Source organism: Harpia harpyja, chromosome 3 (genome assembly GCF_026419915.1).
Source record: "Harpia harpyja isolate bHarHar1 chromosome 3, bHarHar1 primary haplotype, whole genome shotgun sequence".
NCBI classification, from domain to species: Eukaryota; Metazoa; Chordata; class Aves; order Accipitriformes; family Accipitridae; genus Harpia; species Harpia harpyja.
The window spans coordinates 79,833,190-79,970,850 of NC_068942.1; the positions used below are offsets into that span (position 1 = coordinate 79,833,190).

A 137,661-nucleotide genomic window follows, 5' to 3' on the forward strand; every position below is an offset into this window, starting at 1 on the left:
GCCCTTAATGAAGAGCATGAAAAATAGGAGCTTGCAACCCTCTAATGCAGAGCCCTCAGGGGCTCCGGCTCCTGGGGGACATGGAGGCCAGCTGAGGACCCCAGAGGGACAAATCCCCAAAAGCTCCAGGTCTCTCTGCCTCTCCTACAGCCTCTCGGTCTTCCCCTTGGGTCGGGGAGGACGCAGCAGTGAGGCACCGCAGGTTGCGGGTGCAGGCAGGAACCTGCTTCATTTCTTCTTCTTCTCTGCAGAGGACAGATTGAGCTCCTCACCAGAATCTTCCTCACCGGGGATGCACTCAAGATGCTTTTGAAACTCTTAATTACGTGCTGGTAAAAGCTGTGACTCCACACTGGGGCTGACTGCGCCATTCGTGTGTCCCTGGGTCCCACCTGGTGCTCGGGCAGCATTTTCCCACTGATCCCTCTCCCTGGAGGATCAGCAAAACCCAGGATCCATGAAGAAAAAGGCACCAGAAACCCAACCTGTTCTTTTATCCTCAGCCCACGATTTGCACCGGGCTTTGAGTCAGGAGCTGGGGACGCTTGTGGCTGCCAGCTCAGCCACGATGCCGCAGCCTCGGGCAGTCAGATGTTGGAGCAGGGCTCGGAGACTGGTCCCAAGGGGCTCGGAGGTCCCAGCACCCATGCTGGAGTTGGGTCACCTCCTGGTGGCACCTTCACCGGCCCCGAGGACACCGGGATGGCCATCCTGGGTGGGACCAAGGCTGTTTCTGCAGCAGAGGCTGACAGCAGTGGTGTAGGGCAGGATGAGGTTGGCATCTTACCTTGCCTCTCCCCATCCATCCAGAGGGACGCTCGGTCCTTTCTCCCAGTTTGCAACTGGTGGGCGCAGGGCTTTCTGCATCGGAGGCAGATGGGTCCCTCAATACCTGTGCCTGGTTGTAGCGGGGCCAGGACACCCTGCAGGGACTGTCCCCAGTGGGGGGACTGGGCAAACGGGGATCTCCCCAGGAGCGAAGCAGGTCAGGACAAAGCCGGGCCAAGCCGTGGAGAGTGAAATTGGAAGGGGGGAGCATGATTCAGGCTGTGTCACCCCAGGGCAGCGCTGCACTGGCCGGAGAAAATCCCTCTTGATTCATGGCTTGGCAAGTTCTGTGGCTTATTGGGACCGCGATGACCCAGTGATGGTACCCCACAGCAGAGAGGGCTCTCAGTGATGGGGCATGGCCAGGCGCCAGCATCTCTCCCCGGCTCGCCTGCAGCCTGGCCGCGGAAGATGCAGCAAGGCAGCGAGATGCCGAGGATGACGCGCAGGTCGCCAAAATGATGCATGGGCTGAGTAAGAGAGACAGCCGGGGTTTTTTTTCACCAGGAAGGATTTCTCTCTTCCTTTATCGCAGCCAGGAGCACAGCACGGTCCGTTTTAAGGACTCGGCTCCAGCTGGGACGAAGCCTCAGATATTTTACTTTATCTCTGCAGTCTAATTCCCAGGGAACGGGAAGGGCTTCACAACACAGCCCAGTCGTCCCCGGCAAAGCTTCAACTATTCCCCTGACAAGCCGTGTCCTGCGGTATCGGAGGAGCGGGGCCAGCTGGCTGCTCTTCCCAGCCTTTCCCCTGTGCCGACGGCCCCAGCGACCCGGCAATGCTGAGGGGGGGGCTCTGGGAGGACACCCCACCACATCCCCTGTCCCCAAAAGGTGGGTTTCCCACCCGTGGGTACATCCCAAGCTCTTTGCTGTGGGGTGGTATTCCCTTCAGAAAGGGGGTAGGTGAATTCGGAGGGGCTGGGTTGGCTCTTGGTGACTGCTGACCATTGCCAGCCGAGGTTGCTCTGACTTGCCCTGTCCTTGGACTCATTCCCTAAACCCCAGCTAGTGTCTGCGGATGGAGACAAGCTACAAAGAGACCTTCAGCGTGAGCCAGCAGGGCCAGCCTTACATTCCTCTCCCCAAACAGCTCCCAGAGTAGATCTATTTTTTTAAGGATATGAGTTAAAGGCATTTAATCACAACCCTCCTGCTGTCCATTTCCTTTGGACCTCCTTGGTTTTCCGATTATTTTTTTTTGAGCAACATCCCTTCGAGATCCTGAGGATGGTTGAAAATTGAGCCATCGGCAGCGAGGACCACGCAGCCCTGCTCTCTTCTCTCCCACGCCATGGGTCATCTTTGATGCACCATGGCGCAACGAGGGCAAACTCCTCGATGCATCCATCCTCCTGTGGTGTGTCAGGGATTTCCAGGGAAAAAGAGTGCTCCAGCAGTGCTGGGAAGCATCCTGCAGTCTCCCAGGAGAACAGGGCCGGGCTTTTAGCCCAAAGGGTTTTGCCTACCCTTTTCCTACAGCCAGCCAACGCCAGTGACAGTCCCGGCTCTACTGGGAACGGGGTCCCTGCCACCCAGCCTCAGCAGGGAGCGGGGCCAGTCTTCGCACAGAGAAATGTCTTCTTTTACCCAGCCCAGTCCCCCAGTCTTGGCTCACTAGTGGTGTCCCAATGCCATGAGCACATTAATGTCCCCGGTCCCTGCACCACCATGAGGTTATTGGGACCCAGTTGCCCCAGCTCTTCACCCAAGCCCTTCCATCTGCTGTTCGATATCAAGGATAGGAGGTATTTTTCTTGGATTTAACAGATAGGTCCCCTCCATTTTCTTGCCCAAATAGAGAAAGGTATTTTTTTTTTGTTCCTCCCAGCCTGCAAAATCCAGCTGGCAGCGGGCTGACGGCGCTGCTGTCATCGTTTAATTCTCTGCAAATCTCAGCTCTTGCTAATTGGTTTTTGCTCTCCTGGCCGTTGCCTTCTCGCGGTGACCTCCGCCTGCCCTGTGCTGCTCCAATGCCCTTTGCATCAGGCTACGTGGGTTTTTCCAAACCACGGCAGCAGTTGGTCTGTGTTGGGGCCAGTTTGGGGTCCCACGAACCGGAGCGGGACGTGCCGCAGAGCTGCGGGCTGACGAGGAGTTTTCAGCCAACCCCTCGTCCCCCTCCATCCTGGCTGTCCCCCAGCGTGCCATGCCCTGGGATGTGGCTCCCTGTGGGACACAGCCCTGCTCTTCCCAGCTGCTGGTCCGCCAAGACTCCCTACGAGGACAGGGATGCCCCCCTGCAAGGGCAGGGACCCCCTATAAGGACAAGGGCACCCTACAAGGGGCGTAGAACCTCTGCAAGGATGAGGACCCCACAACGACCCCCTACAAGGATAGGGACCCCCCTATGAGAACAGGGACCCTGATGCCAGGACAAGGACCCCACAGAGACCCCCTAAAAGGACAAAGACTCCACAGGAGCTCCCTGCAAGGACAGGGACCCCCTGGGAGGACAGGGTCTGCTCTGCAAGGATGGGGTCCCCAAAAGTGTCCCCTATGAGGCCTGCTGCTCCAGCAGCCGTATGGCCCCGCAGGCTGCCAGCACCCTTCCACTCCCAGAAAGGCAGCGGCGAGTCCAGGCAGGGGGAAAGGGCAATTAAATATGATTTTAAAAATGCACCGGGCGCTGCTGTGCAAAGGCAAGTCTCAAAGCAAACATGCCCGCAAGAAGAAATCCTTCCTGGCTTAGTGCGTCCTTCTAAAAACAAAGAATGACTTCAGAAAAATGTGAGAAAAACATGAGCTGCTCCCCCCCTAAGAGGGAAAAAATAGAGCAAAGCAGCAATGTGATGGTGTTTGTGCTGCCGGGGCCTTTGGGTGAGCTGGATGGGGGTGCAGGGCCATTGGCAGCAAATACCCCGAGAGCATTGCTGCAATGCCCAGGAAAAGTTGATCTCCCCTAAAAAATCATCAGACGCCAAATATTTGCTCGAACGCTCCCAAACACACTGCAGAAGGGATGCGTCGCAGCAGAGCCCTTCAGCTCCCTCCCAAAGAGAGATTATTGATGATAAACTTCGCAAATCTTCATGATTTTTTCTAATAATTACAGCACATCAATCACAATAATAAATAATTAAGAGAATCAAGACCTTGCATAGCTTTTTGAGAAGCGTTTGGCATCGTGGCTCTCTGAAGCTGATCCCAGCTGCTCCGTGGGGCGGCTGTGCTGGTTCTGGTGGGATGCACCGGCAGGAAAACTCCGTGCCCGGGGAGGAAGAGCTGGTCCCGGTGCTCCGGCTCGCGCAATCAGCTCCGCCAAGGAGGAAAGTGCTGAGCAAGCCTGCCTGGGAAGGATGCTCTTAGGGAAGGACCTCTCCGAGGGGGTAACCGGTTGCTTGAACCAGCGGATGGATGTCCTGCCCTGGATTTCTGGTATTTTTTTTTGACCCCTGAACCCCTCTCAGACTTGTCAGGGGCTCTGCGTTTTGCTGTCCCGGGATGCCCCCAACCCCCCCCGGCAGCGGGAAGCCTCCAGCTCCTAAAGCATCTTGCAGGGAGGGCTCGGGCGTCTGGGCTGATTTAGCAGCCAAAGCTTGGGAAGGCAAAAGGCAATGAACGGGGGGGACTGATGGCAAAGCACTACCCGCAGAGAAACCTTCTGAGCACGGCAATTTCCAATGGCCAAACACGCCAGGATAGAGCCTGGAAGCCTTTCCCCTGTCCCCCTTCTCCTTTGCCCTTTCCCTTTTCTCTTGCCGCCTGTCCCCATCCCTGCTTGCAGAGCTGCAGGAGTTTGCAGAGGCTTCGTGCTCCTTCTTATCCATGTCATGGACGTGGTCTTGCAGCAGAAACGAGGGCTGGTGATGGCCTTGCTGAGAACAGCCCCAGGGGATGTTGGGGACAGCGATGACCGGGGGTACTGGAGGAAACAGGAGCATTCTCGCAGGATGCACGAGGTTTCCAAAACCGGTGCCTGATGCGATCACTCCAAGACCCCGAGCAGCGTCCTCCAGCAGCCCCGTGGACCAGCCGGCAGAGCCCCTCAGCCAGGGCACGGGCTGCCCATGCCTTCCCCAGGCGCTGGCTGTGCACCAGTTTGCTGAGAATAAGCGCTGAGGACTCATCCTCACATTGCTATGGGCCAGTCCGGCCTCCGCAGGGCCCTCCGAGAGTCCTCACAGCTGTAAATGAGCTTTTCCCAGCCCCTACTGGATGAAAAAGGTCTTTAGTGGAGGAAATAGCAGCTGCTCATGACAAATAAATGTTCTCTCATGTATACATCCACTCAGCATGACAAACTCCATCGCTCTCAATTAGCTGCCTGGCCAAAACTCTAGTAGCACAAATGTCTGGGGATAAACACAGGCAAACCAAACAGCCCTGGAATGGCTTCTTGTAAATACAGATATTTCTCTTTTTAAGCCTGTTCAAAATGCTGTCTGCTTTGACATTTCACATCTGTTGTGGCCAACACCATCTCCTCCTGCCCCCCACATATAGAGAGATAAAACCTTGTCCCCGGCACACCATGGCAGCAGTATTGAGGATATTGGGCTCCCAGTAAATGGCATCCTTAGTGGTTTTTATCCATCCCAGTTCCACCAACCATTGCTATGCTGCTTATTCAGCATCTTCTAGGTGCTTTCTAGGGTTGAAATGACAGTGGAGGTGACAGCAAAGGAAGGAGGACAGTGAGGACATGGGTGCTGGAGGAGGTTTGGGGAGGGTGATGGGCTCAATGAGCTCTGGAGGTTTCTCCTAGCACCATTTCGGTACCTCTAGGCAGAGGAAGAGGAGGCAGCGGGGAGCAGAGCCTTCCTCTTGCATCCTTGCCCCCTCCCCGGCACCCCAGCTAAGCAAAGAGCCATGCAAAGAAAAAAAAATTCAGCAGCCTGCTGCGAAAAGCCCAGCTGGAGACATTTGAATCTGGTGGGTGCTCTCTAGAGCAGCCGGTGGGAGAGAGAAATCTGCGGATGCTCAGCATGAGGAACGGCTCTGCCAGCTTTGCGGGAATCTCGCTCAGCCGGGGCCGGCACGGCGGCTCGGCCGGGCTCCTCTTGGCACGGCACGGTGCCGGCAGCGTGGGGCTGGCTGTGGGAAGGGAAAGCTGAGCCAGAGCAGGGACCGTTTGTCGCTGCAAAAGCTGCCAACGCTAACAGGAGCAGAGCTGGTCACAGCTGGGAGCTGGAGGATGCCAGAGGATGCCAGGGGATGCCAGCGGCTTCAGGCTGGCAGAGCCCTGTGCCCTGGAGCAGAGGCCGTCCCCAGCTGCGGCACGCAGGTGGTTTCACCGTTATTATTTCCCCTTTTTATTCCCTTTTTTAATTTTCTGGAGTTTCCCCAGTCGATGTGGGGTGCTGGGGGGGAATGGCCGTGGAAGGGATGCAGCTCCTACGCCGGGAAGAGATGCTCCCAGAGCACAGAGGGGAAACTGAGGCAGAGAAATGCAGTGTGTCAGACTTGTAGGACTGGAAGGCTGATGTTTCGACCATGACAGGGCCTCACTCACAAACTGCCTGCTCAGAGAAACAAGCTTTTTCAGGTGGTTTGGGTTTTTTTTTAGGAGGTTTTTTATTTCAGCCACAAACCGTCACATTCTGCAGCTGGAGCGGCTCAGTGGGAACCGCAGCAAAAGCAGAGCAGGCGGTGGCTGCTCTCGGCCACCACGCTGGGACCCAAAACCCTACACAGATTTATAGTCTGACTTTCTCAGAAGCCTTCGCTGTCCTCCTTACAAGAGCTCAGTTCATGAGGCTGCTAGCGGGGTCCTATTTTTTACCTAATAAATGGGATTTGCAAGCGAGGTCGCAGCGTTTAGCACGCGAGGCATGTGGCGAGCGATCCATCATGCTCAGCGATGCCTCGTAACTTTTATGGCCTTCTTAAAAGCCAGATGCTTGACATGAGTTTGACACTGTTTAGTCTCTTGTTTTTGAAGATTTAGATCGCTTTGGGAACTGCACCAGCGCTGGCAGAACGGCGGCATTTCCCTGCGGATTTGATGGGCGTGGATGTTTCCACGTTTCAGGGAAATCCGGTTAAAAAAAGCAGCTAGGCATGGGAAACCCTTGCAATTTCCAGGAGCCTCCCCAAACATGTTGCCTACCTTGGGTTTTTGAGTAGGGACCCAATGTGCCCCTTCCAAACCTCTCCCGCTGCCTTTGCCCCCACGGCGAAGCCCGTAAGCGTCGGGGAAGCGCGGTCCAGCCCTCGCCGCTGGCTTCTCCCACTCGGAGAAAGGCGATGGGTCCTCCTTCAGTGCTCATCAGCTGTATAAAGAGCGGCAAGTGAGAATATATCTTATCGCATGCCTCATCTGGATGCTCTTAAGGGAGAGGGCTTTCTCCGGGGGCGAGTGCCAGCCCCGCCATGCGTGCACGTCGCTGCGGCAAACAAACAAGCGCTGGCCTTGGACGGCTCGCTCCCTCGCCGAGCCGCGGCAGTTGTATTTTTAGCTCCGCATCCCAGTTGGGTTTGTAAAACTTTCCCTCCTTGTGTTTTCAATCAGTTGTAGATCATCTCTAAGCTCCGGCTGGATTTTTCCCAGCGCGTCGGTTGTCCTCTTGGTTGGTTTTCCAGCAGCAGCACGTTCTCCCAGCCGGAGGGGGAGGACCCGGAGCGGGGGCTTTGCTTCTTTTTGCCCTGCCCCTGCATGTGCTTTATGGCTCGGGGGCCAACGGGGATGTATGGCTGCCTTCGCCATCCCAGGGCCAAGTGCCGTCCCCGGCATCCTCCGGCTCACCCTCCCGGCACACCGGGCTCCGGCTACGGGGAGAAAGGAGCCCGCAGGAGCTGTTGGCAGCAGGAGGGCTGTGCATCCCTCCCGCATTCCTCCCTCATCCATCAGCTCCTGAAGCCGCGACCGAGTACCGGGGAGGGACAGAGACCCGGGAACATGCCAGGAACAAGCAAGACCCCTGAGCAGCTGAAATGGTGGCAATTCAGCCAGTTTGGGGAAAAACTCAGCCGAGACCTTCACCCCCCTGCAACGCCGAACTAAAAAGCCAAAATGGAAAAAATTGTTATTATTCATACATTGAAAAAAAAGCTTGAAAATGTGGCTGCAGAGAGGTTAATTCTGCCACAGCCCTGCTGCTTCCAAGGTCTCATAACCCCTCATAATGACAGGGGACAGGCCACGAATTACTCGTTCTGGGCCTTGGTGTTGGGTGGCAGGCTCTGATTTTAAGCCTATGATGTTTGGGATACCCCAACAGCCTTCCTGGAAAGGGGCGATACCCTTGCTTACTGGGCTGCAAGGTAAAATAACAGCCTGATTTACACGGCAAGCTCTCCCCTCTGGGGATGCTGTAGGAGGAAAGTGCTCGGTGTTAGTCCCCAATGACCAAAAAGGAACCTGGTGAATCCAGGAAAATGGGAAATGTGGGGTGACCTGAGGGACCCGGAGGAGCTGGAAAGGTTTCACATTAATACGTGGGGATGCAGAGATCTGAAACCAGCTGCAAAAGCAGAAGGCAGCTACAGTAAAACCAAGTGTTTCTCTTTTCCCCGCACTCGAACCGTGGGGAATTGCTATCAGCTCCGACATCCGATGCCGAGGTAAGCCCTGGCACCGCTGTGAAGCTGGTTTGGGAGCCCAGCCGTGCCATCTTCCCTTAAGTCACTTCCTTGCCTAATTAATTTAATCCGGTTTAATAGCTATCGTGCTGTGCACCCTCCTGGAGCCCACGGAGATGGGCTCGCTGCCCATCCTCTGCCTGGAAACACAGCCGCCTCGGCAGGGCAGCTGCTTCCCACCCGACTCTCCCCTTCTTCCCAGGGCTCTGCTTTCCTTCCAGCCTCCCGAAGGACCGACCAGACCAGCCATCCCAGAGGCACTCCGTAGGGATGCCGGGCTCGGACACAACACCGCACGCAGCATATCACATCGCTCACCTTTGTAGGCTGTCCCCAAATGTTGCCCACGTTTGCTGACCCCCATGAATGGGGACGTGGGGCTTTTGTGGCCCGTGGGTAGAGCAACGGCTGAAGTACTCGGGCTCAGCCAGGAGGCCAAAACAGCTGAAAAATGAAGGCTCGCTCCTTGCTGACAGCACACAGATGCAGAGGAGATGTTCCAAACAAGCCAGAAAAAGAGCGAGCGAGAAGGAAGCTCCCCTCCTTTCTTCTCTACTCTCCAAAAAATGCTCATTTTCCCTAAAACTCTGCCTTGCATCGCCATCATTTCCCACCCAAACCATGCCCCGCTGCCTGGACCCTTCATGTTTTCCTTTTTAAGGGAGACAGCCCAGAAGGAAAGGCAGACACCAGCCTCCCCGCTGCCACGGGGCACAACTCAGAGCGACCCCCAGGCTGCTCTGGCCAGCTGGGGAGGGTCCCAATTCCCCACATCCCGCAGCTCCCCGCTCCCTCTGGCAGCTGCGGAAAGTCTCTCTCCGTTTTTAGGAGGTCTGGTGGGCAGCTGATGCCGTCCCTTGTCCCCAGTGGGTGGCTTCTCCCTCGCTCCTCTTCGGCAGCTTGATTTCCAGATGGAAATGCAGACGTAAATACCTGCCTGGTGCTTTCTTGCACCGGCAGGTTTCTGGTATGGAAATAAAAAACCATTAAGGGTCGGCACAGACAACGAAATGACACTTTGGCACCTTGCATTTAAGCCGAGCAGACGTCAATTGAGCTGAAGAGAGCCAAATTAATTTGGCTTTTGTAATGGCTCCTGCGTGATGCTAATAAAAGCAGTGTTTTGTGCAGGCTCATGGCTCAGGATACAGAGAGATTCATGGCCCTCCTTGTCCTCGCAGAGCTCTAATTAAGGCCCTTTACTCATCTGAAAGAAGGAGCAGGAGGGGCTGATCGCTTTTTTCATTTTCTGGGCTCGGGGAGCAGCAGCGGCCGGCGGTAACCCATGGCCAGCAGCTCAGGGGTTGGGCCCAGCCAGCACACCCGACTCGGGGGGGCTGAGACCCCCTCTCTCCACGAGACGCGGCGTGTAGAGCGGTCCCCAAGCAGAGCAGCATCCCACAGCATCTCTGGGCAAGGGACCCGTCTCTGCGGGATGCGTCACGGCAAAGGGACTCGGGTCTCGGGGGGTTCCTCTCCTTGCATGCACCAAGCCACTCCCCGGCTCACAACCGACTTCTCTTTTTTTATTTTTGCATTAAATTTCAGCCAAGTCATTTCCCTGACCCCACTTGCCAGGATTGCTGACCTTTACTGGGGACGGCTCGCACGAGAGTGACTCCGCTGTAGCATTGCCCTGCAAAAAGCAGATCCCAGCAGGATGGATGCTGGGAGGTTGTCTCCCAGCCCCGCGTTTCCCCATGACGAGCCATAAACCTCCCCAAAAAACAAACACCCAGCAATTAGTGGTCAGCAACCGAGCTGGCGGCCGGTGGGAGCAGATCCTCGGAGCGAGAGCCGCGGGGAGCATCCCGCCTTCGGGTTGTCCCCTGCGCCGCTATGGATGGCCCTGGGTCCCCTTCCCACCACTGTCACACGCCTCGGCAGGCTGGTCTCTGCAGGATGTGACCCCCCCTGCCATTTCCAACGTGATAGCTATTTTTTTCTTTTTTTTCCCATCTTTTGCATGCCAGGCAGCCTTTCCCTCTGGCTTAGAAGAGGGTTAGGCAACTGGTCACGAAATTCCAGCATGAGCAACCAGGTCACGACCATCCAGACAAATAAAGCGCACGGACCCACGGCTCTTCCCAAAGCTTTTGGCTCCTTTTCGAGCCAAGCACCCGCTAAGACACAACAGGGTGCACAAGCCCTGAACCCCAAAAATGCCTTTCCTGCTGCTGCATGCACAGATGGGGAAATAATTGGGGAGGGGGGTGACCGCAACCTCCGAGCGGCGGGTGCCAGTCTGCCAAATCTGGACACCCAGGGCTCAGCAACAGGGTTAAAGACTTAATTGCATGGACAGTGTGGGGAGCACCCCAGCTGCAGCCCCATGTACAGGACACATCTTGCAACCCTCCCCCGAAATTCCACCCCCTTCCAAATCCCCCCAGCCACAGGGTGCTGCCAGAAACCCGCCGGCAAGGCTTGAGCAATAGCAGCCCATGCCTAACATCTGCCCACACACATTTTGGAGGCCAGTAAACTTCCTGTGGATATTGGCTGCCTGACAAAAGTGACATAAATTCTGCCTTTTTTTAGGGTGGGTATTTTTTTTTTTTTTTTTTGTATTTTGATAACAGGTAGGAGCTTTGCCTGCCTCTCCCTGGCTTCGGGTTATACAAGTTTGAGGAAGAGCTCAGAGGTGGGGCTATTTCTGTAGCTCGGGGGCCAGCTTGCAGAGGTAAGGGAAAAATATCATCACACATCTAAAAAACACAGTTTATTTTCACTTTTTAGGAAACTGGAGGCACATGTTTCCCCTCCCAGCCTCCCCTCCTGCCCTCTCCCCCCATCCCCGAGGCTTCACCCCACCGATGCTCCAGGCAGGTGACACGTTTCCTCCAGGAGCCAGATCCACCCTGAGGTGCATCTTAAGCAAAAATCCACACGTGATTCAGCAGGCTCCTTTGCGAGACATTTATTATTTAAATAACAAATTTTTTTTCTACGTCACCTCAACTAACGAACCGCAGAAAAGCTCCAAATCTCGGCACCTTTGGGCTTTCTGAGCAGAGCTACAGCTCTCAAATGGACAACGAGACGCCCCGCTGGCAACAGCACAACGACACTGTGTGTGTCGGATGCTGCACGAACGGGAGCCACGAAACCCCCCCCAGCAACTCCGAACGGCAGCGATGGCCTTGGGACAAACCCAGCTCACCCACGGGGTTGGATGCTCCTTACCCCAGTGGGGACCAACCTGGAGCCCCAAAAAGCAACAGGCATCCCACAAAACAAAATAGCGTCGCTGAAGGATGCTGCCCGAAGGGGCAGGATTGGTGACCTGGATGTTTCTGCACTTGGGTTTTTTGGTTTCGTTGGGTTTTGGGTGTTGGTTTTTTATTTAAATTAAACCCCTAGAGACGTGATGTCCCTGAGCAGGTTTGTCCCAAGCCGGTGGGAGGGCAGTTGAGACCACTTTGCCAGGCAGCCTGGGAGGATGAGCCCTCCTCCGTGCCAGCCCAAAACCCATCAGCAGCATCACCCTGCACGTGGGTAAAGCGCATGGCTGTGACCGAAAACTCTCGTTCCCTGGTCGGGCTCTTTATTCCCCTTGTCAGCTCCTGCGCAAACTACAGGGCAAAGAAAATTGCAAAACGGGTGCTCAGGAGGGGCCACGCAGCTCTGCTGCCATCACAGCACTAGGGAAGTGCCACAATTTGGCTTTTTTTTCTGCCCAGTGCCCCTCAGACATGGTGGGCTGGCACCCACCGGAGCCTAAAATCCCTGGAGTGGGGGACAGACAGACAGACACATGCACACAGACCTGATAAAGTGCATTTCCTTAGGCAACCAGCCTACCGAATAAAGGGGAATATTTGGGGATACACTGCTCCCTTCTTCTCCTACCCGATCCCTAGGGACCTGGGGGCAGAGACGGGTGCTTGCAGCAACAGTGGCCACCCAGCCCCATCTCCAGGACCCGTACCCCTGCCCGCACACTGCCTTCAGCCCGAAACGACCGTGGGGACCTTGCTGGGAAGCACACCAGCAGGAAGCTCTGCTCCCCGACACCCCCCCCCAGCAGTAGTGTTATAGCAAAGCCCCCCCATGCTTCACCCCCCGACCGTCCCGACCGTCCCGCCGGGCGGGAGCAGCCCCGTCTAAGGGCGACAGCGATATCCAGGTACTCATCAGCCCTTCCGATCTTGTCCCACTGTATTTTTTTGCCCCGTGAGAGACCGCACTGGCTTTCCAGGGGCTTCCCAGACACGTGGTGACACCCGGCCGGGCCACCCGTACCTGGCCCACCCTGCAGCAGATACGTCTCTTTACGGGCCGTAAGGCAGAGCTTCGTTAACATCTGTCAGGGCTGTGCTTCACCTGGCAGATGTCTCCTGGAATGGCCGATGGATCTACTGCCCACCGGGGTCCAGCCGTGTTGCCAGTTTTGTCTTTGCGGGGGACGGAGTCCGTCTGTCCTGGCTCGCGGGGGTCACCTGGCAGCACAGCACCGAGCGCATGAACCGCAGGACCGGCGGCCTCAGGATGGCGAAGACCCAAGGGTCGACGATGGAGTTAATGGAGAGGAATCTCAGGGCTAGGAGGTCCCAGCTGTGGTTGTCCTCCGCCTCGCTGAACTTGTTCACGTAGGCGCGGATCTGTAAAACACGATGGGGAGAAATAATGCCGCGTCTGGGCTTCCAGGATCTGGCCCGCGGGCAGCTTCTTGGGGAGATTTGGGCTGTCACAGCACACTTGCTGCCTCCGCCGGTTTAAATTAACTTCTCGCTAATGAAAGCCAGGCCTGTGCTCTGCTCTCAACACGCAGCGAGGCTTCGTTTAGCCCTAATGCAGTTAAGGCGGAGGCTGCTCAAGGAAGCGGTGGGTCTCACCTTGAAAACCACATAGGACAAATCAACGTTCAAGATGGAGAGGATGCGGGGTGTTGGACCCCTCCGGTCCTTCCTGCAACGTGCCGACTCATAGCAGCTTACGGGGCTTCCTGGAAGGGTGACTCAGCACTCCTTACTCATACGGGTCGAATCGCCACCCCCTCGCTTCGGGGGAGAGGGGATGCTCGGCCAGGGATGGGAGCTGAGGGTGTGGGAGATGTGAGCATCCCTCCTCTGGCCGGGATCTGTCGGGTACCACCCGGGGACGGTACATCCTGGGACACGAGGTGGCCGCGGTGCAGCCGGTACCCGGGGCTGCCGACAGCCCAGCACTTCCGAGGGTTGCCCCGGGCTCAGAGTTTTTTGGGGAAGGATTTTGTGGTGCTGTGGCTTGATGCTCTCTGGGTCCATGTGCCCGGGCTGCTCCTCGGAGGGTGGCTGCTGTGGGCAGCCCCAGCCAGAAGAGAAAGTGTCACTACAAGGAGACACTGGCAGCTTGGTTTGAGATGCTGCCAAAACGCAGCCTGAACACAACCCCACATGGGAGCCAGGCGATGGGAAAAGAAAAGCTGGCTGTGCTTCTGGATAAGACTATATCTGCTACCACAGGGCCCATGGGATCCCCACCAGTGCCGCTTTCCCACCCCATCTGCCCCCAGCAGACCCGCAGGGCCCTGCCCACATCTCCCCGCCAAGGGGTCTTGCTTCGCAACGACCACGGCACCCAAACTGGGGCTTTTTTCGGGACACGAGGAGAGCTGCCCATCACGTGTGGGCCCATTGACAGGAGCTGAAGCATCTCTCAGGATGTTGAGTCTAGCTCCCGGGATGCTCGCGAACGTCCGGACATTACTGCTTTGTCTTTTCTCTGTCTTAAAACCCAGGCAGCCTGGCTTGGCTACAGCCTGTGGTTATTTTCTTTTCCCTTGGGAAAAGAAAGGGAGCGCGAAGGGAAGGTAGCGTCTATTTAACTCCACAAGCACAAAATTAGCGCTGGCTTCGCTCCCAACCTTGGTGGGGCTCGCTTCTAATGGGAACAAAATGACCTCCTGCAGCGGCGGGCTCGCACACACGAGCGGCAGGGGACACGAGTGGCTCGAGGTGCTCTGGAGTCCGCGATGCTGCTGCTGGGATACGGCTTGGATGGATGAAAAGCGGACCTTTGGTGGGCAGAGCCCCGGGCAGTCAGAGGACTCGTTCTCTCCCCTTCCTCACTTGGCTGCGGTGTTTCGACCCCGTATTTCTGCGGGAAGCCTCGCGCACGGACAGGGCACGGGATGCGGGCACAACCCTTGGGACGAGGCGTGCTGCGACCCACGTGCCGGATCTCCGTTCGCAGCAATCACCCATCTCTGTGCCCGCGCCCCGGTGTTGTTGCGGAGGAGTGGAGACCTCCTGCCTGCCCACGTCTCCAGCTCCATCCTTCCCTCTTGCCACAGAAGTCTGGGATAACTCTGCCCACCCAGTACAGATACCCACTGCCTCGAGCCCAGCAGCACCTCCTTCATCCCCACCTTTGGATATCTAATTTATTGCTCTGCCACCCCTCACACCTCCGCTGTGAGCACCGGGAACTGCAGCGATGCCGTGTGGTCCGGGGGACCCCTACCCCAGACCCTGCCTGAGCCACACTGCCCGGCCTCGGAGCCTCTGTGGGATGGGAGGGCACCTCTGCTCCTGCCACCCCGTCCTCCTCCCGGCACTGGGGATATGGGGAGTGGTCCCCCCAGTTCCCCAAAGGATGTGCGGATCGGCTAGAGTTTGTGGCAGAGCTGGGGTCTCCCAAGCTTCAGGAGGAGCTCAGCTTTGACCTCGGCCCGTAAGATTTGGGCCGTGGAGCGAGGGGGAGCCCTATAAAGGGAGGGAGAGAAAGGGGGGTGCTGGGGAGAGGGACCCCAGCCCAGGAGAGAGGCGGTCGCACTCACCGTGAACGGCAGGGAGCAGATGACGAAGGTGATGGTCATGATGGAGAGGAGGAGGAGATGGTCGATCTCCTCGGCCATGGACAACATGCGCCGGCCGCAGCTGCCGGCCGCCCGGGGCTGCTCGAGCGTGGCCAGCCGGCGGGTCTTCTGCCCGCGGCGGTGCATGCGGGCCAGGTTGGCGATGACGCTGAGGTTGCAGAGCAGCACGGAGAGGATGAGGAAGAGGAGCAGGGTGGCGTAGAGAAGCGAGAAGGTGACGTCCGACCCGGACGCCTCCCCGCCGCCGTTGTGCCGGAGGTAGTCCAGGTGCATCTGGATGAAGCACCAGGTGCCGGGGCAATACTGCACGTACCGCCCGAAGCCCACCAGCGGCAAGGAGCAGAAGGCCGCGGAGAAGGTGTAGATGGCGGGCAGGGCGACCAAGCCCGTGCGGGGGCTGAGAAAGCGCTCGTAGAAGTAAGGCCGCCCCAGGGCCAGGCATCGCTCCAGCGCCATGGCGAAGAGGATGAGCATGGTGGCGAGGCCGAAGAAGCTCATGGCGAAGCCGAAGTAGAGGCAGATGTGTCCTCCTTGGGCGAGGGCGGTCAGGGTGCGGTTGCGGTGATAGGAAGCCAGGACCAAGGGGCTGACGGAGCAGGTGCCCAGCAGATCGGTGACTACCAGGGCCAGCACCAGGACGTGGAAAAGGGAAGGCGGGCGGCTGCGGGAACCGCGCCGGCAACGTAACAGCAACCCCAGGGCCAGGAGATTGCCCAGGAGCCCGGCGGAGAACATCAGGGCGCTGACCAGGGGCCGGACCCCGGCCGGCAGAGCTCCGCCGCGTTCGCACGACCCCCGTCCCGTCCCGTTCATCCCGCCGCCGCCGCGCCACTGCGCCGCCGCCACCGGCACCGCCCTCCGCGCTGCCTTCCCCACCCCACGGGCCCCGCCCGCCGCCCCCGAGCCCGCCCCGTCCCGTGTGTCGTGTCCCGTGTGTGCGTGTGTGTCCCCCCTCCTCGGTTCTCCCGGAGCCGGGGAGCCCCGACGCCGCGCTAGCCCCGCGGCAGGGTTAGGAATCCCCTCGAACCCCGGTACCGGGCTGGGAGTCCCGGGGGAGGCTTTCGGGACACACCCCCCCCCGGGGCAAGGGCAGCCCCCCCGGGTGGGTAGGGAGTCCACGTAGCGAGTGGGAGGCCCCGCAAACGGCCGGTTCTCCGGGGAGGTTTGGGGGTCCCGGTGCTGCTCTGGGAACACTGGGCTAGTCCCGGTGCTGATCTGGGAGCCCAGTGGCATGGCCAGCCCTGGTACCGAGCCGGGACCCCCCACACACGGCCGGCCCCCAGTACCGACCCAGGAGTCCCACTGCTGCTCTGGGAACGCTGGGCTAGTCCCGGTGCTGATCTGGGAGCCCAGCGGTATGGCAGCCCCGGTACCGAGCCAGGAGACACACACATGGCCAGCCCACGGTACCGAGCCAGGAGTCCCACTGCTGCTCCAGGAACGCTGGGCTAGTCCCAGTGCTGATCTGGGAGCCCAGTGGTATGGCCAGCCCCGGTGCCAGTCCAGGACCCCCACACACGGCCGGCCCCCGGTACCGAGCTGGGACCCCCCCACACGGCCAGCCTCCAGTACTGACCCAGGAGTCCCACTGCTGCTCTGGGAACGCTGGGCTAGTCCCGGTGCTGATCTGGGAGCCCAGTGGCATGGCCACCCCTGGTACCAAGCCGGGTCCCCCACACATGGCCAGCCCCAGTACCGACCCAGGAGTCCCACTGCTGCTCTGGGAACACTGGGCTAGTCCCAATGCTGATCTGGGAGCCCAGCAGTACGACCAGCCCCGGTGCCAGTCTGGGAGCCCCGCACACACAGCACAGCCAGTCCCGGTCTGGTCTGAGAGTCCCGGTGCTGCTCCAGGAGCCCCGAGGCACGGCTACCCCAATGCCCATCTGGGATCCCCGAGAGGCACAGCAAGACCCAGTGCCGATCCGGGACTCCCCGATTCACGGCGATAGCCGGTGCCGGTCTGGGAGCACCGAGTTCACATGGAACCGTGGTGCTGGTGCTGCTCAGGGAACCCCAGGTGGGCAGAGGCACCCCCAAGGCATGATGAGCCCCAGTGCCATCTCCACCGGCCTGGTGTGGGGCGGATTTACCGGGGAGCCACAGCTGATCCGGGCTGTGCGGGTCCCCCATGGCCCCAGAGGCAGCCGGAGCCCACGGAGAACACCCTGCCCCATGGCCAGCCCCACACCATGTCCCCATTGCCCCCCTTTCCTATATGTCATAAGAGGTCCTCATGGGGGTGCAGCCTGCGGCCGGTGTCCGGTCATGAGTGGGGGACACATCGGAGGGAACCGCTCTTCCCACTGCAAGCCTGGCTGAGCGCGGCTCATCTGCCCCAAATACCAGCTCCAGAAAAGTTCCTTCTGCTGGGGCTTCGGGCTCGGCAAATGGCACAGGAAGCTCTCGCTGTTGCGTAGTATTTCCCGAGTCATGACCCCGATCCTCTCCCCACCTTGCTGAGAGCAAAACCTTTGCCCTTGGCCTCCGAGCCGGGATCCGGCTCAGCTGGATGCCAGGCAGGGCTCAGGTGCACCCCTTCATCCATGATGTAACGCAAAACCGGTCCCCCCAAACCCCGGTGAAACAATGCAGCATTGCTCAGCTCCAGTGTGGTCGCGGCAGGTTGCTGCCACAAGCACGTTTTGGCTGTTATTTTTAAAACCTTGCTTTTTGTAACAGGAACTTCGTAAAGGAAATATGGTATACGGCAAACTCCAGGGCTGGGTGAGCTGCGGTTTGTGACAGCACCTTCATTTCCGACGGGCTGCTCCTATTCCTCGCTTTGGTTTCCCACGTAACGCAGCTCGAAGGCTTCTTCAGCGCGGTGGGGAGGACGTGCAGTCACCCCGCCGGCGGCAGGGGCACCCGCAGCCCCAGCCCTTCCCGTTCCCATGGCCAAAGCAATGGGTGTGATGGAGGGGAAGGTGTTTTAGCCGACTCCCAGACTAACCCTCCGTGCAGGTGGGCCAGAAAAACGCACGTCCCAGAACCCCTTTGAACTCCCCTCCCAGCCCCGCAGACCCGATGCAGCAGAGCACCGAAGCATGTGGACGCAGCCGATGGTGGGAGCGATGCTGTTGGCTTCCCGAGGGCTGGATGGGACCCTGGCACGTCCAGCCCTCCGTGGTATCCACAAAAATCAGGTTAAAAAATGGAGCTGAGGCCCAATCCTGGCCTGGTCCATCTGAGCAGCTTACGGAGACTGCGGTCCGCTCACCTGGAGACCTTTTCCAAGCAGCAGGCACCCCGTAGGGTGGTTGCTCCAAGGCTTTTCCCAGCCTCCCACTCCTTTCTGGTCTTGTGTGTCACAGCTCAGGAAGGGGTTTTGGCATCTTCTGGAGCTCATTTTCCTGGCAGCTAATGGAGCCTTAAATACCCTTTTGGGGCTTCAGACTTCTCAACCGACAGTCGCCTCTGATGGGATATTTTTGCAATAATAGGAAAATTGCTAGGCTTTTTTTTTTTTTTCTCCCCCTTCTGAGCTCAAAACCAGGAACATGCCACTTGGTACCATCTGTCCGTTTCTTGGGATGTGTTTGTTTTCTTCCTTTTGCTTCCATGGTTATCTCAGGTGTCTTGCCTCTAACAAGGACCATATGTCCTCCCAAGGGTCATTGGCGTTGTTTTCCCTAAAAGAAGCTTTCCAGGGCTGGTCCAGTTGGAGAAAAAACTCTGGGCTTGTAGGAAAGCTCCATGAATTTCATATAAATCCTGAAGCCAAGAGGACTCAATCCCTGGAGTTTACTGCCTATGGTTGGGGATCCTGCTCCATCCCTGGTGGGTTTTCAAGGACAGCTTTGGCACCGCAGGCAGGGAGAAGCCCAGCCCTCCTGTGCGTGGAGGGATGGACTGCATGGGTGGATTTCAACCCTCTTAAACCAAAAACCCATCTGACTTGTGTTTAGCAAAGCCAGACATCATTTTTCTTCCAAAGCCTTCCCAGCCTCATCCCTTATCTCGTACACCGGTGCTGCCAGCGGCCTCACTCACCACCCTGGAAAAGCAGGGCTGAGCACCGGCGCGGCAGGTCCAGGTTTCGGTGCCTTGGCTTGCTGGGTTAAAAAAAAAAAATCAACCCGTTCACCGGCTGGTTGTGTCTTACAGCCCCGCAGGCTGAGCACCCTGGCTCGGGTGCCTGGCAGCCCCGGTGCTGCTGCCTGCCCAGGCACGCGCCTTCCTGCTTCCAGAATGGCTGAAAAATGCAGGCAGACAATAAAAAAAAAGGGCTCTTTGCAAGAGCTAAACAATTTGCCGGGAAATGAGCTTGTGCAAAGTTGTGTCTGGATTTCATGAGCTGAAAAAAAAAAAAAACCAAAACAATTAACCATGCTCGATTTATGTCCAGGAAAGGAGCGGGAGGCAGGGTTAGGTGATGCCGGTGACACCGGTGACACCGCGAGCGTGGGACAGGGCAGCCGGCGTTGCCGGAGGGCAGCGGGCACGGCACAACAGCTCCGGAAAGAACATCGTTGGTGTGAGCCACAGCCTTGCACCGAGCAGCGTCTCTTTATTGCCTCCATTAAGCATTACGTCCGTCCCTTTGAGGATCGCTGGCACAGGAGCAATCTGGCACGGAGGGGGCCCACGGGGAATGACTGAGCAGTGCAAGGAGCCCGGGAGGAAGAGGAGGAGGAGGATGCGATCGGGGAGGGCTCCCACAGCAGCTCTCACCTCCTCAGCGTTTGGCCGGAGAACCCTGAGCCTCTAGGCTTTTTTGGTTCCTGTTTAGCAACATTTACAACTAAATCGCGTGTTGCTGGGATCATTTTTTTTATTTTAATTTTATTTTCATTTTTTCCAAGCTCAGTAATAGGAAGGGGCTCTGAGCTTTGATGTAACCCCTGAAGCTCCAAACTATATGCGTTCGGGCATTAAAAAGTGGGTTGCCCAAGGGAGAATCTTGGGGTGGAGAGTGGCAGCCCCCTCCTTGCAGCGGCTGTGCCCAATGTGCTCAGGCCGGCTGGGGAGCCCAGCCCTGGCTGGGGACGTGCTGCCATCTCTGGAGAGGACCATGATATGGCAGTCCCAGGCCCCACGAACATGCCGAGGAGTGATTTATCTGCTTGGAAGGCGGCCTGGCGTTCAGCCGCCGGTGCAAACCTTGTTGGCTGCAGCCGGAGTTCGGCTCGCCCGGAGGCAGCGGTGACCGGCTGGAGACTCCAAGTCTGCTCCCAGAGCAGGTAGCACACCAGTAAGGGCAGAACGCTGATTAAAATTAGCTCTACTGAAGTCAGATGAACATGTCAAGGTCGCTGGGACGTGCACGGGCCCAGCCGGGGAAGGGGGACAGTGCAGGGACGGGGGGGTCACCCTGGCAGCCTGCAAGCCCTGGCCGAGCTCGGTGGCTCCATGATTTCTTTTCTCTGATGATAAAGTCACGGATGGGTCAGACATTGCGGTCTGTGCATCAACTCAGGGCTCGGATGGAGTCTGTATTCATGCACCTTAATAAAGGACCTGTTTGGGGTTTTTTAATTTAATTGCCGCTTTCCACAGAGCATGGTTGCCCTGGGCTCTAAATGCACATATCGTGGGGCAGGGACCTCTCCTGGGAGGCTCTCTAGGAGTGATTCCTCGTTGGGGTGATGGGCAGATGATGGCCCGTCCCAGCCTGGGCACCCACGGAGCACCCACGGCTCGCATCGCTGCACGCTCCTGGCCCGGCCGTGTCTGGTCCGTCTGTCCTGAGCGGTGCGTGGATCCATACGGTGGAGGAGATCCCAGCCCAGGGAGGACAACGGCAAGGTTTTGCAGAGCCGTTATCTCACCTGGCCTTCATCCTGCTGCGGCGAAACAGGTCCGGCGAAAGCCACAGAGCAGGCTCCGGGCTGTTGACTCCGCGGTCCCACGTGAGCCATCTCCAAGTCAATAACACGCCAGTAACATGAAACCGATACGCCAACCAACCTTCATTTCATTTCCTTCTCCTTAGAAAACCCCGACGAGAGGTGCTGAGCAGGGAGCTTGCAGGTCCCCCCAAATACAGCTCTACCCTTTTCTCCAGCCAGGAGAGCCTGGCAGGTCAAACAGCCAGAGCCAACCCAACCAGGTCACCTCCCAAAAGTCCCAAGACAAATTTGCCTGAGTTTCTTCCTTCAAAAGCAGAATCCATTTGACACCAAGAATAAATATCACATGAGAACTCGCAGGAACACGACTACACCTTGCAAGGCTTAGCTAAATAGAGGGAGAGAAATATTTGCCCTGTCTCCTCCAAGGACACTAAGCAGATAGGAACTTTGGTCATCATAATTTTTTTGGCCTAAATGGCCACTTAAGGCAGATATTAAATCCAGTTAATAAGTGCGGTTGAGGGAAAATGGATCTTTCACTAAAATGATCGTTCGCTTGCATGCTTGCACCACGAGGTTATACATCCTGGGCTCTGCTTTCTCTCAATTACTGCCCTTATTAGGCCTCAGGATCATCGTAAATACCGAATTAAAATAATTACAGCAGGACAGGTAGCCATCTGAGTAACACAAATGCAACATCAGCGCTTGGAGGAAGCAATTTTCAAGAGAAGAGCAAGCCACAGCAGAGAAACCACAGCCCCGCTGGGGGGATACGGGGTTAGAGAAGTGATGACAGGCATTCCACGGAGGGGTGATGGGCATCCTGGGGAGGGACCCCCCCCGCCCTCCGGCTCTTCGGCACGGCCGTGAGCTGCTGCCCAAGTTTCTGAGTCTCCACATGCCCAAAGGCTCCTTCACAGCCCCCTCGGCCAAGCCGGGGACACCCCAAACCACCTCCGGATAACCCCCCCCTCGGCGTGGAAGGGGCTCACGCACAGGACAAGGCAATGGAGCAGGGCTCTGAACCACTTTTATTTGTCGGGGAGACACACACACCTCTCCTCCCTGTGCGTCCCCGCTGCCCTGAAGCCACACGCCAAAACCCTCCTGCTTTTCTGGAGCCAAAGGCTCCCCAAACCCTCCACAAAGTGCTGCTGCTTGGAAATATTCACAGGTACCCGGGAGTCCGCCCCTCTGGTTCCTCTCCGGGGCAAAAAAGCAGCCCGGGGAGGGAGCAGAAACACTTCACGCCCACCCCTCGCTGCGAGTTGGACGCCGTCCCCACCTGCGACAGCCCCGTGCTGCCCCGGGATGCTCCGGAGCGGGGCCGCGGGGCCGAAGGCTCGTTCCTCATCCTCACCAGCAGCCGCCAGCTTCTGCAAGACCCCCGCGCGCTCAGGGGAAGCCGAGCTGCGGGGTGTCTGTCCTGCGCCAGCCCAGGGGACAGAACTGGTTATCCCCCCCCGGGTCGGGTCCTTTCAGGGTGGCTTTCCGGGAATTCAGCCTCCGGCAAAGCCTGCGGACGAACGTGCGGAAGACGGAGGTGCGGAAGATGATGAAGACCCAGGGGTCCACGATGGAGTTCACGGAGAGAAACCGCAGGGCGCTGAGGTCAGCGTCCTCGTTGAAATCGGCGGCAAAGGCCCCCATGTACGCCCGGATCTGTCCAAAAAACGAAGAAATAGGGAAAAATGAAGGAAGATGTCCCTACGGGGGTAAAGCTGAGAGCAAAAAGAATCCCGGGGGGAAGCAAAAGAGGTTTTAACCCCTCGATATCCTTATGCATCGAATCAGCACGTGTTGTGGGTTGCAGACCCCGAAACTTTGGGACTTGGGGCTGGATCCTGGCACAGGGGGACCATGTCCCCATCAGGGCCAGAAAGTTAGAGCTGAAGATACGATCCCAGGGACCGGGGTTGTGTCACGGAGTAAAGGGAGCATCCAACCTCCGCAGGCTGCAGCAGTGGGTGCTGCTGTGCCCCCGAGGCTTGGGGCACCCCACTCGTGATGCCCCCCCCAACCCCGCTGCGAAGGGTATCGGACCAGGCATCCGTCGGATAACTCGGCTGGACCGCAGCCCAGTGCTGCAGGATCCGGTCCCGGCACATGGAGCACTGGGAGTGGGGGGGCAACAAGGGCTCTGTCATGCTAGGGGTCTCCCACCCCCACCCCACCAGTGGGACCCCCAACCCTGGGGAAAAAGGGGGAGGATTTCAGGCAGGATTTCCCCCAAGTCGGGAAATCCAGTGCGGTTCAAAGGGAGCTGGATCTACTCGGCACCTCCGGGAGGCGGGGGGGAACGAAGGGGGGGGTTATTGAAAGGTCTAACGCAGTGAACCAACCTCCCTAGGAATAGGTGCTGGGGGGGCGAGTTATTTCAAGGGGCTAAAGCCATGAACTGACTCCCCCCCAACACCTCCAACACCTCTGGGGCAACCCCAGAGACACGGGGGGGGGGGTGACGGGGGGGGGGGTATTCCAATGGGGTTAAAGCAACTACCAGACCCCTGGGAAGGGGTGGGGGACACTCAGAGGGGGGCAAAGTAATTACCCACCCCCCCACCACCTTTGGGACAGAGTGGTGGTGATAGGGGGGTTATTCCATGGGGGTTAAAGCAATGAACTAAACCCTGGGGACATGGTGCTGGTGGTGGGTATTCTGGGGGGGGCAACGCAATGACCCGACCCTCCCCGGGACGGGCTGGTGCTGATGGGTGTGGGGGGGGGGTTATTCGAAGGAGGTTTAAGCAATGAACCGGGACAGGGTGGTGGTGGTGTGGTTATTCCAGTGGGATTAAAGCAATGAAATAACCCCCCCTCCTCCTGGGACAGGGTGGTGGTGCTGGGGGTTATTCCAGGGGGGTTAAAGCAACAGCCAGACCCCTGGGACAGGGTGGGGGACACTCAGAGGGGGTGAAAACAGTTATCCGACACCCCCCCCCAACTTCTCTGGCACAGAATGGTGGTGATGACGGGTTATTCCACAGGGGTTAGAGCAATAAATTAAGCTCTGCAGACGGTGGGTATTCAGAGGGGGGCAAGCCCCTGGAATGGGGGGGGAGGTTTATTCTAAGGGGCTTAAAGCAATAACCTGATCCTTGGGGACAGGGTGGTCGTGGTGGTTATTTAGAGGGGACTAAAGCAATGAAGCCCCCCTCCCAACACCTCCGGGAGTGGGTGGTGGTGCCAGGGTTTATTCCAAGGGGCCAAAGCAATGACCTGCCACCCCCCCAGGACTGAGTGGTGGTTATGCCGAAGGGGTTTAGGCAGTGACCTGACCCCTGCGGACAGGCTGGGGGAGTAGTCAGAGGGGGGCAAAGTAATTCCCTGAGCCCCCAGGAGCAGGTGGTAGTGCCAGGCTTTATTCCAAGGGGCCAAAGCAATGACCTGCCACCCCCCCAGGACTGAGTGGTGCTGATGGGGGGGTTATTCCAAGGGGCTTTAGGCAATGACCTGACCCCCATGGACGGGGTGAGGGACTGCTCCGAGGGGGCCAAAGCAACAATCCAGCCTCCTTGGCAGGAGGTGGCGGGGAGGGGGGATTTTGTTTTCCAGGGGGTTAATGTAACGACTGACCCCCGGGGATGGGGCGGTGGGTATTCGGGGGGGGTCAAAGCAACAACCCAAGCCCCCGGGGGCGGGGGGGCTGTTCCGGGGGGTGGGGGTCAGCTGGGTTACTCACGATGAGCGGCAGGGAGCAGATGGTGAAGAGGGCGGTCATGAGCCCCAGCAGGATGAGGTGGTCGAGCTCCTCCATGCGCGGGGCGGTGGCGGGGGGGGGGTCCACGGCGGGGCTGCCGCCGGGCCATGCCGTAGAGGTGCCGCATGCTGCTCACGTTGCAGGCGCCGATGGCCAAGACCAAGAGGCCCATCAGGCTGGCGTAGAGGACGGGGAAGGCGAGCTGCCGCGGCCCACCGCCGGCCATGCGGATGAAGCACCACGTCCCCGGGCAGTACTGCATGGGCACCCCGAAACCCAGCAGCGGCAGGGCGCAGAAAAGGGCGCAGAGCCCCGCCGCCGCCGGCACCGAGGCGGCACCCAGCCGCCGGGTGAGATGCCGTCGATAGAAGTAGGGATGCCCCAGCGAGAGCCAACACTCCAACGCCATGGCCAGCAGCAGCAGGGTGGGGGCCAGCCCAAAGAAGGCCATGAGGAAGGCGAAGAGCTGGCAGAGGACGCCCGGCTCGCCCTCGCTGCGCCCGCCGGGTCCCAGTTCGCTGAGGCTGCGGTTGTAGGCGTAGGCGGCCAGCACGATGGGGCTGAGCAAACACTTGCCCAGCAAGTCGGTAACGGCCAGCCCGCTCACCAGCACGTAGAAAGCGGAGACCCGCGGTGGGCGACCACCGGGAGAGCGGGAACGCCGTCGGTGCTGACCCAGCAGCAGTAACGCCAGCACGTTCCCCAAGAGCCCGGCGGCGAAAAGCACCGAACCGGGCACCGCCGACTGTCCGCTTTCGATGTACCGGCTGCTACGGCACCGGTAACCCTCCGTCTCCATCGGGCTATCCCAAGAACGGGGACGGACCCGTAGCGGGGATGGGATAACCCGGCCAAGCACCGGGAGGAACCCCGCGGCTGCCGGCGGCGACTGGCCCGGTGGGGCGAGCGGCCCCCGCCGGCGGAGGGAAGGAGGGACGGAGGGGAGAGGCGGGACGGAACGATCGGGTACGGCCTCCGGGGCGGCCCCTTCCCGCCGGCCGGCCCTCCCCGGGCCGTCGGAAGGAGCCTGCGGGGCGGAGGGACGCGCCGGTCCCCCGGGAGACCGGGACGGGGGAGTCCCGGGAGGAGGGATGGGAAAGGGGCCGGGGCTGAGTCCCCGGGATGGGGGGGGGGGGGTTACGGGTAAGCTGGGTCCCTGGGCAGGGGGGGTTATGGGGTGGAGAATAGGGTGCAGGGTCCCTGGGGGGGGGGGGGGGTAAGGGGGACACGGCTGAGACCCTGGGGGTTTGGAGGGAAGGGGCTCAGGGCTGAGACCCTGGGAGGGGGGGGGGTTATAGGGTAGGGAGCTGGAGCGGAGCCCCTTGGGGGGGTTGAAGGTAAGGGGTCAGGGCTGAGGGTCTTGGAGGAGGGGGGGTACAGGGTAGAAGATGGGGGCTGAGTCCCTGCGGGGCTTACGGGTGAGGGGGGCACGGCCGAGTTCCTCAGGGGGTGGGTTATGGGGTAGAGGACAGAGTATGGGTAAGGGGGGCACGGTTGAGTCCCTGGAAGGGGGGGTTATAGGGGAGGGAGCTGGAGCGGAGCCCCTTGGCGAGGGTGAAGGTAAGGGGTCAGGGCTGAGCCCCAGGGATAGTTACAAGTGAGGGAATTGGGGCCAAGCCCATGGGCGGGGGGGGTTACGGGTGAGGGGGTCAGGTCTGAGCCCTTAGCGGGGTTACGGGGTAGGTAGAGGCTGGGGCTGAGCTCCTGGGGGTGTTATGGGGGAGAGGGCTGGGGCCAAGCCCAGCTGCTGCACTGGTGTAGGTAAGGCAGGGACTGGGCAGAGTTACCCCAGGGGCATTTCGCTGCTGGGGCCCATCTGCTGCCCAGCGCCCCGTGCTCTCTCAGGGAGCAGCGTGCCATGTGCGCTCGCTCCTCGGGGTGCCCGTGCTTCTGTACATCTCGGGAGACGTGCTGCACTTGAGCCTTCAACCTGGCCAGGCATCACTTCTCCCTGTACCCCACCCGGCACGCCTGCCGTGCGGTGGTACCGCTGCCGAGCCCCCCGTTACGGGGGTCCCAGCCCCTCCGTGCTCGTGTCAGTGCTCCGCTATCCCAGAAGCAAACCTCAGGAGAAGCCCCCGGAGCTTCTTCCAGGAAAAGAAGTGGCCACAGAAATGCCACTGCATACTGTGTACCGCAGCTTGCAGGATACATGTGATGATGAATAAGCTTGAAACCACAGTTGTCTGCTTTCAGACCCCTTTTTGCTACTTTGGATGAGTGTACACGAAGCGCAGGAAGGTATCAAGATGACAGGAGGGGTGGGAAAGGAGGTCTAAGGGGCCAGACATCAGCCCTGGCATGTTTTAGCAATGGACTGTATTTCTCATACTGCACGAAGGGAGCTGGTGACTTCTCCGGCAGAGAGGGCAGGGACCGTTTGTAGCTGGTGCTCTGTGCTGGTGCAAGCCCCAGTTCTGGAAAAAAAATCGAGAAAAAAACTCGTTGCAGCTCAGCACTTGCATACATGCGGTGTTGAAGTGCTGCCCTCGCTAGGGCTGAACGCGAACCCAGCGGCTGCTTCCTGCCTGGGGCCCAGGGAAGAAGAAATTCAGCCTTTTTGGAGAAGCAATCTGAGCGATAATCCTCCCAGCCAGAGCCTCAAAAACACACCCGCTGCCTTCTTTAGCAGGCCCAGCTCCCTGGCCCCGCCGGCTGTCGTCAGCTCCCCGAGGATGACACGCCGGGAAGGGCAAGAAGGCGGCTTGCCAGCACCCCGGTGAGCGTAGTCCTCTGCAGAGCATGCGGCACCTCTTTCCAGGCCTGGGATCCTCTTTTTGGGGTGATACCGGCAGCGTGGACCCGGGGGAAGACGGGCTCAAATCCTTCAGGTTTTCCCTAGGATGAAGATTTGGAAGGGGAGCCCAGCAGCTCCCGAGAGCTGATTTACCGACTCCCAAGGGCTGGGAGGACGGTATCTGTCCTGGGCCCCGGAGCGATCGGTGCCAGCCCTGCTGCGATGCTGCAAACGCCAGGGAGGAACGGTCCTCGCCGCAGGCTGGGGCTTGCACGTGGGCAGAGCATCTCCACTCCTTGCTCAGAGCAGAAAGTTGCCATCTTGAACCAAAACCCCACCCCAGGCAAGCTGCCTCTGTCCGCAGGAGTCACCTCTTCAAGTAAAATGCCTGGGCTTTGCTTTCCTCCCTGCACCGTGGGCGTTAGGGGATGCTGCTCCCCATCACCCGGGCACGGGCTGCCGGCTGAGCGATGACACCGCGCGGTCCCACGAAGGGCACATCACCGCCGGTCTGCTCCGATGGAGAAGAGACCAAAGTCTTCTGGTGGCTTCCCCACCACCGCTGCGAAGTTTCTTGACAGACGCCAGCCTGCTGGACAAAGCCAGAAGGCCAAATTCAACAGAAACAGGTTGCTTGGAGAGAGGAGGAGGAGGAGGAGGAACCATGACAAAATCCAGCCCTTATTGGGGGTGGGTGCTGCCCCCAGATACACTGGAAACCCCGAAGGACCAGGGGACGCTGCTGTTCCTGTCCTCGGGCTGCTCGGTACCAGCGCAATGGGGAAAAACATGGGATGGAGAAGGCTTTTGGGGACTATCTCCTGGTCCGGCCATGCCTCCGAGGTGCACGAGGCAGCCCGGGTAGAGGGGGGATGCTTTCCACCCGGTCCCAGCTCCTTCTCCCGCTGCTGGAAGGTCTGACGCTGAGCACGGCCGGCCACGGGGACCGTCCTTCTCTGCGGAGGGGGATCCAGCCCCCGGCGCCGTCGAGCCAGGCTCGGGGCCGGGGTAGGTGTGCAGCCGGGAGCGTAACCGCAGACTCATCTCCCTCCTTCATCTCCCCTGGGAGAGAAACCAGTGTGGGCAGCCAGATGCACCGAGTCCCTGTTTAGCTCTTTTTTTGTTCATTTGCATAAATTGCAGCTATTTGGGGGGGAAAAATGATTTTGAGAAAGTCTCGTCACCGCATATGACGAATCTCTCCTGTTCGTCACGCTTCCGATGTGACCCTCTTCTTGCCGGTCACATTCCTGGCGGAGAGGGGGAAAAAAACCCCCAGTATAAAAACAACCCAAAGCGGAAGAAAAAGCAGCACGCCACAAAACCGAGGAGGCAAATGGAAAAACTTGAAGCATCCGCAAGGAATTTCAGGGTTGGGTTTTGTTTGGTTTTTTTTTTCCAAAACTCTTCCTGACTCCATACAGCTTCTCCTCGCCAGCTGAGTGGTGGCGAGGGGCGGCGAGCGGACGCCTGCTCCACCGCCGTGCCGTGTTATTGCCAAGCCCGGCTTTCCCCAAAGAGCCGTGCCTGGAGAAGCTGTGTCCGTCTGTTCTTCATCAACGACACGGCTCGGGGCGACCGTACTGTGATTTTCTCGCCTTTCTCCAGCTCAGCACTCGCTTTGGAACTGTTTGTAGCGGTGTCTGAATAACCTAATTTAGATCCCCGTTAGATGGGGAGGGTTTTGGCAGGCAGCGCCGTGCCGGAGAGCCGGACGGAGGGATGCGGCTGGTTGGGGAACGGCGGCTTTGGCAGCTCTCGCTGGATATTCGCGTGTCGAACAAATAAGGCCGGGAGGGTCCTGCGAGGAAAAGCCAAACCTTCTCCCTGCCCGGGAACGCTCCATCACCGCTGGCTGGTGCTTCCTCACTCATCCCAACCCCGGTCCCCTTCCCGGGAACCCCGGTTCTGCAGGGAACAGGGGCAGAGCATCGCCTTCCCCTCCCTGGTGTCCTTTCCTGACTGTTCCCACATTTTCCCCAGCTCCGATTTCCCCAGACTAAACACCCACCAGGCTTTCCGCCTTTCACTCTTTCCAAGCGGCGGGATTTGGGGATTCACAGCTCCCCGACGTGGGCACGTGGGTGCTCCCGTGGCCCAAGTGATGCGATGACAGGTTGGGGAGGCACCCAGGGTGCTGCACCCCGGGGAGTCGGGGCACGGGGATGGGGAGCACCCAAGTTGGTGATATCCCGGTGCTTTTCCTCCTAGGATGATGGGTTTTCCTTGTCGGGAAGATGCCCCGAGCATCTTAAACATGCCCAAACACCCCGCTTTAAGTCGGCGGATAGAGGCAGAAGCGGCAGCTGGTGAAAGTCCCCGTGTCCCCTTGTCCTGACCGTGACAGCGTCCCCGGGGAGAGGAGGGGCTTGGGGGGGGGCTACTGGGATGCACGGTCCCTCCGAGCTGGGAAGAACAGCCCCGCTCCGAGTCATCGGGCGACCCAGGCGGGAGAAACCCCGGGGATTGTTTCCAGCTGCGTTATCGCAGCGCCGCTCCCCTCGAGGAGGAAATAGCCTCGGCCGGGCGGAAAATCTGCCGCGAGCGGCAGCCGGCTCGGGCCGCGGGGGGGCAACGGGTCGAGGTGCCGCGGCCGCCTCCTCCCACCGCGTTTCGGGGAGCTGCCGGCATCGCATCGGATCGTCGGATCGGATCCCGTCCGGTTTGCCTAAAGGGAGGAAAACAAGGGGGAGAAAGCCAGCAGGCGCGGGGCGGGAAGGCGTCGGGCGAGGAGGGGGACGGTGGAGCAACGCCGCCTCGATTGCACAAGCCCCGAAAACCCGGGGCAGGGTTTGTCCCGGGCGTGGGATGACCGGAACGAGGGAGGAAAGCGGTTTGGTGGAGCTCGGTGGCGTTCCCGGCGTGACCGAGGGCGAGTCACGGGGCGTGTGCCCCGCACGCTTCCCCGCGGCCGTTCCCTGGGGAAAGGGCTGGGGGGGGGGGGGGGTCCTGGGGCTTGGGGGGGGAGATGGGGCCTGGGAGTGAGAGCGGGGGGGGAATTGGCCCGGGGGGGGGAAGGATGGGCGGAGTGCGGGGAGAGGGGCTGGGGGCTGGGGGGGGGAGAGGCAGGGGGGGAAGGGAGGGAGGGAGGGAGGAAGGGAGGAAAATGGAAGGAAAATGGGAGGAAGGAAGGAAGGAAGAGAGGGAGGGAGGGAGGGAAGGAAGGAAGGAAAGAAAATGGAAGGTGGAAGGGAGGGAGGAAGCAAGGGAGGAAGGAAGGAAGGAAGGAAAATGGAAGGAAGGATGGAAGGAAGGGAGGAAGGCAGGAAAATGGAAGGAAAGAAGGAAAGTGGAAGGAAGGAAAGTGAAAGGGAGGGAGGGTGGGCTGGTGCAGGTGAAAATGGAAGGGAGGAAGGAAGGAAAATGGAAGGAAGGAAAGTGGAAGGAAGGAAAGTGGAAGGAAGGAAAGGAGGGAGGAAAATGGGAGGAAGGAAAGTGGAAGGAAGGAAGGGAGGGAGGAAGGAAGGAAAGTGGAAGGAAGGGAGGAAAATGGAAGGAAGGAAGGAAAATGGAAGGAAGAAAGGAAGGAAAATGGAAGGAAGGAAGGAAGGAAGGGAGGAAAATGGGAGGAAGGAAAGTGGAAGGAAGGGAGGGAGGAAAATGGGCAGAAGGAAAGTGGAAGGAAGGAAGGGAGGGAGGAAAATGGAAGGAAGGAAGGGAGGAAGGAAGGGAGGAAAGTGGAAGGAAGGGAGGAAAATGGAAGGAAGGAAGGGAGGAAGGAAGGAAGGAAGGGAGGGAGGAAAATGGAAGGAAGGAAAGTGGAAGGAAGGAAGGGAGGAAGGAAGGAAAGTGGAAAGAAGGGAGGAAAATGGAAGGAAGGAAGGGAGGAAGGACGGAAGGAAGGGAGGGAGGAAAATGGGAGGAAGGAAAGTGGAAGGAAGGAAGGGAGGGAGGAAAATGGAAGGAAGGAAAGTGGAAGGAAGGGAGGGAGGAAGGAAGGGAGGAAAGTGGAAGGAAGGGAGGAAAATGGAAGGAAGGAAGGAAAATGGAAGGAAGGAAGGAAAATGGAAGGAAGGAAAATGGAAGGAAGGAAAATGGAAGGAAGGAAAGTGGAAGGAAGGAAGGGAGGGAGGAAAATGGAAGGAAGGAAAGTGGAAGGAAGGAAGGAGGGAAAATGGAAGGGAGGAAGGAAATTGGAAGGAAGGGAGGAAAATGGAAGGGAGGAAGAAAGGAAGGAAGGAAAGTGGAAGGAAGGAAGGAAGGAAGGAAAGAAAATGGAAGGTGGAAGGGAGGAAGGAAGGAAGGAAAATGGAAGGAAGGAGGGAAGGAAGAAAGGAAAGTGGAAGGAAGGAAGGGAGGGAGGGCAGGTGTGAAAATGGGAGGAAGGAAGGAAGAAAGGAAAGTGGAAGGAAGGAAGGGAGGGCAGGTGTGAAAATGGGAGGAAGGAAGGAAGAAAGGAAAGTGGAAGGAAGGAAGGGAGGGCAGGTGTGAAAATGGGAGGAAGGAAGGAAAATGGAAGGAAGGAAAGTGGAAGGAAGGGAGGGAGGAAGGAAGGAAAGTGGAAGAAAGGAAGGGAGGGAGGAAAATGGAAGGAAGGAAGGGAGGGAGGAAGGAAGGAAGGAAAGTGGAAGGAAGGGAGGAAAATGGAAGGCAGGAAGAAAGGAAGGAAGGAAAGTGGAAGGGAGGAAGGAAGGAAGGGAGGGAGGAAAATGGAAGGAAGGAAAGTGGAAGGAAGGGAGGAAAATGGAAGGAAGGAAGGAAGGAAGGAAAATGGAAGGAAGGAAAACGGGAGGAAGGAAAGTGGAAGGAAGGAAGGGAGGGAGGCAAATGGGAGGAAGGGAGGAAAACGGGAGGGAGGAAGGGGGGGGGGGGGGGCCGGCGCAGCGCGTGGACGTGCGGGCGTGAGGTGCGGAGTCCCGGCGCGTGCCTGCCGGGGCTGGGGCGGGGGCGGGGGCGGGGTCCGCTCGCTGCGGCGGCGGGGCGGGGGACGGGGCGGGGCGGGGCGGGGCGCGCGCCCGCCCGTAGGCGCGTGACCGGCCGGGGCCCCGCGCGCCCCGGGGCGCAGCGGCGCGCGCGTGCGGCAGGCGGCGGCAGGGCTCGCGCTGCGGCGGGGCCGGGGCCGATCCCGATCGCGGCCCCTTCGCTCCCCGCGCCCCGGCCCCGGGCCCGGCCCCGCCGTCCTCTCCTTCCCCAGCCCCAGCCCCGGGCCGGGCCGGGCCGGGCGCTGCCCCGCACCAGGGAAAGGCTCCGGCCGCGGAATTCTCTCTTTTTTTTTTTTTGTAATTTTTTGTCTTTTTTTTTTTTTTTTTTTTGCTTTAAATTGGGAACGGCCCAGCGGCTCCGCTCCCTGGGCTGGAGGGCTGAGCCCGGCCCGGCGTCGGCAAAAAGGGGTTTATTCCACCGACCCCAGCCGCTGCAAAGGGGTGAGGAGCGTCACCCCGGGAGTCGCATCCCCGGACGAGTTATTCCGCAGCTGCAGGTCCTTCGTTGCGGCGTCCCGCCGAGCGTCGTGTGAGAAACCCCTCCGTCCCCGGCTAAACCTCCCATTCCTCCTCTCCATGGATTCCCCAGGCCGGAGGCGAGCCCCCCGCCTGGGCTCGCCCATGGGAGAACCCCGGCTGCTGCGGGGAAGGGACCCACGTCGGGGCGAAAGCACCCAAGGAGCCCAAGCAAAGCGAGACAGCCCTCGGCAGGGCTGCAGAGCAGCCCCTGCCTCCGAGGGGAAAAATCCCGGGAGGTTTTGAAGCTCACTTCAAGGGGAGGTGATGGATCCTGAAGTGAAAAGAAAATAAAAATGAAAATAGCAGGAGAGCTAAAAAAAAAAAAAAAAAAATTAAAGCGGCCTGGCTTGCTCCTTTAGCTATGGGAGGCTGGTCAAGCCGACACACGTGAGGGCTGACGTCCCCCTGAAACTCGGTGGGTCCGCAGAGCTCCCCTGCGGATGCAACAGCCTGGCCGGAGGAACAGGAGAAGGCAGCTCCCAAATGTGCTGCCCATGTGTTTCGCTATTTCCCATTGAATTTTAGACTAGCCCAAGCACTCTATCCCCATTTAGCCGGATCGCTCAGCCTTAAAATCCCTTTTAGCATGCAACTCCCCTGGGTCTGCAGCAGTCTTCAATTTAAAGAACAAATCCTCTCGCCTCCAGTTCGAGCTGGCCTGTCCACTGCCAGGGGCCGGGGTGACCTCGGCGCTGCTGGGTGCTTTTTTTTGGTCACCGGTTTGATCGCGGCGGACGGAAGGGACACGTGTCGGGGGAGAATAACCTCTTCACCCAGCTCGGAGAGACTCGGCGGGACAAAGGCTGGCTGGAGAGCCGGAGCCAGGAAAATGTGGCTAAAAGCATATTTGCTCGGAGAGGCTGTCAGGGGGAGACAAAGGCAGGAAGGAGATAAACGCAGGGAACGAGGCTAATTGCTGGGATTAGTCACCCCGGAGCATTCGGGTGCTGCAGGGGTCAGGGCTGGAGGCCCGAGGAGGTCAGGCGAGGAGAGATGAGCTGGAGAAAGGTTTTGGGGAGAGCCTCGGTTTTGTTAGAGCCCTAGGAAGGGCTGTTTGGGCGAAGAGCAAGCAAGGGGTGACCAGAGCCTGGACCCCATCTCTGATAGTGCTCCCAGGGCAAGCCACAGGGTCCCAGCTCCCCAGGGACTCCCTGGCCACCCCCAGGTGGGGAGAAGCTGGGCAGATCCCAGGGGCACCCAATCCGTACAGCAAATAACACCTCGTTCTGCAGCGGACTCTTGATTCAGGGTATAAACACCCAGGGAAGCGTCTCAAAGCTGCATCAGCTCAGCCCGGTGCGTGTCGGAGGCCGGAGCCCTGCGATGGAGCGGGACCAGACCTGCCGCGGAGGGTGACGGGGAGAGGCAATCTGCGTCTGCTGCGTTTTGTGCTGCAGGAAAAAAAACACGAGACCCCTCCCGGGGAACACAGGGCACGGGCTGATTTTCTCTTTGCTGTGAACACGCTCCTTCCCTGCTGCCCCAGCGGATGCTCCCAGCCCCAGCATAAACCCATCTGGGCTGCTCTCCCTGGCAGATGAAATCCCCTCTTGCCAGGGAGTTTGCTGGAGCCCGGACCAAATAAGGAACTTGTGGCTAATCTTGGGGGAACGGTGCGCAGTAATCAGTCAGCGTCAGGCGCGCTCGCAAGCTCCCTGTGAGCTCTGCACCGAGCTCCCAGCACGCCGGCAGCGCGGGGGGCTCGCAGGGCTCGGCACGTTCATCCGGTAGCTGCGGTACCAAAACCAGCTTTGGAGCAATATTTAGGGAGAGGAAGGAAGGAGAGGGATTTAAAAAAACCCAAACCTTTTCTTTACCTCTTAAAGTACATTCTAAAACCTGGAGCAATCCTTTGAGCTGGGGCTCAGATGCCTCGGGAAGCTTTTCCATGTGGGAGCGGTGTTTCCATCCTGTGAGTCTCCGGGTCCCTGGGGTGCTGGGAGATCCGAGCTCCGCTACCTTTCCAGCTGGGAGGGCTCAGCACTTGCTATCTCGCCTTTTAGAGTAGTGCCTTAATTATTTCTCTTCTCCATGCACCAAGCCATTTTCCCACACTTCTGCTCCAGCCAAGTGGCCCAGGGCCAAGAACCCCTCCTTTTTCTGTAAAAACCTTGGTTTTCCCTATTATGCACCCACCTGTGATCTAGCACCCCATCTTCCCAGCTCTCCGTAAGGACAAACTCTCTCCTAGAACACGTTCGATGCCCCGAGCAGAAAGATCTGTGCTGGGTCACAGCTGGAGCATGTGGGATGGACCCTGCGTATGGAAATCATTTGCAGCGTGGGTGGACATCCTCCAGGCGCTGCGAGCTGCTGTGACAGGGCCAGAAAGCCTGGGTGCAGGCGGGTGGCTTGGGATCGCTGGGTGTCCGGCGGGTGCTCTCACTCCTTGGGGCTGGTGGTCTCCAGACCCACCTGGGCAACACGTGCATCCCTGAGGATGAACCTGACGAGTCCTGATGTATCTCTTGGTCCTGACCCGCCGGGGAAGGGTGTCCCCGTGCGTGGGAGCGGTGGGCCAGGGCGAGAAGGCGGTGAGTCATGAGGCGAAGCTGATTCAAAGAAGCGAGACCAAAGTCAAGGAGAACCGTTCCCAAAAATGGCAATGATGTCGAGAGCTGGGTGCTGCGCTGGTGGGAATCTGCCCCGCTGTCACGGCTTCCCCGCTGTCAGCACCCGCCGGGATGCTCCCGGGAAAGGAAACAGCCACGGGGAAGGCAGCGAGCCCAGCCAGGAGCTACGGTCCCATGGATGGAGCCAGCCAGAGAGATACCGCGACACGGCCCCACGGGAGGGCCATGGTCACCCAGCGATTCCCCCTTTGCCCCTGACACAACGCAGAGTTTGTTCCCGCTGCCGGTAAGCTGGGCTTACGCCAGCCGTGCAGCCGTTGTGGATTCTCAGATGGCTCATAAGGGTTGAGCTCAAAGCCGAAGCTGTGCCCACCTTAGGCAAGCGGGCAGCTAACAGGGTCTCTCTTTCTTCTCTCTGGTTTTACAGACCCTCAGAGATGCTACTGTCAGATTTGGCTGAAATTATCCAGCAGATTCCAGGTATTAAGGATGGGGGGGCGGGGGGGGGCACAGACATCTCTTTTTCTTATGACATGAGGCCAAAAAACTTGTGCGTGCTGATTCAGGGAGCTGAGATGTGCACAACCCCTTCCCTGCGAGAGCCCTTTCCTACCAGAACCAGCAGGATGTTTAAGGCACTAGTTTGTTGCCCTTCCTGCCAAATAGCTCGACCTCGAGCAGGACTGGTTTCCGATAACCAGAAGGAGAAACGCTCCGAGGGCATCATTACGGTGACCCACTAACCCAGCTGGCAACAGGACACTGCCAACCGAGCCCACGCTGGAGCCGGCCGAAGCCCCGCTCTTACCCTAGCCCCACGCCATCCCTGTTCCTGTCCGACATCCCAAAGCACCGAACGGCCCCGGTGCATCCTGCGAGCGCTTGCTTTCTGTTGCAGCCCCCAGCCCCGCTCCGGTCACCGGGAATCAAGTTTCCTTTCCTGGCTGCCCCAGGAGAGATGCACGTTTCCTGCGGCTTCCCTTATCTCCGCCGGCCGCAGCGGCTCAGCGATCCCGGCTGCCAGGCCTTGGGAAGAGGCTGCCGGGATTTCCTGCCTGAAACGGCCTCCGCGCCAAGGATTCTCCTGCCCTTCCTCCTCCTCGCTGGGATCCCAGGGCGAAGGCGAGCCTTCAGCAGGGCAGGGGGTTGCCAGCCCACCCCAGCAGCCACATCTGGCAGGAGCACGACGGGGGGGTTTGCTGGGCAGCGAGCGGTTTGTCCTGGTTTGCCCGGTTTAGCGAGTGTCCGTGGTGGGGGGGGCTTCTGGGTCTGGCTGGATCCATCCCCAGCCCCGTCCCGCAGAGCATCCTCCACCTCCTCCAACTTCAGCACATCTGTTTCTGCACAAAATGCTGCCAAGTAAATGCCTATTGATTTTTTTTATGCCCAAGCTATGAGAAGGGCTAACCCCCCACACCCAGCCAAAAGCTCTGCTGAGGCACATGGAAGCAATTACAGGGATCAGTCCCCACAAGCACCTCCTTTCCCGGCACATGGTGTGGGTGAGCATAGCCTGTCCCCATCCCCATCCATATCCCCATCCCCATCCTTGTCCCCATGCCCATCTTCAACCTCATCCTCATCCCCAACCCCGTCCCCATCCTTGTCCCCATCCCATCCTCATCCCCAACCCCATCCCCATCCCCATCCTGGTCCCCATCCCTATCCTCATCCCCATTCCTGACCCCATCCTCATCCTCATCCCTGTCCCCATCCCTGACTCCATCCCCATCCTCGCACCCGGTGAGGCTCCCAGCTGCTCCCAAAGCCGCAGGGATACTCGTGCCAGCGGGACTCGGCTCCGAGGCCAGGGCATGACTCCAGCTCTTCCCAGCTGCTACTTTTTTAACTGACTGGTGCCAGTTTTGCTGAGGGGATGGTAAAAAGCATTTTTTTTAATGTCTTAAAAGACCGTGCAAAAAGCCTGGCAGCTGCCCCTTCCACAGGGCAGAGGGTCCTCAGGGCCCGCAGGGCCCCTTTCGCCCAGGCACAAGGCAGCGCTGGCTGGACCCTGCGTGGGGAACTTGTGGGGTTAGCAGCTCCTCCCTTGAAAACCCAACTTAATTTACCCCTTTTTAAAAATATATTAGAAGATAAGTGACTTAATGAAACGCAGCCACAGCAGCTTGCAAATCATCCCCCCGAATCTTTCCCTTGCAGCAGCAAGACATTTTATAACTGTAACATTTCCATCCCACCAGGGGCGGCTAGGTTTGTATTTTCGGTAGCCCCTGAACATCCCACGGGGCAGCAAGGCTGTCCTCCCCCCTTTCGTGCCCCTTCTGCCCATTGCCACCTCTTAGGTGCCACCAAATGCCACCATTCCCCATGGCAGGGACATCCTGAGGCAGAGGAGCTGCTGTCTCCTCAAAGTGCCCAATTTCCCCAAAGAGCCCTGGAGGTGTTTAAGCTTCAAAAGAAAAGCCACTTTTTTTGGCATGGGGAACTCCTCGAAGGCTGCAGACTGCATCCCGCTGGCCTGAACCCCGCTCGAAGCCCTAATGGTTTTCCATGGCCAGGCGAGGCGTCTCCCTCCAAGGGCTGGAGCCGGCCAGCTGACTGCAGCTGAGGGGGGTGGAATCCCATCCGGATGCGGCCCCCACGGTCACGCTCGCCAGGACAGCCGGGTTTCCAAACCAGCTCATCCCCGGTCCCGGCACGGGTAGAAGCTGCTTTCCAGGATGCCCGGGATGCAGAGGCTTGCACGCTGCCCAGGACGGAGGGGACAAGGGGCCACAGCGACAAATCCCTGTCACTGCAAGAGGGACGGGAAGGAGGGCGTCCAGCTGCTTCCCATGTGAGGATTCCTGCCGGGAATGCCACGAATGTGTCCCTGATTTATTTCTCTCGCCAGCCTACTGGGTTTGACACTTCTCTCCTTGTTATCTGGCATTCCTCGGGCATGTATACATTTTGGGACAGATGCGATACTAACACTGGCCCGGAGCCAGGGAAGCGGGAAGCGCTCCAGTAGGATGGAGCAGAGCTTTTGGCTGCTCCCAGCTTGGATTTCCAGGAGCACTCAGTGAGTCCAGCTGCTTGGATTTGGGGGTGTCCTTTCGCCCCAACACCCCAAATCAAAGCCAGGGAACCCACACCCCCCCCCCCCCCCGGCTGCCTGTTGTTGAAGCGTTGACCCCCCCCGGACCTCTCGGGATGGAGAGGAGGGAAGACGGATCTGAGTAAGGATAAACAGCGGGAACCCCACACCCGGGCCCTCAGCTCCGCTCGCTGCCAACTTGCCAGTTGAGCCGCACGATATATTTTGGCCGGGTGGCTGTTTTTCCAGTTTTCCACCCCCATCACCACCACCACCATCCCCCCCTCCCCCGGTCCCCTGTGGATAAGGAGTCCCGGTTCTGCCCGGCTCAAGGGAACGGGACCCGGGGGGAGCGAGTGGGGAGCGGGCAGAAACCTCTCGCCCACGCTCCGGTCCCGGTCCCGGCCCCGGCTGGCTGCGGGCCCGGCTCCGCTGGAGGAGCAGCCCGGGGCGGATTTTGGGGTAAGAACCGATTGGTCAGAGCCGGGACCGGGGGGATCCAATGAGGAAAAGGCTTCGGGTTGGACCCGCCCCACCAGCGGCGCGCCCCGCCCCGCCCCACCGGCTCCGGTTCCCTCCGCCGGGTCGGGGCCGTCCCGTCGGGTCCGCTCCTCCGATTTCGCTCCGGTTTAAACCCCGGCGGGGTCCGGTCGGCGCTTAAATCGAGAGCGGGTGGGTGGGAGGGGGGGGGGGGGACGGGGAAGGGAATTGCTCCCGTCCACCGGCGGCGGGATGCGGGGGGTGGCGACGGTAACGGTGGTGGTGACGGTGCTGGCGGTGGGGACAGCCCTGCCCCGGCCGGCCTTGCTGCCGTACGGCCCGACCCGCGGCGATGCTCGGTTGCGACCCGGCGACGACGAGAGTTCGCCCGGGGTGCCGCTCCGCCGGGCCCTGCGCCTCTACGGCCGCGCCGCCCGCCGCCTCTACGTGAGTCCCGGCTGGCCCCGGCCCCCCTTTCCCCCCCCCCCAACCCCGGTCTCCCGCCGCCCTTCCTTCCTTCCAGCCCCCCCCCTCGCTCCTCTCCGTCGTCTCCCTCTCTCCCTCCACCTTCCCATCCATCCCTCCACCCTTCTTTCCCTCCCTCCTTCCATCCCGCCTTGCCTCTCCATCTTCCCACGCTCCTCCTCTCCATCCCTCTGTCCCACCATCCCTCCCTCCTTCTATCCCCCCCCAGCTCCATCCTTCCATCCCTCCCCCCGCTCACCCCCTGTCTCCCCAGCCGTTCCCCTTGACACCCACCTCCCCTCACTCCTTCTCCCCACCCCTGCCCCTCCATCCCCGTCTTTGCACCGCCGCACGTGTCTTTTCGCCGTCCGTCCCTTTTCTCCATCCGTTTTCCCCCCTCCCGCTGTCTCCTGTCCGGCTGTGGAGGAACAAGAGGGCTTTCTCCTTTGCAGCTGCTTCCCCCCGCCAGCGGCGGCTGCAGCTGGGACGGCCCCCGAGCTGCAGCTCTCGGGGGGAACGGAGAAGCCCGAGGTCTTTGTTTTCTCCCCGGCCGGATGGGGCCACGCGGTCTCAGGGCTCTCGGCCCGGTGCCCCGCTCCACCGGGGAGAGGGGGGGACGCGGTGGGCGACTGGCGGCGGAGGCACCTCTGCGGTTCCTGAGCACCCTGCGCCGCTCTCCCTGCAGGTGGGGACCAACGGGGTCATCTCCACCCAGGATTTCCCCAGGGAGACCCAGTACGTGGATGACGATTTCCCCACAGACTTCCCCGTCATCGCTCCCTTCTTGGCCGACCTCGACACCTCCGGTGACAGAGGGAACATCTACTACCGGCAAGACAACTCTCTGGATGTGCTGGACCAGGCCACGGGCTACATCCAGGCTGGGTTCCCCCGCACCGCCGGCTCCTTCGTGCCCACCAACGCATTTGTTGCCACCTGGGAAGACGTGGGCGCCTACCAGGAGCTCTCGCAGGACACCGAGCCCTCCAAGAAGGTGAGGCCAATGGGCTGAGGTTGGACGCCCATCCTACGTGTCGCGGGAGGATGAGTCTTCCTTGCGTAGCACCCGAAACGCTCGGTCTTTTCTTTCTGGGCAGCTGGATGGTGGGTCCAGCCTTGGACGAGCGTTGGGGGAGACGTGGAGCTTCTCGTCTCCGCTCAGAGCTGCGGCATTGGAGGGTCTGTTGGCTTTGCTGATGGGCAGAAGAGGTTTAGAGGTTGCCTTCAACTCCACGGTCGGAGGTGCTCAGGCTTTTCCCTGCTTCTCAGGCAAAGCTTTGCAGTGCCGGTGGTCCTGCATTTGCAGAGCAGGGCTGGGCCGGGGGGAACTGGGGGAAGCCGCGGCCCAGGTCACCCATCGGGCTCCAGACCTTTTGCCGGTGGCTTGAGGCTGGTCCTTCCTTCTGTCCGCACGCTGATTAACGCTGCCGGCTTCAGAGTTTCCACCGTGGGTTGATTTTGTGCCTGGAAAACAAGCGCGTAGGTGGTCCACTGGGTCGGGGAGGTGACCTGTGCTTTCCACCCACGGGCTGATAAGGCTCCTGCATGGGTGCATCCTGGTGGACCTACAGCGCTGCCTTTCCCCGAAAAAGCTGGATGTGCTGCTGGGGCCAGAGCCGTCACATTAGGCTGCTGACGTGCCGAGGAGGTGACGGTGATGCTCTGCCGGCAGGACGGGCTTCTTGAAATGAGCTGAAAGATGAAGAGCTGCAAGAGGAAAACTCTCGTGATGAATACCCAGAGCTGTGCGACGGGTGACAGGCTCTCGCTGCGGTGGGGTGGGCTGACTCCAAAACCCATCAGTGGCCACCGGGTCCCCACGGGCCACCGGGAGCCGTCCCTGCCGGCCGTCCCCCCGCTCCGGGGCCCTTCGGTAGCGGATTGCTGAGAGCAGTGGCCAAGCAGGGGAAGAAACCGAGGTTTGGAAGGAAACAACGCACATTTTTTCCTCTAATTTAAAACTTGGGAAAGCAGCTGAAGAGATGCCATCAGGGGCCTTGCAGTGACCTCGCAGCCATCAAAAACACAGCCTCCTCTTCTCTTCCCAATTGTTTTTTTTTCCTTCTCTGAGTAGTTGGATCGGGTTTTAAAATGAAACCGGACTTGCTTGGAAACGAGCGGCTCCGGGGAACATTTCATTCAAGATGCACTGAAATGCAGCTTGTGCCTGGACTTTGCTGAACTCCCCCTTAACCGAAACTGCTAAAAAACTCCCCAAACGCCACTTTTTTCTTACCAAATACGCCATTTATTGAAACGCTGCCCTCCCGCTTCTCAGAACCAGCATTGACCTCGAAGCCTTTACCCCCCAGCTTTGGAGGGGTTCATCCTTTTTGAGCCTCGAAAGCAGAAATCTGGGTTAAGGCTGGGGGGGGTTAGAGGCTCCCCAGTCCCCTGCCTTGGGGGTCCTGCGTGGCTGGGAGGTCCGGCAGCGCTGCCGGCAGCCCCCTGTCCCCTCCACCTCCTTGGGGACACGCTCTTAGTCCCTGCAGTGACACTTTCCAGGGCTGGGACGAGAGCTGACCCCGCTTCTGCGGGAGCAAAAATTGCCCTTTGGGCTGGAATTTGCCCTTTGCAGCTCCTTGCCGGGAGCAGCCGGCCGCAAGCCGGGGGCTGCCCCCCCCCCCCCCCGCTTTCTGCCCTGCGTCCCGCGATGCCAGCGCATCGGTGTCACCCACCACCGGGTCCCCCCCCCTCGCCGCCCACCGCAAGGCAAAAAAGAGTCTTGCAGCTGCCACCGCGATTCGGCTGCGTGGGGGAAGGAATCTGGCCCCGGGGGGGGGGGTTATCCTCCCCCCAAGCTTTTTGGCCGCCTTCGCACGGGGTCTCTGAATGCCCGAGTGTGCGACGCACACAACAAGGCTCTTTATATCCCACGGGGCCGACGGGAAACCCTGCGATGCCCCGGGGGCCCTGCGCCCCAAAATTGGGGCTGGCGCTGCAGGGACAGGCAGGGCTGGGTGGGGGGGGGTGTGGGGAGAGCCCCCCCCGCCCTTCTGCCCACTGCTCTGGGGGTGAAACCGGGAGTTTAATCATTTTTCCTTTGCTTGGGCACCATTCCCCACTTGCTGCTGCCGGCAGCTCGTGGGGAAGGGCTGCTGCTGCGTGCTTATATTTATTTATTCGTAGAGCAGGACCTATGGGGGGGGGGGCTGGCCCAAATGCTGCAAGCGTTGGTTTCTCTGCATTCGAGGTGACCGTGATGCTTGTGGGGATTCTCCGGTGGCTCGTAAGGGTTGTGCTCACTCCGCAGCCTGCCCGTCCGTGGGTTATTGCAGCGGTCCCGCTCCCCGACGCAGCCTCGCTCGGGGCTGGCGCGGTCCCAAGGCTCGCAGGGCTGGCACGGCAGGCAGCCAGCGTGCCTATAGCGGGACATATGGGTGTGGGGAAGGTGGGAGCACGTGCATGTTTTTTCCTGAGGAAACCAAGCTAAAATTGTTCTCGGGGAGAAGCGGTGAGGTGCAGGTTTTCCTCCGGTGCTGATGGGATGGAGGGGGGCTTGCTGGTGTGAGGGGCAGGACGGGAGCGAGGGGTTCCCGGGGCTGCAGCACGCCAAACCGGTGCGTGGGTTACGTGGCCTGGGATGCTCCTGGGCATGGGACAGGGCTGTCACCTCCCTGTGTGACAGCTCCAAGGGACACTCCTGCACCGATGCAGCTGAGAGGGGGTGGCCTGGCTGTGCCACGGGCTCCCGTGGAGGATGCTGAGCATCTTCCCCGCACGTTGCACTGGGGTTTGGCCACGCACGAGCAGCCCCTGCTCCTGTTCTTCCCCAGGAGTTGTCTGCAGGCCGACGGAGGGTTCTTTTGGGGTGCTTACGTGCACTGCTGTGTGCGGGGAGGTGGCTGTCGCATCCCCGGTCCCCTTCCCTGTCTCGGTCCTCCGCTGGGGTCCTGCCCCTCCGTGATGTCCGTCTGTCCTGCTCTCCCTTTGGCAGCTCAACACCTTCCAGGCGGTCATAGCCTACGACGATGAGGACACTTACGCCATCTTCCTCTACCCCGACGGTGGCCTCCAGTTCCTGGGGACACGGCCCAAAGAATCCTACAATGTCCAGCTGGAGCTGCCGGCCAGGGTGGGCTTCAGCCGGGGGGACGGCGACGATCCGAAGAGGGACGGGCTTTTCCACAGCTTGGCCAGCAGCGAGCAGGCTTTGAGGCACCTGGAGCGGTGCGTGGTACTGGGGGGCCGTGCGGGGTGGGCAGGGGGAGCAGGGTCACCTTCTCCCAGCCCCGGGAGCCTTTTAAAGGCTGGAAGAATTGAGGGGAGCGAGTTGGGGGTGATGGGCTGCATCGCGGGGCTCGGCCCCACGTGCACGGGAGCTACATTTGGGGTCCTGGGAGGGGTGGTGTGGAGCGGGGTCGGTACCTTTGGGGTGGGTTTCCCACCGCGGCTGTGATGGACGTACATGTGTGCTGCTGTCCCGCAGGGAGAGCAACGCGGGGGTACCCGGCGTGTGGGTCTTCCACGTGGGCAGCGTGGCCCCCCTGGATCACGTGGAACCGGGGGGCGGCGGGGAATCCGGCCCCGGTGTGCCGCAGAGCCCCGCGCATCACGGCCCCGGCACCGGTGACTACAACCGCGCGCTCTACAGCCGTGCCGACCACGCGTCCATGGAGCTGCAGGCGCAGCACGGCTCGGAGGCCACGTCACCGCATCCCGACCACGGACGCCCTGCACCGGGTATCGTCCCCGAGGGGCTGCCCGCTTCCCCGGGGCATGAACGGAGCCGCCGGCTGCATCCCGATGGAGACGGTGGTGCCCGGCAGAGCTACTCCGCCAACCCTTCTTCCTACAGCTCCGGGCATCACGGTGTCGGCGTGGAGGAAGACGTGCATTTTAACCCCGACGGTGAGTGGCCGCAGCCCCTCCGATGACCGAACGGGGATGTCTCGTGGCGGGTGGCTCCCTAAAAAAGGCCTCTTTGCTGGAAGCTCGTCTTTTCCCGAGCAGCTGGGGCTGGAGCTAGCGTGGGCTGGCATCGCTCCTGCAAAGCTGCTGCCCTTCCAGCTCCTCTCTTCCCAGCCAAATCCTGCTGCCAAGGGGCTGCCGGAGCCATACATCCCTGCCCGCTGGGTTTGTCGCTGCTCTGCCCCACGTTGCAAGGGAGGGAAGATTGAGGGGACGGCGTGGGACCAGGGCTGGCCCTGCCGCCCCCCCCGTCACCAAGCCGGCTGTGGAGCCGCCGTGGCACGTGCCTGGGGGAGCAAAGCCCCATCCCCGGCCGGCTGTCTCCCAAAAATACGCAGGAACTCGATCTCTTGCCTTCTGTCAGATCTGCCTGAAATCAGGCAACAGGTTCAAACCCCTCAGCCTCCCCTACGCATCCCCGGGCGGCTTTCCTGGGAACCGCCACTGCCAGCTGGCCTGTCTCCCCGCGATGTTTTTGGGGCCGAGGAGGCAAGGTGGCCACCCCCCCCGCCACCGTGAGGGGTGGCTTTGTCACCGTGTCCCCAACCCTTTCCCCTTGGCCCCAGTGTTCACCTACAGCGCGGCCAGCCAGGAGACGTGCGCCCGGCACCACGGGCGCTGCTCCCCGCACGCCTTCTGCACCGACTACGCCACCGGCATCTGCTGCCACTGCCGGGCCACCTACTACGGCAACGGGCGGCAATGCCTGCCCGAAGGTACGCGGGGCGGGCGGCGGGGACGGGTACCCCCTGCCTGGGTGGCCGCTGCCAGGGGTGCCCGTCTCCCTGCCCAGGGGCCGTGCATCGCCTCAACGGGAAGGTGAGCGGGAGCCTGACGGTGGGACGGGCATCCGTCCGCTTCCAGGACGTCGACCTGCACGCGTACATCGTGGGCAGCGACGGCCGAGCCTACACGGCCATCAGCGGGGTGCCCCAGCCCGCTGCCCGTGCCCTCCTGCCCCTCCTGCCCATCGGTGGGCTCTTCGCCTGGCTTTTTGCCCTGGAGGAGCCCGGCTCCGAGAACGGCTTCAGCATCACTGGTAAGCGGGGATGTGGGATGTGCCACCGAGTCCCATTGCTCCGAGGGACACGGCTCCTGCTGGGGTGGCACTGGGAGGCGATGGGGGGTTCGGGGCATCCCCACGGCGCCTCCGATCACCCCCCTGGGTTCAGCTGGCTGTCATCTCCCTGCTGTGAGCCCTCGCGGGTGTGCCGGAGGAGCGGGGAATGATGCTTTGGGGAGGTATTCCCTAAAAATCCTACGACCGAATGCCGCCTGTTCCCTTTTCCTGCCCAGGTGCCGAATTCACCCAGAGCCTGGAGGTGACCTTCCACCCCGGAGAGGAGACGGTCCACGTCACTCAGACGGCCGAGGGCCTGGGGCCGGACAATTACTTAAGCCTTAAGACACACATCCAGGGCCAAGTGCCATTTCTCCCGGAGAACGTCACTGTCCACATCGCTCCCTACAAGGAGCTCTACCACTACTCCAGCTCGGGTAAGAGCCCGTTCTCAGCCCCGCGTTCGGTTTCTCGCACCCCACCGCGGTTCCCAACATCCGAGAGACATCGACGCTGAAGCCGCTTCTCCCCCATCCCCGGGGGGGGGGGGAATTTTCTCACCATCCGGCAGCCGTGACATCCTCCGCTCAGCGGGAGTACGTCCTGGCGGCGGGGACCGCCAACCAGACCTTGTCCTACCGCCTGCGCCAGAACATCACCTTCGCCGGCTGCCCGTACGCCCGCCTGCCCGCCCGGCAGCGGCTGAGCGTGGCACGTGCCTTCGCCCTCTACGACGGCCAGGAACACGTCCTGCGCTACGCCCTCGCCGCTCGCATCGGCTTGGCACCGGGTAAGCTCCAGCACCCACCCCGGGGTGCCCACCCCAGGGTGCCAGCCCTCACCGGGGGGGGATGCTGCTGTCTCCCATCCGCTCCCAAAGCTGCAGCGTGCTCGCTTTGCCCAAAAACAGCCAAAAGAGAGGTTTGGGGTTTGTTTTTTTTTTTGAGCAGCTTGAGCTGTAGCGCTTCTGGGATGGGGGGGGTGGGCTGCAGCGGGGGTCACACTAGGTGCCACGGGTCCCTGCGTGGGATGAGGGTGCTGCGGCGCAGCGGTGATGCCTACGTCAGATATAAGTGGGAACGGTCGTTCCCCGCTCCCCGTGTCTCCCAGGTCTTTTTCCCCCCCCCAACACCCCCCTTTGCCCGCAGACAATGCCGAGAATCCCTCGGTGAACCCGTGCCACGACAGCACGCACGCGTGCGAGGCCACGGCGCGCTGCCAGCCCGGCACGGGGATGGAGTACACGTGCGAGTGCGCGGCCGGGTACCGCACGGACGGACGGGGCTGCCGAGGTGAGTGGGGGCTGTGGGTGGGTGCGAGGGGCTGGGGGGCCTGATGCACCCCATCCATCCCCTACGGGGCACCATGGTGGCCGCTGTTGTTTGGGGTGCTGGGACGTGCCACAGCATCGCAGCACCCACGGTCTCAAGAGCTCCCAGAGCCGCACCAAGAATATGGGTGAATCGTGGGGGGGAAACTGAGGCAGGATGCTGGGGGCACCCGGGGAAGCGCTCCAGGAGCATTGCGGGGATGGAGGAAGCGGTAGACGTGGGACAGGCAGCATGGGGCAGGTTATCCCCCTCTCCGGGCCAGGAGCAGCCAGATCCCAAAATTGGGGGTGTCCCACCACCGCCGGGGTGCCCGGTGTCTCTCCCTTCCTCTAGACATCGATGAGTGCGCGGGGGGCCTGAGCCAGTGCGGCCCCTTCACCGTCTGCCTGAACGTGCCGGGCAGCTACCGGTGCGAGTGCCGCAGCGGGTACCGGCCGGCGGAGGACGGGCAGGCGTGTGTGCGTAAGTGCCGGCCCCGCGGTTCGGGGTCCCCCCACTCCTGTGCCCCACGGGGCTCGCCACCCCCCTCACCCTCCGTGTCCCCACAGCGCTGGCACCGGCGAGCGACCCCTGCGAGGACGGGACCCATCCCTGCGCGCCGGGGGACCGGGCACGCTGCCTGTCCCACGCCGGCGGCCACCCCACCTGCGAGTGCCTCCCCGGGTACGCCGGCGACGGCATCGACTGCTCCGGTACGGGGGAGCGGGAGGGACCGCGGGGGTGGCCGTACCGGGCAGCCGCCGGGGTTCTCCATCCCGGCTGATCCCCATCCTCCCCGTGCACAGACGTGGATGAGTGTGCCGAAAACCCGTGCCACCCGGCCGCCACCTGCTACAACACGCCAGGCTCCTTCTCCTGCCGGTGCCAGCCCGGCTACGAGGGCGATGGCTTCCAGTGCACGCACGGTAAGGCTGCCCAGTTCGCCGCCACGCCGGTTCTGCCTGGGGTGCCTTCCTCCATCCTCACTCTGCTGTTGCTTTGGCTCTCCCGACGGCGGAAGGGAGCACGCAGCGGCTGACGCCCTGCCAGCACGAGCGGCTGTACCCACGGGCAGAGCCACCGGGACCCTTGCCCGTGGGTGACGGGCACGTGCCCCAGTGCGACGAGGAGGGTCGGTACCGGCCACTGCAATGCCACGGCAGCACCAGGTACTGCTGGTGCGTGGATGCCGCGGGACAGGAGATCGCCGGCACTCGGACGGCTCCGGGCAGCACGCCGCCTCGCTGCGGGAGCCCAGGTCAGTGCTTGGGGGAGCAGGGGGGGTGCCACCCCCCCCATAGCACCCCGGTCCCGTGGTGCCTCTGCGGCATGCTTAGCATGGAGGGGGACCCCCCCCAAGGAGAGGGGGACCCGGGGCTCCAGCAAAGCCCCGAGTCCCCCAAGCTTGCACATGGGGTCCATCACGGGGGGGGTGACCGTCACCCTCCCCGTGCCAGAGCCCACAGAGCGGCCCCGCACCATGTGCGAACGCTGGCGGCAGAGCTTGCTGGAGCACTACGGGGGCAGCCCCCGCAGCGACCAGTACGTGCCGCAGTGCGACGCGGGGGGAGACTTCACCCCGCTGCAGTGCCACGGGGACAGCGGGTACTGCTGGTGCGTGGACGAGAGCGGCAGGGAGATCCAGGGCACACGCTCGGAGCCCGGCAGCACCCCGCCATGTAAGACCTTGGCACCCCAAATGTGACACCCCTCCCGTCTAGCACAGCGCAGGCTCCTGGTGCTGCACCCCGCTCTTGCTCGGGTGCAGAGCCGAGGGGCCGACGCTCCCCGAGCCATCTCTCTCCCTGTCGTTGTCTCCGTGTCCCCCCCCCCCATTACGGCACCAGGTCTCCCCAGCGTCGCGCCGCCCAGCGTCCGGCCCTCGCCCCGGCCCGACGTGTCCCCACCGGCCACAGGGACCTTTCTGCTCTACGCTCAGGGACAGCAAATCGGCTACCTCCCGCTCAACGGCACGCAGCTGCAGAAGGAGGAGGCGAAGACCCTGCTCTCCCTCCATGTACAGTATCGTCTCCAGCACTGGGGCCGGGCGGGGGGTGCGAGACCACCGGAGGGAGGGAGTTAGGGACGGGGTGATGCTGCGACTCCACGTTTTGCATCTCCCTGGACCACTCTTGTCTGAGCCGCGATGGTTTGAGGGGTCACCGCTTGAAGGTTGAGGTTGGCTGTGCCGGCTGCCTTGGCGCTGAGATGGAGGAAGAACGCTCTCACCTCTTCCTCCAGCCGTATCCCCCCCGTAGAGGGGCAGGTCACGGACAAGGGGCTGCCTGCAAAGAGAAGCACGGGTGCTCGCAGAGCTCCCCTGGCCATCGGTCACAGGCCCCGGGCTGCCAGCTGCACATCTCTGCTGCAAACTTGCCTTTTCCCTTCCTCGGACTCCTCTTGGAGCATGGCCACGTGCATCTCCAGCCAGGCCAGACCGAGGGAGAGGAACGCTAAAAGCTGGGCCATGACCCTCCCTGCACCCTGGGGAACTGAAACACCTCGCCAAGAATTCCCTTTCCCCAGCCTGAAGGTCATTCCTCAGGCTGGCTTTGCTGTTGGAGCAGTCGCTCCTTGAGCTGAAGGGTTTTTTGTTTTTTTTTTTTACACCCATCTGGACGTGGGTGGGTGCCTGCGACAGCTGGCCTAAAAAAACCCTCTGCTGCAGGGTTCAGCTGGGGGGGGGTGTGCGGTAGGAGCCCATCGGTGTTGGGTTTTGCCGGGGAAAAGGGATTTGAGCGTCATTCCCCATTGTTGCACCTTGCAGAGTGCCCCGGGCAGCTCCCAATGCCATCTGGAGAGATGAGAGTGCTCACTGAGCCTCTTGGCCGTGGTCCAGGCAGGATTTCACTCCATGTCCCTCTCCCAACCCTGGCAGGGCTCCATCGTGGTGGGGATCGACTACGACTGCCGGGAGAAGACGATCTATTGGACTGATGTGGCCGGCCGGACCATAAGCCGGGCGGGTCTGGAGCCAGGCGCTGAGCCGGAGACCGTTATCAGTTCAGGTGTGCTCCCATCACCGGTGACATCTGCCCAAAGCCACATCAGCGGGTCCAAGCCAAGTTCGTGCCCATTGCGGCGGCTCTGGGGCTGTCCTGCTTTGGGGGGTCCTCCATCTGCGCTCACATCCCTTGGCTGTGGGTCGGGGGACCGTGACGGGTCCAGGAGCAGCACGTCCCCAGCCGGTGACCACATCTGTCCCTCCGGCAGGGCTCATCAGCCCCGAGGGACTGGCGGTGGACCACCTGCGCCGAGCCATGTTCTGGACCGACAGCGGCCTGGATAAGATCGAGAGAGCCCGGCTGGACGGCTCGGAGCGGCGGGTGCTCTTCGACACGGAGCTCGTCAACCCCCGGGCCATCGCGGTGGATCCCGTCCGAGGGTGAGCAGCAGCGTTTCCAGAGGGATTTGCAGGCAGGGCTTTGCAAGGTGCAAGAGTCGGACACACGCGGTGGTGCCGAGGCCCCGTCCTGACCCTGGGAGCAGCTCTCCTACGTTGCACACCCCGTAGGAGGGATTGGCTCTGTTCCCTACCTCCTCTTTTATTTAATAATTCAGGATTTGGCTAAACCTGCTGTTTCAGTATCAGGATGTACATTATTTTTAAAAGCTTTGAAACGCGCCTGGCGTTTGAAAACACAAGCTGTGCCTCTAGGGTGCTGTTGCGATACAAAATGTGCTACTCCTAAGACTCACCCTCGTCTAGGAGCTACGGTTTGGGTCGTAAACATGTTTGACATCATTCTGGTTTTCTTTTAAAGATTTTTTCAAATCAAATTAAGATTTATTTCAGACATTATTAAGGGGAAAACCAGGCCTCTCTCCTGACAAGAACCAGTAACAAAGAGGAAGCCAATCATCTCCTCCCACTCCTTACTGTTGTGTGTCCTGTTTGTTCATTACACAATTATTTCCCAAGCAACCTTTATTGGACGGACTGGAATCGTGAAGCACCCAAAATCGAAACTTCCACTGTCAACGGAGCCAACAGGAGGGTCCTGGTGAATAAGGACATCGGCTTGCCCAACGGCCTGACATTCGACCCCTTCTCCAAGCTGCTCTGTTGGGCAGACGCAGGTAACTTCACCGAGGACGGACCAGACTACGAAACACTAAGCCTCGAGGGGAAAACCAGCTCTATCTGTCTTTAGCCCATTGCTACCTGTGGGCTTCTCTGCCCCTTTCCACTGTCCTGCCCCAAAGGACTTGGTGTGACGGGGTCGAGGGGGGCTCGCAGCATGAGTTGCTTCTACATCCTTAGGCTGAGAAGCCGTTTCGAAATTTGGTGAATACAAAGAATACGTTTGGTGGGGGTTTTTTTTGTGACCTAGTAACTGTCTTGTGTTTGAAAAGGAACAAAGCACCTGGAGTGCGTATTTCCTGACGGCGCAGGCCGGCGCATCATACAGAACAACCTCAACTACCCTTTCAGCATCATCAGTTATGCCAATCACTTCTACCACACGGACTGGAGACGGTAAGGAAAGAAAACCTGCTCCCTCCCGTGGCCCGGAACGCTGAGCTAGCAGTTCCTAGGGCTCCGCTCCCCTAAGCAGCCAGGAGCCAGCCCCCCCTACGCGCTGCCCCAGTCGTGCTAGCGAGCGGCTTGGAGGGGCTTTGAGCCAGAGGGAGGAAAAACAAACGCTGTCCCCAGCCTGCTCCCCGGTCCCGAGTCCTGGCACCTCACCAGAGCCCTCTCTTGGGTCTCCTGCAGTGAGAAAAACTGAGTTGCAGTTCAGCAACTCCCGCTTGTAAATCTCAGCGCAGGACGGTTGTTTAGAAACAGCCCCAGCTTCCTGGGAGGGACAGAAAGAGTGGTGGGTTTTTTTCTCTAAATAAAACTTGGCGCAAGTTTCTTAATCTAGATTAAGTCAAAGAAAAGATTCTGTCCTCAGTCTTTCCCTCTCCCCCACCCCCCAAGGCCTTCGGCCTCAGGAACTCGCCTCCATTCCCACTCCAGCTGGAAGCTCTCAAAACTTCAATCAAATCTCAGCAGATTACAACAAACACTTAAGTGCTTGCCACACTCAGAGGAGACTCTCAGGGAGATAATCTCTCCTTGGAAGGCTGTCTCTATGACCCTGCATCACCAAAGAGAAATGCACTGAAGGAGCTGGATATAGATCTTATGGGGCAAATTTTTTTCCACTTGTTCTGCAGGTGTTCAGATCAATCCTTTTAGCTGCCTCTGTTCTTAAATGCATGTAGGTGGGGGGAAAAAACCCCAAGTTTCATAGATGAGTAAAGCACGTCTCCCCCTTTTATCACCAGGGACGGTGTGATAGCTATTGATAAAGAAACTGGCTCCTTTACCGACGAGTATCTTCCAGAGCAGCGATCACATCTCTATGGAATAACTGCAGTTTATCCCTACTGCCCTGGAGGTAAAACACACAACAAAACCCAGCCCCTCTTGATTGTCTGACAGCTGTTATGTGCTTGACATGCTAAAGATATCCATTTCTTTCTGCAGCAAGGAAATAGTAACTGCTATTTTGAGAAACATCAATCTTTGCACCCAAAAGAACTTCAGACCCAGTAAACTGTCACTGCATACAACTAAGGGGGAAAGCCCTTAATCAAGGCCAATGAAGCGACCTACTTTCCTGCAAAAGATGATCAAGTATTTTTGAAGTTATACCTCAAGTCTTTACTACTGTATTTTTTTAAAAAGTGGAAAACATTGATATATGACAAAAAAGAATGGTCCTGTGAATCTCAGGCCATTACTCTAACTCTTGCCTATGCAAGCAAATTTAAAATGTAGCTTTCTTACTCAAATGTTTTATTTTATTGAAAGAAGAATGGATTAATTTTTAATAGTTTTGACAATCTGACCAACGGGTCCTTTTATCCAAAAAATAAGCGCCTATGGGGAGCTTTGCATGCAGTATCTTGCTGGGTCCAAGTAATCTACAGCCCTGAAGACAGAGACACTGTGTGCTCCAAAAGTGTGCAGAACAGTTACGTGATATGGCAAAGGCATTGAAGTTTTTCCGGGAGAGAATTCTGTATTTTCACCACTGCCTCAATGCATGTCTTTTAGTATTTATATTAGAAGAATATGCTAGAATTGATCTGTTCATGCTTGTTGGTTCTTCTAAGTGCCTTCATAGACCTACCCAATGTAGACCAATACATGTTCAGAAATACCATTTACGTTGTAATGCTTCACTTTTTCTAGGTTACTTCAATAATTGAATAAAATGGTTGTTTTAAGTTTCCCTTTGGATTTAGTTTTTAAATATTTCAGTTGTAGGGTAGACTGTGGAGAAGCAGTAAGCAAGCCAGGAGCGAGCTGTTCATATGGCAGGACCTCAGCAAAAGAGGAATCTGCAGAGCCTTTATGTAACACTCTCTTCTCAACACAAAGCCAAACACAATGAAAAAGTCGTATTTGCCAACTCAGAGCTAATCAGAACAATTTGTCTATTTTCCCCAACTTCATTTATTTAAAGAAAAATGGTAACTCATTAGAAGTCAGAATTCAATTTCCTGCTTTCTTTCAAAACAGTAAAGTAATACCATTTCAAACTGCATGCCAGAGTTGTACAGTTGTACGTAGTTCCTAATTGTACTAAGTACACAAGAGACTAAAAGCCTTTATCTGTTCATCTCCCAACTTTCCCCAGTCTGTGGTCCGTCTTGGGATCAGCAATAATCGCCTGAACTGCTACAATCGCTTCGTTAATTTTTGTTTGCAGCTCTCGGAGCTCCTCTATATGCAGCAGTCGGAGAATTTGGGCAGCTTCATTGAGAACAGCATCTGAGTGAGTTGCAGAAAGAGAAGTCATATCAGTCATTTTCATCTGACAGGAAGGTCTTAAGAAAAGCCTAATCTAAGTTAATGCTCTGCGCTTCATTCATGCTTGTGGTTTTCATACTTGAAATAGGAAACAACCTTCCCTGCTGCTAGAGAGGGACAGGGTGCTCTGCAAAACCTCGCTCAGGCTTCCTGCAGCCCTCGCAGTAATCCACAGCCAAGTCGGGTCAGTATGAAGCATTTCGAGTAGTAATTTAGGTGTACATGGGGCAAAAGTGAAGCCAGACTAGTGGAGTCCCAGGTCATCAGGCTATTGCTTACAAAATAATCTATCAGGTCATGCCAACTTCGGCTGCCTCAGATTAGATTTTAGGTAAATTATGCAGCTAAAACACACAGAAGCAGCACAGAGGTCCTCTGCTGGCAGAAGCAAGATTTACAAGACAACAGTAGCGAGAAACATTCCTTCCACTTGCAAACGTGGCTGCCATTAAAAGCTGTTATTTAAACATTACTCTAAAACAACATATTCCACAGCTAAGATTTATGCTTTTCTGTTCCAAGACAAAATGCTCAGGAGTGCTCGTAAATAACAAGCTGGGAGGGAGCAATTCTTTCCACCACAGGCTTTTTTACTGTACGCATTAGCTACGTATTTGACAGTAATATACTTTGTCAAAAGGCAAACATCACTATTTAAAAGTAACATTAAGAGAACTGCTTACCTCCTGTGTCAAAACCAAGAATGTGCTTTTCTAAAGCAACAGGCAAACCCTTTAAAAAGAAAAAGCATGTTCAAATACAATTGGAAATGTCATTTTGCATGTTTGGAAAACAAAATCAAGTACTACAGCAGGTAACTCTAGAGGAGAGGACACTTGAGTTTTGCTTATATAGACATGTGACAACTTTGAAAAGTCATCATGCTTGATTACACACGACTGCCTTTGTGTCCTGAAACATCAAAACCCAGAGTATCAATAAAGAAAACTCTTCATGCTTAATCATCCCCCTACTTGTCAAGCGAAACCCATTGGATACACAACTGCCCACATTCAATCCTTAAAAGGCTAACAACAGTACTGCGAGAGAACACCCAATCCAGCAACAACACTACCCGGACAAACAAAAAGCATGCACAAACTAGGCTTTCTGAGAAACTATTCCCTTCAAACAGCTGCTGTTTTCAAAGCACTGGCTGATCTGAAGGAGTTGCAAAGCTAAAGAAAATCAAGCTAGTTTTTCAAGCACTGAACTCGCAACCTCCATCAACATCCCCAGAAGTGTTTTCTCAAGTCTTAAGCTTAGGAATAAAGCTAAACATCCAATTTTCTAAACACTTGCTCTATTAAGACAGTACAAGGAAAAGTCTTATTAGTGGTCATTTATAAGCACTGCTCTCTTTCCTTTACTCTCTCCAGCTGTGGAGGAGCAGTCATGCTAAATACTCACTCACCATGTTTCAACATGCACATAAAATTAGATTTAAACAATGCAAATCTTAGAATTTGCTTTTACTACCTCTGGAACTTTTTTCAACATTTGCCTTGGCACATTTGCCAAATGCCTTGCATTTGGCACGACAAAAACATTCAAGTTTGATACCATTAGTTTCTACAACGATGGGGTTGTAAACCTTCTAAACAGTGAGGATTTGTTTCAAAGGCTTTTATATACATGTAGAAAAACTCTGAGCTGATCAAAACACAAAGTAAACACAAAATGGTGACTGTAACTCATTAGAATTACCCCTTTTTCAGAAAGTGGTTCTTTTCCATGGCCTTGACAATAAAATGGATGTTCAACTGCAATCTTAAAAATACATCTCCATTGTTAAAATCTAACCTGCTTGTTGATAAGAATGCCACTTCAGACAGATTCCAGCAATATCAGACTTCATACGTATACTTTTTAAGAAATCAGGTTTATACTTAAGGCTGCAAAGAGCTCATTGCCACCCTAGTTCTCAGAGCCACACGAGCAGCAAAACATTGATTCAGTCGGTTCTTTGTGGATGAATTCCCCACGGCCACTTCAGACACCTCCAATGCTGAGTGACCACAGTGGCACCTTCAGAAGTGGTATCTGAGACACCCTGGTAGCACAGCGTTACCTTCCCCGTCTTCCTCCCACCCCCCCGTATGTTAGCTCCTTTTTGGCTGGTGGAAGCTGTCTTTAACAGAGCAGTAGACTGGCCTTTCCCAAGCCCCGCAGCCCGTAGCAGCGGTCTCATAGCAGGCACTGGGCTGTACAGGCACCCACTGCTGCTACAACTACAACAAGCATGTGCTCATTTGCACAGCAGCTTCAAACAGGGAATGAAATGAAGAGCGCCTTTAAATCTGTAACTACACAGACTACTTCATCTGACAGCATCATTCCCCAAAAATATAATTTGAAAATGCTGCACAAAACACTTGTAATGGACCTGCCCACTGCAACCATCTCCCCTGTAACTGCAAGTGTCAACAGTAAAGCTCGATTCCCGGGGAGTGAGAGGAAAAAAAAGTTTCCGGATTTCAGCGTAGGGGTAAAATGTACCCACTTTGTTGTGCTTTCAAATATGCCCCAGGTATAGCATATACCTGGGAGCATCCTTAAAGTGATCCTGAAGGGCATTTGTTGTACTTGATCCTACCTAGAATACACCCATCAGGCAAGGAAAGCCCAGAAGGACAGCCGATGAGTCTGTTGGTATAAATCTGAATCCTGTCTAGACACCGAGCACATTGAATTGCCAGCCATTCAAAATATAATCTAAAAAAGAAAAGTGTTGTGTCTTACCTTGAAAACCGTACCTTGACAAACCAACAAGATAAATCTAATTTTATTTGATACATTTAAACCACAAGCACAGCAGTGTAAGCTTCCTCAGCATAGTCCTCATACATATGCTTCTATCAGAGAACATTTCTGTATCTATTTTATCTTTCCCCACTCTACCTTGATATTGTCAAGAATGCAACTCATGACATTTTGTATATCAAGTCATCCGCCATGCAGCAGCCAGACATTTATAACCTGTTGCCAGGCACAAGGCTTAATATACAAAGTGTCAGTGGCTAGTATTTTGACCATTAGCAAGCCAGCCAAAATCAGAAGCAGAGGTTTATTTTTCCTCTCCTTCTATCCTGCAACCCAGCTATCCCCTCTGCTTTTAAGATATTTTCTTCATTCATCTGGTACATTACAATGTTGACGATAGCTGTTGGCACAGATAAAGCTGTTTTCCTGCCTCCAACATGCTCCCTTTTCTCCACCCCACTTGAAATTTAGCACCCCTAATGAGAATACACTCCCAATGCCATATATCGCATTCAGTGACATGCTGACATTTCAACCTCAGACTTGACCACACTTTGAGAACCTATCAAATATGAAGAACACTTTGTCATGAAAAAAATTCACTGTTCTTCACAGAAGCTAGTTCTGCCAAACACACAGAAAACCCCATTTTGATCCCTGCATGTCAGCTGCACAGCTATGTAAACAACAGCTAAGAGCAGCTTTTTATTAACATTAGTTACAGAACCTAAAATGACTACAGCGGTCTCAGCTGCTTTTGTATTTTCCTGCTCTTTTAATCGTTTTATGGATATACAAGACCAAAGCTTTGATTTACTGTTCCAACGCTTCTGGCACTTACTGCACTGCAACTCAGAGCACCTGCGATTGCCACTTAGTAAACACCGTAAGCAGTGTTATGATAATACATAAAGCCTGGACTGTTCTGAGCAGCTGCCAGAAAAGATGAAGGGACTTGCGCTCTTTGACCAGATCCAGTCGCTTTAGCAGGGACACTTCTAAACATACACCTGCAGGGCAGGAGAGGCTGCCTTCCTTAGCTGTGCCCAAGACCCAATGCCAGCAGCTGCTGCGCCAAATGCCAGTGAGAAGAGCTGGAGAACTGGGATGTTTAAGAACCGCCAATCTGAAAAACCACAGTCATCCCCTGGAACATCTTACAAACACGACAGCTTGTGGTTAGAAAATAATTCTGCAAAATCAGAGGTTTAAGTGCAGAAGTTTTCTTCACCACCTCTTTTTGGGGAAGGGGGTGAGGGGGAGGAAGGAGTTGGATGTCCAACATCCCTGCCCTCAAACACGTACGAGGTGTACATATGAAGCAAAACACTCCATACAAGGAACGTTTCAACCTGTTTACGCAGCCAATGCTGCCAATTCCAAGGAAAAGCCAGGTCATGCATTTCTTCTCATACTGTAGACCTGCTGCACTGAACAGTAAGGGTAACCCTCTAGCAAATAACTTAAGATAGGGGAACAGCTATTTACATGATATATCACACAGATGCATATATTTGTATTCATCTGAAACAAAAAGAGCTTTGTATACTGCTCTCCATAATCCTCTGGGTCTTGTAGAATCAGGACGGCGAAGATAAAGCAAGTTTCCACCACCCTCCTAAACAAAGTGTTTAAACAGAACTGGTTTTGACTGAGATGGCAGACATTTACACTTACACTTCTTTACTTGATATGGAATAATTAACACTAGACTCATGCAGCATATATACAAACCTCCTTGGACTGACTGGCCTTCGCTATGGCGTCCTGCGTCAAGCGCTCTTGAACCAAAATGCGAATTGCCTAGGAGAAACATTTAAAGGTGAGAGTAATTAATTTATGTCTTGATGTATTTCTTGGCAATTCCAAGGGAAAAGGAGCCAACATTATAACCTAGCATAACCTCAAACTCACAGCTTTGTGAAAGACTTTTTGGAAAACTCTTTCAGTCCTTAAATCTTTTCAAATAGCATTATTCTTTGCAAGTAGTATCTTACACAGGTGTAGTCTCTTTGGCTGCAGGAACGCAGCTTAACCAGAAGAGACAAGGACATTACACTTAATTTCTGCCACTACTGGGCCAGAAACTGCAAGGTACTAGGAACAGTACAGCAGCACCATTTTTGTTTTTCCGAGATCGCACATCTTTAATGCTGCTGCAATACAGCTTCTTCAGGAAGGAAATCCTGCTATCGGCACCTTTTAGTAGGTGCTGAACCATCTTCCACATGCAGAGAAACCTGGAGCAAGGCTACCCACCCAGGTTTTAAAAAGACTGAGAACAGAAAGGAATTATTCTTAGACACAGGAACAAGAACAGACTCAATTTTAACAATCCTGCTGCTCATCTGTTTCTATTGGCTCCAGCACATAGCATGAAATCAGATCAGAGATATCAGTTACTGATACCTACAGCTGTAAATGCCTCTAAAAATAACTGAAGGAATACCATGCAGGCAGACTTCCACCAGAAAGAACTGGGTCTGTCAAACACATTCCTCAGACTTTTCCTGATGAGTAGCCAAATGTGACAGAAGCAGTCTTAGTGCTTCATGTCTCTCCCCAAAGATTTCTCCCAGTTTTGGTCATGATTAAAGTTGAAACAGTACTAGAAAGTTGCCACTGAATGCTTCCAGAAATCTTTCTAACTGAAGGGAGTAGCCTGGACAAAAGAGTGATTTGATGAGTTTAACTTTAAATTCCAGCAGTGAAACCAGACCTCATATAAGAAAATTTTGAGTGCCTTTTGCATCAGAAAAAGGATATCCAACTGTGATACACAGATGCTTTCTGATCAACTTGCCAGATTTAAATTAATAAAATGGGACTCCAAATATCTCTCTGCTCACTCTGGCCAACGTCTGGCCAGATGTCTGTGGCACACTTGCACAGTTTGGCCTTCCCTAAGCATCCACTCCTGAGTGTCCAAGCCTGAATAGGGATCATAATTCTCCGCATGCACACTGCAAACCTGCTTACTGTGGTGTAGAATTGATGAGTTTCACTGACACATTCTAATACTATCAAAGCCTGAAAGCCAGCATTGCTGTTGTTCATGTAACATGAATTGCCATTGCAGGAATCTATTCTCACTGTAATTAAAAGCAAGAAAATTCAGGCTGGTGGTTTTGTCCAACTGCTTCTGTCTGAAAAAAGTGAGACTAGAAATGTAGAAATAGTGACAGAAATGTATTTATGCAGAAAACACATTCTGCTATCTCTTCGAGTTGCTAGTACCAAATCAGATGAACCCAGAAAAAGTTTGCTAGCCTTGAGACAATTCTGTAAGAAGACCTGAAGGAAGTCTGCCTAATAACAGCTGAGCTCATGCTGCAGATCCTCAACATCGCCATTCACAGGGTTTCTTCTCTCTTTACCTGATATCCCTTTTCACTGATTTTTGTAGGGGTTTGGGTTGGGTTTTTTTGTAGGGGTTTGATATAAGAGATCTCTACCGCTCTTTAAAGATTGATGAAGAGTTCGAAAGCTATTGGGAAGGCAAAGGAGGATACCATACTGGAGAGAATGAGAAAGTAGTTGATGGGATAACTGCAGGCCCTCATTTCCTTACGAAACCAGGCTAGCATGGTAATACTGTTTAAGTATACCAGTTATAGATTTACACACACTATATAAACTTCAATACCCACAGCATTTAGTTCCTCCAAAATAAGTTTAGCAAATATCACAGCTACTGTAATGAATGTACCTTATTGTTTTTTCAGTGAAATGAGTTTATTTTGATGCCAAGCAAAACTAAGCTTATTTCCACGTTATGACACTATCAGGTAGGAACTCAGGATTGCTACAGTCTCAGTAAATACAGTACTTCAAAAATACAGTACAGGTTCGACCCAAAACATACAGATAATTACGGAGATCTGCCAGTAAGTCACAAATTTTCCCAAAGTCATAAAAAAGGTGCTATAGAAAATTAATTAGCCTATTTACTGCATTTAAAAGCCGTGATTAGTTGTCAAGACTAAACTAAACTGACTTCAGTAATGACAAGGAGTAAACAGTTCACAGGACCAAAAGGAGGAGGAAGCTTTTAACTGTGGCCCCTCCCTAGGATGTTTTGTTTTAAAACATCCTCTGCATCACTTAGCCTCTATGTTTTCAAATTTCTCTTAATTTCTAGCACTGGAATACAATCTTCTCCTTTGAGTGTGTTCCTTAACATTTCTGAGGTTCATTAAAAACACATAAAGCAGTACTTCAGCTAACCTAGAGCACTTCAAATTCTGAACAGTTCTCAGTGTTGGAATTCCAGAAACTCAGCTACAATTGAACTGTTTACCAAGATAATTATCCCTGCATTAATTTCCATAACTTATATTCTGTGTTCTTATCTGCTTTAAAAGACACACACAGGATGAGTTTTACTTTCTATTTGTGCCTAAAAAGTCACAGTTATCAGTAACTCTGCACCACAAGCTATTACACTGGGGGAAAGGAGGAAGAAAGGAGGTCTGAAAACAGTGAAACTCACCTTAAGCATTACCAAGTAATCATCATGTCGCTGAATTTGAAGCAGATTAGCTAAAGCCATCACTCCAGCCTTAAAATCAGGATTATTCACTGTAAAAATAATCATCACCATTAAATACATACGCTAGTTTAACTGGCTCCAAAAGACAGAATTGGCTTCCTGACTCCATGATATCGGATTGCTCTCAAGGATGGGCAAGGCTGCGGATACACAGCAGTAAGCAACCACTTAGTCTGGCTACAAGGCGATCAAAGTGTGCACTATGCCTCGTAACCAGGTTGCAGAACACCATCCAAGCACAAACAGCATTGTTTTCAATGCCAAACACATTGTGTACATCCTACAGCACAGGAAAGCTGTGTTGAGTCTTTGAAAATAAAACCAGTTACATGAAGGTATTCTCTTTTATATATCTTTCTATCACTGCAGAGCAGAACTGTGCTTGCTGGGTGAGGGTAGGACCAATTCCTAGCTGTCTTTTTGTAAAAGGAGCAATGAGAGAAGACTTGGGGGATTTAGGGCTAATTTTAGTAGCTATTTTCCACCACTTCCATTTATTGTGAATGTGCCTAGCAGTCAAGAAAATTACAGCTGGGGAAGACTGAGCCAACACGTAATACGTGACGGTACTGAAGTTAACAGTTTGCCATCATGTTTCCTTAAGCTTTTTTTTTTTTTTTTTTAAAGATATGTTAAGAGCCTATAGTCAAAAGGTATCTTGCTATTTCACCCCAACCCACAGTAAGGACTATGTCCTACAGAGCTCTCTGCAAAGCTGTTAAGGTAAACACCCTTCAGCTGCTTCCTCGCTGCCTGGTAAGAGCCCTCCCAACTTACTCATATCTGATCAAGTCTCTGGGCACCTCATTCTGCTGCAAAATATTCTCCCCTCTGCCCTTCCCCTTTTTCCCAACAGGAAAAGTTCTGCATCAGTGCACATCCAGACACCTGCAATTCACATGGAGCAGTTCCTCTTTCCTTTAGTAGGAACACAGCCAAGGGCAAAGAACTCAAAATAACTCTCAAAACACTGTTCACAGAGAGGCAGTTTCAGCCAGCAGTAATAGAATATATGAACTCTGCATTCCTAAAGCTGTAAATGGGGCTTTAAAAAGTTGTACGCATCACAGTATTATAACAACTTAAAATCTGAAGAACACCACACAGGCCGTGGAACACATTCACATATGACGCATCCATACAGTAGGTTGCTGCACACTTACCATCCAAGTTAATCAGCGGTTCTGCATTTTTTGCTGTATTGTCAGTATTTTTAGCACCATCCGGGGTAGAATCCTTATACTTATCAGCTGTTAAAGAAGCAAACATGAACACCATTAGAGCTAATGACAAAAGGCTTAGAGCCAAGCTGTAGTTTGCAATAGCTGTATTTTTGGGTTGTGGTAATTGCCCAAGAGCCTTCTGGGCTTATACGCTAATGTTTTGGGCTCCCTACTAAGGTCCCCAAAGGCTGGCATTCTAGTGAGCTACCCTAACAGCTCCCATCTGCAGAGAGCTTATGTGCTATCCAAAGCAGCATCAGAGCATTCTCCACACCTACGTAGGGCATTACGTTCTTGATTAAGGCTCTTCCTACAGTCTTTATCCCAGAAGGCTGAACAAGCTGCACCTTACAGTTCTACTGCTCTTAAAATCCATCAGTTCAACTAGCATTGGCCCTCTGCCTCAATCAGCAGCATATGCAGAGCTCAAGAACTACAGATTGAAGTTGGTTCTGATCAGCGAGTAAAACGCTTCCAGTGAAGGCTTTGCTTTATAAAGACTGCAGCATTCATCTACAATCCACCCAGGGTTTTTTCAAGCCTTTTGAGGATGGGACCTCCTGGCTCCTCCATCTTCATGTACACCCGAGTCACAGGCAGCTCACTTTCTCCATCATGAGGGACTGAGAACCAGCTCTACAGATTGCAGATATGTATATCCCATCCCTGCCTTGGGCAGAGCTCAGCCCTGCAGGAATTCAAGACAACAGAAAACAGTACTTTGGCTATTATTACGTTTGCCACCAGTAATTACATTTGTATCCGCACTCTCACTATAAGGAAATGAAAATGCTGCTGACTGTTGAAATTTAACTCAACTTTTTCATAACCTTGCCCTAGTTCCCAAGGGTTCCGGATCTACTCCCTGTGAAACGAGGGTCTAAGAATAACTTATTTGAATAAATGTACTACTAAAGAAAATGCATTTAATACACTTTAGAGTAAGTTCTCATAAAGGCAAACCCACAGGGAGAAGGGTATAAATACATACAGTGCGCTTTGCTATATCCAGAAATAAAGTAATAAATGCAAGTAAGCTACTGCACGTTCCCACAGGAGCTGAAGACAAACAGTTCACATCTGAATATGGTGCAAAACCAAGCAGATGAAATTGTATTTTCATTTTTCAAAGAAAACAATATATACTTTTGACACTGTCTTAATTTGACAAATACTTCATAAAATTAAACAGAAAAAACACACTTCCCTATCATTTTGAAATACTAAATATATTCACCCATACCATTATCTCCGTACTCGAGCCTAACCGCTAAGCCGAGAAGCCAGTCCACTGTTTCTTGTCGTTCTTGTATTTTGAAAGGACAGTTTACATCTTTCATATACTGCAGAGTAGAAAGAGAAGAAAACAAATAGATATTATTGACCTGTAGGAATTAGCTAGGAGCACAGAACTGTTTTGTAAACAGTCACTTTCCCACAGACCTTACAGTTGTTAGAAGACAGTTATTAAGAAGCAGCATTATTGTGAAATGTTCTGCTGTGGCATCTGATCCATCCGAGACATTTTAGAGCACTCCAATTCACTGCTAACTCAAGTCTGCCATTTAGTAATGGCACCTGCTTTTTAATGAATGTTACTCATGTTATTCATTGTCAGACTGCAACCAGAGAAACCAAAATACCCCTTTGCTCTCTGTTCATTTTACACAGTAGAGTGGAGGCAAGGGAAAGGAGAAGGACAGAGAACAAATTACAGCAAAAACTTCCCATCTGAAGCAGGAAGGAGGAACGATGCTACCTAAGGCTTTCACAATACTGATATCAGAAGATTCCGAGGGGCAGCAGAAGTAATTTTCCCTTTCTTAGGGATTGCATACAACAAGAGAGGATGAAACAGAGCTGGGACACTGTCTCTGCTCTTCTGAAGCCATAACACAGGACCCAGCCCAGCCTGCTGCCAAGACTCCCAAAGTCCAGGACATAGTCACATTCTGCTGTGCCCCTTTGCTGGAGGGAGAGAAGTGCCACACAGCCTCTACTCCAGCAGCAGCAGCAGCAGCAGCATGAAGGGAAAGGGCACCAGGGGCTGGAGAGCACTAGCAGGCAGGGATCCCCTGGCAGGCACACAGAGAAGGACAGTCTGGCCAAGCCAAGAAAGATACCACCAATACCACAACAGTGCCTGCTGCCAGTAAATTCTAATAGCACGTACATTTATGTACATGATATTAGAATGCTTGAGGCTTCCCCCTGCAAAGCATGAGCACTGCAACTACAATCCTCCTGGGCAGTGAGCAAGGCAAGTGGTTCCAGGGGAAAAAAAGTGAGATGAATGGGCACTGAGCGTTATGGAGCAGCATTTTCAGCTCATCACGGGGCTGTTTGGAGAGAAAGGAAATGGGAACCAAGAGGAAAAGCTCAACAGCCCTGTGGTGACTCAAAATGCTCACGAGCACTCAAAACATCACTTGCAAAACAAAGGCTGCTTGCCATGCTTTGCACTAGCAGTGGAAAATCATCTATCTGAAATAACAAAGAGGTGCAGAGATGAACTGCAGTAGCTTTCTTCCACATGCTTGCAAAGCCTACATTAGCCTAATCCATTTTCCTTTTGGTACATAAGAATCATTAATACAGACAAAGCTGTGTATTTGTAGTCAAATCTTCCTTCTACTTTAACAGCTGAATCAAATCAGGCAAAAAACAGATCAGGATGGATATCCAGCCTATTGCAAGAACAAAGCGTAGTGAAAATTATGTACAAACAGTTCTACCATCTTAACTCCTACAGTTTGGCTTCAATAATATATTTCAATTCCTAGAAATGTAAAACTTCAGAGACTGGACAAATATTTAGTCATTCACATTCAGCAACTAGAGCAGCTGTTAATTGTCATTTACATCGTCATTTAAAATTGTGTTTGAAACTATGAAATACCTTTTCAAATGATTTGGGCCAGTCATCGCTGTGTATGTTTCTTAAATTCCCTCGGTCTTCAATCTTGTAGTGTCTGATTTTCTGGTCTTCAAGCCAGACAATAAAATTTCTGAATTCTGTTTCATCTGTCGGGAGAAGTAAACAAAGCAAGAATTAACTGATATCTTAAGAGCAAAAACAAGCCTTTGAGTTTTGATCCAATTCATACAAATACTGGTGCCCGAGCCCCTTCACATCTTACTATAAAGACAGACACATCTAACACTAAAATCATGTATTCCAGGATAACATCTGACCAAAACTCAACACTGAGTGTTTTTCATTTTTCCAGTCACTTCGAATTAGCTATGGTTGACCGACTACACGAAAAGACACCAATCAACAGATTGTTTTTCTTGGGAACACAGTTATAGCCTATTAAGTGAAGACAGAAAGGTGAAACAATGATAGAGGAATTCAGTTCCTAACCCCGTTATCTGGACAAACACGTTACATGTAGCAGTAACCCCCCCATCTCTTCCAAAGAGCAACACACACATCTCGTGACTGTGCAAAGACATTTTCTTCCTTCATTGTTGACTCAACTCTTCTTGGTTGTTGACCCAACATCTCATTATTTGGAAGCTGGAATTCCACAATACACAGACTGTGGTCCAAACAAAAATATTCGTACTGGACAAAGTAATTAGCCTGCACCTGCGCTTCAGTGACAGAATTCATTTCTGGACACAGCAGATCACAGCTGTAGGGTATCACTGGCCCCTCAAAAACCAGCTGGGATATTTTGGCTTTGGATGAGCTTTAATATCCCAAGTCAATGAATTTAATATCCTCCTGCACCTCAGAGTAGGATAAGAACATCATTTTCCCCATCAGGGACAAGAATGATACTTCTGCTTCTCAAAAGAGTCTTCTAAGAGATCGAAGTGCCCTACTTCTATCGAATGTGTTCTAAGAAACAGAGACACGGTCACAACACATGCGAAGGAAAGCTTTCAGTAAGACCTTTTAAAACTTCTACACTGGCAAAATGAACCTTAAAAGAGAAAAAAAAAGGAACAGTAACCATAAGAAACTTAAGACCCACAATAAAAGATGCCAGTAGACAATGTCTCTTGAAAGAGAAGCGAGTCTACCGGAAGCGCTGAAGGAAAGACAACCTATTAAACAGATGACCTGAAGCTTATAATTGATCACACCGGATAAATACACTTGTTACAGGGCCCTTTGAAGCAAGAAAAAAAAGCTAAGTGTTGCAAAAAAACAAACATCAAAGTATTGATAGGTACCGGTGTGTTAGAAAACGGCTCTAATCGTGTTACTAGACTACTCATTGACCACACTGTCTCTGCCTTGCTTCGTGTAGAGGACACACGCCAGGCTCCAGGGCTAAAGTCAGGTTAACACAGCAGCTGATGGTGTTTTCTGTGGCATGCGTGGCTCCGGTCCCTCGCCTTACGTAAACCAAGGCTCTTCACGGGAGGAGGCCAAGAACAGCAGCGACACTGTCAATCCCTGGATGGTATCTCCGCTTTCGCCCCACTCCTAGACGACGCTCAAAGAGCCACCGAAATTCACACACACCCGCTGCGATGCCTGGGGGTGCGGGTAAAAACTCGGGGTTTTCCCTAAATACTGTGCTGCAGCTAAAACTTTTGAGCCCGGAGAGCTGCGCTAACACTCAAGAGCCCAGCAGACCCTTCTGCCCTTAAATCTTCCCCCCCACCACCCCGAGACTCGGGAGACACCGCGGGGCTCAGGGCGGCAATTTTCCAAAAAGCTGAAGCGAGGAGATGACAACGGGGAAGCCCCGGGGCCTCGGAGAAGGGCCCTGAAGTGGCGGGGGGGGGGGGGGGGGCCGCCATCGGTGCGTGAGGAGAGCGGCGGGAAGGCGGAGGGGGGGTGTGTGGTGGAGGAAGTCACGGTGCAGCGGCCCCGCGGAGCCCCGCCGCAAGCCCCTCACCCCTGCAATTGAAGCCGGCCGGATTGTGGTAGTCGAGTGCCGAGAGCTTGCGGCGGAACATGGCGCCGGTACCGCCGGCGGCGACTCCGCTGACGGCCGGGCCCTGCCGCTCGCCCCGCACTACGGGCCGGAGAGGAAGGAACACCCCCCCGCCCCGCTTTCTGCCCTCCCATTGGCCAGCGCGCGGCGAGCGGCAGGCTCCGCTACCAATCAGAAGGCGGAAGGGGCTGCCGGGAGAGGAAGAGGCCCTTCATCCAGCTTTATTGACACGACGGCGAGCGGACAGCGACAGGGGCGGGGCCTAGCGCGGGGGGGCGGGGCCTAGGGCAGGCCTGGGTCGGTGTGTAGGCCGCAGTGGGGAGCTGTGGGGCGAGCACTGGGCTGTACTGGTGAGCGCTGGGCTGTACTGGAGAGCACTGGGGCAAGCCTCACAGCACTGCCCAGAGCTGCATAGGGGGCCGGGGGGGGGGGCGCGGGCCCCCCATGGCCCTCTGCCACCCCGTATCTGCCCCACATCTGCCCTGGCACCACCTGAGGGACAGAAGGGCCTTGGGTGGGGGGGGGTCCAGCCCAGTGACCCCCACACAGGGACGGGATGGGCACCCCCAGCTCCTGGGCATGCTCTGGTGGGCCTTGGGGCCAGCCCCTGGCCCCCCCAGACCCCCCCATGAAGGGTGCCGTGGGGCCTGGTGCCCCTGAGGGCATTTTGGGGGGCAGTCGCCCCCAGCCGCCATGCCAGCCCCTGCTTTAGGCCCACAGCAAGAGCTGTGGGGAATGAGGGGGGTCACAGGCTGGCCAGCGATGAAGGGGGGGCTTTGCTGTCGGCTTTGGGGGTTGTTTGTGATTCCACCCCTGTTCGCTCTATTTTTAACACCGCGCTGACGCCACTGCAGCGTGGCAGCGCGGATGCCGAGAAGTCCCTCATGAAATTGGGCAAGAGCAGAACTGACCTTTTTGGAGGGGAAAAAAATCAACCCACCAGAGAAGGGGCAGTTGTTTTCTCTTCTCGGTGCATGTGTTACGTTTGCTCTCCAGAGTTTAGAAACCCGGCCTTTTTTATAGTCTTCAAACCACGGGTGAATCATCCTAATTTCTCACAGATCCACCCCAGCCCAGAGCTGGCTCAGCAGGGCTCCGTCGTCCTCCTGGGAAGCAGTGAAGAGGGTTTCTGGCCAGGGGACGCAGCTGCCTGCCGAGCCTGAGCCCTGTCTCCTTTCCGTGCCACATCCAGCTCATAATTAAACTGTTTTCCTTGCGAACGCTGCTGCTGCTGCTGTTCATCGGGTTTTGCTCCCAGATATATTTCAGTCATCTTGGGGTGGCGGGGTTGTGTGATTTATAGCCAGGAAAAGTTTCTGCTCTGGTGGCATCTTGCAACAGGGCTCTGCACTTGAGTGCCAGATGAAGGCAGGTGAAGGATGCCCGTTTAAGGGGTTTTTTTGGGTGGTTTTGCCTGGAGAAGGCGATGAGCCCAGGTTGGGAGCGAGACCACCCCCGTCCGTGTCCCCCCCGCCCCCGCCTTGGGTGGCACTTTGCAGACGTGGTGCTGACAGCGCGACGAGCCAATGCAATATTCATCCTGACATTTCTCTCTGTGCCAGCCTTTCCCAGCGCTCCAGCTGGCAGCTGGCGCAGCCAGCAACTGCGGCACTGCCATGGCAGGGTGGCACAGGGCTGAGCCAAACACCCCTGTGGCCGCCCTGCGCCCCGGGGGGGAACGGGGGGGGCTTCTGCCTCCCTTCCCCTTTAGAACCATCTCTCTCCCATTTACCATATCTCCGCCGGCTTCTTCTTGGAGCGGTTTAAGCACTCTCTGCAGCAGGCAGAGAGCCAGCTCTGCCTCCTTCGGGTTTTGCAGCCAGAGCCCATGAGTGCTTCAGCGTGTCGCTGACACGTGTGCGAGCGGTGACATGCAAGTGAGCAGTAAAGACACAAAGACCCCGGCGTGGTTAAAAGGAGCTTGGGATCGTCCCCAGGGAGTGTGGCCATCTGAGGGCACGTGCCCTCACCCACACGAGTCTCACACGTCCACCCCAGCCAGGGTGACCAGCGATGGAGGTAGTGAAACCTCTGCGTGGGTGTGGGGAGACAAATACACAGCCGGTGGCCAGCAGCAGGATGGGGCTTTTCACCCTTCATTTACCTCTCCTGCCTTCGTCACCCTCAGGACAGTCCTTGCCCTTCCTAACCCTTCCCATTTCACCATGGGTTTGGGGGATCTTCCCCTTCCCTGGTGGGTCCAACCCCTCCTGCAGTCCCCCAGGGAAAAGCCATCCCCAGAAGCTGCGACGAGGGGTTGTGCTTCTCCTCTCCTCTTCCCACTGCATGCTGCAAATCTAATGGGCTTGCATCTAATGAATGCAATTAGCGCAAATGGGTTTATCCTCATTAGCGAGCCGTACAGGGCCTCATGCCGGCGTCGGGACGGGTAACAGCGTGGTGTGTGGGGAGCAACATCTCGCCTATGCTTTCCCCAGGCGCTCCACACCTCCTCCGGCTCGGCAGATGCTGCTGGCACGGCGGTGGTGCTGCCGTTCGGGAGCTGAAGCCTGGGAGGAGGTGAGGATGAAACAGAGCAAGCTTTGGAAATGGAGGAGAGCCAGCGAGGTATGGCAACAGCTGAACGTCGCCTGGCTTGGCACGCCGAGCAGGCGAGACATCGCAGGAGCGACAGTTGGCTCGCTCCTTCGCAGTGACACCAATGTTTTTTCTTTTAATCTGGCCCGATGGACACAGCAAGGGATGGGGAGCTGAGAGCGGAGCCAGCCGGTGCAGAAAAGTTGGGGCACACTTCTGCCATCTCCCTGGGGGTGGGCAGCATTTGCCGCTCGCTGAGATGCTCTTAATGCGTGGAAAACTGAAATACCTACACGGCATCCGCACCGGTCTCAGCGGTGATGGGTTTCATTGCAAAACCCACGCAGTCACCTTGCTCCTGGCCCCAGAGGTGACCTGAGGTTAAGCAGCCTCAAACCGTGGCCGGCTGCTTAGCCGGGAAATCGTGGGTCTGCAAGAGCCCTACAAAACCAGAGAGAAAATTCAGGGCATGGTAAATTTGGTAGGAGCAGAGCATCCTTCTAAGCACTGGGGAAGGGAGGTGGGTGTGAGGGGGAGCACGGGGGGATGATTTCCTGCAGTCTAGGTACAAGCTGGGCATGGAGCTGGGCTGCTGTCCTGCTCTCCACTACCCCTTCCCCGGCCTCCCACCACAGCAAGGACGGGGCTCAGACCCTCAGACTCTCCCCAAAACAGCCCCAAATGAGGCCATTCCTGCTGCGGGCTACGGGCTGGACCACAGCAGGCCAGATCCTGTGCTGGGCGCACTGGAGGTGGCACTGGGGAGAGCCTGTACTTGCTTGCCAGGGATGGGAGAAGAAGGAAAGCAGGGGGAGAAGGGATGGACACTGAAGCTAGAGCTTTTAGGTGCCTCTGAATTTCTGAGCGATGGTGATTTTGAGCAAGGAGCAATGTTCCACCCTGAACGAGCCTGATCACGGGGGATCGGAGCTGGCTCGTCCTGTGGGAACAGAAAGCTGTGGCTCGGGAGGGGCTGAAACCCTGAGAGGCTTCGCTTTCCCTCGCCAACAGGCACCAAAGCTCCTGCCAAACCCCACGCCCCGGCGAGGAGACCCCCTAAACCCACTGGGAACGGGATCCAGCTGCAACCAGGATGGGAACCCACCTCCCCAGAGGCTGGCACGCACAGAGCATCATCTCCAAAGGCTTGAAACAAATCCAAAATTTTATTTCCAACGAGTACACAGACCACGTGGGATGGGGATGCGCTACATTACAACGCCGACCTCCCCGCGCTGGCTTTCGGTTACAATCGCCCCCTCCCCAAAAGCCTGGCAGCGGTTGGTTGGCACCGGAGGGACGGACTTGCCCCCACCGCCAGCAACCTTGGCAGAAAAAAAAGAAAAGTCCTTTTCCAGTACTCCAGATATTTTTCTTTAAAAGCCTGGGGGTAGAGTTGAATGTCATTTGATACCACGCTGGAAATACAGCATCAGGATGGAGAGATGACTGGTATTTTTGTTGCGGGGGGGGGGAACGATCTTGGCAGGCAATCTCTACTTGGCTAACAAAGGCGTATCTGTGTAAATATAAATACTGGGGTGAAATACCTGGCAGCACACCAATGTCAACACCACTACCAACATAAAATAAAGACCAGCAATGTAAAACACCTTCAATGAGCAGTTTAGGCTAATTCAAAATTCCCCCCCTCCCCACTCTTCATGCAGCTTTATTTCTTCATTTATTTATTAAGAATTCGAGTTGTAAAATACGCAAGTCATTAAAAAAATTATTACAAACCACTTCATGACAGCATTTGAGAAGGGTTGGGGTGTGAGCCCTGGGTCAGACCGGCTGCGCTTCACTCTCTGTGACAGTACATCAGCGTTAAAAAGAAAAGACAAACCCGGGATGGGGTATTTACACGTCTGCCTTGTAACACCAAGAGTGAAACCAGCTGCAGAGCAAACGACTTCATCCGTCCTTCATCCTAAAGCTATGATGTGAGCTGTAGTAAAAAGATCGAAACAGGGAGGTTGGAGGGGGGGGCGAAAGCCACTGCAGGAGCGCTGGGACCTTCTAGGCTACTCATGTCGTATAAACGTTCCCAGATGCCAAAAGTTTTGAGTCCAGTGTAAGAACAACAGGTCTTCTCTGTAGAAGACTAGAAAAAGAGTATGAAAAGGTAGAAAAACCAAAATGCACTTGGTACGGGCTAGAAAGGTACCTAAAGACTATTGCCCTCTTGAATCCACAGGGATTTTTAAGCTGATACCTGATTCAGAACTACAGTTTAGGGGGGATCACTGTAGACCCCCAAAACCCCTATGTGACACCCACCTAATTTTGTACACAGATCCCCACGTTATGATTCCCAAAGTTTCCCAGGAGCGTAGATGAGCGGGGAAAGCCGGGAGGTGTTTGGCAGCGGAAAGGAGAGACAAGCCACGTCCGCAAAAGTATTAACCCGAGGCGGAGCCAAAAAAAGGTGGCGCGTGTGCCCCAAAACGCTGACGGCGGATGAACCGGACCTGGGAATAATTCCCCAGCCTGACGCGGAGCTCAGGCTGCGTGTAAACAAGGTATCAGGCACCTCCGTGAAGGGGTGGCCCCACGGCTCCCCAAGCTGCTCCCCTGCCCCTACCCATCGCGGCGGGGCCGCAGCGGGAACGGGAGAGCCGGTGGGTGCGGGAAGGGGCAGAAGCATCCCACCACGGAGCAGCATCCCACCGCAGGGCAGCATCCCGTGGTGGGGCAGCATCCCGGCCCAGCCCCAAGGGGAGGAGATGCTGCCAGGAAACCGAAAGAGCAGGACACGGACCAAGCGAGGAGGGCAGAGGCACAGAGGTGTAGAAGAGGAAAGACCCGGAAAGAAGTGGTCGACTTTGATTTTCAGATTTCTAGCTACCCCACGACGCCCGGGGCAGGGGCCACCCCGAGCCCCCGTGCTCAGGGGCTGGCACCTACCCAACACAGGAGGTATTTCAGGCACGTCTAAGGCATCGCAGGAGTTGTCTTTGCTTTCAGAATCGCCTCAGTTTCCTCCCTACAGCTTCTCCCACCAGCACGTGGTGTCAAATGATAGAAAAAAAAAAAGTCTGGAGCGGATGAACAGAGATAAGCTCTCATGCACTACCACTGAATGTCGTCACAGGAGTATGAAGCACCAACCACGACACATGATTCACTTTTACTTGCAGAGCCGAAGCTAACCATATACAAACTGTTAGAAAGTGGGGTTTGCTAGAAACACGGAGCTGCCGGCGCCCTCGCTAACCCACCACGGGGCCGCTCAACCCCTGTGCTACGCTACCGCCAGAACCTAAAAAGCACAAGACCGAACATTGAGTAACATCATAGTTATCTAACCTGTCGCTATATATCTGACAACTTAAATAAAAAATAATATTTTGGAAAGAAACCAACAATATCATTCCAAGAAGGTTATACACATCCTTAGCAGTTACTTTGCTCAGCACAGCTCTGGTGCTTTAAATATGGAACAATCAAACAATTTTGTGAGCAGAAAAGTGACACAAATTTATTCTTTACATATTTTTTTTTTTCTTTCTAGGCAACTCTACAGACTTCAGATCTTTTGCCTCGCAATGCAGATCATCTTATTCCCCCAAAGGTGGCCAGGTTCTTTAAACATGCACATCTCTGTAGCTTCCAGGCCGTGTATTTTACTTATTTTTGTTTAAATTCTGTGGACTAGCAGGTCGTCCCCGTTCCTAAAAACTCTACATCAGTGTTCAGGGTGGCCTGAGTGCTGGTCAGGCTCCTTGAGGGTTTACAGGATCACGCAGAAGAACTTCTTCTCTCTAAAGGGGTTTTCTGAGGCCGGGACAGGGGTCAATAGGGGGTCCTCCTTGGCGTGGGCTTCGCAGTACGCCATCAGGTCTGCTGCCGCTTTTGACACCTGGAATAGAAGGAGCCCCATGTTAGGGACAGGCTACGCTGGGGACATCCCACCCCGAGAGATCCCAACGGTGGGGCTGGGCTCGCGGCATCCCCAGCCCAGGGTATGCAATATCATACCCTGGCCAAAGACCAGACCAGTGAATCGACAGCATGTCCCCGGTGGGGCTGGTTTTTCACCTCTGGGCTCTAAGCTCACCTGTCGGTGTGTGCTCCCGTGAGCATCCTTCACATCCTTCACATCCTTCACCCATTTGCATCCTTCACCCGACTCGATCGTAGCGAGGACCGACTTTAGCCAGCACTACCGCATCCCTGCCGGATCTGCCCCCCATCCCTCAGCAGGGATGTCTACAGCTGCTATAGCAAGGTTTGCTGCCCGCAGCCACCGACTTGGCTATTTATCCAGGACACGGTGGCAGCTCCCGAGCTGCCGGAGCTCGCCCCAGCCCTCAGAGGTGAGGTTTTGCTTGCAAGCACCCAGACGTGCCTACAGCCGGCAGCCAGCCCCGGAGCACCTCTCTCCCCGGGACCGGCTGTCATCCAGAACCACCTTGGTGGAGAAGGCAAATCCTATGGGATCTCAAGCTTAAAGCCGATGAGCTTTGGCATGCCCAGAAGCAGCAATTCTACCGGGGTGGAGCAGAAGCGGTCAGAGCAGAGGAAACGCCTCCCAGAAAAGATTGGGCTTTCCGTAGGAAAGAGGCTTCAGGACAATGTTGCTTTCAGAGTTTCCCCGCTAACCTCAAGGCTGAGCACCAACCACTGCCCAAAGGACAGTTTTAACAGCAACTGCGACAAACAGCATGGGTTTAACTTGTTCCCAGGAGGGTGAGATGCCTCGGGGAGAGTCACTCCTTCCCACCCCCCCGGCAGGGCTCCAGGCGATGCTTCCAGCCGCCTTCCACGGGCGAGCATCTCCCGCTGCCTTCAGCCACAGCCACCGGGATCACTTAGACAAGCATCCTCCATAAATACCGCCTGCCACCGCGCCCCAGCTCCCACAACGTGTTTTTGGCAGCTGCCCAGCAGCAGACCCCACCTCGCAGCATCCCTCTGAGCCGACAGCCAACTCCCGAGCCACGCTACCTTTATCCTGTCGATGTTGGCCTCCATCTTCAGCTGCTCCACCAGCTTGCGGGCTTGCGCTATGCTAGCAGTGTTGTTGCTAGCCATGGGCAGGCCAGGAGAAATCTCCGGATGGGCTGCGGGCACAAATACACGTGGATGAATTCTTGAGAGCTGCTCCCAGCCCTGAAATCCCCAAAACGATAGGCTAGGGTTGCATCTGTGGAGCTGTTAGAGCTGAGCCGTGTGAATGAGGGCGTGAGGACGGGAGATGCAGACCTGGGCATTTCAGACAGCGTTTAATTCTGTGTTTATACAAGAGCAGTGAGCCGCCAGCCTTTGTGGGTATGCGGGTAGTCACACGCTGCCAGTGGTACCCTCCTGTGTCCTCCGCATCGTCCCCAGAGCGGGGGATGCCCTGTGAGCCATGCTTAGGGGACACGGGGACCTTCTAGATCACAGCCTGCAGCAGCAGGACCCCGGCTGAGCTGTATTTTGGGTTTTGCTGGTATCAGAAAGGCTGTGGTGGCAACAAAGCAAAAGGAAACCGGAGAACGGGCTCCCCCCGAGCAGCCCCGTACTGCCCGGAGCTGCTGTGCCAGGCTCGTTCCCCTGGCCCGAGCCAGGCACATCACCCAGCCCCGCGCCGGTGCCCAGCGAGCGTCCGGTGTCCCTTGGCGTCCCTTGCTTTGTCCCTGCTGCCAACTCGAACATTGAGATGCTAAACAGGATGCTGGAGTTTCCTGTTTCTCGAGATTTCTACCCCAGGCAGGCGGGGGACGCTCATTAAGTCCACGCTGTCTCGATCACGGATGTTTTTCCGTCACCTTATAACAGCAGCGAGCTCTGGCAGGGGCGGCCAGAAACCCAGCGTTCAGCTCCTCCGGCAACCGACGTTTTTACAAGCAGCGAGTATTTTACAGCAGAGGCACAAGCCGTGCTGTGCTGGCCCCTGCCTGGCTGGGGCTGCCCGCGAGATCGAGAATGGGGGGATTTTGGGGATGTCCTGCAATACCAGGGTGCAGCGAGCCCCCCGCCAACCCCTCGGGCGATGGGACAAGGATGGCACAGCCCTAAAATTTGTGGATTGTGGCATTTTAGGGAGGGCACCGAAAAGCTGTGGGCACATTTAGCTCAAGCCCGTCTCGGGGGATATAAGGGTGTTTGGACAGAGGCTTATCCTGGGACTACAGAAAAAAAGCAACCTGGCACTAAGTAAGGTGCTCATGCCTGGAGGTGACCGGAGAGCCAGTTGTGCCAGGGCCAGCCGGGATTTTGGGATGAGACCCCTCCCCAGCCACCCCCTGCCCATTGGGGAGCGCGAGGAAGAGTTCTTTTTTACCAGAAGCAGGTCTCTCCGGTGATTTGTGCCTCTAGGGGAAGATCTGCTCCTCTTGGCCGTTCGCTACCTTTAAATAAAGAGAATATTAAAAAAAAAAAAGGAGCCAGGTTAGGTTGCTGTGATGCCAGTCAACGCAACGAGAACATTATTTATGGCACCAGGAAACTCAGAGCCCTCGCAGACGCCGAGTCCCGTACCCTGCCGGGGAGGCAGAAAGGCTGTGGGTTTCCTTCCGTATCCCCCCCCCGCTCCCTCCCGTGCCCTCCAAGCACAGCCCCCAGCAACAATATTTGTTTGCGTTCAGCGAGGTTTTCTGTACAGGAAGAGGTTTCAAGTCAGCAGGCAACTATCTGAGGGCTGTCGGCAGCCGGGCTTTTAGCTGTTCCCCAGCTTGCGGCGAGCCCCACGGCACATCCGAACACGCAGGGCGAGAGGGGATGCAATTTAACCGTCTGGTGCACAGAGCACGTGGCGGGGCGGAAAGAGCATCCCCCGGGGAAGGCTGCCAAAATCCTCCCTCCCTTCGCCGCAGCCCAGCTCCCACCGAGCATCCCCGACAGCCCGAGCTCCTGCCTGGGTCTGCCCTCATGGGGCAAAGCTCTGCACCATCGCTTGAGGTTTAGCTCAAGCATTTGTCCTGTTTCCGCGCTGGTTTTTCTCAGCTCTTCCCCAGTTTCTTTGCTGGAGAAGCATTTGAGCAGCAGGCTACCAGGGTGAGTCTCTCCTGCTTTTGCTTTCAGTTCTCCCTGCAAAGCCACAAAGTGGATGGCGGTGGCGGTGCCACCACGTTTCTGATGTGGCAACCGGTGCTGGGCTCGTGGGAAAGCCGGTGGCCATATAGGTTCACCGAGGTGAACATCAACCAAGACGCCGTTGCGTGGTTTGGATGCCGCAGAGACTTTTCTAAAGCAGTAAATGTTCTTCTCGGTGATGTTGTGCCATTTCATACAGAGGACCGTGGTCTGTTGCTGCTCCGGCAGCATGGAGTCACTTAGGGAGTGAAGTTTAATGTCATGGAAGGAGGCATGGCAGCAGGGAGGACTGCTAAGTGCTTCTGTACGGCTGCTACAGCCCTGATCTTTTAAAAAAATATATGCATCCAACCCTCATGCAAGGAAATCCTCCCGTGCTCTTACTACACCTAACCCTAGAAGCGCTATGGTGGAAAAGAGCCCCAAAAAGAAGGCCAGAGAAGACCGAGACCCTGCTGGGACAAGAGGAGGGGACATCTGTGTGAGCATCCCGCCGTGCACCGGGCTGCTGGGACGATGCCGGGGACCCGGGGGCAGCTCAGCCGGCTCGCAGGACCGTGGCATGGCCAGGAGCCGGCCACGCACCCCGGCCACGCTCGGCCCCTCTGCAGATGCTTCATGTAGGAACTTGAACCAGTTTGGGGCCAGCGATCGTTTTACAGCGTTTCCATGCTTCGAGCAACTGGGCGTGCTTCCTTCAACACGAATAACAAAAAAAATAGCAGGTGACACTTCGAAGCGAGCTTGTGAGTATCTCCCACTGAAAAACAAGCCCTGCGACAGCCCAGGCACCACTCGGGCAGCAGCAAAGCTGTTCAAACAGGGCAGCCACAAAAGCAGCTTTTTTTTATCCCAATGTGAGAACACCCCACCGTACCCCAGGAGGTCGTGAAGCCACCAGGAGTAAACCCAAAGCCTCCATGCCTTTTCGTTTGGATTTGATTTAAGCCAAGCCAAGCTGCTAAGCATCCTCTTCTCCTCCCCAGTGCCTCTTTACTACTGATTGCAATCAGCCAAACCACCCTGGCAGGTGCTGCTGCCCCACAGCAATACATGTATTTCGGACTAGACATAAGGAAGACATTTTACATGTATTTCAGACTAGACATAAGGAAGACATTTTTTACGCTGAGGGTGGAGAAACACTGGCGCAGGTTGCCCAGAGAGGTGGCAGATGCCCCATCCCTGGAAACATTCAAGGTCAGGTTGGACGGGGCTCTGAGCAACCTGGTCTAGTTGAAGATGTCCCTGCTCATGGCAGGGGGGTTGGACGAGATGGCCTTTAGAGGTCCCTTCCAACCCAAACTATTCTGTGATTCTATGATTTATTTCTCTTCCCCAAGACCCAACGAGGTGTGGGGTTCCCGGCCGCTGGACCCCAGGCTGAACTAGAAAATACTTGTTAGTGTGTAGATGCCAAGAGCACCAGACTTCAGACAAATTAACACCACGCCGGAAAGTATATAAATCCTCAGATTGGAGGAAAAATGCCAATATATTTGAGAATGGCTGTTAGAAGGAAATTTTCTTTCCAGGCAGCTTAATTCCTAGCAGTGTCATCCCCCTGTGGGCAGGCACTGGGACGGGAGCTTTCAGAGCCGGGGCTGGAGACCCGGTGGATGCAGCGAGCCCGCCTGACCCCGTTTGGGGAATCCAGGTATTCCCAGCACGGCGGGGTCATGGCAGCCTTTGGATACAGCGGGTTTGTACGGGGATCGATGGGGCTGAGCGAGCGCAGAAGGAGCCATCAGGCAGGAGGGACACGTGCCGGCATTCGCCGCCTTATTCCGATTTACCTATAGGTCCCCTCCGGCTGGCAGAGCTCAGCTTCTGACCCTAGCCATCAAAATCCCAACCATAAAGCTAAAAATCACCACGTTTCCCAATATTTCCCAATCCCCCCGTTGTCATGGGGCTGTTCTCACACCCGATGCTGTTGTGCTAAAGTTTTCCTGCAAAGAAAGGGGTTTAATGGCACTCACAGGGGAATACGGATGGCGTCTTATTTCACCCACTTAATGGCTCGTGTGCCTGGATAATAGGATTCCTGCCTTGGAGCCCACAGGTTAATGAGTACGGATGCTATTTTATTTTCTTGCTAATGATGTTTAGCATGTACAGTACATAGATATCGTCTCTTTTGGGCTCTGCACTGTAATTACAACTCAGGATCTCGCCAGGTTGTTTTGATACTTGTCTGTTGTACAGAGGTGTCACGGGTTATCTACTGCAGGTGGCAAGAGGTTGATTTCGTTTAAAAGGGTGCAAAAGCGCTTGCAATAAATGTCTGGACTCAGAAATTTTGCTGCTGATTTTTGCTAGCTGGTACCTATGCTCCAAGAAAACACCTAATTTATTGTTGTCTCTGTGTTTAATGATGAGCGATTGATAAACAAATGATATTTTCTTCTTTCACCAGTGGCACCCAGCCAAAACAGGCACGAAAACCTGGGATTTAGTTGGGCAACCGGTGAGGGATGCCCCTGACGTCGGGGCTCTGATCCAGCATTTATGGCTGTGTCCGCTCTTGGTCTGCTTGCTCTGGCTTTGCCGAAACCTTCAGCTTTTACCCGTGACGTGGAGCAACAAAACCCAGCCTGTGAGCTGCCCACCGTCACTGTTTCAGCGTGTGCACAGCGAGCTGCTGCCCAACGGGATGAGATTGGGGTTTAATTTGTTCTGCGTTAAAAGCCACTATTGCTTCGGGCTGAGGGACAACCAGCCCTCCTCCATCCCAGCCAATTAATCACATCTACCTTGCTTTCTGGATGCATTTTTCCCTCCCAGCACATTTATGGATCCTGCACCCCCTTTAAATATTCTTCTGATCCAGGGGAGAGCATTGGTGGTCCCTGAGCGAGGTGGCATGGAGGCACTGACCCCCATCCCTCCTGCCAGCACACAGCCCAGCCACTGGAGACTCGTTTAAGTCGGCAGTAAATTAATTTGCCAAGTTGCCTGCTGCTCCCCATCCAGCTCCAGCCTGGTGACTTGCCGGGACTGCCTCCTGGCACAGCCTGGCACGAACCGCTTTGCCACGACATCGACCGAGGCAAAATGCCATGTACAACCCAAAAAAGCCACTGTGAAAGGAGCATTGCTTGATGCCGGAGCAATCGAGCCCTCCTGCTAAACTGCCATCCTAATCCTTCCTCCCTAACTGGGTTCCTATGGGGCTTTGGCATCCCATAGCTGCCAGCCCTGCTTGCAAGAGTAATTAGCCTTCGTTTGCCAGCTCCTCGTTAGCACGAGCTGCCGCCTGCTTTGCACAGAGCTGTGCTGAAAAGCTGCAGAGTAAGTGCTTGGGCATCCCCGGCCTCGACACGCCTTGCGCCAGCTCCATCACCAGCCCCAAACCCACAAAATCTGAGCCCAACCTCCCCCCTAGCTTTTTCCCCCCGCCTTTTGCTTAGGGTTGTATCTCAAGTTGCATGTGGGTGGAGACTGGAATTCTCCTAAATGTTTAAAAAAAATGGCATTTTAAGGGTGATTATTTACTCCAATTACCTTAAATAGGCAGCTATCATTACAGAAAGGGTATCTCAAAGCATGTTTTGCACTGGGTTGGGTCCATCACGGTTCAAAGGCAGCACTAACCCTGGCTGGGACACCAGCATCCTTGGAAAGCATTTTCTTACATTCTTGAAGGTGCAAACAGGCATCCAGTGAGATTTTACAGGTGTCACGAGACACCTCCTGCATCTCGAGGGGTCTGCAGGCTTTGCCCACCCAACTGTGGTCCTCTGTGGTTTTAAACCTGTGGATCACACCCTCTCCTGTCGCCCAATTTTCCAGACTTTTTTCACCTGCCAGTAGGTTTTTCTCCGCTTTGCAGAAAACCATTCTCCCCACACCTCCCAGCTGAACCGAAAGGAAAAGCAGCAGCTCTGCGGGAAAGAAACCGAAAGCGCTGACATCTGCCAGGGCAAAACCTTGCTGTTCCTCCACCATAAAGACCGAAAGCAGCTCCCCAGAGCGCTGCATGGCATCACCCACCACCGAGAACGGTTCCTTTTCAGAGTGAAAGCAGGAGCCTCCCTGCTTCTTGGTTTCAATTAAAAAGTCATGCTTTCCATCACTGATGCACCAGTATTTTCCCCCCAGTTAGCAGCAAAGTGGGAGAACCCCACTGGGGCAGCCAGGATTTTGGGGAGCACAGGGCTCGGGCTTGTTCCTGCCAGGCAGGCATCACCCAGGGGGTTTTTTTGGTCCAGAAAAGGTGCCAGGCTGGGTATAGTAACAGAGGGATTTGTTCCAGCTCTCATTCGTGCTGGGATTGCTCCTGCCCCCCGCACATCCCAGCAGCTGAGGCCAGCCCAACTCACTGCATCCCAGAGGCACAGCCAGGTGCAGGGCCAACGCAGTCCCCTCCGAGGCAGGCGGGCTCTCCTGAAAACTGCCTTTTCCTCCCCAAAAACCAGGTGTGACGCAGCACCCAGAACAGATAACCGAGCGTACGGCCGTGCCGTCGCCCCCCCGCAGCCGGCATTGCCCATCACCGATCGGCTGGAGCATGGGAATCCCTCGCGCGGGGCTGGCTGGCTTTTGAAGCCATCCTGTTGCTTTTGCTAAAAACCATCGCTAAAAATAGGCTGCTCGGCTGAAAAATAATTACTAAATATATACAGAAAAATGTAAAAATATTACAGACAAAAAGAAAATAGCACGTTGCCAGGGGGTGGGAGCTGGTGTAGTCGCGTTGATCTCAACAGCAGTTGCAGACCTGGCTGGGAAAGGAGCCTTAATACGCCCAAATTACATGTGTTTCATTATTCCCTTAAGCAAAGAAAATGTTATGAGCTAAATTTGTGCCCGTGGGCTCCCGTCACACCACTTCGCTGGGGCAAAGGACCTTAATCCTCAGCGGTGGTTACAGCCACGGCTCCCAGCCCCCGTCCACGGGGATTTTATTCCCTTTTCCAAGGTCCATTTTTTACGCCTGACGTCCAATATGGTTTTAAATCACCGAAAAGCAGCTCACAGGACAGAGACATGCTGGCAAATAAATAAATCAATTAAAAGGCGCCCGAGTGGAAAATGAGCCTGTTTCCATGGAAACGGCTTCATTATCACACCAGCGTCCGATCCCTTCTGCCAAACAGGGGCGAGGTGGGATGGGTGCCCGTTTCAGCCCCGATGCCGGTGTTTCGGCCCCGACGCCGGCGGGTTTCAGTGCCTGGCCTTCCACTGCTTCTGCAGCAGTCAGGGAGGGTGCCAAATCTGTTGCCTATCTTAGCCTTGCGCAGCCCTATTCAGCCATATTTCACCCCAAAAGCAGCACTGGGGTCAGACCCAGCCCGCCGCTGGCTCCGCCAGCCCTGGGTCCCCTGACGAATCTCGCTATCAAGGCAATGCAAAGCACACAGAGTGAGCGGGAGCTGCAGCAAAGATTTTTCCTCTTTCCTAATTTTGCTGGGGCGTTAAATAAAGAGCTCAGCTCTGGAGCTGGCTTTGCAGAGAGCCCGGCTCGAGACGTTCCCTCCATCCACCTTGTGTTGCCGGATCCGACCGCGACTGCTTCCCAGACCTCATTAATATCCACAGTCCATAGCACGCTTTTCCACAAAGTTTGCAAGCCGTAAAGGTTTTAGCAACGTCCATTTATTTGGAGAGGGGAGTGTGTCCCAGTGCAGCCCGCCTGGGCTGAGGCTCCAGGAGAACCCTCCTTCCCAAGAAGCACGTACAAACCCGGAGAGGAGCAAGGAGGCAGCTGCGATGGAACCAGGCGGTTCCAGCCCCGCGGGGACATTTCGGGTCTCGCAGGGCTGTCCCTTTTGCCTGGAGAAATCACCACGCTGTGGGCGTCACACAAAAGTGAGAATCTCAGCTTTTTATTTTCTCACAGGCATCCTAACGGCTCAAAACGAAGGCAAACAGAAACCGACCTCGACTTCCTTTTCTTTTTTTAGTTTGGGTTTTTTTGCTTTTTTTAAGAGATTATTCGGGTGAAGGACCAGCCACCAGACAGCACAGCCTGGGACATCTGCTCTGGTCCCTCCGGCCACCATTCATAGAAAATGGTGGCTCTCTCCGGCAGGGTACCGCGGGGAGGGAGCATCGACCCATCCTCCTCCCGCTCCGGGGTCGGCACAAGGCTCCGGCACCGCGGGAACGCCGCCGGGGTTGCCGATCCCTGTGCTGAAGGTCAGAAGTTTAACAGCAGCATCGTTTCCCTGGCTGATGAAGCTGGAGATTTCCAGCGAGCCAAAAAACCATGTGACACCCCTACGCTGCCCCAGCGCTTTCAGGGACGTATCCAAGAAAATGAAAAGCCGCCATTTGGGGGAAAACACTGGGGAAAAGCGTTTGTTTTTAATGCACAAGGGACAAATCCAGCCGTCTGTGCAGGTCAGGCACTGGGAGGATGGGTGCCCTGGGAGCTTGGCCAAATACTGGGGAATTAGGATGCCCAAATACTGGGGAATAAGGATGCCCAAATATGTGGTCCAGCGGTCCAAGGAAGCGAAGCTGCAGCCGAGCATCGCCTCCTTCCCATGGCCTGAGTTTTCATCCAGACTAAAAATACCCATCATTTTGCCAACTCACTTCTGACCCCCGGTCGGCCCCTCGTCGTGGTCTCCGCACCCACGCACGCTCGTGGTGACGCTTCCCGGGGACAAGCTGGGGCGATGCCTGCCAGGGAGGCAGCCGGGCTCCTCGCTATCTGCTTAAGCTGTGGCATAGAAAGAAAAAAGGCCTCGGCTGTCACGTTTCGGTGTGACACACCAGAAGGGACCGATAAGGGCACGCATCCTGTCACGCCATCCCCAGCATCACCTTTCGGGCTCTCCTGCCGCAGCGGGTTTAAGCACACGCTCCGCTTCTGCAGTCCCCACCGGGGCTGAGCAAGGCCACCGCTGCACTTCACCGAAAATGAAAATGATTTAAGGGTTGGGGTTTTTTTGGTTGTTGGGGTTTTTTCTTTTTTTTAGTTTAACGAAACGTTAAAACACACCCAGAGGCCAACGGGTGACTGAAGGCTCGCTGCAGTGCACGTGAGCGGAGGAGCAAGAACTCAATGAGCCTCTGCCCTGCAAATCCTCTTGCAGCAAAACCCTCGCAGTACAGGACACGGCTGTCTCCTGTGCGAGTTACAGTTAGCCTTCATCCTACCCAGATTTAAAAAAAACACTAATGCTCTCAGTTGCTTGCATTTTATTTTTATGAAACTTGCCTGAGAGGAGAACACGCAACTTCAGAAATTCCCTAAAACCACCGGCACTCCCCGGAAAACCACGGTTTCTCAGAAATGCCCCATCAGCTGCCTCCTGCAAAGTGGTACCCGTGCTGCCTAGGGCATCCCCGACCTCCCCGTTGGGCTGGAAGGTGGAGACATCTCCACAATCTTCAAAGGTCCCCTGGCCTCACCAAAGCACACAGATGGCCCAGTAAATATGGAAAAGAGAAGATATCCCCTCCCCACGTGCCTGCAGTCCCCACAGCAGAACTCTCACCTTCCTTTTCCCCCCCACTGACGTGCAGGGCTCCCCGGTGATCCCACGTCCTCCCATGAGTCAGACACATGGATTTCTCTCCGTCAGGTCCACAAAAACCTTGGAAAAGTGGCCGCTAAGTCTTGGGACATCACAAGTCCGCAGGTTTCTCCCACGCTGGAGGGTCTTTGCCCTGCATGGGTGTCAGCCCAGGCTGGAGGCCAGTGGCACTATCTGCAGCCCTGGCCAATGCACCTTTTAACGTTGGTTAAAATACTACGCAGACATCCTTGAAAATACTTGAGTATATTATTTTTGCACTTCTACCGAGCAACAGCCAAGGAAAGACTAGTTCCTCTTCTATAATGTGCTGCACCCACGCTATATACCACAGCAAACCCTTTCTTTAGGGTTATTCTCAGCCCGGCAAAACACTTATCAAGGGCATGACTGTTCCCAGGCTGGAGTGACCCTGATATAACCATATCACGGGCAGCTGGTGATAACCCAGCACTGCCAACACCCACACACCAATGGAGCAGCAACTATACAGTAAAAGAACGAATGAATCGACCAAATAAAAAATTCCTGTTGAAACCCCGATCGTCTCTTGACTACCAAAATCCACCCCATGAAACCTGTTTCCTACCGATGAAGTGGCAACAGGCTGGGTAGTCCCTTACTTCATGGGGCAGAAGTTTCTGCCGTCAAGGAGACTCCCGGACTAAGAAACAGGCACCACCTCGCAGCTGGCCAGGAAAGAGCAGAAACCCTCAAAAAAATCTCTTTTTTTCCCATGGAGAGACCTCTAAAAAACCACAATCACCCTTTAATTAGAAGCATCATCACACCTATGACTTCTCAATTCCTTCACTTCTTGATTCCTTCCCAAAAACAACTCAAATTGATTCTGAAATAAATTTTTTTGTACAGACCTTGCTCAGAAATCCCAGTTCCCCGCCCCTTGTCCCGGGAAAAAGAGAGATGGTTAAAGCTGCCGAGGAAGCAATGAGCTCCTGTACCAGGAAAAGGAGTTCAACATCTGTTCATACAGCTCTGAACTCCTGACCCTTAATTAAGGGAAGCAGCCAAGAGCTATTATTTCACGTTAATTAACTGATCCATTCTTGGGTTTCAGTTTTTAACATCCTGCTCTTAAGTATTTGCCAGGGTCAAGATAAAGACCTTTAGGGGAAGGTACGAAATGAGGTTTGAAAGCGAAGGGAAGAAGAAGGGAGCGCTGCAAGGCAGAGGCATTTCACCCAGCATCGCATTTGCAAAAAGATTTGGGTATTTGGCTGCGTCAACACCGCTCCCGAAGGGAGAAACCCGCCCTGAGCCTCACACAAAGTCACCCTGAATTCAAGGTCACCGTGACTTACCAACCACCCGTCAGGGGTACAGCCACCCTGAAGGAATCAGGGCAGGCCACTGAGTTGCCCTGATTTGGCTAAAATGTCGCATTTTTAGGGGGCAACCTCCTTGTGACACCAGGAGATCGGAAGGAGCGTGTGGATTTTGCAATAGCTCCTGCCATGGTGCCAGGCTGCTGGGCTCATCCTTCTGCAAAGCATTTTTCAGCCCAGCTGAAATAAAACCAAAACCATTCCTTTAGCTTACAACGCAAGAGCCTCGCCTTTTCGCCCAAATAACTTCTGCAGCACGTGAAGCCCTCAGCTGCAGAAATCATTGCAATGAGAAATCATTCTCTGATGATTTCACCCAAACCAAACCTTTATTAGAATTTTATTTTAAGTAACACTCACACAAAGCCTAATAACCCTTTCCAGCCGCTGGGAATCACCCAACAAGTTACATCAGCAAAGAAACAACCCCGTTAACCATCCCATTAGTTTAAGCCCTCCCAGGAATTACCTTAGACTTCTTTAATTAGGTATCCACTGTACAAAAGAATTAATTAATTAGTGATAAGCACCTGAACCACATTACTCATAAGGCTCTATTTCAAGCTTCAAATACAGCAAACAGGTCACAGCCTATCTGTTATAGTAGAGCAAAGCCCCAGTGCTGCTGCCTGGTATTTTTCTTCCCATCCCTGCCATCAAAGCAAGAAGGCTGAAAGCTTTTTTTTTCTCCTTCTTTATCTCTTTTTCAGGTTTTTCACAGCATCCAGAGCTGGTGCCTTTAGAGCCAATACTCAAATAGCAGATGCACCACGTGGAGGTGGGAGAGCTTTGTAATTACTTTCTGAGATTTGGTGTGCTTTAGGCATGGGTTGCGGGGTAAAATCCTGTATCTTGCAGCTACGGGTACCTTGCAAAGGTTTCACTACAATGCTGTTGTACCACGGCATCACTAAGATAGCTGTTAAATGAGTAAAGCATTTGCTGATGGCCAGATCCCAAGCTGCAGGTGGAGGATCACCACTGAATGTGGGTGATTTTAGCAGGTTTCTAGGGAGAAAAAAAAAGAAAATAAAAAAAGAGAAAAAAAAAATTCCCCATGCTATTCTGTATTTTCACAACCAATAACTTTGAAAAGTAATTTATTGTGGCTTGTGCTGACCCTGACATTTCACAGCCTGCAATTTCCCCGCTGGCAAACTTGAGGCTACCAGGGTTTTTTTCTCCGAGCTGACAGTCCGCAGCAGGGCTGCAGGCAGGGCTGCAGGCAGGGCTGCAGGCAGGGTTGCAGAGCCCTGATGGTGCTGCAAACCAGGTTAGCTGGGGCCGGCTGGGGAGAAGTAGGTTGCTCCTCTATCCCTGGTCGGTGAGCTGACCCATATTATCTCAATTAAATTTAACTTCTGCAGCCCACTGCTGCCTCTTTTTTTTCCTGTAACCTAATGCATCTAGGTCTAAAGTAGGACCCGGTTACGGAGACAGCGAGTACATCTGGGTCCTTCCCGATGTGACGAGGAGAGGAAGGCACAGCTGTGGCGGCAGAATTGGGACAGGGACGTGGAGGGGGATCGAGAGGCGGCAGCACCGCGGCCGTGGGCTCGGGAGGTTCCCCCCACTCAGCCCTGACCCACCTGCATTTCTCCTGACCGCCACGCTCCTGCAAAACAGCAAAATTGGCTTTTCTCTCCCAAGCTGTGCCCTCGGAGCCTTTCCCACGCTTTTCCCCTCGCTTGGCGAGCCTGTCTCCATCCTTACCCCCCTCTCCGGTGTGCTCATCGCTTACTAACCTCTGCATACAACATCTTGGTTTTCCCGTGGAACCCAAAATCCCTGAACCAGCCCGTTTTCCCCTTAAAACGCAGGCAAAGCATCCCTGCCACTCTTCCTGCTGAGTCAACGGCCCTGCTTTTACCACCACGCGTTATTCTGGCTATATTGTGACATGACACATGCTCAGCAGACACTGATATTACGCAGACAGGAGGAGAAAGCCATCCCAGAGCTGCTAGCCTGGGCGGTGTTTTTACACTTGCAATATCAAGCATTGCAAAAAAAAAGGAAAAAAAAAAAAGGAAAAAAATTTAAAGCCAAAGAAACCGTGCAAAGCCCAGATTAAGCAGCACAAAACGACATTGCCCATGCCAGCTCGCCCTCCCCTCCCATGCATCGATACCTCCTGTGCCAGAGATCAATCCATCCCGGCCATGCCGTGGGCCCCACGTGCTTCATTTATCCCACCCCATGCCCGTTCCCGGAGCTTTAATCCTTCTGCCAAACGAGCCGGAGCCACTGCGTTTGGGCCCCGCTGCTCTGCGAGCTGCTTTCCTAAGGGCAAGCGCCTTTCCCTGCCTACCTGGCTGCTGGAAAACCTCAGCACGGAGCTGTGAGGTTGCTTTTCATATTTTTCCCAGCGTGAGCTATGAAAATCAATGAAGGCAGCTGGTCTTTGGGGGGCTGGGTTTCGGTTCCAGGTAGGATGGAGGAGCAGCATCGATTCACAGCCAGCCTAACTTTTACATCATTTAATGGCAACACTTACACAGGGCTTAGATTTAGGCTTAAAAAAAAAAAAAAATCGGTGCCTCCCTTATTTGCTGCTTATACCTCTCCATAAGCCTGGGTTGCTGCATTAAAATAATCTTTTGATTCCCCCCCGGCATGGTGCAGAGGGAGGAGGCAGCGTCCCCCCCGCTGGTGTTAGCTGGGGAGTGAGGGAAACACCGGACACGAATACAAACCCCCTAAGCCAGGATGTGAGGCTGAGCAGCAATTATATTAAATCAGCTGATAAATAATGCAACGTATTTTGATGGTACCAGCCCTGCAAGCACCGCACAAACACCATCGCCTCTCCACGATATTAAAAATACAAGGGATGAAGCGCAATCAGGTCGGTGTGACTTGAATAATTGAACCTAAAGCCCTTCTGAAAGGCTGTCCTTGGGGCACACCTCTGGCCCCACGGCAGAGCTACCAGACCATTGCCTCTTCGCAAGGTCCTACACAAACCGACGGACTCCGCCGGACCCGGTCAACGTTCAACGCTTTCCCATCCAAGGTGAGAGACCTCTGTTTGGGCACTTTCCAGCATGAGCAGAGCTGCTCCAGCAGCAGACACAGTCCTGAAGACTAATTAGAAGAGGTCCAAATAGGTTTACAGGTTGTGGATGGCTGATGACCCCCGCTAAGGACCCCAAACCACTGCAGACCCAAGGAGGGGGTAGGAAATCCCCGAGAAGGCACGTAGAGACGTGGAGAAGACCCAACCTCATGGAGAAGACCTGGCCACGTTTCTGCATGACGCCCTGGGGGTACCTGGACCCACATGGACTCATACGATGTCTGTGGGGACAGCACTGATCTGCCCATGGTGTTGACCCTCCTCTGAGCAGGACGTGAGACCAGAAACCTCCAGAGGCCCCCTCCAACCTAAATGAATCATTGACCATGCTGGTTCATTACCAAAATCCCTGTTTGCTCACTAGAAAGCCCCTGAGGGATCCAGAAAACAACAGGAAAATGAAGGGAGGTGGCACAAATCCTTGGGCAGCTCTCCCCATGGCCACCAGCTCTCAGGACTAACACATCCCAGCTTGGCAAAAGCCAAAACTGCAGCCGTTGACTTCTTCCATAACACATCTTCACAGCACAGGCAATCAACGGCCTGAACTCGATCTGCAAAACCAGCCAGCCCACTCCTTTATCCCCACTCAGGCTGTCAGGGAGAGGTAACTGTCTCCCCACGCTCTTCATCCAGCTCCTGCCAAAATGGGTCAAAGTCAAGAGCCGATACAAGCAGAAGGAGCCCTTGGAGCCAACACAACCACATCGCAAGCAACGTAAAACTGCATGACGTGCCAACGGAGCATCCCCCAGAGCAAGCAAGGAATCCAAAACCCAACCGTGAGGACAAAACCCAACCTCCTTGTATGTGGGGGGGCCACGGTGAGGAAGCCTCCACCACGCAAACGCGATGGTCAGATGTTTTCTGCACACCCGTTGGGACCCCGGGAAGGAGAACACGTCCCGCAAAGGATCTGCTGTCCTCAGCAGCTCAGGGTTGACGAGAGCCTTGCTGGGGCGGTGGAGGGGAAGCAACAACCCGAGACACCTCCCATGAGCGGCTGTGGTCGGAGCAGCAAACAGCACAGCTCCGCTCAAGAGAAACTTTATGGAGATCACGAGAGGCCTGGTTTTGCAGATAAGAAGGAAGAAAAGGAAATGTCACAAGGTTTACAACCAAGCAGCTGAAGATTGAGTCTGTTCACCTCCAGGGTGACTAATGAGCTTTGTGCAGCTGCTGGTGTGTTCAGGCCACACTTCAGGGCTCCCCAAGGCTGCCGAGAGGAAAAACCCCCAATAAACCCCCTCCTAACAGGTACCAGCACTAGGGCTGCCCGTGCCCCCATACGGCCTTAGAAAAATGGGCACTGAGAATTTCTCCTGGTGCTTTGGTCCTCAGGAGACTCAGACCAAGGTCTTGGTGTCCCTCCGTCTGAGATGACCCTTTCAAGAGGCGAAAGGCAGCGAGGATCTGGCAGGAGGGTTTGGGAGCAGCGACGCAGCGAGGAGCTGGTGCCCCTGGGGTCCATGAGTGCAAAGGATCTCCAAGGACATTTAGCCTTCCCCCAAAGCCATAAACCTCAAAAAGCTGGATGCGGCCCGTACATAAGGACCCGCTAACACCGTATTGACCCGAGAAGATGTCTGCAGACGCTGGGGACACACTAATCCCCATCAGAATGGTGTCTGCAGATTTGAAACCAAAAGAAGCAGCGGGGGAAAAGGTGGTCTCCTCAACTCATCCCCCATACATCTCCTGTCCCTCAGTGTCCCCTGCGTGCGTGGCCCAGGGCTTTCTGCAGGGCACAGCCCCAACCCCATGGATGCTTCTTTAATCTCCCACACCCCCAACACCCACCCCTTCCTCCCAAGGTCTGCTTGAGGAGGAACACATCGAAATGGAGAATAAATTCTTGCAAGGTGATTTCTGCCTCGGAACGGCTCACGTGTCGCCTTCTTCCTGCTGATGGCAGCGGGGAGAGCAAGCTGGAGCCCTGGCCCCCCACCCTGACTTGGTTGGCAATCACCGTCCCGCTCTTCTCAACCCCCATGGGTGATGGATAACTCCCCGCGGTGGGTTTGAGGCAATCCGGCCCAGCCCCGCAGCGAGGTTAAGGCCACGGCAGCCGTGCTGCAGCTCTTCGGTTTGGGTTCAGCCCTTTGGAAAACCCAAACCTACCCAGTGCTGTTGAGGAAGGAGAGGGACAAGCCCAGAGCCCAAAGCTCATCTCGTGGGTGCTCCTTACCCCAGCCCTACCCCAAACCAGGCATCATAGCTGTAAACATAACGAAGCCCTAACGATGACGCCTGCTGCATGCAGAGACACGCTGGCACCAGCCTGGCATCCCCCGGTGACAGTGGGATTGCAAAGACACATTTCTGGCACCCCTGTCGCGTTCCAGATCCATTCCCTGACTCCCAACGCCTTCTTTATCCTCCTTCCCTCCCTTCACTGCACCTACTCCAAACCAAAACCAAAAACACCGGGACCAAAAAGGAATGAAATCAATACCAAGCATCTTACATCTGCTGGCGGCTGGTGCTTTCTTACCCAAAATGGCCCAAAAAGCACAACTCCTCCAAACCCATGGTTAGCACAATGTGCTCAGTCTACAGGAATTCATAGCTACGGGGAGGGTTTTAAGACAACCGAAGCCTGAAGCATCCCTTCGGCATCTCCCTTAAGGGGATCACCCCTCAGGTTCGTGACTCTCGGATGCCTGGCAGTGCTCCCCGCACTGTCCCGGGGAGATGCTGCAACAGGTTAAATGCTCCTGCACTTCATCCAGCTTCAGCTCCCAGTCTCTCCTTGGGGACATGGCTCAGATCGGAGCAGGCAAGAGAGAAAACACGGCTTCTCCGCATCCCTGCAGATGCTGGCGGGTGCACAGGGACGCCCTGCCTGTCCCCAGGTCCCCAGCCTGGGGGAGCCGTAAGCAATCCAGTCCCACCATGACCGCTGCTTTTCCCTGGCTGCAAGGACTCAACGCCACGTTTGCTTATTGGCAAATAACCCAAGAAAAAATTTTCTTAGAAGAGAATCAGCAAACCTGGGTGTCAGCATTAGCACAAATCCTGCTCTTGCAAAAGCCCGGGACTGGAGCAACGCTGGCGTTCGCCGTGACTTGGCTTAAAACCCAAACCACTGGTGAACCACGCCACGGCGGTTTCAGAACCCCAAGGAGGTGCAGGGCTGGAACAGCCCTCTCGGCAAACATGCCAGGGATGCTGCGGGGACCGATCCGGCTACAAAATCTGTCTCCAGCTGCGCCGTTGCCGGAGGAGCACAGGTTTCCTAACACAGCAGGGCTGACGCAGAGAGGCACGACAGCGCTGGAACGACCCGACTATAATTAATGCACAAACCCACCCGAACCCTGTCACTATTTTTGCCAGCCAGGGGAGCACCGGGGCGGCTGAGTTGCTCCCGCACGAGCAGGCGGAGGAAAGGGGTTTCTTGGTGCCGACTTGCTCTGGGCATCTTCCATAATTAGGTCTGTGCCTCTGCGCAGAGGTGCCGGTGGTGGCACGGGGCACCGACATCCCCGCGGTCCCTGGCTGCAGCTGGGGGCAATGTCCGCAGGGATGGGGAACAGGCAGTTTTGCCTGTAGGGATGGGCAACGGGCAGCTCTGCCCGCAGGGATGGGGAACAGACAGCTCGGGCCATGGCAGACAGCAGCCAGGCTTTGGGGCTGGGGTTTAGCCGCCCCGGTCGGGAGGATGCTGGAGGAGGAGGGATGCTGAGCAGCACGGCACAGGGGTAAAACCAGCAACACAGTGGAGTTTGCAGTGGGAATATCCCATGCTATGCCGGGGATTTTTCCCCTTTGGTGGGATCTCATGCGATCCAGGAAGGAGCACTGATGCTCGGGATCCCTGATGAGCTCCAAGGCTCGGGCAAGGCTGCTCCTTCCCACCCGAGTTGCTCCCTCTTACAAACCCAGCCGCCCAGCCAAGACCTTCCCGGCCAGGAGAGCCGCTCGTAGGGAGCATCACGGGAGGGACAGAGCCAACTTTCCCTCCCAAAGCCCTCAGGAAAACAAGCGAAAGCAGGACAATAAACCTGTTAAGCCAAGACACCGACTCAGCTAAAGGACCTTATCTGCCGTGGCAGCCCCTCTGCCCTGCACCGGCTCCCGGGGTGCCCTGCCACGGCGGGTACAGCACTTTGGGGTTCACAGCAGCACCCCTGAGAATAACCAACCTGCAGCTCAGCTGGCTTTTGGATACTAGACAAAAGCATCACCCACCACTGGAGACGTCCCCGCGATGTCGGTACCCGCCGACCACAATCCAGCAACGCCTGGACCTTCCCTTGGATAAACTAATTAGCCTGAGTTACAACGATGACAACAGACAACAGGGGAAGAAAACTGCTGTGTGAAAAGCAAGGGAAGGACGAGATAAGGTGAAAACTAATTGTGTGTGGTAGGATAAGCAGGTCCTGCTGCAGCTGCTGCCCCGGAATTGTCGAGGGTTTCTCAACTGCATGCGAATAGCAAGGTGGCGATTTTTTAAGGTTTGGTACGATGCCATTTCAGGGATTTTTTTTTTTTTTTCCACTGAGCGTGTGAAAAACTGGGTTTGGTGTTTGAAGTCCATCATACCTCCATGAAATGCAGGAGATGTATGATTTTAGACTTCAGGCTCAGCGCGGCTGCATCCTCGCACATCCTCGCCCAGCCCAGGGGCTGCCTGCATCCAGCTCCCGCTGCCTCCCAGTCCGCGAAGCGCTGGTGATTCGCTTACACGGCTCTGATCGAAGACATCATTAATTAATCACTGGCCTGACCCAAAGCCCAGGCTCAACAGACACCATCCCAGTGACTTCGGATGGGGTTTGGAGCAAGCCCTACTTCTTCGCGGAGCCAAATCCGTGTCCTCCCAGCAGCTGGAGCCCATCCTTCTCCCCAGCTCAGACCTGCCTCTAAACGGGGCGAGTGCCAAACGGCTCGTGCCAAGCGTGTGCGGAAAGCCGGGAAAGACAGCCTGCGTTCCCCCGCAGCCATCACGCGCTCCCCCATGAGCAGCAGAAGCAGGAGCCCCCCCTTTTTTGCTTCTCCCCATGAGTTTGGGGGGGGCAAGGCTGCTCCTGCGCTTGAAAGGGACCACTTTTGGGGGTGTTTGCACCATGCATGTTGCATGCAGAAGAAAAAAATAGGGTGAGGAAGAGCTGAAGCCCCACTGGAAGTGAGCAGGCGATAAAACTGTAAGGCCAAGCACAAAAATCCCCTTGCCAATGAACCACGCTGCACCCCACGCCCTGCCCCGCAGCGTGGGGTAGCATCTCTCTCTGCCTTTCATCCCATCCCTCCTCCCAACAGCTGCTGCGACCCCACGAAGCAGCTGAGCAAGAAACCAGAGAGGGAGAAACAGTGAGAAAAGAGTCTGAAAAGCAAGAAAAATTGAAAACCCACCCTAATCCCTTTGCTCGTTCCTCCCGCTTCTGCGCCGGTTGTGAACACACACGGCCGTATCCCGCTCCAGGTGCAGGAATGAAACGCTTGGAGAAGTCGCGCTGAGAACTGATGCAACTCGTGCCGAAAACGGTGCTTTTCCCAGGGCGAACCCCTTATTCCCAACCCAAAACGGGGCAACGAGCCAGCAGGACGGAGCAGGCGGTGCAGCCTCGTGGTACCCGGTGGCAGCACATGTGTCACGAGCGTGCCGGCCTCAAGCATCCCGGCACCAACGTACGGGATGGAGAGGCACGGCCGCCGCCGGGCAGCGTTTTTTGGGAACACGGGGGGTCCACGGGGCTCCGGCACTGGCTCGCCAGCCCTAATTACTATGGTAACAGCCTGCGCCGGCGCCTGGCTGTCCTCCTTCGGTGACTCACTGGGTTTCAAAAGGCGAAGTGGTGTCTCGGCCGCCGCTGTTCGGAGGCCAAAGCACTGAAAGCCCAGCGGACACATCGGCATCTGTGAGGCCACCGGGTGGGAAGGCATTGCCCACCCTTGCAAAGTTTGCCTTTTTATCGCATTTTCCACTCGCAGACACCCCGGCACGGGGTGGCAAAGCAGCAGGCTTGCTTGGGGATTAAAAAAAAAAAAAAAAAAAAAAAAAAATAATAATAATAATAGAGCTTTGTCACTGGTTCGCAGCCATCTACCCATGGGAATCCCATAGGGCATCCTGCTGCAATTGCCTGCTCCTGATCTCGATAACCCCCGTGCTGCGAGTGGGCCAAAATTTCCCCGGTGGAAAACGATAACCCCCGTGCCACGAGGCAGCCCCATGCCAGGCCCTGATGCACGCCGTTTTTCATCCCCCCCCAGGGCCAGCCATGCCACGGTACGGCCACTCATCCGAACCTGCACGCAAAATGTGCCCCCACCAGCTCACGACTGCAAAGACCCCGGAGAAAATACAGTGGGCATCCTTAATGCCAGTACATGTTCTACTGGGAGCAAAGCTGGCAGCTCCCGGGGAATTTGGGAGAGAGGATGGGCACGTGCAGGCACTGCGCTAGTGGTGGGGGGACCCACAGGTCCCCCCAAGCTGGGGATGCCCCATTTCGGAGGTGAGGCTGCCTCCAGTCATCATCCAAGCGATGCTGAGACCGCCAAACTCGTGTCACAGGTGAGCGGCCAGCAGCACGTGGTGCCAGCGGCAGCAAGCGGCGGCCCCTGCTTCCTCTCGCAAGCAAATGCAAGGCTGAAAAAGCCAAAAAAAAAAAAAAAAGGCACTAAAACTGGTGCCAAGGGAGCAGCATGGCCGATGCCCGGCCTTGCGGGGCCAAGATGGGAGCTGGGGTGGGGCTGAGCCACGTGCCCCCAAACCCCACGGCACGGGATGAGAAAAGCCCCGTTATAACCCCGGGAGCCCCTCGAAACATCCTCCTGGAGAAAGGCTTCGCCCCAGGGCTTTCCTGGCAATAATTAATTGAGTCATATTTCAATCCAGCCAACGGCCATATGGTTGAAAAGAGGATTAAAATCGCATGCTCCAGCTGCATTCAGGGAAATCCAGTTATAAGGAAAAATCCTCCGTGCCTGGCCCCAGCCTGCTGCCAGGGTACGTGCCCCGGCCCCTTTCCCTCTCGTGGCTGGGGAGCACGGGCTCGCTGGCGGGGCGATGGTTATTTGGTAATTCGGGGGCCCAGAGGGAAAAAGGGAAATAAATAACATACCAGACCTGCAGCGATCCCCTGCCCTGCAGGCAGCAGGTACAGCAGTGGCAGATAATGTGTGCTCTGAGTCACTAACCTTTGGGGTAGCACGCTTTAAGTTCGTTAGTAAAGGGTGGGGGATCAAGATTTTCCTTAAATATAAATCCATTTTCCACCGGCGAGACAAGAAAGCAAAAGTTTTTTGCTGGATTCCCCTCTTGCTGGGGCAGGCGAACCCTGGACCGGGTTCTGCCGAGCACATCTTCCCGGCTGACCGGGTATTTTCCCAGGTTTACTTTTCCCAAAGCGCTCGCCCCACAAACCACTGCTGGGAAAAATAAGGATTTCAATGGAAATGATGGGGAGAGGGCCACTGCTGCGGGGATGGCGGGGTGGGGCGTGGGGTGCCCCTCCACCTGTATGGCCATCGCCCCCAAATCCCCCCCAAATCAGGCTGGGGGGGCAGATCCATCCTAACTGAGGTCCCTGCAGGGATTTGGGGTTGGGAAATTCTCCCCCTTCCTTCCCAGGGAGAAAAAAAAACCAACAAAACCCCAAGAAATAGAGAAAGAAAGAACACTACGTCTCATTCATCCACGGAAAAAGCCTTTCCTGTGATGGCAAATCCGTCGATTAACCGAGGATCAAACCCTCTAAATTAAATCTTTGTTGGGGAGACTGAACTCTTTGTACGAGGTACCTTTCCCCCCACTCCCAGCCCCAGCGGGATGGGGGGGGGACCCCCACGCCCCCCCCCGACACCCCCCCCAGCGCAGGTGCCATCGCCACCCGAGACTGTGGGGTCCCCGTGGGGTGGCCAGCGTGGGGTGGGGGGGGGTGATTGATACGCGGGGGGGGGGGGGGGGATTTTCTGCTGATTTCAGCTTGCGGCTGAGCGGTTTGGGCGGGGGGGGGGGGCACTGGCAGCAGGCGGCCGAGCCTGGGGACCGCCCTGTCCAGCCCCAGTCCGCCCCAGTCCTTCCAGTCTCAGCCCTCCCAGTGCCCCCCAAGTCCCGGTTCCCCCCCCCCATCCTTGTAGCCGGCGGTACCTGGAGGCGGGCGGTGCTGTCGCGGGTCCCCCGCGGAGCGGGCGGCGGCGGGACGGACGGACGGAGGGATGGAGGGATGGATGGAGGGAGGGATGGAGGGAGGGATGGAGGGAGGGATGGAGGGAGGGATGCAGGAGGAGGGTGGTCAGCAGCAGCCCCGAGCGGCGAGTCCCCACCCAGCTTTGTCTGCGCTCATCCCTCTGCCTACAGGAAGAGGCTCGGCCCCGACTTCCTCCTCCTCCTCCTCCTCCTCCTCCTCCTCCTGCTGCTCTCCTCTCCTCTTCCCTCCTCTCCTCTCCGACCCCCCGGGTTTGGCAGGTTTTGCCTCCCGCCCCGCCTCGGTCCCTCTCCCTGTCTCTGCCCGTGTCCCTGCCCCTTTCTGCCCCGGTCCCTTCCACGGTCCCTTGTCCCTGTCATTCCCCCCCCCCCGCCCCGCCGACCCTGCGCCCCACACATGCTACACACCAACCCCGCAACCCCCACACCCACCCACTGTACCCCCAATCCTGCACCCATCACGTACCCTGCACCCCACAACCCCCCCCTGCACCCATCGCATACCCTGCACCCACACTCCTTCCACCCACACCCCCTCTGCGCCTCATAACACACCCCGCACCCCACAACCCCCCTGCACCCATCTCATACCCTGCACCCCACACACCCATCCCTGCACCCACAGCCCCCCAGCACCCATCCCTGTCCTCTCCCCCCCCCCCCCCAGCTCCCAGCCCCATGCCTGGATCCCTTCTTCTGTCCCCCGAGCCCCCCAAACCCTCTTAGCACTCGCACCTCCGCCCCGACCGACACAGCCCCCTGACCCCCCCAGCCCCCTCCTTCCCCCCCTCGAGCCCTTCCCAGTTCAAAAGTTCCCATCCCAGCCCCTACCTGCCCCTCCAGGGCACAGCTCGGGGGAACACCCAGCACTCAGTATTTTGTATTTTCTTTTTAATCGGTGTGAGCCCACATGCCCAGTTTTTAAGATTTCAGGTGGAAGATTTTGGAAAGAGCTGGTGAGCGCTGGTGGGGTTTTTATAAGGCGACCCTTTCCTCCACCTGCACCCCAAAACATCCGCAGCCAACCCAGTTGGGTGCTCATGGCTAAACCTTCAAGTCTGCTCTCTGGAGGACTCAACAGCCCCATATTACACATATACATTGAAAATACATTAATGTGTTCCCCGGGCAGGGGACACAGCAGAGCTGGGGTGCAGCACGACCCCCCCAAAACAAGGCGCTGCAAACCGTGCCAGTGCCCACGACGGCAGCACCAGCACCGTGGGATGCAGCTCCCCGTGGGCGCTAGGCACGGGCATCCCGCAAAGGGCAGCGGTGGGACCCCCCCCCAGGGCCGGCAGCGGTGGGCAATGGGGGGGGGGCTGCGTGTCACCCCTCCGCTGGCCAAGCTCTGCAGGATTCCTGGCAGAGAGGTGCTGGCTGCCATAAACTGGGTTTCCCCTCCCGTTTCCACAGCAACACTCGATGACTGATTTCCTTCGCTGCCCTGCAAGTGGGGTGCAGGAGCTCAGCCCTGGCACCCCACCCTGGCACCCATAAAGCCCATACTCCCGGGATCCTGGCAACCCCCCCGGGCAGCACCCAGCACGAGGCCGGGGCTGGCAGGGTCCCCCCCACCCCGTACTGATCCCAAACACAACGCAGGGGACGTGCGGTGCTGCGTTAAATAAAAGCGTTGCATCCAACAATAATTTCGGGGTGCAGAAGGTCGCCAGCCTAAAGAGACATGGGCACATGGGGTATCTTTGTAATTATCGCCAATCAGTTGTTGGCGCCTAATTGGGATGATGTCGAAGGGTACGTCCAGCAATCCTTGTTTTGGAAGGGCTGATAAAATGAGGATGCTCTGCGAGGCGGGGACAGCCGTCACTGCTTAATGGCAGGAGAAAGCACTGCCTGTTTTCATCCTGGTGGCAAAATTTAACAAAAAATAAAAAAAGTATGCTACTGCAACATTTCGCTTTTTTAAGTCCATTTTGCAGTTGGCTCTGTAAAAGCGGCATTTGCATGTTGTCACCCTACAAATCCCAAGTCTTCGACCTGTCAGGTTGTCGCAAAACGGTGACAGGAGACGCAAAATCTGGTAGTGGAGCGACTGGAGATGAACTGGCCCAAGTGCAGCCTTTTTGTGAGAGCTTAAATTTGGTAGTGAAATGGTAACGCAGAGCAGCAGAAGAACTGCCAGCACCGGGGAGCATCCCAGGGAAAAGGCCAGCGTGGGTGCAAGGCTGCCTGGGGACACGCCGGGATGGGAACTGGAGGACCTTTCCTCCCCTGGGGACCTCTCCCACGGCGAGATGAAGGAGCAATGGAAGCCAAGCCATCAAATGCCTTCAAACGGAGGGGGATTAATTTAAAAGCATAACTGGAGGTACTGGTCTTTGCTAAACACAGCCTATGGGGAGGGGAGAGCCCCCTCCCTCTCCCCCCTGGACGGCAGGGCTGGCTCGCTCCGCAGGCTCATGCAAAAAACCATCCAACGTCTGGTTTTAGGAAAATACAGGGGTTTTTGTAGGCCAAGGATGAAATCTGGAGGCTATACTTAGTAGCAGACAATGCAGCCCCCCCCCCCAGAAGTCGCTCGCTCCCTCCTGCGTGAGGCAATTAGCTGCCCCCAAAATGGCCGGTGTTAGCAGTAATCGGCAATTAGGCACGGAGACCCACGGCCCGCCCGACGGTCAGCGCCCGCCTCGCTGAAGACGAAAGGGCTATTTTTAGAGGACAAAGGGAAATGGCTGGTAACATGCCATTATTTTTGGAGCCTGTAGAAAAGGCACAGGATGGTCCCTTGGCACCGCTGCGCTGAGGGTGCTGGGGAAGGGGGGCAGAGGGGATACCCCAACGCCAGAGGTGCACAGCCCCACGTCTCCATCCCCAGCCCTCTCCCAGGGCGTTTGGAAGAAGGATGGATGGCAAAGGCAGGGAGGCTCCAGTGCAGATCCCGGGGATGTCCCGGGCTCCTGGGGGATGGCGGAAAGCTGTTGTGTGAGGTACTGATAACCGCAGCCTTGGCTGGAGGAAATAGGTGCCAGGCTCAGCAAACCTGGCAATATCAAGAAGAAAAGAGCTGGCTAATTATGTTCCGAGGAGTTTAATTAGCGCTAGCGGCATGGGAGACGGGAAGGTGGCCCTGGGTGTTGGGAAGGGGGAAGGCTGCAGCACAAACCCTCTATCAGACACTGGAGAATCCACACGCTTCATCCAAAAACATGGACTCAGGGAAGAGAAAATGAAGAGCCTCCCCTGCCCACACGCTTGCAGAGAGTGAGGCCTCGGGAAATCCTCACTGGGCATCTCGAGAGGAGCTCTCTCTCGGAGGGCGGCAGCTCTGCCAGCATCCCTGCGCTCTGCCTGAGGCTGGAAGCTGTCCCGGCCTCTAGGGCAGGATCCTGCTCAAGGTCACATCTTTAACTAACATGGTGGAGCTTCCTCCTTTGGGGAAACTCACCCGGGTGCTGGCCCTAAATATCCATCCCATCCTCCCCAAGCAGAGCCCGCTCCAAGCAGAGGAAGAGGGAGAAAGAGGGATTAAAGGGATGGAGCGTGGCAGGCAGAGAACGGCTTCACTCATCACACTGGTGACCGCTGCCTGGCAGCCCCTGGCCCCAGCCGGGTCCCGCAGCTGGATGGCAGCAAATGCTGCTGCCGGCTGGGCTGGGGGGAGCAGGGCTGGGGGGCCTGGCAACAGGCTACGGCCCCCCCCCCCAGCCCGCTGCGGTCCCCATGTCCCAGGGCCCTGCTGTCACCGTCACCCACCCAGGCTAAGGGGTGATGCCTGTGCTGGGCTTCGCTGCTTTGGAAACAGGGGAGCATTTTGGGGGGGGGTTCATTAGGAAAAAAGCAAATCACGCCTTGCTCGGCAGCCAGGCCAGGGCCAGCGTGGGCGCTGGAACTGGGTGCCACTTTCATAGAAATCACCAAAAACCAGGATTGAAAGGATCAGTCCATCCGTTCCTCCGCCCGAGGCAGGAGTTGCCTTAACCTGTTCTCCGGAGCCGAACGATGCTGGAGCAGAGAGCACAATAAATGTAAAACACATTCATTAAATTCATAAGCATTTCATCACTCACTTAAGCCTGGGAGCATTTTAAATCGCCAAGAGTCAAAGTAATGCAAACAACTGTCACTTTATTGTCATTTCCAGCCGTACCGCAAAAGGCACACAACAAACTTCATTGGTACAAAATAATTTCGCTGCGGGGTTTTTGTATAGTTTTTCCTTGTGTTTTTCTTTTGCAACACAGTCACTGGCTCTCCCATTGCCCTGACGGGAGGATCCTTTCACAGAAAGGACTATTTCGTTCGTGCAGACAGATAGCTCATTATTGCAGGGGGAGCGGCACGAAGGGCAGGCGGGTACGGCCACCCCGTCCCCCGCGGGACCCGCGCGGCCGCCCCGGCCACCTGCGGAATAAATGGCACCTCTGTGTCCCCCCGCTTCCCGGCTCGGCCCCCGTCGGCTCACCCGGCTCTGCTCCCGCTTGCCCAGGGGTGAGCTCCATCGCAGCCCCCGCCGTGGCTCCAACCCCGGCTGGGCTGCTTCGGTTCGGGTTTGGTTGCAGGATAATGGGCTGGGGGGGGCCAAGAAATGCATTTCTTTATACAAGTTACCCTTTTGCTCCCTCCAGCTACGTGCGTGAGGGTCCCACGGAGGAACCCCGGGGCTCGCCGGCGGATGGGGTGCCAGCAGGACCCCCCCCATCTGGGTGCTGCAGCCCCGCTGCCTCGCAGAGGCTGGCAGAGGGGGGAAAAAAGAGACTTGGGATGAATTTAGGGGATTTTCCTGCCTGTACCAGCCCGTGGGGTTCCAGCACGGCAGACCCACGTTGCTGGTGCACGCACCAATCCCCCGGCACACAGCAAACCCCGTGGATGGGGGTCTGCAGTGGGGCTGCTGCTAGCAAACCCCGGCATCCCAGCCCGGGATGCGGTGCCCACAAAAGAGGCTTTTGGGGTGTTTGCTGGGGTCCCCCTGAAACCAAAGCGGGGCACATAGCCCTGAGCCGCCGGGCAGCATCCCCCCGGCTGCACTGGGTGGCTTTAGGGGAGATAAAGAGAGGCTTTAGGGACCACCAGCCTCCTGCTCACCCTGCCAGCGTTTGGCTACCTACGTTATTTTCCCATAATATCCAGCGTCGCCGGGCCCTCGTGCCGGGTGAGACCACGCTCTGGGGTGGGGACACGCTGTGCCGGTGCCACGGTCCCGCAGCGCAGAGCCACGGCAGTGCCCGATGCTCTCCCCTACCAGCTCCCATATCGCAATAAGACTGAGGCTTTTTTGCACTGTGCCAATAGCTATGCTCCTTTTCTTTTGGTACCAGTTCCCTCTTCTCGGCTCCCTTCCCCAACATTTCTTATAAAAATAAGATTGTGCTTATTTATAAAATAATTTTTTTTTTTTTAAGAAAAGTTTCCAGTTAAAAAAAGGTGGTATATCAAAATATGGCAAAACTTTGGCTGTCAATAGCTAAACTCTAATTAAAAATACCGACTAAAAAGGCATTGTGCTGTGAATATTAGCTGCTGTAATGCTTTACCCTCTGGTACCGATGGTAAATGTTACACCTGGGCAGGCTGGCTTCCCTAGGACACACTCAGAAGCCGCACTTGGGTTTTTCTAGCACATCACCATCATCCTTTAGCAGAACTATTCAAACTGTAAGAGACTTAAAGACGCATGAAAAGCCTTGGTAAAATACAACGGAGACTGCACCGGGAAGAGCCACACTTACAATGCAGTTGCATACATATTCTTCTTGAGAGGAAAGTCTGTTTTCTCACCTTACTGCTTAGAAAAAATTATGATTGTTTATATGGTTCATTAAAGAAGAGAGGCAGATCCTTTGTATAAAAGGTATTTTAGAGCAGAAGTAAAACACAAATGGGTCTATAAGATCCAGACATATATAAACATACATACCTCGATATATTTATATATGTAATCTCTATATATTCAAAGTTCGGGATGCATTATTGCAATATCCTTACAAATGACCTATTCCTTTCCATTCTCCTCTGCTTTTGTTTTTCTTGGGTGGGGTTTTTTTTTTTTTGGTTTGGGGTTTTTTTTCTCTTAAAAAAAGAAAAAAAAAAAAAAAAAACAAGCTGCAAATGGCTCTGAGAGCTCCCAGCTGCCATCCACCTCGCTGGGACCGCTCTGGCCTGACCTCCAGCACGTGGTTTTTTTGGAAGAACTGGGTTGATGCTCTGCCCCAGCAGCCGCCGGCCTTCCTCCACGGTGCATCACCTGTGCCTGGAGATCCCCGGCTGGTTATTGCTTAATTCTCCCTTCCCATACTGGCCTTTAGGGTATTTACATTTCTTTGGCTTGACTTGAACACAACAGTCTGGCGCTTTTCTCTCCGGCGTCGCTTGCCACCGAGCCACCGCCGGAGCCGCCGGCAGCGCTGAGGATGGGGGCAAGGAGGAGAAGAGGTCACCTCGCCACGAGGCAATGAGAAAACACGAGTTGGCTTCTGCTAGCTCAGACGAGTTGTGCTTCTCGCAGTTGAAATAAGACAACTTGGGTTTGGCACTAACTCGTCCGGAGGAGAAAGGATGCTTGGAGGACCGCCGGCAGGACTCCGCCATGCCCGGGGGTCTCCATCCCGCCCGCCGTCGGGGCGATCCTCCGAGTGCAATGGTTTCCACGGCCTCGGTTTGCCAGGGAAGCGCTGCGGGGCTGGGGGGGAAGGCGGCATCGACGGCCCCCGATGCGGGGCAGGGAGCCCCAGCCTTCCCCCCCGAGGGCGGGCAGCCGGTCCTGCCACCCCCCGCCAGCGCTCAGACGACAAACTCGGGGACTTCGTCGTGGGTGAGATCCAAGGAGAAGTATTTGCTGGTTCTTTTGACGGGGAAGGTCTCCTGGATGTTGATGCACTGCTGGGCCAAGCAGCCGTTGCAGTAGAGCCCTTCCTCCTCCAGCCCATGGGCACAGCCGAAGGTGTAGCTCTGGGCCGTATCCTGGCACAGGTTGGCCAGCTGTAAGAAGTCCTTCTGGTAGAGCCGAATGTCATCCAGGCTCAGGCTGTGCCGGTCCGTCGACGTCTTCGGTTTCCTGCATGTCGTCTGGGCAAAGCAAAGAGGAGGCTCAGGACCCGCCGGGGAGCCAAGGGGGTCGGGGAAACCCAAACCCCCGGTGCCGGCAGGACTTTGGGTTTCACCAAAGCTCCGCCGGCACCACGTACCTGGGGTAAGGAGTCGGTGCTCTGCCCTCGCAGCTTCACCACCGTCTCCGAGGAGCTGGAGGTGGAGGAGCTGATCTCTTTCACGATAAGCCCTGTGCGGAGGAGAGAGGAAGAGGAGGGTGCGAAGGTTATTTCGAGGCTTCTCAGCTCTCTTGGGATCCGTGCCCGCTGCCCTTGGCGGCTTGCCCTTCCTTTGGGGCGAAGGCACCCTCGGCTCGATGGTGTGCCTTCACCCCAATGGCTCTGCCTGCAACCAGCTTTACCCACCACAAAGCATCCCAAATTTGCACCAAAATGGCATCCAAAGCCATCCCCAGGGAGCCTGGCACCCTGGAGACCTCCTAGTAGCACCCAGTATGGAGCTGGAAATGCGGGTGACTCTCTGGGTGCAGGCACAGCTCCGGAGAAGCCAGGCTCGCGCGTGTGATAACAGCACCCGTACTCATGGGAACAAGCGAGGGGTTGTCATGAAAACGAGAGCGGGGGCCAGCAATTGAGAACATCACCAAAATTATGTCCGTCACCTGCGGGCAGCTCCTGCCATCGTCCCCTGGTATCTCCAAATAACCTGGCGTGCCTGGGCACAGCCCTCTGTGCCACGGGGCAGCTGCACAGAGCATCAGTCCTGCTCCGAGCAAAACCTGCACCTTTCCTGGGCAACCCCTTCTTTTTATAGTTTCACCAAATTTACTCCATCTCTCCTTTGACCCAGCGGGCGAATGGCTTTTCCCCGGCGTCCCAAATGAACGCCTCGGGCTAATTTCGCTCTGCCGACCACCGAAGGTGTGACTTGCATTGGGGAATTGGAAATAAAAGCATCCGCCGCCTTACCCGAGTGCCCGTTGAACTTGCGCGACAGCAGCATGTCCTCCGTGATGTAGACGCACATGTCGGGGCTCACCTCCATCTCGCCAGCCTGCTCCAGCTCCCGGGGGTCATCCACCAGCATCTCGATTTCTGCAGGCGAGGAGGAGGTGGGACGAGTCATTGACGCGCACCTTCGGAGCACCCTCCAACCCCAATGACCTGGTGAGACCCAAGCTGGAAAGCCCACGCTTAGCTGGTTATCTCACCATCATCCTGGGAATCCTCCTCCAGCCGGTCCTTCCCACCGCTCTCCACTCCGGAGGTGTGGGAGCTGCCATGGCTGGTCATGGAGCTGCAGGTCTTCAGCTTGCGGTGGGCGCCGGCGCCCGAGAAGCCGTCCTCGGGTCCCATCTCCCTGGGTTTGGGGTCGGTCTCGATGCCGGAGGTATGGGAGCTGCTGTGGCTGGCGGTGGAGTGCCGGGAGAGGCGCTTGTGCCGGATGCTGCCGGCGCTGCTGCCGCTGGCCCGCGAGCGCTTCTCCAGCTGCTCCATGTCCAGGTCGAGGGTGTCGCTGATGTAGGACTCGCGGTACTGCTTCTTCTCTGCGAGGCCAGCGGCACGCCGTCGGCACGAGGCAGCCTGCCCCCCCCTCCCCGACACCGAGCACCCAGGGCCACCCTGAGCTCGGTTTGGGTGGCACACCAGGAGCCAGCCCTGTCCCGGTGGCATTTGGGGATGGTGAGGTGGGGTGGGGAGCCTCAAACTCGGTGTGCTCTGTGCCATCCCTCCAAAGGAGGAGGAGGAGGAAGAGGAAGCAGAGGAGAAGGAAGAGGAGGAAGAAGAGGAGGAGGAGGAAGAAAAAGAGGAGGAGGGAAAAAAAGAGGAAGAAGAGGGTGAGGAGGAAGAAGAGGAGGAGGACAAGGAGGAGGAAGTAGAGAAGGAAGAGGAGGAAGAAGAGGAGGAGGAGGAGGAAAAAAGAGGAGAAAAAGAGGAGGAGGAAGGAGAAGGGGAGGAGGAAGAAGAGGAAGAGAAGGAAGAAGAGGAGGAGGACGAGGAGGAAGAAGAGAAGGAAGAGGAGGAAGAAGAGGAGGAGGAAAAAAGAGGAGAAAAAAGAGGAGGAGGAAGGAGAAGGGGAGGAGGAAGAAGAGGAAGAGGAGGACAAGGAGGAGGAAGAAGAGGGGGAGGAGGAAGAAGAAGAAGAGAAGGAAGAAAAGGAGGAGGACAAGGAGGAGGAAGAGGAGGAGAAGGAGGAAAAGGAGGAGGAGGGGAAAGAGGAAGATGAGGAGGAAGATCTTATGTTTGCACAAGGGCTTTCTGAGCTTGGAGATGGGATGCGGGGCACTGGGAAGCCCTGCACTGAGGCACTGGGAGGAACTGGGCCATCAGGGACCGCAGCAGGGCTTGTGCCCATCCCTAAGCAGCCGGGGGGGGGGTTGTTCAGTGAGCACCCAGCCCAGCACGGTCAAGGGGGGACGTGGGGACAGCCACCCCCCGACACGCTCCCAGCCACGGGGCTGCCGCAAGGACCAGGCACTTCGTACGGGCAGAAAAGCCGGGTGGGAGCCCGACACCGGTGGGATTTGCGCCCCGGGGGGGGGTCACCTACCCTCGTTCTCCTCCAGCTTGCGGACCTGGCGCAGGACGGGCTGCAGGTTCATGTAGAGCCGGTGGCTGCTGCTGAGCAGTTGCAGGAGGTGACGGGAGCGCAGCGGGCAGCCCGTGTAGTAAATGAGTTTCCTGGCCGAGGGCAGCCCGTCCGGCAGGATTTCAAACTTCTTACCCTACGTGGGAGAAGGGGGACATCAGCCCCGGAAAGAAAAATACTCTAATTCTCTCCCAGTCCTGCTGCAGCCCAACTATTAACCCCCCCGAGCCTGCAATCGCCCCGCTTGAGGTCTGTGCAACAACACCCCATGCCCAAACCAGAGCCCACGAGCGACGGGGGCAGAGATGCTCTGCCTGGGGATGGTGGGACTCACCACGAACACCAGTTTCCCCACGTTCGTCCAGGGGAAGTCGTAGAGGAGCTGCTTTTCTTCGTCCAAGTTCTGCAAAAAGAGAAGGGACAGTTCCAGCTGAGGATGCCGGCCGTGGGCAGGGAGCCGAGCGGTCGTCCTCGCTCAGCCGCCTACCTGGAAGATCTGGATGCCCCGCGTCGTCAGCCCCAGCGTCAGGGAGGCCTCTACCTCCCTTTTGTCCTAAAGGGGAAAAGAATTAGATGGTTTTAAATACATTATTTGCAGTATGAAGTGGGTAAATCTGCACCCCTCCCAGCCCAGGTATCCTCCTGTAGTCACCCCATCTCCCGTGTAGCCACATGCGGTAGGTGCCACGTTAATCACAGAATCATTTATGTTGGAAAAGACCCTTAAGATCATCGAGTCCAACTGTTTAATTAACGAGGCACACCCATCACCCGGTCACATCCTCGAACGTCCCCCCTGGTCTCACCCCCAGGCACCTGCCACCCCCCCCCTCACCGCCCAGAAACACCCTGGCTTAAGGGTCTGGACAAGCAATTTAACCTCAGAAAACTTGGAATGACCTTCAGAAACAGAGCTGGGGCACTTTTACGCTTAAGCCCAACCTGCTCCCGCACCGGCACAGAGCTGCTGACGGTGGGGCAGCCCACCCTGCCTGCAGCAAACCAACCTCTTTGCTGGGAGAAAAACCCAGCATGTATTTCTTAAGGAGAAGATACTAAAAAATAAGATCCCAGAAACCTTGTGGCTGCCTCCTCGCACGCCGGCAAACCTCTCGCCTCTCCGTAACTTCTAGAAAATGGCAGGACTATAAAAAGCTGCATCTCCCTGCCTCTGGGAGCAAAGCCCTGCCCGCGAGACCGCTCCGCTCCAGCCGGCGAGTGCCAATTCAAACGCCGCTCTTCCCAAAATACCTTAGAAATTGCTCGGCAGTTGCTTCTTTCAATAAAAAGCAGCCCCAAATCCGAAACCCAGCCTGGGCTCGCAGCCGGGGCTCACCTTGTACAACCTGTAGTAGTGCACAGCTACGTCATCCAGCCGGACGGCCTCCTTGATGTACTTGAGATGGGCTTCGGAGGCCGTCAGGGCGAACTGATCCTTGTGCATGTTTGGAACGTGCTTCAGGATGTAGTCCTTGCCCCTCTTTGCAACCACCTGTATGGAGAAGAGGAGAAGCTCGTCCAGGGGAGCTGCTCCGTGCTCGCTCGGGGACGGTTGCCAGCCCCGGCACTCCCGGCCAGCGGTGATTTCCAGGGAAAAGGGAAATCGGAGCAAGACGCTCCATTTTAGAGCTGCAAGTTAAAATAAAATAAATACAGCAGCCAACAACTTCTCATTGCCAGCAGGATTTCCCACCGGGAATTACAGCTTTGCTTGGCGTGCCCATCCCGTGGAGCTCACACCTCCGGTGTCACCCGTGCCAGGGCAAAACCCAGAAAGCACATAAAGCGGGCAACGGTGCCCACAACTTTATTATTAATCTTCCCCTTCCCAGCATCTGCTGGCAGCCCCGGCTGCGGGGAACCACGGGGGAGGTTCAGCTGTTTGGGGTCCAAAGGCACATCAGACGTGGCCGTGCAGCCCCTTGCCGCTCCTCTCTAATATTTACCCATCTGGTAATAAACGGACTTGGTTTTGGGTACCCTGCAGAGGCTGGTGCCATGTCCTTGCTGCGGGAAGGGGTGTCCCTGCCAAAGTGGGGGTCCCAGCCGGGAGCTGCCTGTGGCGCTGCCGTGCCATACGGGACCGCTCCCTACTCCGCTCCTGCGCAAAGTCATCGGGACGGCATCGCCCCAGCGCCCAGCTCTGCCTGCCGGTCGGAGGTGACCTGGGGCTGGGTGTCACCCCGTGCCCTGCCTCAGTTTCCCTCCAGGACTGTCCCAGGAGCTGCTTACACCCGCGGCCGCTGCCAGCACGGAGGACACCGCTTCCCAAAGGGCTGCAAAGCCTGCACCCGATGACGGTAGGGCGATGCCGCGACGGCACGTAGCACGCGGAGAAGCCTCCCTGAGCATCCCTGCGGCGCACAGGGCAATCCCCACCAGCGGTACGAGCTGCCCCAGCCACCACACCGACCCCAACCCTCCCTGCCCGCAGCTATTTGCAGCCCCGCAGTTGTCAGAGGTTATTAATAACCGGGACTAAGCCAGAGATAGGGAGGCAGCAGGAACGCCGGCCGCTCGGGAAGCCTCCGAGCAGCCCAGCCTCAGCAGCCTCGCGAGCGTTCCCGCGAGCTTAGAGCGGGGACCCCATCACGGCACGCTTACCCAGGCGGGGAAATAGGCTTCGGGCTCGAAGTACTTCCCGTAGTGCTTGTTGCGCTTAAAGTCGCCCAGGTCGGCTTGGAGGGCGAAGGCGGTGAGGAGGAAATAAGCCTCCTCGCGCAGCACGCACTGCGAGTGCAGCACTTGCTTCCGCAGGTGCCAGTAGTAGTAGTAGCGTGCCGTCCGGTCGCTGCGGGGGAGCAGAGGAGAGAGGGGAGGAGAAGGGAGCCAGCGGGACACCCACCCACCCACGACCGAGACCACGGGGTGGGAGATGGCTCTGGCACCTTCCTCCCGGTGCGAGGCTCTTAAATAAAAAAAAAGAGCACCGGGTGCCGAGGCGTTTGCTCCCTTTTCTGTGCTGAAATTTCCAGACCTCCCACAGCCAGAATAACCCCCCCGAAAGCATCCCTGCCTGGCTGCAGGTGCCACCGTGTCCCCATGCACCCAAGACCCTGAAAATGTTTGGTTTATTTTTTCCCTGAAACAGGACCTGAAGCTCCCATCCGGCCACAGGTACACGCGTGAATTAAAATCAGGCTGTGCCGCGGGTTAAGCTGTGACAAAATCCTAAATGCCATGGCCCCAGTCCCCCAAAAGACTTTGTCACCGCTGGCTGGGAGCGATGTCCCCACCTGCCCCTGCCACCCAGCCCCAACAGAAAGGACGAGTTTTTGGGTGCACGAGCAGCATCCCGCAGCATCCCAAAGCTGCGCGGCCCCAAAGAGGGGTCCCCGAGCCAGGGGCACCCCGGGGTGCTCCCCTGCCAGCCGCTCGCCCTGGGTGGGTGCCCACCGCAGTGGGGACGGGTGGGTGCATCCTACCTGATCAGCCTGCCGTTTTCCACGTAGTACTGCACTCGGAAATGGATGATCATTGGGGGGCCAAACTGGTCGATCCCCTGGAACGGAGGAGATTTTCAGGGCTCCTGCGGAGACCCCGGCATCACGCCCCAGCCCTTCATCTCCGCTCACCCGGGGCCAGGTCCATCACGGCCACCCCCTTGCCCCCCGTGGGGTGAAAGCCGCAGGGAAGAGTTCACTCACTAACGCCGACCGTGGTTTTTCCTGAATTACAGTTTGACACCTATTTTTTCCCCCCAGTATGCTGAAACATGAAGGGGATTTGGATTTAAAGAAGCAGGCAGCTGGGTTTGAGACCTGCAGGGGGGCTGTAGCCCCCCCACCACCACTGTCCCTCTCCCACCCCTCCCCAGCCCATCACCCACCAGTCCCCATATTGGGTGCCAAATCAGCGCCAGCACGGGACCCTTCAGGCCAACCCCCTTGGCACGTTGCATTGAAATAATGAAAAGGTGTTTTGGGGGAAAAACCCCCAAATGCTCGAATTTTAGAAACTGGAAGAAAGAGCCACCTTAAAAATTCTGCTGAAGCATAAAGAAATACGGGAGGAAAACAAAAAATCACAGCCCCGGGGTGGGGAGCGTGGAGGACGCGTCCCCAGCTGGGGCGCGCGGTGGCACTCGGGGTGACAGCCATCAAGCATCATCTGGGTTTTATTAATTTTGCACGCCCACCCTCCCCACCCCACGCTGCCTAACAGCCAAGTGCCCCCCCCCCCCCGCCTCGCCCCTCGGCTGCGTTCCCATGTCCTGGAAGTGACCTGCGATGGGGACAGAGGTGGCCTTACTGCCGTCAGCTCTCCATGCAAGACCTCACCGCTGACCTTGCTGGCCTCCTTCTTCCACTCCTTGGGGCAGTACTTGTAGAGTTTCTGGGCCAGGTCCATGTACACGTGCTCATTGTCTGGGTGGGACAGAGGTGGCATCAGCATCCCCCCCCCCCGCGTGTCCCCTGCATCCCGCCAAGCCCTGCCCTGGCCCCCACCCCGACCCATCGGCGGGCGGTGTTGGTGTGGGGGTCCATAACCTCCTCGTCACCTAAATGAGAGGCCACCAAAGGGTTGGGTAAGTTGGCACCCACCTTTGGGCAAACACGCAGCCCCGACGCGGTGGCATCGCGCCGAGCCGAGCCGGGACGGCATCAGGCTGGACCGGCCACGGGCACTGAACCCACGGCGTGAGCCCCTGACTTACTCTGGATGACGCTGAGCCCGAAGAGGTGACAGTCCTTCAGCCTCAGGAGGTCACACACCTGCACCAGTAACTCGTGGCACAAAATCTTCACCTGCAAAAAAACCCCCACACATGGTCCCTGCTGCATCTGTGCCCGGCTGAGCTGGGCAGGCGGCACCGAACCCCCCCGCCGGGTCCCCGAGCAGGACCGGGGGGTGACAGGCTGGGCTATGGGGCTCATTTTTCCATAGGGCCAACGTGGAAGTCCCCAAAAGCAGGCTCCCACCCTGGGGTGCGGGTCCACAGCTCTCCTGGGGATGGGACACACGGGAGACCACGGGGCAGCTCGAGAGCAGCAGACGGTGGTGGAGACCTCACTGCAACTAGCCCGGCGCCAGGGAGATGGTTTTGGGGGCAGAAACGAGAACATTGGGTGGTGTTGAATTAAAAAAAAAAAATAGTGGGGGAATGTCACGTTCAATACTACATCCGAACCAGAGCCAAACCCCGTCCTGTTTATTCGCTGGGGTACACGAGGCTGAATTGCCATCCACAACGGATGCCTGGAGCGAGGACTGAAGGAGGAAGGACTGCCCGCTCCTCGTCATGCCGCCCCGTGGGATGGCATGCAGCAGGTCACCCGCCGAAAATCACGGCGCTGCCAGCAGCACCTCGAGTCAAGAAGCAGCAGGAGAGCGTAAAACGCTGCCGCAGCCTTCAGGGGGAATAACTCGTGTGCATTTCTCCGGCAGGGCGAGAGCAGGCAGGCTCAAAATAAAAACCAGAAGCAAAACCGGAGCTTGCAAACGCACCCGGTTGCAAGCCCCCGGGTGTGATGAAAACGTCGGTGCTCAGGGGGTTTCCCTGGGCCCCCTGCGCTGCCTTACGTTGATGATGATGTTGAGGGAGTCGTCGTTGGGGAGGAAGATGCAAACGCTGCGGCGGTCCTGCATGACTCTGTTGTTGTGGAAGGTCAGTTTGTTCATCGTGGTCCGGGCTCGGGGCTCGGGGCGGGCGGCGGGCACCTCACCGGCGGGCCGGGGTGGCCTCGGTCCCCGCGGGCACCATCCCTGCGGGCGAGAGAGGGGCTGAGCCCCGTGCATGGCACCCTCGGCTTCCCGCACCCCAACGCGGGCATCTTCCCACCCATCACCGTGTCCCCCCAGAAGCAGGTTGTCCCCCAAAACCCCCGAGCGCACCCCACCACGGCCACCCCGCATCCCAACCCCGGCGCCGCGGTTAGGGCAGCGCGGGATCGCAGTCGAGCCCAAAAAACCTGACCCAGCAGTTTTATTCTCCCGGCTCGGATTCAGAAAAACCTCAGGAAAGGCTTTCCTGGCATAATTAAAAAAACATAAAAGTCTATCTGCTGGGAACAAACCCGGCTCTGCCGGAGAGGAGCGGCGCGGCAGGTTTTGCTGCCGGCAGCAAAAAGGCGAGGGGCCGGTGCAGGGTCCCGCGGCAGGACCCCCGCATCCCTTTCGGCATCATTCCCCCCAGCTCCAGCTCTTTACAGGGGTTAAATAAAATAACCCAAGTGCTAACAATGATTTGCAGGTGGGAATCGCTGTCTCTTGACATTTCCCAGCGTTCGCCTAAATCCGTACCGTACTGGGGCCGAGCAGGTGAATCCAGGGCCAAGCGGGTGAATCCGTCCTAGCGCTAACCCGAGGCAACTCTTCTTTTCAAGGGCAAATATTCCTTAAGCACTTTTTACCCCATGACCATCCCCAGGGACACAATGCACACATGACACCATGAGCAAGGATCTTTAAACTCTAAACTAGTTCACCGTTTTTCTAACCCATAGATTTATACAGTATAGCGTCTCCCTCTTCACCAAATATTTGCTTTGGTCGACATGAAAATGCCTTTGGCTTCCAAAACAGTTTAACTTGCATATTTGTACAGCAGGGAAAAAAAGCACCCGGAGGTGACTTTGTGTTAGGTAGTTACTGGGGTTTTGCAGAAGTTGGGAAATCCAGAGGTGATGCTCTCTCCCCATGCCACTCTGGGTTTGCAGCACTGAGGCCCCGTGCAGCTGTGCAGCGTGGCCGTGCATTGCATCCATGCATTGTGGCAGTGCATCATGGCCATGCATTGCAGACATGCATCGCAACGGTGCATTGTGGCCATGCATTGCAGCTGTGCATTGCAGCTGTGCATCATGGCTACGTATTGCACCCGTGCATTGCATTTGTGCATTGTGGTTGTGCATCGTGGGCGTGCATCGTGGCCATGCATTGCACCTGCGCAATCTATTTGTGCATTGTGCCCGTGCCTCGTGACCATGCATTGCATTCATGCATTGTGGCCATGCATCGTGGCCACACGTTGTGGCTGTGCATTGCATCCATGCGTCGCATCTGTGCGTTGCATCTGTGCGTCGCATCTGTGCATCGCGGCCGTGCCCAGACAAGATTGATCCCAACCGGGAGCAAACAGCGCAGCCGATGGGTTGGTTTCAAGGTTCATTAAAAATCACAGCGGTGAACGAAACGGGGCTGAAGGTATTTGGCAAACGTCCTCGTCCCGGCCGGGTGCCCGGCAGCTCTCGTGCACCGACGCGGGGCTGGGCGTGAAGTGACTTGCGTGAGCCGTGGCAGGGAGGGTGCCGCATCCCCAGCAAAGCAGCCATGCTCCGAGACACCCTCCAGCACCCTCCGCACCCCGCTCCCTCCCAAAACTCTCCTGCAGCTCCAACGGGTGCACCAGAGCATCTTCCCACCACAGCCCCGTGGGCTACAGCCGGCTCAGAACTACAGCCACAGGCACAAACCACCCCTGATTTATTGGTAAACCCATCACCAGGGGGTTATTCTCTGACGCCAGCACCGCAGCGTCAGCCCCGCACACCCGGGGCCCCACAGCATCCCTGCCACGGGAACGAGCCCGGAGCAGCCGGTCGGGAATGGGTCCCCCCTCCGCCACAGCCTCTGCACCAAGCCCTGATCGCAGCAGGATCCCCGAGGAAAACACCTTCTTAAAAACACTTGGAAATGAAACCAAGTCTTCAGGGCGCTGGCAAAAACCCCGGTGTCGCAGCTCATCACCTCACTGCCTCCAAACTGCCTTTAAAAACCAGGCAGGGGCCGGGTGTCGGGCCCCACCATACAGCTTGTGTCCCCCCCAGGAGAGCTTCCCCGTGGCACCGCGCTGCTCTTGGCATCCCGGGGCTGTTCGTCCCCACGCCAGTCAATATATTTACCCCTCCTCCTGCAGCCTGAACTGGTCCCTGAGCATCGGGGATTAAAACCCACGAGCTGGCGTCAGCGGAGCACGGGCATCGTGCGGCTCGGTGGGGACGGCACCGCCGGAGCCAAAGAAAACATCTCCCCCAGCAGCAGCTCTGCAGGACCCTACCTCCGAGAGCAAGCAGAACATGGGAGGAAAAAAAACCCCATATATTTTGGTATTTGTATAGAAAATGCTCCAGATCCTGCTGCTGAATGATAACACCCCATCAGACGACCGCATAGGGCACCGTAGGGGTGGCCAGCGACTTTGCGAGACCCCCCCTCAGCTCCAAGAGCTTTCCCCGGGGCTCTGCCAGCCCTCTGCGAGCTGGAAGCGGGGCAGATTTAGCAAGTGGGCACAAAAAGCCCTTTCCAGGGCGATGTGCCTCCAGCAGCCTCGGCCAGACGCCGGCAAATTCTTTCCGAGCATCTGCTGCTCATTCCTACAATGTCAGCTTTGATTCCCCGGGACCCCGTGCCGCTGCCCTCACCGAGTCGCTTCTGCTGCGGCGCAAGCGCCGACGCGAGGCGCGAATATGCCCGGCTCCGAGCTGGAAAGAGCCTGGATTGCAGGGAGAGCCCCCCCGGAATACCACGCTACGGGGGGGGAGGTGACACTGGTCACCCCATAGCCCGAGCGGGAACCTCCACCCCTGGCAGTTTTGCAAGGGGTTTTCCATCCAGAGAGAGCAAAGCCAGCTGGAAAAAACACTGGGAATGAGGACTCAGGCACGGATCAGCCTCCGCAGCGCCGGGAGATCCAGGTCTTCCAGCCACGTTTTTCCCTGCTGTAGGGAAAAGAGCATTAAAACTCCATAGGAAGGCATTGCAAACCCCTTATGCGCCTTGTAACTCCGGGGCTATGCGGAGAAAATTCCTCGATCTGCCATGTTTTTCAGCCCAGGCTGCCGGAATATCGTCTCCCTCCCTCGTACCAACGCCACGGGATAAACCCCGTCGCAAAGCTCTGCTGTAAAGAAAACATCACGCAATAAACCTGCCGGCTGGCGCGGCTTGGAAAAGCAGCTCGGGCCGTCGCTGCTGACTCGGCGGGGGATTTATTCAGCACGGGGTCTTGCAAACACGGCCGAGGGCAGGCAGAGGCTGGGCCCGGTTCAGACGGAGGTGCCGGAGCAGCGTGCCAGGCTCTCGTAGGAAATATAAATTTGGATGCCATTCTAGGGTTGGGGATTTAACATCGCTTGAACTTGCCGGCTGAGGTGGGTTTTTCTTCCAAAGAAGCAAGAGCGCAGCTTCTGTGCACGCGAAGCGAGGCTGGTTTGCATGTGCGGCATTTGTTCCCCCCTCCGTGGATTTAATTACATTTAAAAGAAGCGGCTGAGTCTCCGTGCCCATGGTTTTGGGTCAGGTTTGTACCCCTGTGGTAGCCACCAGACCATCACAGCGCCCACCGCTCAACCCAGCCTCAATCCCCAGTCCCCAGACAGATCCAGCCCCTTTCTCCATCACCCAAATTCCCTTGCCAAAATATCAGTTTTTTAAAATTTCTGTCCTATCAGCCATTTAACCCATCGTCAGGCTTTTGTTCCAGCCCTCCCAAGCCACAACAGGGGCGAGGGAAGGAATTCGGCACGGGACCCACACGTAGGCACGGGCCATCCCGCAGCGAAAGGCAGCCCAAAGTGCAGAGCGAGATGGGAAGATGAATTCACGGGGCAGGAATTTCTTGTTTTTAAGAGTTTAGAGTCGGTTTTACCCCACATCACAGGGCGCAGGTATGCGCGAGCTGTTATTACAAGTTTTAAGGCCGTCACTTAATGCAGCTTCTACTAACCCAAAAGCTAGATTAATTCCTGCTTGTGGTTGCCCCGTAATTAAAATTGTCTCCAATTCTTCATGAACTCAACAGTTTCCTCCTAATGAAGAGAGGCAGATGAAAGAGACCTTCACTGGGAAAAAGGACTCGGTTATAAATATTACATTACTTCATCTGCCACAAAAGCTATTTGGATGCTGGAAACTCAGCCTGGGCAGCCGGGGGCCAGCCCCACCAGCCCCACCAGCCCCAGCAGATGCCCTCGAGCACTGGAGGTGTCCAAAAAGCCTCTGCAAGGAAGGTTCCCCCAGGAGCTCGCCTGTCTCCACCTCTGCAACACTCCTCCTCTTCCTCCTCCTCCTCTTCCTCTCCTTTGGCTGCTGCAATGGGACAACAGCAACGGGCAGAGCGGGTGCTGGGGACACCCGGAGACATCCGCAAAGGGCCGAGCCAAGCGCATCATCCCCAAAATGGGATAACGGCCCCTCTGTCCCCTCTGATTTGTGTCGCAGCTGCGATGGCAGCGAGCGCTGGGGACGAGCCCCGTAGGACATCACATCAGGGCATGGGGAAACACGGGCTGAGCCACGGCAGCTCGGGAAACCGCTCCCTCTCCGCATCCTTCTGCCGTGCACAGAGCTGAATCCAGCCTGGAAGCGCTGATTTTTCCATCTGCCCATGACCCACGGCAGAGCCATCCCAGGCCTCTTTGTTCCCTTACTTTGGAGCGCTAAAATATAAATAAAGCAGCCCGGCCTCCGCCGAGGATGCACGCAGAAGTGGCTTTTGCCTGGCACAGGCTCCAGCGAGGGAGGGACGGCGCCTGCTCTTCCTCTTCCCTCTTCTGCTATTGAACCAGCCCCTTCCATTTTATTTCCTTCCGGAAAACTTCACCCCGAGCCTTTGGGATTAGAGCAATATCTGCTAAGAGAATCCAGTTGCATCAAGACTGGGTTGGGGGGGGGATCATGCTCAGAACATCCCAGCTCCCCCATCTGGCTCCGGATCCTGCCCCCCCACCTCCTCCGCGTTCCTGGGGGCTTCATGAACCATCCCCCAGCGTCACCAGCAACAAGCCCAAACCTCCCAGAGCTCAGGTGCCGCTCCCGGGACCGCAGGCATCATTCCGAAGGATGCACGTGGACGTGAAGCATCGCCTTTGCTCCCCCCTCCGGGGGCAGCCTGCAGCCCACACTAGCAGCAGCAGCATCCGTAAATCCCTTGGGATTTGGTGGCTGCGGGATCCCTGGACCACAAAGCAGCCGTAAGGGCCAGAGTCACCATCCCGCATCCCCACGGCGCAGAGAGCACAGCCCCAAGTTTCCAAACCATGGACCTTCCTATTTCATAAACCACTCGCCCACCCCAAGATGTTCTGGCCCTGGGCAAACCCTTCCTTCCCAGGGGAAAGCGCTTTTGGGGAGCACCATCCCCAGCATCCCGCTCCCGGGCACGCTCCCGTATGTGGGATCAGCGCCCAAACCCATTCCCGCTCCGGGGAACGTGCAGCGCTTTGTGCACATGTGGAGGAAAAAAAAAAAAAAGGGATGCGAAGCGCTCTGCAGACAGCCAAAAGCCCAAAAACCAGCTCCATTTTATGCCGAAACGCCCGTAACCGCGCCTGGGCTATCCAGAGCCCCCGCTGCAGTCTTGCGGCGTCCTCGCCTCCAGCTCCAGATCCGGCAAAACGAAGCCAAACCAAGTTACTTTTTTTTAATCCTGGAGTGGGCAGAGGGGGATTTGTCTTCCCCTGGCGCTCTCCGCTTCTCCGGCTGGGAGAGCTCCTCGGCCACGCCAGAGCCTCCATAAACTTCCCTGCCCCAGCAGCAATGGGGAAAGCTTTTTCTTTTTTTTTTCGTTTGAAAAATATCCTAAGCCCGCTTTTCAGACAAGGGAAAAAAAGAAAAAAGCATAAAACTCAATTAAGAAGCAGGCAGATATTTTAACCACCGCCATCATTTGTGTACTCCATCTGGAGTCCAAAGGCTGCTTTTTTTTTTTTCGCAGGAGGGAGCTGACATCATCTTAATTTGAAATTCGCATTTATTTTTACATCTGGTCTGAATTAATCTTTTTCAGCATACTGACTTTCATGTAATGGAATAATTGCTTACAGACTCGGGGTTTAAAGAGCCTAAATAAACCCAGTTTAAAAAAAGAAACCCCTTTACAAAACGATAGTAAAAAGCCAGTACCTACAACCAAACCCCAACACGCCTTCAGGACTGGGAGTTTTAAATTAAACAACATTGCTTTCAAGCAAGAGAACTCGAATTAAACCCCGCTCTATCCAAGAACTGGAGAGGGTGAGCGGAGCCCCATGGAAAAACACCGACACAAACCAGCCGGGGAATTAGGCAGAGCAGGAAAGCTCCACATGCCCGGCTCCATCAGCGCCATGCCGAAGCACCTCTGGAAAAGCAGAGTTTGGCTTAGAGGGAAAAACATCCTCAAACATCCTCATGACCAGAAACGCATCGGCCATGAGCAGAAAAAAGCCGATTCAGGACTGCAAGGCGACGGCAAAAGTGGCGGGGGGCAGGGGGCACGGCGGGGCCGGGCACAGCCTTACTCCCACGTGCGAGTCAAAGGACACGGGAACACCAAGGACGGTCCTGGGAAACCTCAGCCCCGATTTCCTCGCTGCCACGAGGGCACGATGTCAGTTAAAGGCCAATTTGAGTGCTGCGGGGGTTTATCCTCACCCCTTCGAGAACCTGGCGGGGATTCGCATCCCCAGTGGGAAACATGGAGAAGACCATTAGTGGCACTACCAGGTACCAGCTTGCACCCCGAGCCATGGCACCCCCACGGCCGACCCATGGGTGGGGGCACCCATGGACAACGGGGTCCCACAGGTGACTGCGACCCAGAAACAGGAGGATCCACGGATGAGAGGACCCGTGGGTGAGGGGACAAACAGACGACGGGACCCACGGGTGAAGGATCCCATGGGCAAGCACCACCCACAGCCAAGAGGACCACGGGTGAGGGGACCAACAGATGACGGGACCCATGGGCGAGGGATCCCATGGGCAAGCACAACCCACGGGCAAGGGGACCCATGGGTGAAGGCAACCCACGGAAAAGAGATCTTACAAAGAGAACCCAAGGGTGAGGGGACCCACGGGTGAGGGGACCCACTGGCGAGTGTGGCCCACGGGCACAGGGACCCGCTGGCGAGTGTGACCCATGAGTGATGGGACCCACGGGCGAGGGGACACGTGGGTGAGTGCGACCTAGGGGTGAGGGGTCCAACAGGCAAGGGGACCCGCGGACGAGCGTGACCCAGGGGCGAGGGGATCCGTGGGCGAGCGTGACCCACGGGCGAGAGGACCCACGGGCAAGGGCGAGCGCGACCCACGCCGAAGGAGACCCGTGGGCGAGCGTGACCCGCAGGTGAGGGCACCCGTGGGCGAGCGTGACCCACGAGCAAGGGGTCCCACGGGCGAGGGGGGACCGTACAGCCGCCGGGGCCGTGGCCGTGGCGGCGGGGGCGGGCGGAGGTCCGGCCGCTCTTTCGCCTTCACGTCCCCGCGGGGCGGGCGGAGGAAATGACTCGCATTCCTGCAGCCGGGAGCCCTCTCGCACTTCTCCGGCACCAACTCCATCCCCCAAGCGCAACAAGCAGCCGCCCTCGGCCCCACGCCGGGCCCACCCGCGGCAGCCCCGCGGAGGGGAGACGCGCCGGGCCGAGGCGGGAGCGCGGTGCGGGGCGCCGGGCACGCACCTACCTGCGGCTGCGGGGACCGCGCTGCCTTGCCTTGCCTTGCCGTGCCTTGCCTTGCTTTGCCGAGCCGAGCCGAGCCGAGCCGTGCCCAGCCCAGCCCGCCGCCCCCGCCCCTTCCCGGGCCGCCCCCGAGCGGCACCGGCACCGCCTCCCGCCTGAACGCCGTTCCCGGGACAGCCGGAGCGGGTTGGAGGGGGGGGGGGGGGAAACCGGGCAGCCCCCGGGGAGGTGGAGCCGAGTAGCCCCGGAGGGAACCGAGAAGCTCGGCCCCGCCGAGGGGACCCGAGCGTTTGCCCCCGGGGGGGGAGCGGGAAGTCGGGTATCACCGCCCCGGTACCGGGGGTTCCCTTGGGGGAACACGAACCTGCTGTGGAAGGGACCCGAGCATCCCCTGGGGATCTTGAGCGTTGCCCGGGAGGGGACCCGAGCCTCCACGGGGAATACACCCACCCCGACGTACGCAGGGAGAGGAGCCGAGCACCCTCCGGGGACGGGACGGGACGTGGGCATCTCCCGTGGAAGGGACTCACACGTCCCCCGTGGGGACCCCAGCATCCCTGGAGAGGGGACTCCAAGCACCCCCTGCACCCAGCCCAGTATCCCCAGCCCCGGCTCTGCCTTCGGCATATTAAGCCGGTACTTAGGAGTCGGGTTGAGGCAGGAGCAGAATTAGGGCCAAATCCTGTTCCCACCAAAGCCCCCACTGATGTCCTGACAGCCGGATCAAAGGTGAGTTGGGCTCATTCCTGCGAGGGCCAGCCGCCGCTCAGCGCACGTCACGGAGCTAATGCACACACGGATCTCTCTCCATAGGTGACCCAGGACGGGAATAGCAGCAGCAGCGGCGGCACCATAAATTAGCAGCAAAGCATCTCCGAGCCGCTCCTTCTTCAGAAGTGCCATCTGGTGAGATTGTTTTCGGAGTAGTTATTTATTCCTCACTTTTAAGTGTCTATAGGCATTTTTTGGGATGACCTGCGAGGCCGGCTCTGCCCCCGCAGTCTCTACGAGGCTCCAGGAGAGAACAGCCGCTTGTTCCCAAACCTAAATAAAGAGCAGCTCTGCTGCGAATACTCTGACACTCATTTCTGAAATCTGTTTGCAGCTCAACAGATCGTGCTGGGTAATTACATTATGCGAGTGCGCGGTACCAGCAGTGGGAATCCAATGCGCTGCTCTCCTCATGGAAAAAACCAGCCTGGCTTTCGGCAGAGCCGGGGCTGGAAAACCCTCGGCTTTGGGCTCGCTCTCGTGCTCTTATCTGTGCCATGGGAAATTTGGAAAGCGTTTCCACCCGGCAGCTCGCTCCTGCTTGTGTCGTGCCGAGTCCCTGCGAAGCCACCCGTGCCGAATGTCACCGCGGCCGAGGGCACGGGCAGCATCGCGGCTGAGCAGGGACCACCACCCCAGCCAGAAATGTCTTTTTTTCCCCAAAATTCACTCTGGAAACACCCCTCCCGCAGATAACACAGGGGGATAGCCAGGCAGGGGCCAAGCGCGTGGCAGAGCTGCCGTTCGGCTCATTTAGTCCAACTCGTAAAATATTTTAGGGGTCGGGAAGGGCGCGAGCGGGACACGGCCCCGTCGCTTGAGGACAAGTCAGTCCTGCTGAGCGTGTCCTGCACGGCCCCTGCCCCATCGCTTGCACCCCCCCGGCCTCGTGTAATACAGAAATACAGTAACGCAGCGCCTGCCTTGCCGCAGAGGCTAAATAAAGCAGCAGGAAGAGCTCTTGAATACCAGCAAGGCGATATATAAACATGTACGTGGATGGCACGTATGCTAATGCTGTTATATAGCCTAAGAGAAATGCCGTGTCTCGTATCGACGTGAGATGCTTTCATGGCCGGAGGAGAGTCGCCAGGAAAAGCCACGCTCGCCATGAGCCGCCCCAGGGTCCGACGTGGGGAGAGCTCGGAAAGATGGATGTTAGCCAGTGTCCGGTCTGCCTCTCCTCTTTGTGAAAGGAAAAGCCCAAAAATTCCGGTGACATTTCTCTTTAACAATTCTGGAATTAATCTTGCTCGAAGTCCCAAGAAGCGGAAACACAGATGGAAAATGTAATAAATGGAACTGGTTTGGTTTTGGTTTTTTTTTTTGGACAAGGATTAACTGAGCTAATTGCATTGCTAGGCGTATCTCAAAAAAAAAAAAAAGGTGTTGTGGTTATGATTGAAAATACCATTCACATAAAATATACAGATTTTTCTCGCACTAGATATATTTATATTAAGAGGACGGGAAATAGCAGCTGTTCACTGCGATCCTGCATTATCACCAGCCGAGTATCTTCCATCCCAGCATTTCAATAACAGCATTGTTAATGGCAGGGATGGTCACACAAACGGGTGAGCTCTCTTATCTCATACATAGTTTCCCTATGATTTTGCTAATGGGATAAAAATTATAAACAAAGCAACAGAGTAACAACTAAATCCATCCGGGTCTCAGCACCCAGCTCCCTTTCCCAAGGGCTGACGCTTTTAGGGGATCATTTGCAAATTCCCTGGGGCTGTGCCGACCCACGGCGTGCTGCTGTCGGTGCTCAGCATCCACCCGGCTGATTTTTAGCATGTCCTGCTAGGAAAATTTACCCTGGACCAACAGCACGGGGACTTCGGTGTCCGCCTGCGATGCTCGGCTTTCGGGAGGGCAGCCAGCGAGCCTTGTGGGGTGCGTTTGGGGACAGGGATGTCACCGCTGTTTGACGACGGCTGGCACGGCATCAGGGCCCCGGCTCTGGCTGCAGCTGAGATTTCAAAATTCTTCCCTGGACCAGACGGGAAAACAAATCCCAGCTACTGTGAACGGGCTGCGCTCGGGCTGGGGATGGTTTCTCAGCCCATAAGGGGAAGAAAATAAATAAAGAAACCCCGGCGCAGAGCCACAACAGCCGGCGCATTGCTATAAACTCCAGCGAGGAGCTGGACCTTGATCTGTTTCTTGCATTTCACGGGGGATTTCCAAGGAAGTTCTTCCTCCCTCCCCATACAGGCTGGGGTGGACGCGTCCCCCCCCGGCATGGGAACAACCGGGACGGAGGGACAGAGCCGAGTGCCGGGGAGCGGGTGCTTCCTCCGGCGTTTTCTGGGCCCTTTAGGACAATGCTGTCTGATTTTTGGCCAGAAATACCCACTTCACAGAGACATAATCAAGCCTCCACTTTAACTGGGTTTATTATTAAATGCCTGGGCACACATCGGGACCCCTCCTCAGGGTTTTTGCCCTAATGCTGCCCCACTTTGCTATTTGCCTGCATGGACCCCCCCGGGACAGCCACCCCCCCCCCGACAGCCCCAACTCCATCCATTCCAGTCCATCCCAGTTGAACTAGGCAGCGAGCTGGGAAAGCCGGTAACCAGCACGCAGGAGCCAGCCCTGGATGGTGCTAAGCATCCCCAGCTGGCCCCAGGGAAAGGGGGAGATTCCTGGGGGGGGGGGGGGTTTGGCCCAGGGACACCCCAGCTCAGTACCCGGGTGGTGGCTGGGAGCGGGATGACCCGTCGAGCGTGCCGGCGGTGGCACGTAGCCGTTGGCACCGGAGCAGGAATGCCAGAAATGCAGAACCACCCCCAGCTCCCCGGCCGTCCCAGGGATGCTCACAGAGGGGGTGCTGCCGTCAGGTTTTGGCTGGGGTTGGAGGGGGGGGGGGGTATTAGCATATTTAACTAGAACCCCAAATCTCCCTCTCTATTTACCCTGTTATCCCCTCTCTTTGCTTGGGAAGTCAGCAAGGATGAAAATAAAAAGGGGTTTCATGAGATCTAAGTCAAACGGGGCTGGAAAGAGAGAAAATCCAGCCTGAATACACAAGTATTGGAAACATCAAGAAAATCTAAGCGTGCATCCCGGCGGGGAGGCATCCCCCCCTGCTTGCCGCTCCGCCAGTAGTGCTGATACGGTATATTCTGCTAATCTACCCCACAGTATTTACAGCTGCCTATAACCCAGGATCCTCTTTAACATCGAGTTGCAGCAGCCAGATGCGATTAGAGCCTGTGAGATTCCTCGGGAAGGCCGGATGGAAAGGTGGAATCGCTTCCCCGCCACCAGACCCCCGGCTCCTCGCCCGACCCGGGACCCCGAGCTGGGTTTTATCACCAAGTTATTGATAAACCTGGGGTGAGATGGGCAGGTCTGGCTTTGCTGCAGCCCCCCTGGCCCATTGCACGGCGAAACACAAGCTGCGCTCAGCGTCTCTGCAGCCCCCCGGTAGAAAAGCCCGTGCCGCCCCTTCCCGTCCCTGCTGCCCCATCCTTTCCCTTTTCTGGGGCCCTAAAGGGGCTTTTTGAGGGCTCTGGGTGTGGGGGTTATTCCCAGGGTTTGCTCTCAGCCTGCCGGAGCTGCTGAAAAGCCCGTGGAAATGTGTTATAAAGCAGGAAAGGCAGCGGCCGGCGGGGAGGGGCAGACGGGGAGGAAAGATCACAGAAGTGGGGGAATATTTTTAGCCCGTCTGTGTGCCGGCTTCTCTCGGCGAGCTTCAGAGCTGCTCGGCTGACTTCAGTCACATCTGATGGAGGGGCAGATGTCTTAGGGCTGCTCCTGTCCTCTGAAACAGGAGAGAAATCCCAGCAAGGGCCCCCCCCGGGGGGGTCGCCAGCAGCCCCAATGCTATGAGACATCAGAGAATCCACAGCAGGGTGGTGGGGTGGGAGGAAAACTGGTCTGTGGATTTCTCTGCTGAAAAATAACTGCAATCTGTGCAATTTGAGTGTTGCACATCCCACCCCCGGCAGCCCGGCAATCCGGTTCCCCGCTCGGTGCTCACCGGCGCGCACGTGCTTTCCATCGCAGCCCTTGGCCAGCGGGTTTTGATTATGAGCTTGCAGAAGCCAGCTAACCTCTCAGCAGGGCAAACTCCAGGAACGGAGTTACGAAGCCGCACGTTTCGCTGCAAACCTGATCCGGGAGCAGAGGGAAGGAGAAAGCGACATCGGGAATGAATTGTGCACGAGGGGTCACGGACCAGCCTCCCATTCGCACTGGGGGAACTGGAGATCCTCCAACGTGCTTCCTCCGCTGGAGTGACTCCAGTTGCACCCTCGTGCTCTAAGCCGACGGTTAGATTAGGCTTTCGCCATAAATATATTTAAACCAGCCACAACGCCAGTGCAGGAGGACACGAAAGGCCCCGTTGCATGGGGCAGTGCGGGCTCAGCGTCACCTGAATCCCCAGCGCCGTGCCAGGGGCTGCCCCGGCACGCCGGGGAGATGCTTTTCTTTGCACGGGATGGTTTAAAACAACCCGCAGCTGCCTGCTGCCAGCACAGGTTTCAGGCGTGCATTGCAAAGTGGATGACGTTCCCCCGTATCCCCAGGGAGGATGGAGAGCCAGGGGTGCAGGTGGGCACCTTTTTGCCCAGGGAACCAGGACTCTGGCTTCACGCTTTGTAAATACGCAGGATTACAGCAGGGAAAAGCCAACCCAGGCCACCCGTGTCCGTTCCCCCGCCTCTGCCAGCCCCAGGGACAAAGCACCCCAGGGAACCCGAGGCAGCGAGGAGCTTGGCCGTGGCCCGATGTATCCATCACCCATCTATCAATGATTTACCGCCGCTGTGAAGTGCTGTTTGTGCTGCCGGGGCTTCCCAGCGGCCCCAGCCAAGGTCAGCGCTCCGCTCGGCGGGGGGACAGACGGACGCCAAGGGGGGAGAGGGGCCGGGAGCCCACGCGGTGCCGGTGGGCACGAGGCAGGAGCAAAGCAGAGCCCCCTCGCACCCCGCCGGCACAGACGGGCTCATCCCGAGCATCCCTCCTCCCGCCGTGCTCGAGGATCCCGGGGTAGCCGGGGACATCCACCTAACCCCGCTCTTCCACCACGAGGGGTTACGGGGCTGGTGCAAACAGCCCTTGCCAGGGCTCCGCGTCACGGGGAGGGGGGATGAAAACCATCCAGCGGCTGCTGGAGCCGGGACTGGGAACCGCTTCCCACCGGGGTCACCGGCACAGCGGCCGGCACAGCCTAAAACCGTCCCCGCGAGCACCGGCACCCGCGAGGTGCTGGGGTGTTGGCGCTGGACCGTACCGGGCACCTCGCACAAAGGGTTCCAAAGGTGCTGGCGGTGCAGGGCAGGATTTGTGCAATTGGTCTGCTTTTTGAAGCAGCCGCAGCATCCTTTAAATGCCCGACCAAAACGCAAATTGATTTTTAAGCAATGGACTGAGCAGGCCTCCACGAGGACTCATAGCTTGGCTAATATTTAGCTACCGGGCTCCCACGAATAGCTTCTTAATCCCTTTGTGTTTAATTAATGGCACGCAGGACGCAGCCTGCTGCAGCCGAGCTCCCCGAGCACATTGCTGGGGTCCCCACAGCCCCGTGTCCCTTCGCTCTGGCCACCTCCTTTTTTCTCCCCCCTCCACCCGGTGCCTCTCCTTCCCCCCCTCCCTCGCTCCATCCTACCCCCACCTGCACCCCAAGGACACCCCCCTCTGCTCCATCATCCCCGGGGCCAAAAAAGCCATTTGCGAGGCTGCACGGTGAACCAGCGCTGAGCACCAGCTCAGAAACAACCGCGGGCTTTGGCTGAGCTGTTTGCGCCCCGGACCGGTTCCCCGGGACATCTCACCGGAGAGGTGGCATCACCAAGTGCACCAGCACCCATGGGGGAAGCTGGAGGGGGGCACCACGTCTGACCCCTCTCCCAGAAAAGGCTTGAAACCCCACAGCTTTAGGCACCGATTGCAAATATCTCACTGCCGTTGCAGCAGATACTTTATTTATCTCCGTACTTATTTAGCTGTGAATTAATATCAGAGGCTCGAGACTGTCCTGGTAAATCTATGATAAGTGAGCAAATGCATTGGAGGAGTTGCAAGACTGCAGTGCATAATTTCAGTGTATTTGCCGCGGCAGTGTTTTGGGTCGCTCCTTTTGCAGAGAATGCATGTGCATATGCATGTGTATATGTATATATACATATATATAGGTATGCACACACATATGTATGTAAAGCCCAGGGAACTCAGCATTTCCCCAGTGCCTGCAGCTGGCATCTCCCCTGCCAATACCCACATCGCTCTATTTTGCAGGCAGCTCGTGCCAGCGTGCCGGGATCCCGGCCACCACCAGCCAAGCTCTCCCAGCCCGCGGGCTCCCCAAGCCCCCAGTTTCGGGGTACACACACCCCCCTCCAGCACAAAGGGCTGCTTTGGGGTCCAAGGGGGGGGCTCGTCACCCTGGCAGAGGTGTGTGGGGTGCCTGGAGGACGGCGGTGTCACTTTTTCAATTACCGGCTGCCGAATTTCTCGGCGTGATGCTGCCGCCAGACCATCGCCCGGTGTCAAGGCGGAGGGTGCCTGAGATCAGAGCAGCGCTTCCAGCACCCGCTGCCCTCCCTCCCTTCTCTGCAGCACCAGCAGCAAGGAACGCACCGTTTTGTTTTGGTTTTAAGGGCGATTTTCAGTGGAAACATTTCCCAGACACGCCATTTCCCCGGGAAGCGGCAGCTGTGCGGTCTCCGTCCCGCCGCGGGTTTCCCCTGCCAGCTCGCGCATGCGACTCCCAATTAATCGCACAAAGAAAAGAACATGTTTAAATGGTGAGTCAGGCGCAAGCACGGCCCCACGCCAAAATGATCAACCCCAGCTTTCCACCCGGCGTGGTTATTCTGTCCCAAAGAGCACGTACCCCTCGGGAAGCCGGCGAAGACCCCCCAGGGAGGCGTGGGAAGGCAGGCGCAGGCAGGGCTGGGGTACTCGGATGGGTCGGGGGGGCACCGAGGCCGGGTCGGGCTCGAGGAAGTGCTGGGGACCAGCCTGCTCGGGAAGAACCAGATGGTTTTCATCCCGGATTCCTCCAGCATCGGCTGGCGTGGATGGGAGGCCCCGGGGTGAACGCATTGCCCAGGCTACCCACCGTTGGGTGCTGTGGGTGCCCCAGCATCCCAGGGATAGAGGAGCGGACCCAATGCTGACCCCCAGCCCAGGGTCCCACATCTCCAGGAGGGAGTTTGCTCGGTTTTCAGACCCCTGAGAACTCCCTGGGGCTCCCGGTGGCCCCTGGGCTGGAGGAAGCCGGGGTGCTCGCTGGGAACCCAGGCGCTGGTTTCATTAAAGCAAACTGGGAGGGAAAGAGCCGGCTCACCCTTCCCCGAGTCTGTGCCCGGGAGCCAGCACGGGATGGGAGGGAGGAACCGCGGCTTTGGGGACCCAGCTGGGCCACCCCAAAAATGCCCCAGCCCCCCCAACCCTTTTTTGGGGTCCCACCCCAAAAGCGGGTGCTGCAGCCCTCACCTACGTGCCCGGTGGAGGGGGTATTTGCACCGCAGCACCCGTGCCCCCAGGCAGGGCGTTATCAGTGCAAGCCCCGATCAGCAACACCCTGATCTGCTCTCACGCATGCTCACATTTTCATGACACCCTAAAAATCCCCAGGAGGTTTTGGGGGTGCTGCACGCAGCCGGGTTCCCACCGCAAACACCCCAGGGCAGCGGCAGGAGCCGGCACCGTGCCACTGGCCCGGGTGCTCTCCACTTTGCAAACCCAAGCTGTTTATGAGCTATGTGAGCACAATAAAGCAAAAGCAGCTGTGGCTACTACCTCCTTTTATGTAATTTTTTTTTCTTCCCCCCTTCTCTGAATTTTTATGATCCAGATATAAAGCCCTGGGAAATACAGGTTTAGAGTAGAGCACTGACACCCATTAATGCAGGGGCATGAAATGCAGTGCCCTGACTCTCATCCATCCCAGGAGCTGGAGGTAGGGATGGGGATTACGGCGGTTCCCACCGTGCCAGCGTGCACAGAGCCTCTGCACCCCAGGGCACTTATTTCCAACGAACTTTTTTTTTTTTAAGAAAATACTAAAAATAAAGTGCCTGAAAGCCAGTGACAGGCAGTGGGGGAGAAATCCCAGGTGTTTCTCATTCGGCCCTGCCACAGCTCATGTTTGCACAACCCTGCCCCATGCCAACATTTCTTTGCCCAAGGCCTTACCCAAACAAAGGCAAATGGGTGAAGGATGCTGTGGGCATCCCAGGAAAGGACTGGGAAATAATACTGTCACCCTCACCGAAACCCTGCTTTGAGCATCGCTGCCGGCTCCGATTGCTTTGTCAGCACTTGCTGTATTTAGGATTAGCGTATTTTTCCTTTTTTTGGCTTTTTGGAGAAGAGCTTTCAGCTTCAGAGCTAAGAGCAGGAGAGGAAAGCAGGGCATTAATATTAGAATGCCATCACATCTCTGAGGCCAGGGACACCCTCGGGGAGCGACCGCAGGAGGGGGTTTCTGCCCACCAAGCACCCACCGAGCTGGACCAGGGGCCGTGGCCTGGCAGGGGAAAGCATGCTGGAATATAGATATATTTTTTCAAAGTATAACAGAAAAACAGGGTTAAGCTGATTTCCCACCCCATCCTTCACACCCCAGGCTGTGGCAAAGCTGCTGTTTGCACCCCAACACTGCTTGACCCTGGGGCTGGGCTGGCACCGTGGGGACCCAGGCACCCCAGCTGGGACACTGGCTCTGTCCCAGCACCTGCCCTCTTGCACCTATGAAATATTGGAGCTTTTCTAACTCAGCTAAGCAGGCTCCTAAAACCTGCGGGGAACCTGCCCGGGTTGTGGGTGCGTACCCCCACGGGCGAGCTCAGCTCTCCCGGTGTTCGCCTGCCATGTTCTCGATGCCGTCCCCTCCAACGTGGAGCAGAGGGACCGGGGTCCCCCTGCTTTATCCCACCCAATAACCCCCATCCCGCTGACCCCCACACCCCGTCCTGCTCCAAAGCCCGGAGCAGGCGGCACAGACACCTCCTTCATCTCCAGCCACGCTCGTTCCTGGTGCAAGGCACCCACTTTGCACCCTCCCTTCTGCAAACGCAGCCCTTAGACCCCTCACTCGGATGGGGTTCATTCATTTCGGTGCTTTACAAGAGAAGGGGGTGCCCCCCAAGCACAGCCGTCCTGGCTAACTGAGCCCCCCCACGCCAGCTCCCCTCCTGCCATTGCATTTGGCAAGGCAGCGCATCCCCCTCCTCCTGATTTACGCAGACCCTTCAGCACACACTTGTGGCAGCTCTCTTTAGGCTGCCGGTGATCAGCGAGATGCTGCGCTGCCCCGTAGCCTAATTAATAATTGGAACTCTGTGCTGACCTGGCACTTTACATCTGCAGAGCCGAAGCGGTGCTGCCGACGCAGGCAGCAGGCTGTCTGTGAGCCCTGGATCCGGCTGTCGGCGGGTGGCTTTGCATTCCCATGGACAGGGCATCCCGGTCCCCATCCCGGTATCGGGCAGCGGTGCTGGCTGGAGCTGGGGGGCTCGCCCCCGGGAAGGGCTGGAGGTGGGCTGGGAGCCTGCACGCACCCGAGCATCCTGCAGCCCAGACTGCAGCTTGCGGCCACGTTATGTGAAACAGCATCTCCTTCGGTCTCTGGTTTAGGCTGGTCCTTTCCTAGCTTAATTAGATAGTCACCGATTCCTCCCAGCTCCCCTGCACACCATTGCTGGGACCCTCATCCCTTGGCTCGGCCCCGGGGCTGTAGGGTAGGATGGCTGTCCCATGCACAGCCCCTCTCTCAGCTTTGCCTTCCCCACCATTTCCATGATTAAACTTGAAGAAGGGAAGGATTTGGCCTGTGAGAACAGGGCACGATGGCTTTAACCAGCACTGCGGTGCTCCAGCGAGCCTGGGCGTCCCCAGGGCTACCCTGATACCAGCTGCTCCGGCTCGCCACCCACAAACCAAGAAGCCCTTGATAATAAAACTAAAAATATCAGAAAGCCCCAAATGATACGCTCTGTATGTAAGGAAACAGCGGCAGCCGCAGCATCCTCCGGAGCAGCCGGGACCCCCTGTGCCCGGCACCGGCTGCACCCCCGGGCTGTGCCGGCGGCTGTGCCAGGACGACCAGCCGGGCCGGTGGGGACCGTGGGTGCCAGGAGGCTGTGGGTGTCCCCGGGCCAGGCTCCATCAGATCCATCAGAGCCCCCGCGCCAGCTTTCAGGTTTCAAGAAGAGCCTTTTCGTGCTGGTACCGGTGCTGGGGGCTGGGACAGGACAGTCCTTCCCGTGCTGGGACCCCCAGCCCGGGGGGGAGCAGCCCTCGCCCACGGTGGGGATTTTCCCCTTTTTACAGCATGGCCAAGAAGCGCTATGTCCCTTGGCTGAAGCTTTCTTAGCTCTTCAGGGGTATGGGACGCTGCTGCAGATGTGTACCGGCCCCGCCAGCGATCCTAATAGGTGATCAGCTAAACAAAGCAGAGAAAATGCTTACGGTATATTTTTCCAAGGATAAATCCCTATTTTTCAGGTATAATCAGGCCAGTTTCCAAGGCAGAAAAGGTCTTTTCCATTTCTCCACCACCGAGCTCAGCAAACAACCCTACCTGCGGAGCAGGATCGGATGCTTTATCACATTCCCCTGTTTGTGTTTATGGCAGGGCTGGATCTTAAGCTGTTGCATGAAAAAATACCAGGCCTGCCCTCCTTTGCATTGGGCTTCACACCCAGCCTAAGCCAATACCGCACCTCCTCCTTCCCCTGTCCATCAGACACCCCAATTACCCTCCGCAGCGATTGCTCAAAGCTCTCCTACCAGCACCCGAGCCTGCGCTGCTCCTTCCTGACCCACACCAGCTCGCTCGCCGCATGCGATGGAGAGAGATGCATTCATCCTCGGCCATCCCAACGACACTGGGAAAGGATGACGGTCCTGTAGGACCAGCAGCATCACATCCTGGCGCTGCCCCATCCCAGCGCTGCCCCATCCCAGTGGCGTGGGAAGCTTCCCGCAGCAGTGCCCGGGCCAGCCGGGTGGGGTGAGCATGGAGAAGACATTTAATTACACAGCGCCGGGTGTTTTTCCAGCTGCAGAGGACCGGCTGCATTTGCTCTACCCGCACCGGGTGCCATTAGTCCTGTTTGACAACTAATTGGCAATTAATAATATCATTGCATTATGCAAACGGGTTATGAACGTTCTGCAGATTGATTTTTTAATGCCTTTGCATTTGCTTCTAAGTGTTTTGGGGCTTGGATTGTATATTTTTTTGCTATGAGCTAGAAAAGCGGGTGTTTGGGGATGCAAAAGCAGGTAATCCTTCCCGCAGCACCTAGCGCGAGTCGCCAGCCCAGGGGATCGCTGGCACGGGAGTTTCCACGGCTGACCCAGCGCCGGGTGATGGCTGCGAGGCAGGGCTGAGCCTGCTGGCAGCGATGCTGCCGCTGCCCGGCTGATGAAAGGCCACTGGGAACGCGTCTGTCTGCCCATGCAGGCAGCCGAGACGTGCCGGGCTGGCCTCGTCACTGCTGGTAATGCTTTAGGTTGCACGGCGGAGTAGGAAAGAGCATTAAAAATAGCCTCAAATACCAATAGGAGCAACAGCTTAGCGCAATCGAAAAAGAGCTTGCGGACAGCATCCAGCCAGTTTAGCTTTGCTTATGCTAATCGGAGAGAAGACGACTGCAAACAGCTCGAGGTGAGAAGATTGGGCGGCGAGGAGGAGCGAGCTGGGACTTTCCACGGGCAGGCAGCCAGCGCCGTCCCTTTTATCTGCTGTTGGGAGCGTCTGGTTCCTGGGGGCCAGGCTGCCCGGCCGCCCCTCGCCCGGTCGGTGCCGTGCCCGAGGCACGGCGCTGGGGATGAGCCGCGTCCACGGCCCGCGTTCCCCGGGTTGCGGTTAGCAGCGAGGTTCGGTTTCCCCCGAGCGTCTCGTACCCGTGCCCGGCTGCAAGAGGCTGGGGAGAAGTTGGACAACCTGGTGTCCTCCGGCGGCTTTGGAAATGCTGCACATGGGGTTTTTGGGGAAGGGCTAGGAAACACAGCGTCATTTATTTTGTTTTCTATTTCCAAGGGCTTTAATGGGGAGCATTGTACGGAGCGGTCCTTTCCCCTCCATCTTCAAAGTCCCGTCCTCGTGGGACCAGCTGTGGCATTGGGGTCCCTGGGCTTGCAGTAAGTAAAAGCCACGGCGGGTAACGACCCCTGCTCAGCAATGCTTAGCCATTTAGCTGCTTTAAGTTCACCGGCATGCAAAGCTGAGGTGCTCTTTCGTAGCACAGGCTACTTTCCTATGCTCAAAATTGAGCTCCAGCATTGCCATTCCCTTTAATTTTGGAGGAGCAGATAGTTTGCATCAGCCCTGCTAACGCTGCTGGCTGCCCAGCAAGTCTTGCTCAGGGCTTAAAGAGGCATCTTTAAGAAAGATAAGCAAGATAAAGAAATGAAACCACCACCCAAAAAAAGAGAAGAGGCACGCCGAGTGCAGTGTGAACACCTGCACTTTTGCCTCCCTGACTCTGGGACTGGTTTTGCAATCAGATCTCCCGGCATATGAGCTTACACAAAGAACATGGCAAACCAGCAAAGGCCCCATTTTTTCCCAGTCTGGGCAATTCCCAGCGATAGGTTTGCAAACTCAGAGACCAGGAAAATGAAACTCACTCGTAAAATTGGCTGCACAATGCTGTCAAGTGCTCGGGGGGAGAAGCTATTTGGGGAAAAGCAAAGGTATTTTTTTCCCTGTCTCTGCCCAAACGCTTTGCCTTACAAGGCACAGACCCTCCTCAGACGAAAACTCGATAAACACTTTGCTTCCCAGGCTATACGTGAACTTCTTAAAAAAAAAGATAATCTGTGTTCCTTTGATAAATCGTTTGCATTCAAGGTAATTAAACTTTAATCAGCAAAGCCAAAGAAACTGAGATTTTTCTACCCAAGATGAGATAGAGACAGACCCAATTACCTATCAGATGTAGCATGCACCATTAAAACTGCCCAACTCCTGCAGGTCTCTCCTTCCCTCTTGTAGCTTGGAACAAGATGGAGAAGAATGAAAGGCAGGGGGGAAACGGCAGGAAAATGCATGCATTTTCCAAGTGAAATGACATTGCTTAGTTCATGGGGATAAAAATTACCTGCTTGTTCCCATCTGCTTTCTTATGCCTCAGTTGCAAACCCTCGGCACTGGAAAAATCCTCCCCACCCAGGCGGGGAAGCCGAAGCACAGCTAACCTGCTTATTAGCTGAGCTGGATGAGCCGGCGAGCAGGCAGGACTGCGGGCAGCCTGTGCACCGCAGGCAGGAGGGTGCTCCCTTTCCCTTTCCCCATCCCCTTCTTCTTCCCCATCTCCTTGCCCATCCCCATTCCTATCCCTGTTCCAGTCCCCATCCCCATTCCCATCCCTATACCCATGCCCTTCCCCATCCGCATCCCCTTCCCTGGAGGGGACAGACTCCTCCAGCAGCCGGAGCGAGATTGCAGGTTTTTTTAGCCAACCCTGGCTTTTATCAGGTTTTTAGCTAAAGCCCAGGTTTTGGCGGAGAGGACGAGGCTGGCCAATGTGCAGGGCTCAGCCAGACTCCTGCCCAGTCTGTGGGACCCAGCACGTGGGTGACAGCCCGGCTTGGTCACTTCCCTAGGGATAAAACCTCCAGAAAGCAGAGAATAGTGTGAATACAGAGCGAAACCAGCCCTGGGGACAAGCTGTTTGCAAAGCCACTGAGCATTCCTCCTCTTCCCTGCAATCCTTAACACACGTCTGTCTCTGCTAATAACTCATCGGGATGCCAAAATAACAGCCTGCACCTTTCCTGTATCACGGGGCACACCGGCTCCTCAGCCAGCATCCTTGTGCTGGAAAATGGGTGTGCTGGGAAGGGCCAGAAAATAATGGCCAGAAAATAATACCCAGAAAAACAAGCTAAAATCCAACATCGTTGGGGCTCTTTGAAGGGCCAAAAGTAGGTCTTATGAGGGGAAAGGCTGGCAGAGACCCCGGGATCTCTTGCTGGGAGCAGCATGGATCCCTCCTGCCACCCACCGCATGGACAGGGGACCAAGAACCAGTGTCCCAGGGCACATTTGTGGGAAGCCAAGCTCAAGGGTGATGTTTTTGGGAGGGGATGCTTATGGGGTGGAGGTCCCCAGAGCACGAGGGTTTGCTTTGCCTCATTGCTTTGAGAGAGGGGCAGGCGAGATGGGGGAGAGGGCTCGCTGCAAAGGGAAGGAAGGAGAGGAGGAGGAAATGAAAACTAATTAACTAATAAATGTGCTGGGTTGGCTCGGGGGCAGCAGGAGAGCAATCCAGAGGGCTGACTCACTCTGACTCAGTCTGCAAAGAGTGGGTTGAAATCTGGCGTGGGCTCATCTCCTGCCCCGGCCACGCGGCCAGGCTGCGGGCACCGAACCCAGACCTGCCGGGGCCCGAGCATCCCCGCGGGGGCCTGCCTCGCACAGGCGCCGCTTTCTTCGCAGGAAAGAAATCGCTTTCTCGAGGGAAACGAAGCCAGATTCGCCGGCGGGAGCAAGCAGCTCGGATGGAGCCAGGCTTTTTAGATGCAACTCCCTGTCTCCCTATTTTCACCTTAAAACTGGCCAAGTGCGGGGCGGGTGGGAAATGCCCCCTCTGCACAACCAAAGCCACCGCCACCGTGGGAGAAGACGACGTTGCCACCAGCGCGGGGATCCCAAACTCTAACCCCGAAGCTCGGCAAGCGCATCCAGAGCCAGCGGGATGACCAAAGGGATGGCTTTGAAGGGATGGATCGAACCCTGCCCGCCTTACGGAGCAGGGACCCCGGCAGGGAGGCAGCACCGGTGCCGCCCGGCGTGTCGGCGCACGCCGGCGGGGAGGCACAGCCTTCCCCTCCGCTCCCGTGCGCCCCGGCTTCGCCTCGTTCCTACCCGATGACTGGGTGCGATTGCTTCACCCCACAGGCTCCGGCCGTGGGGTGAAGGTCCCCCTTGTCACCCATTCCCTGCTCCCCAGGGTGCTGCCCCGGGGGGGGGCACGGCAGGGGGATGCGCTCTTTGGGTGCGTGGCAAGGAGAGGGGTGCAGGTTTAGACGCGATCGAGAGCATTGCCCAAGGCTGGCGGGGCGTCACCTCTCTGCACCCCCCTTTCCGAGGGGCTGTGCCGGAGTTTTCGGAGGAGATGGGGCTCCTAAGGGGGGGCACAGCTCCCATCTCCCCTCGCTGAGGCTGTGCTGTTTGAGACGGCTGAGTTAGGTGAGAGGAGTCCTACCCGCTGCACAGGCACGAAGAAAAAGAGAGAGGAAAGAAAGTTCTGCAGTCGAGTTGATTTTTTTCCCACCCCCAGAGACTTTGGCACAAACTTTCTTTTTTTTTTAATTTGTCCTCGCTCTCTTTTTTTTTTTTTAAATATTTTCAACCAATGCATTACTGAAGCCTTTCGCCTCCTGACAAAACCCGGGCTCCCTGCCAGCACATATTTCTGATAATTCATCCATTATTAAATGAAATCAAAGATACAAGTTTAAAAAAAAAAAAGACATGGGACTGTTTGCATCCAAGAGAGGCTGTTTACAGCTGGGCTGGGAGTCTCTTTAACTGCAAAAGGATCTCCCCAAGGAAAACCCACCCAAAATGCTTGCCCTGCTCTTCAAACTGCAAACATCTCTGGGTGGCCATGCCAAAACCCAGGGATCCTAAGGCGTTTTCCTGCCTGGATAAAGGCGATTCCCTCCTTGCCATGGGCTGGGCTGATAGAAGCCCTAACTCGGGTGGGTGCTGGCTGGATATGTCCCCTCCCTGCCAGCGGGCTCCCCGGGGAGAGCCTGTAACCCATGGCCAGAGACAGCCCGACTGGATCAGCCGGTCCTCTCCAAACCAGAGAGAGAGGAAAACCTGATGGAGAGGGAGGGGCACAGCAATTATAGCCTTTTCGCTTTAATAACCCTCGCTGCTTCCCCGAGTCCATATTTACATCCTTCTCGGCACAGAAGTAGTAATTAAAGTCTCTCCGCTCAGGTCTAAACAACAGCAGACCCTCCTGTTATTAAAAGCAGAGAGACAAAGCTGAAAATAAACCTGATTTTTAGGGCTAGGGAGCCTCAAACCCCTCTCTATAAACTGGTTAATCAAGGGGGGCAGCAGGATTTAGAGCCACACCTCCATGCTCTGCTAGGGCATCGATACGCTGCATTTATCTCCATGGGATGCCAGCGATGGAAAAACCGCTTGGAAAACAGCTCCGTGCCACTGGTCCCTTCTCACGCCATTTTTTGGTTGTTTCCACCACCCATAAAGAAGCAAATGGATCTCGGGGTCTGCGGGCACCGGCTAGCAGGCAGAGCTGCGGCAGTGCCGGGAGCCGCTCGGCAGCAGCTTGTGCCTTACCGGGGCAGCTCGAGCCCTCTTCTCACTTTAACAAAGCTATCAAAAAAATTTGAGAAAATTAATTATTCACTAAGCCTGCTAATTAAGCTGATTTCCTCTGCGAGGGCATGGAAGGAAATGAGCTGGAGAAGCTCTTAATTGTTTAAAAAGAGCCGTCCTACAGGCATTCCTCTCGAGCCGCTCTGCCTGCCGAGAGCACCCAGCCCCGTGTTTCACCGGGTCCGGAGGAGTTCGCCGGCATCGGTGCCGACCTCGCACCTTGCAGATGCTTTCAAAGAAGCAAAGGTCAACAGCGAGCCATAAAGTGCTCCTAAACCCCCGTCCCCAAACTGGGTCACCCAACACACCCAGCACCACACTGCTGCCTTCTCTCCAGGGAGCAAGCGGGGCTCTGCGGGGGGCTCTGTGGGGACCCTGAGTGAAACCAGTCCAGAAGAAATAGCACGTCCCTCATGCAGGCTATTTCTTGATGGCCCAAGAGCTCGAGGGAGACCTCATCCTGCCCCAGGTCCAGTGGGATGTGGCGCTGGCTCCTGGGCAGCCACAAGCAGAGAGTGGGTCAGGTCTGCACCGTGGGCATCCCTCGTTGCCACCACTGGATCGCCGTGGGGTGCCCCATCCTTTGCCCTGGTCCCAGCACCATGTCCAGGCGAGCCCAGCGGAGCACGGTCCCCACCGTGGCAGCTGGGAGGATCTCCCATTGCCACCAGGCTTTCAAAGAGGGGTTGAAACCGCAATGGCACGGTCAACAAGGCACCCAGTCTGCCGATACCCATGGCCAGAAGGAAGCCCGAGCATCTGCTCTCCATGTCACGATGGTTTGGGCAATCCAGAGGGGATGCCTGCCAAAAACACCCAAGGCACGGCTGCCATATATATATAAAAAACCCAAAGCTACAGGCAGCTTAATAGTCCAGCAATCTGCAACCCCAGCTCATTTCTCAGGTTATGGCACATGCATGAGCTTTTAGCAGCAACCGGCACCAGGGACCTGCCATTGCTCCCACCTTGACCCTAAGGCAGAGCGCTGCACCCACTCCC

The 137,661-nt window shown here is 56.4% G+C and overlaps 6 protein-coding genes across 9 annotated transcripts; 1 reads left to right on the forward strand and 5 right to left on the reverse strand.

The window, feature by feature from the left end:
* Positions 1-12,444: 12,444 nt before the first annotated feature.
* On the reverse strand, positions 12,445-16,024 carry PTGER2 (prostaglandin E receptor 2). The gene is made up of 2 exons (XM_052783621.1): positions 15,118-16,024; positions 12,445-12,958 (listed from the first exon to the last, which is right to left on the reverse strand). Exons 1-2 carry the CDS (start codon positions 15,967-15,969, stop codon positions 12,713-12,715), a joined length of 1,098 nt encoding a protein of 365 aa, XP_052639581.1. The 5' UTR covers positions 15,970-16,024; the 3' UTR covers positions 12,445-12,712.
* A 5,942-nt stretch (positions 16,025-21,966) lies between these two features.
* PTGDR (prostaglandin D2 receptor) lies at positions 21,967-25,627 on the reverse strand. Its single transcript, XM_052783622.1, is given in 3 exon segments — positions 21,967-22,616; positions 24,637-24,751; positions 24,753-25,627. Coding segments are annotated over 3 exon segments (1,083 nt in total). The 5' UTR covers positions 25,454-25,627; the 3' UTR covers positions 21,967-22,349.
* Positions 25,628-39,167: 13,540 nt separating this feature from the next.
* Positions 39,168-52,898, forward strand: NID2 (nidogen 2). Its single transcript, XM_052783623.1, has 21 exons — positions 39,168-39,372; positions 40,076-40,384; positions 43,328-43,560; positions 43,820-44,241; positions 44,868-45,017; positions 45,095-45,340; positions 45,598-45,798; positions 45,933-46,151; positions 46,510-46,653; positions 47,026-47,154; positions 47,241-47,384; positions 47,478-47,597; positions 47,693-47,929; positions 48,129-48,350; positions 48,519-48,688; positions 49,550-49,679; positions 49,885-50,056; positions 50,594-50,751; positions 51,028-51,151; positions 51,946-52,058; positions 52,148-52,898. Exons 1-21 carry the CDS (start codon positions 39,178-39,180, stop codon positions 52,156-52,158), a joined length of 3,849 nt encoding a protein of 1,282 aa, XP_052639583.1. The 5' UTR covers positions 39,168-39,177; the 3' UTR covers positions 52,159-52,898.
* A 200-nt stretch (positions 52,899-53,098) lies between these two features.
* On the reverse strand, positions 53,099-67,043 carry RTRAF (RNA transcription, translation and transport factor). Its single transcript, XM_052783624.1, has 8 exons — positions 66,880-67,043; positions 64,917-65,041; positions 63,261-63,360; positions 61,958-62,044; positions 60,735-60,823; positions 57,977-58,045; positions 54,163-54,211; positions 53,099-53,440 (listed from the first exon to the last, which is right to left on the reverse strand). The coding sequence occupies exons 1-8, from the start codon at positions 66,938-66,940 to the stop codon at positions 53,286-53,288; spliced, it is 735 nt and encodes a 244-aa protein (XP_052639584.1). The 5' UTR covers positions 66,941-67,043; the 3' UTR covers positions 53,099-53,285.
* Positions 67,044-70,603: 3,560 nt separating this feature from the next.
* Positions 70,604-96,733, reverse strand: GNG2 (G protein subunit gamma 2). Of its 2 annotated transcripts, none has more exons than XM_052783625.1 (4): positions 96,505-96,733; positions 75,731-75,797; positions 74,410-74,525; positions 70,604-73,321 (listed from the first exon to the last, which is right to left on the reverse strand). In XM_052783625.1, the coding sequence occupies exons 3-4, from the start codon at positions 74,494-74,496 to the stop codon at positions 73,193-73,195; spliced, it is 216 nt and encodes a 71-aa protein (XP_052639585.1). In that variant the 5' UTR covers positions 74,497-74,525; positions 75,731-75,797; positions 96,505-96,733; the 3' UTR covers positions 70,604-73,192. The 2 variants fall into 2 exon arrangements, with proteins under 2 accessions (XP_052639585.1, XP_052639586.1); XM_052783626.1 differs by lacking the exon at positions 96,505-96,733 and adding an exon at positions 93,762-93,886.
* Positions 96,734-101,164: 4,431 nt separating this feature from the next.
* Positions 101,165-119,601, reverse strand: FRMD6 (FERM domain containing 6). 3 transcript variants are annotated; one of them, XM_052783630.1, is made up of 14 exons: positions 119,545-119,601; positions 111,685-111,867; positions 110,819-110,909; positions 110,386-110,528; positions 109,587-109,663; positions 108,766-108,952; positions 107,498-107,653; positions 106,649-106,714; positions 106,496-106,564; positions 106,123-106,297; positions 104,783-105,118; positions 104,541-104,666; positions 103,710-103,801; positions 101,165-103,590 (listed from the first exon to the last, which is right to left on the reverse strand). In XM_052783630.1, the coding sequence occupies exons 2-14, from the start codon at positions 111,781-111,783 to the stop codon at positions 103,306-103,308; spliced, it is 1,902 nt and encodes a 633-aa protein (XP_052639590.1). In that variant the 5' UTR covers positions 111,784-111,867; positions 119,545-119,601; the 3' UTR covers positions 101,165-103,305. The 3 variants fall into 3 exon arrangements, with proteins under 3 accessions (XP_052639590.1, XP_052639588.1, XP_052639589.1); XM_052783628.1 differs by lacking the exon at positions 119,545-119,601 and having other exon boundaries at positions 111,685-111,914; XM_052783629.1 differs by lacking the exon at positions 119,545-119,601 and having other exon boundaries at positions 110,449-110,528; positions 111,685-111,913.
* Between the last annotated feature and the right edge of the window lie 18,060 nt (positions 119,602-137,661).

What these genes read in the sequence shown, in the direction of transcription:
- PTGER2 (XM_052783621.1), bottom strand. Translation starts at nt 15,969, where the DNA reads ATGAACGGGACGGGACGGGGGTCGTGCGAACGCGGCGGAGCTCTGCCG. An exon ending in TCTGCTCCCTGCCGTTCACG is followed by an intron (nt 12,959 to 15,117) that starts GTGAGTGCGACC and finishes CGTGTTTTACAG; the next exon opens with ATCCGCGCCTACGTGAACAA.
- RTRAF (XM_052783624.1), bottom strand. Translation starts at nt 66,940, where the DNA reads ATGTTCCGCCGCAAGCTCTCGGCACTCGACTACCACAATCCGGCCGGC. An exon ending in GCTCGAGTACGGAGATAATG is followed by an intron (nt 62,045 to 63,260) that starts GTATGGGTGAAT and finishes CTTCTTTAACAG; the next exon opens with CTGATAAGTATAAGGATTCT. An exon ending in TCTTGGTTTTGACACAGGAG is followed by an intron (nt 53,441 to 54,162) that starts GTAAGCAGTTCT and finishes CAACTCACTCAG; the next exon opens with ATGCTGTTCTCAATGAAGCT.
- GNG2 (XM_052783625.1), bottom strand. Translation starts at nt 74,496, where the DNA reads ATGGCTAGCAACAACACTGCTAGCATAGCGCAAGCCCGCAAGCTGGTG. An exon ending in CCAACATCGACAGGATAAAG is followed by an intron (nt 73,322 to 74,409) that starts GTAGCGTGGCTC and finishes CTTCTATTCCAG; the next exon opens with GTGTCAAAAGCGGCAGCAGA.
- NID2 (XM_052783623.1), top strand. Translation starts at nt 39,178, where the DNA reads ATGCGGGGGGTGGCGACGGTAACGGTGGTGGTGACGGTGCTGGCGGTG. An exon ending in CGTGCATTTTAACCCCGACG is followed by an intron (nt 44,242 to 44,867) that starts GTGAGTGGCCGC and finishes CCTTGGCCCCAG; the next exon opens with TGTTCACCTACAGCGCGGCC. An exon ending in GGAGACCGTTATCAGTTCAG is followed by an intron (nt 49,680 to 49,884) that starts GTGTGCTCCCAT and finishes TCCCTCCGGCAG; the next exon opens with GGCTCATCAGCCCCGAGGGA.
- FRMD6 (XM_052783628.1), bottom strand. Translation starts at nt 111,900, where the DNA reads ATGCACGGGGCTCAGCCCCTCTCTCGCCCGCAGGGATGGTGCCCGCGG. An exon ending in CCCTCAACATCATCATCAAC is followed by an intron (nt 110,910 to 111,684) that starts GTAAGGCAGCGC and finishes GTTTTTTTGCAG; the next exon opens with GTGAAGATTTTGTGCCACGA. An exon ending in CAAGTTCAACGGGCACTCGG is followed by an intron (nt 103,802 to 104,540) that starts GTAAGGCGGCGG and finishes TCCTCCGCACAG; the next exon opens with GGCTTATCGTGAAAGAGATC.